The following is a 144,179-nucleotide window of genomic DNA, read 5'->3' as shown; positions in this document are numbered from 1 at the left end:
TGTAGCCAAAACACAAATTAATTATATTTGTTAAGGATTTTATTTTATAGGTATTAAAAATAATTAGAATGATCAAGATACTTAATATATAAATATAAATTAATATTTAAATGTTAGTACTAGTCAGTAAAAGCTAGTACTAATGCTTTATAAGTCACTTCATGCAAGAACACATTATTTAGAAATCAATAAAGTTTAGAAATACTACCATAATCTCAAAGAACACTGTATTTCTTTTTCCTTTCACATGGTGTATATATACTTTTTCCTCTGTATTGTTAGACATATTATCATCACTATTACCATATTAGACATTGTGATGAAGATAACAAGCTCACATTTTGGCCTTTCTCCCTTAAGAATACATATCTGGCTGGAAAAATAAGGCAAATTCATACTGATCCTATGACTTTGGTGCAGGTGCTAAATGGAGTGCCAATTAGGTGGTGGATAGAATTTAAGAAAAGTCTTCAAGAATGGTCAAATGGTGAGGAGTGAGGATCTTTTAAGCAAAATACTAGTTGAGAACGGTGTTCAGATAAAATAGAATAAAGGCATAGCTCTCAACCCATTAGAATCATCTGAGGAGCTTTAAAAAGTCTTGTGCCAGGCCACACTCTAGACCTATTAAGTGAGACTCTTTGTGGACGTTATCAGGAATCAGGAATTCTAAAGCTTCCCTTTCCATAGGGAAACTGAGGTTGAAAACTGCTGGAGGAAAGCATGTTGTGGTAAAAATCACATCTGCTTGGCTACCCTGTAGTAGAAAGGGACCAGATGGAAAGTAGTGTGAATGGAAATAAACAGGCTCACTGTGAAATCTTATAAATCTTAGTTATTGGGAATTGAGGGAAACTGGAAAGAATAATGTGTTACTTTCAAGCTTTTAATTCCCAGCAACTAGAACGGTGTGGAAATTAATTGTCAGAAGAAAGAACTGTCCATAAAGTGAAGAGGATGGCTTCAGGTGTAAGTGTATTGACTTTAAGTTAATACTGAAACATCCAGGTGAATATAGCTATTGTATAGTTGTCAAAACATTTTCAGATGCTTTTCTCTTGCAAAATTTATTACTATAAATACTGGTGTTTCTGTTGCATATCAAAATTATTGACAACTTTCATACTGTTTTGTTTTGTTTTTTTTTTTTAAATGGATTCTGGACTTAAAAATATTTTAAGACTCAAGTATCACATCTGTGAGCAAATGTAACTAAATTTTTCCCACAAATACAAAATTCAAAGTAGAATATCACCTCACTAAGCATGATCCATTTGCTCCGACCTAGACTTAGCTCAAATACCCCAAAGCTAAAAATTAACTGTAGCCAGGCAGTTACTGATGAAATCATTGAATACAAATTGGTAGAAAAGGAGGTTCATTAAGTTGAAGCGCTAAGAAAAGCAGCTAAATATAAGCACACATTGCAGACCCTCAGTTGGATATTAAGTTGGATGTCAAAATCCTCCTACATCAATACAAGGAATAGTTTCTGCTTAGAGTTAAGCCACAAAAATATTCTAATACCTTTCATAATAATAATAAAACATTTTAGTTTGTGAAACTATCTAAATTCTAATCTTCCCTTAAACAGTAAATATAAGCCTTTTAAAAAATATAACACACACTAAAAATTGAAACTTCTTTAGCTGATTCTCTTTCATAACACCCTATATCCTTAACTTTGTATTAATTATCTCGTGAACATCGTCCTATTCATACATTGAAGGTACAATTACTTAGAGGAATATCGATAAAACCAATTTGAACTTACATTTCCTCAAATTTGGTATTTATCACTCTATTCTCAAACTTGTAAAAAAATATTATTACAGATATGTTACTGTTCTAATTATAAATATTACTCCCTTTAAATTGAACTATATATTTGAAAGTGTACTTGGATTAGCTATAAATGTATACTTCAAAGTCTAGGGCAACCACTGAAAGAAATAAGAAAAGAAGACAAACTAAGGAAGGAAAGAAAATGGAATCATATAAAATACTTAGTTAAAACCACAAAAGGCAGAAAAAGAGTAGAAGACAAAATAGGAATAAAGAACAGGGCAACAAATAGAAAACAGCTGCAGATATGGTATGTGTTAATTTAATCATATGAGTAATAACTTTAAACACCAGTGGTCTAAATACACCAATTAAAATACATGGATTGTCAGAGTGGATCAAAATATATAGCCAGCTATGTATTTTCTACAAGAAACCCCCTTAAATATAAAGATACATATAGATTAAAAATAAAGGGATGGAGAAAGATATACCAAGCTAACATTAATCAAAAGAAAGGTGGAGTTATGTCAATTCCAGACAGAGAAGACTTCAAAGCAAGGAAAATTATTAAGGATAAAGAGGGGCATTAAACGATAATAAAGGGATCAATTCTCTAAAAAGATATGACAACCCTTAATGTTTATGCTCCTAACAACAGAGCCTCAAAATACATGCAGCAAAAACTGAGAGCAGTACAAAGAGAAATAGATGAGTCCACCATTATAGTTGGAGACTTCAACATCCCTCTATGAGAAATGGACAGATCCAGCAGGCAGAAAGTCAGTTAGGACATAATTGAACACAACATCAATCAACTGGATCTTACTGGCAAAATATACAAAAGATTTTATAAATTAACAGACAAAATACCTAAGTATTAAATACCCCAAATCTTTAATAGATACATAAGTGAAAGCTAAATGATTATTCTTTAATGTTTATTTTATTAAATATTTTATAAGAATAAAAGCAATTTGCAATTCTCATATTTTGTTTTTAAAAACATAAACTTTATTTTTCTAGTTTTTAAATTAATTTTAATTTACATTTTAAATACAAATATATTAAGCTTTCATATGCATTAAATCCTATTATATTATGTATACTTAAATACTTTGGATCATTATAACCTATAGAACAAAAACTGAGTAAAAATCTTAATTATAACAAAATAAAGATATTGCTGAAATGAAGCAAAAATAAATGTTATTAAATAAAATATAATAATTCATAAGCTGAATATGATTTTATTTTTATAATATATCGATATCACTTGCTCATCAACAGAAATCCCAAACATATGTAATAACAATTCAGTCATCACTGATATATTTGTGACTTTCAATCATATGAAAAACCATAGCTTTACACCTATTTTTCATTTTGTTTAAAAGTGTATCTGTCAAAGGAGGAAGATACATCATAGGTTGTTAGCATGACTTATAACTTTTAAATATTGAGACATAGAGGACATGGGCTCCATTCCATTCATACTCCTTTTCCAAGCTCCTGGGACGTTAGGGCAAGTCTGTGGTATCTGATTGATTTGCCAGACTTGGGCAGGGGAGCATCACAATGTTGTCCCTTCATGGCACATATAAGAAATGAAAATTATAAAGGAGGTACGTTAGGATATTTCTAAAAGGTTTATTGAAAAGAAATATTGTCTTTTTATTATATAATTTAAAGAGAAATACGAAGTATTAACAGACATAACAAATATTGAACTTGTACTCTACATTTAAGTAAAATATTTTCAAATTTTAAAATGAGAAATAAGATTTCTCATCTACGTAATTGTTTTGTATCTGGCTTTATGTTTGAGATGATTATTTATAATTTTGAATAGAGATGTTTTATGTGATCTCCAAATTCTTAGTAGTAACTATAAAATATGTATTTTCCCAATAAGAATAGAATAAAAATTTAAGTCATTATACATATTAAAATGTATAACAATTTATATCATATATAAGCAAACATTTTTATTTTATTCACAAAGTTAAAAATTTTGTGTAATATGATTTTTTCTAATTATTATTGAAGAATAATATGTATATTAATTGCATCAGTTTCAAGTATAACATTTTATGGATTTTGACAGTTGTACATACCGATGGACCTCCCCATGGTAAAGATATGGCACATTTCCATCATCCTCAAAGATTCCTTGTGCCCCTTTTCAGTTCATCTTGTCCTTTGCTCCAGGCCAGAGGCAACTACTGATCTATATTTTGTCACTATAGACTAATTTGCATTCTACATCAATGAATCCTATTAAGTGTACTATATTGTTTTGAAATTCATTCATGTTGTTGCATTTTTCAATAGTTTATTCCTTTTTATCACTGAGTAGTATTTTATTGTAGTGTACATTTTTTTTTTTTTTTATGTATTCCCCTGTAAGTGGCATTTGGTTTGCCTTCACTTTAGGGCTCTTCTGAATGAAGCTGTTATGAACATCTGTGTGTAAGTTTTTGTTTTTTGTGGGTTTTTTTGAGGGACAGAGAGAGAGAGAGAGAGTAAGTGCACGAAGATGGGAGGGAGAGGCAGAGGGAGAGGGAGAGGGAGAAAATCTTAAGCAGACTCCACACCCAGCACAGAGCCCTATGCGGGCTCAATCTCACGACCCTGATACCATGACCTGAGCTGAAATCAAGGGTTGGATGCTTAACTGACTGAGCCACACAGGTGTCCCTGTGTATAAGTCTTTGTGTGGATATATGTTTCCATTTCTCTTGAGTAGAGAAATATGTAATGCTGGGATATCTGCCTATATGATAGGTATAGATTTAACTTTTTAGGAAGCTAACAAACAGTCTTCCAAAGTGGCTGTACCATTTCACATTTCCACCAGCATGAATAAGAGATCAAGTTGCTCCATATCCTTAACAACACTTGATATTGTCGGTCTTTAAAAATTTTAGCTGTTTTGGTGAATGTGTAATAACACCTTACTATGACTTTAATTTGCATTTTCTTAATGAATTATAATGTTGAACATTTTAAAATTTGAATTAATTTTGAATCTAGCCCACATACTCATGCCATATGATGAAATTCTAATTTGCAGAATGCCTGTGTCTTCTTAGAAAAGTGATCTTGTTTGACAACCATAAAAATATTTGATAAATTTTGCATGGAGTTTCTTCTCATGATTCTTGCTCAGCCTCTCCATCACTCACCACTCCCCATTCCAACCAGCTGTTCTTTGGATTTCAGGCTGCTCCCGTTAAAGGCCAGGAATACAAACTTCTCCAGCAGCTCCACAGGAGCACATCTTGCTTGGGCTGCTGAAAGTAGATGTCATCATGGAGGAACATGTTGTTGGGTATGCTCTATATACTGCAGTGGAGCAGCAAGTGTGAATGTGACTCTCCATTCTGCCCTCTGGGCCAAGATAGTGCTGCACCATCAGACTCGGTTCTACTGAAGTTCCTGTCAAGGAGACCTAAATGATGGATCTTTTTACTGGGTGGAGGCTGCTGGCTCAGGGTCCATCTCTTCCAGATACTGCTCCTCTGCAGCTTCTTGGGCAGAACTTTTACCTATCTGTGCAACATCAAAGCACTTTGGCACTCCGGCCGAGATGCGTTAGATCAGACTCTTTCCACCTGAGGCTTATTACATAGCTTTTTCAAAAGTTTTCAAGAAGGAATTTTCTCACAGAATCTCTCTGCTTAAGACATTTTGGACCCAGAGAATATTTGGTGGAGTTTGTTAAAAGCATATTTTATATATGAAGCTTTGTTATAAGGACAGATGCAATACTTTGGACACACTGTGAATAATGAACACACGAGAAAATTGCACATTTCAATTTTTCAAAAATGTTTCTAAGATTCAGGAATGACAAGATTATAATGGTTGGTATGCAGAAAATGAGGCACCATAACTGATAGGCTTTAAAGCATTCTGGGCTTACCTTTGTGATGTGTGATTGAAAAATGGAAGAGCTCTCCGTTTGATTTTCTTTTCCATCTGTTTTTTTCATTTAACTATCCCAGAGCTATATCATTTATCCCTCAAAATGGCCTCCTTTTTATTTGACCAAGTTTTTTTATTTTTTCCTTTTTCTGAAAACTGGAGCCCATCTTGTGCTCTGTGGGACTCTACTCCATGTGTCAAATATTCCATTATCCGATATTAGTAGAGTAAAAGCTTTCTACTTTTGATTCATGAGCTAAGATGAGATAAAAATTCACTTAACACAAAGTTTTTAGCAATGTTATGATTAGAATTTGTATTTGTTCAGTTAAAAGATAAAATAGAGAAGCCTATGTTTTACTTAGAAAAAATGAAGTTTCATTTACTGTACAAAATAAGTGAATCTGCACACATTAATCACAATTACTTTGTGAAAGGCTATGGCATATATTTTAAACAAATAAACAATAGATCCTCTGTTCCAAGGAACATTTCATCTAAGAAAAATTGATTTTGTAATTCAAACCAGAAATTTCTCTAAATATTCAGCCTATATTGGCTCATTTTGTATGCCATTTTATCTGGGCAATTTCTGTTGACATTTTTCGTGTTCATAACTTCATAGGCTGTGGTCATTTGTTACCCAGGCATCACCCATCTGCACATACATTTGTCATTCTTCTGCTGAATTTGGCTCTAGTTGGGCAACAGGAAGTTAGATCTAGTAGAATAATGCTGTTATATGAAGGATATCATTAGAGGACAAAATTGTACTTCAAAGACTAAGCACATATGGTTTTGACTTTTATAAAGATGGCAGGTGGACATGAAGAAAAGGTTGATTTCAAATTTATTTTCATGATAGGAGGAACTTCTTAAAAGTCTGAGGAAGATTAATTTCCAATTTGGAATTCCTAATAACTGAAACATGATCAGGATTTTACAACTTCCTGAGGTAAATTTTCTGGATGACCAAGCCATTTTCGTGTAAACCAAAGGAACAATTTAATATAGGTATCAGAATGATAGGACGCTGACAAATGTTGACAAGAGAAGATTTCGAAAGCCAACACATGTAAAGTACAATCTATTTGAAAAGTTTTAAGTAGAGAATTTATAACTTTAGAGAATCAAAAAATAAATAATTAACTAAAATTTAATTTAATTTAAAAACTGTGACCCAAATAAAATCAAGCATGATTCCAAAAATCAGTTTTTATTTTAAAAGACCAATTTATTGTGTATCTAGTTTAATTTTGAATGCTGTTCAGCATATGAGGGCTTTCTTTGGTCCTAAAATGCTAAGGCTTCTTTAATGATGATAATAGTTGAGTTTTTCTAAAAGCAAGTTTTTTTCCTCTGTAGTGATGATGCCTGCAATCAAAGAAGGTATAAAGATTGGACAAACATAAATGAGAATTTGACTTTTAGCAATTGTCCTACAGATATTTTCACATGCAGTATTTGCATATTCTTCAGCAAGAATTACCAGAGCAAAAATATAAGAACTCACCTAAATGTCCATTTGTAGGGGACAAATTAGATCAGTCATGCTACAAATGAACACTGTAATATTGTACTCCCTCCCACATAATAACACAGATCTATATATAATGTTGTGGAATAATCTCCATGATACAGTGATAGTATAAAAAAAACAGTATGAAGAGTACACTAGCATTTATGTAACAAGGATATAAAATATACACATCCTTTACATATATAATTTTGGAAATAAAACCACTTATTCAAAATTTTAAAGTGAGGCACTGTCTTCCCTATTAATATTCTACATACAAGGAGAAGAGAGAGACTACACAGTCCCCCAGGGGAACCTCTCAACTCCCTTGGCTCCTGAGTGCCTTAAAATTACAAACATCTTTGTACACCCTTGTATGGAAGTAGTTTAGTAACTTGAGTAAGCAATCAGGGGCATTTTAATGAAATTTTATTTATTTGGAGTAAGAGCTTTCCTTTCTGAGTCCTGCTTTTTCTTTCTCCTTTTCAGTAATAAGTTTTGGGGAGATAGGGGGACTGTTGGGCAGGGCTTCCATTTACACTGAGAAGTTTTGGATGGAGGTAAGCTAACAGCGCAGGCTTGTGGGCAATTCTGGAAGGAGAGGAGGAGGCACTGGGATCTTTATTATTTCCATCTTTGTGACAGGCACAGTCATATACTTCATAGATCTTTTGTAGTTTTTAGTTTAATTCTCTAGTGTAGCTGATTCTGTAGTATACTGAGTTTAAGAAAAAGTTTTAAAACATTTTTGGGAATGCTGGATGAAGATTGATGATGAGTGGCAGAGGATAATTAGGTATCTTCTCTAAGTAAGAGATAGGTCACCTTTTGGGGTGGGAAATGGAGAGGAAGTATCTTCTCGGTAGACATTATCAACATAGAGAGAATTTAAGAAAGAATATTAATTAGCTCCATTCTTGGGCCCTAGACTGAGAAACTCCTGGAAGCCACAGTCCTTGGGAGTGGCCCCTGCTGCTGTGGACCTTCTCTCTAAAAGATGCAAAAAAGATTCCAGGTTCTCACAGTGAATATCCCAGCAAATTCCCCCATTACTCTGGTGAGGAAAGGGAAGAGTAGCCATTGTGAGACACACTCAGGGCTTCTCTATTACAAAGGCCTACAATTCAGGGGAAGGGATGTCACCAGAGGTCCATACTGAGACCTTATTCTAGCTGGAGAAAGGGAATTCCTTCCCATTCAGCCCCCTCCAGCTTTCCTGTCTCACCAAAGGGTGGTGATTGGAGGTAGAGTCAGTGGGGAAAGGGCTTCAAAGAAACAGACTGGGGACACTGAAACCAAAGAAGGTGTAGGTGGTGCTCTGTGTAGGAGAGTCAGAAATACTTAGAAAAGCTACAGCCTGGAAGCATGGGCTTATTAAAAGTTGAAAGTTAATTGGAAGATTAAGACTGCTCCCCATTCCCCAAGCCTACCACTATACCAACAAGGCTGTAAATACAGTAATAGTGATTATAGCTAAAAGATCTGCCAGATACAGACAATCTCAGAAGGGAGTCCATAGGAAACTTGAAGTCAACCCAAGAGAGATAAAATAAGGACACACTAGGAATCTGAAGCATCTGATAACTGTAGTAGTAAGCATGAAATACAACGCAGCTCCTAACCAGATTACCATATTCTCTCACTAAAGATTTATTTGCTTAATGCCCATTGCCCAATACAATATGTTTGGTTTTCAAAAACAAACACACAAACAAGCAAACAAAGCAGAAAACTACCAAGTATGCCAAAAGTATGAAAAAACAAAACAACACACACTCTGAAGAGACAAATATCAGAACCAGACTCAGGGACGATACAGATGTTAAAATTATGAGACAGGGATTTAAAGTAACTGTAATTAACATATTAAGAATAGTAACTAAAAAAGTAGGGAGCATGCAAGAATACTTTTGATGGGCTCACCAGTAGACTGGACACAGCTGCGAAAAGAATCGGTGAACTTAAATATAAGCCAATAGACACTACTCAAATTGAAATGCAAAGGAAAAAAAATAACATGGAGAGAAGAGTACATTCAAAAAATCTGGGACAATTTCAAAAGATGTAAGTTATGAGCAATTTGAGTACCAGTAGAAGACAGAATGGAGCAGAATATTGAAGTAATAAGGACTGAGGACTTTCCAAAATTAATGGGAAAAGAAACACACAAACTGAGAATGCTACGAACAGTGAAATTATCTGTCAAAAGTGAAAGAGAAATACTCTTTCATGCAAACAAAAATTGATGAAATTCATTTGCCAGAAGTCTGGCCCTACAAGAAATGTTAAAAGAAGTTTTTCAAGTAGAAGAAAAATGACACATCAGATATCCGATCTACATAAAGAGAGAAGAGCATTAAAAAAGGAATGAATGAAGTAAAATAAAGTATTTTCATTATTATTAATTGATCTAAAGTGTAACTGTTTGAAGTTTAAAATTTAAAGTGCCAATGTAATGGATGATTATAGCATATGGTTATGTGAAACGCATTACAGCAATGTGACAAGAGATGGGAAAGAGGAATTGGGAATACTTGGTTTTAAGGTACCTGCATTATATATGAAGTGTTACAGTGGTATTTGATAGTGGACTTAGATTATTTTTTTAAGATTTTATTTATTTATTTATTTATTTATTTATTTATTTATTTATTTGAGAGAGAGAGCATGGGGGTGTTGAGGGTTGGAGGGAGAGGTAGAAGCAGACTCCTGCTGAGCAGGGAGCTGGTTGCAGGGCTCCATCCCAGGACCCTGAGATCATGATCTGAGCTGAAGGCAGATGCTTAACCCACTGAGCCACCCAGGCACTCTTGGACTTAGATTATTTTAAAATGAAAATCATAAACACTGGGGCAACCAGTGGGAAAAAAAAATTAAAAGAAGTATAAATAATATGCTAAAAAAGGAAAAAAGAATCACATAAAAATTTCAATTAAAACCAGAGAAGGAGGAAAAAGAGAGGAAAAAAAAAAAAGAACAACTACAACAAACAAAACATAGTTACAAAGATTATAGGGATTAATCTAACTAAATCAATAATTACTTTAAATGGTAGTAGTCCAAATATACCAAGTAAATGACAAGATTGTTACAGGGAATAATAATAATAATAATAAAAAAGACACAACTATAGAGGTCCAACTATAGATATTACTTATATTGGAAAAAAACTTTAAATATAAGCCCCCAAATTGGTTAAAAGTAAGGGATGGGGAAAAATCTAACATGCTAATACTAAACAGAAGAAAACTGGAATAACTATATCAATTTCAGACAAAGCAGAGTTCAGAAAAAGGAAGATTATTAGTGATAAAGAGGGGCATTGCATAATGACTAAAGGATCAGTTTTGCAAGAAGACACAACATTCCTAAACTTCTATGACATAATAACAGAACCTAACATACGTGAGGAAAAACTGATAAAACTTCCAGAAAAAAAATAGGCAAAGCCATTACAATAGTTGGAGACTTTAATACACCTTTTGCTGAATTGATACATTAAGCAGACAAAATCAGTAAGAATAAACATGACCTTAACAGCACTATCAGCTAACTTGAACTAATTGATAGTAAAGAGTAATCTATCAAAGAATGGTAGAATATACATTCTTCTTGAGCTCACATGGAACATTCCTAAAGGCAGACTGGATCTTGTACCATAAAACAATGACAAATTAAAAAAAAAATAAAAACTATATGTATACAAAGTATGTTTCAGACCAATGGAAATAACTAGAAATCAATTATAGAAAGATAATTAGAAAATCACCAATTATTTGAAAATCAAACAACACAATTCTAAATAGTACATGGGTCAAAGATGTCAGTCCTTCCCAACTGGAGCTAAAGATTCAACACAATCCTAATCAGAACTTCAGCCGGCTATTTTAAGTTACAGTACTCAAGACCAGTTGGTAGTGGAGAAAAAATAGGCACATAGATAAACGGAACAAAATAGTGATTTCAGGAATAGCCAAATATAGTCAACTGATTTTTGACAAGGGCATTTGAATGGAGAAAGAAGTCTTTCCAACAAATGGTGCTAGAGAAGTCCATATGCAAAAAAGTGACCTAGACGCAGAACTTAACACTCCACACAAACATTAGTTCAAAATAGAACATAGAACTCTATGTAAAAGGCAAAACTATAAAACTCCTAGAAGATATAGGAAAAAATATACATGTTCTTCAGTTTGGTGAAGTTTTTAGATATAACAATAAAAACACAATTCATGAAAGAAAAAAATGGACTATTTTAATTAAAAACTTTTTCTCTACAAAAGTAAATGTTAAGAGAATGAAATATAAGTTATGGACTTGGAGAAAATATTTGCAAATCATATATCAGATAAAGAATTTGTGTCCACAATGTAAAAAGAACACTTAAAACATAATAATAAAAAAAACCCAACTCTTAAAAACGTGCAAAAGAAAAAAACAATGTGCTAAAGATCTGAACAGACGCTTCTAAAGAAGATACAAAGATGGCAAATAAGCATATGAGAGTATTCTCAGTGTCAGTTGTCTGACAAATTGAGAATTGAGAATACTAGACAAATTAGACAAAACTATGAGAAGATACCACTGCATTCCTATTAGAATGGCTAAAATGATTTTTTTGTTTTTTGTTATTTTATTTAAATTCAATTAACATATGGTGTATTAGTTTCAGATGTAGAGTTCAGTTATTTATCAATTGCATATAACACCCAGTGCTCATTACATCACTTGCCTTCCTTAACGCCCATCATCCAGTTACCCAATCCCCCCCACCTCCCCTCCAGCAACTCTCAGTTTGTTTCCTAGAGTTAAAAGTCTCTTACAGTTTGTCTCCATCTCTGATTTTGTCTTATTTTATTTTTCCCTCCCTTCCCCTATGATCCTCTGTTTTGTTTCTTAAATTCCACATATGGGTGAAACCATATGATAATTGTCTTTCTCCGATTGACTTATTTTGCTTAACATTATATCCTCCAGTTCCATCCACGTCATTGCAAACTATAAGATTCCGTCCTTTTTATGGCTGAGTAATATTCCATTTTGTATATATACCACCTCTTCTTTATCCATTCACCTGTTGCTGGACATCTGGGTTCTTTCCATAGTTTGGCGATTGTGGACATTGCTGCTATAAACATCTGCGTGCAGGTGCCCCTTCGGATCACTACATTTGTATCCTTTGGGTAAAGATCTAGTAGTGCAATTTTGGGTCATAGGGTAGCTCTATTTTTTAACTTTTTGAGGAACCTCCATACTGTTTTCCAGACTGTGTGAGTTTAAATTCTCATCAACAGTGTAAGAGGGTTCCCCTTTTTCTGCATCCTTGCCAACATTTGTTGCTTCCTGACTTGTTAATTTTAGCCATTCTGACTGGTGTGAGGTGTATTGCATTGTGGTTTTGATTTGTATTTTTCCTGATGCTGAGGGATGTTGAGCATTTTTTCATATGTCTGTTGGCCATTTGTATGTCTTCTTTGGAGAAATGTCTGTTTATGTCTTCTGCCCATTTCTTGACTGGGTTATTTGTTTTTTGAGGTGTTGATTTTGATAAGTTCTTTATAGATATTGGATACTAGCCCTTTATCTGATAAGACATAGGCAAATATCTTCTCCCATTCTGTCGGTTGTCTTCTGGTTTTGTTGACTGTGCAAAAGGTTTATAACTTGATGAAGTCCCAATAGTTCATTTTTGCCCTTGCTTCCCTTACCTTTGGTGATGTGTCTAGGAAGAAGTTGCTGTGGCCGAGGTCAAAGAGGTTGCTGCCTGTGTTCTCCTCAAGGATTTTGATGGATTCCTGTCTCACATTGAGGTCTTTCATCCATTTTGAGTCTATTTTTGTTTGTGGTGTAAGAAAATGGTCCAGGTTCATTCTTCTGCATGTGGCTGTCCAATTTTCCCAACACCATTTGTTGAAGAGACTATCTTTTCCCCACTGGATATTTTTTCCTGCTTTGTCGAAGATTAGTTGACCATAGAGTTGTGAGTCCATTCCTGAGTTCTCTATTCTGTTCCATTGATCTATGTGTCTGTTTTTTGTGCCAGTACCGTACTGTCTTGATGATTACAGCTTTGTAATAGAGCTGGAAGTCCGGGATTGTGATGCCACCAGTTTTGGTTTTCTTTTTCAACATTCCTTTGGCTATTCAGGGTCTTTTCTGGTCCCATACAAATTTTAGGATTATTTGTTCCAGTTCTGTGGGAAAAAGTTGATGGTATTTTGATAGGGATTGCATTAAATGTGTAGATTGCTCTAGGTATCATAGACATTTTCACAGTATTTGTTCTTCTAATCCATGAGCATGGAACGTTTTTCCATTTCTTTGTGTCTTCCTAAATTTCTTTCATAAGAGTTCTAGAGTTTTCCGAGTACAGATTCTTTACTTCTTTGGTTAGGTTTATTCCTAGGTATCATATTGTTTTTGCTGCAATTGTAAATGGGGTTGGTTGCTTAATTTTTCTTTCTTCTGTCTCATTGTTAGTGTATAGAAATGCAACTGATTTCTGTGCATTGATTTTATATCCTGCCACTGCGCTGAATTCTTGTATGAAATCTAGCAATTTTGGGGTGGAATCTTCTGGGTTTTCCACATAGAGTATCCTGTCATCTGTGAAGAGTGAGAGTTTGATTTCTTTGCCAGTTTGGATCCCTTTTATTTCTTTTTGTTGTCTCTTGAGGCTAGGACTTCTAGTACTATGTTGAACAACAGTGGTGAGAGTGGACATCCCTGTTGTGCTCCTGACCTCAAGGGTAAAGTTCTGTTTTTCCCCAATGAGAATGATATTTGCTGTGGGATTTTCATATATGGCTTTAATGATATTGAGGTATGTACCCTCTATCCCTACACTGCAGAGAGTTTTAATCAAGAAAGAGTGCTATATTTTGTCAAATGTTTTTTCTGCATCACTTGAGAGGATCATGTGGTTCTTGTCCTATCTTTTATTAATATGATGTATCATGCTGATTGATTTGTGGATGTTGAACCACTCTTGCAGCCCAGGAATAAATCCCACTTGGTCGTGGTGAATAATCCTTTTAATGTACTGTTGGATCATATTGGCTAGTATCTTGGTGAGAATTTTGGCATCCATGTTCATCAGGGATATTCGTCTGTAATTCTCCTTTTTGGTGGGTCTTTGTCTGGTTTTGAGATCAAGGTAATGCTGGCCTCAAAAAATGAGTTTGGAAATTTTCCTTCCATTTCTATTTTTTGAAACAGCTTCAAAAGAATAGGTATTAATTTTTCTTTAAATGTTTGGTAGGGTGGTACCTGGGTGGCTGAGTTGGTTAAACATCTGCTTTCAGTTCAGGTTATGATCCCAGGGTCCTGGGATCAAGCCCTGCATTGGACTCCCTGCTCTGTGGTGGGCCTGCTTCTCCCCCTGCCTCTGCCTGCCACTCCCGCTGTTCATGCTCTCTCTCTGTCAAAAAAATAAATAAAAATCTTAAAAAAAAAAAAAAAACAACTAAACCCTTCTCTTTGAAAAAAAAAAATCAGTAAATGTTTGGTAGAATTCCTCTGGGAAACGATACAGCACTGGCATCTTGTTCGTTTGAAGATTTTTTATTACTGCTTCAACTTCCTTGCTGGTTATGGGTCTGTTCAGGTTTTCTATTTCTTCCTTTTTCAGTTTTGGTAGTTTATATGTTTCTAGGAATGCATCCATTTCTTCCAGATTGCCTAATTTGTTGGCATATAGTTGGTCAGAATATGTTCTTTAATTGTATTTCTTTGGTGTTGGTTGTGATCTCTCCTTTTTCATTCATGATTTTATTTATTTGGGTCCTTTTCCTTTTCTTTTTGATAAGTCTGGCTAAGGGTTTATTGATCTTATTAATTCTTTCAAAGAACCGGCTCCTAGTTATGCTGATCTGTTCTACTGTTCTTTTGGTTTCTATTTCATTGATTTCTGCTCTAATCATTATTATTTCTCTTCTCCTGCTGGGTTTAGGCTTTATTTGCTGTTCTTGCTATAGCTCCTTTAGGTGTAAGGTTATTTTATGTATTTGAGACTTTTCTTGTTTCTTGAAAAAGTCCTGTATTGCTATATACTTCCCTCTTAGGACAACCTTTGCCTCATCCCAAATGTTCTGAACTGTTGTGTTTTCATTTTCATTTGTATCCATAAATTTTTCAAATTCTTCTTTAATTTCCCAGTTGAGCCATTAATTCTCTAGTAGGATGCTCTTTAACCTCTATGTATTTGTGTTCTTTCCAAATTTTCTCTTGGAATTAAGTTCAAGTTTTAAAGCATTGTGGTCTGAGAATATGCAGAGAATGATCCCAATCTTTTGGTACTTGTTGTGACCTGATTTGTGAACAAGTATGTGATTTATTCTGGAGAATGTTCCATGCGCACTCCATAAGAATGTGTTATTCTGTTGCTTTAGGATGAAATGTTTTGAATGTTTCTGTGAAGTCCATCTGGTCCAGTGTGTCATTCAAAGCCCTTGTTTCCTTGTTGATCTTCTGTTTAGATGATCTGTCCACTGCTGTGAGTGGGGTGTTAAAGTCCCCTACTAATACCAATTGCTGGTTAGGATTTAGAACAATAGCAATTCTCATTCATTGCTTGTAAGAATGCAAAATGGTATAGCTACTTGTAAGGTATTTTTGTAATTTCTTACAAAGCTAAAAATAATCTTACCTTATGATCTAGCAATCATGCTCCTAGCTATTTATCCAACTGATCTGAAAATTTATGACTACACAAAAACTTCATGCTAATGTTTACAGCAGTTTTATTCATAATTGTCAAACACTGTAAGCAACCAAGATGTCTTTCAGTAGGTAAATTGATATACAAACTATAGTACATTCATTCATACAGTGGAATACATTCAGTGATAAAAAGGAATGAACTGTCAGTCACACAAGCACATGAATGATTCTTAAATATATATTGCTATATAAAATTGAACAGATGAAAGAAGCCAGCTACATACTATATGATTCCATTTAATTGATATTCTGGAAAATATGAAACTATAGAAATGTTATCAGGCTAGTGATTACAATGGTTTGGGTTCTTGAATAGATAAAGCAAAGGGGATTTTCAAGGGTGGTGAATTTATTTTGTATGACATTGTAATGGATACATGGTGCCATGAGTTTGTTAAAATTCAAAGAACTTTGCAGCATAGTGAACCCCAATGTATGCAAATTAAATAAGTATATTTAGACAATCAGATCCTAGGGTTGAATGCAGACTGTGATAAAAATATCTGAGTATATTATCAGTGAATGAAATATCCTTACTGGAGATTGTGGGGAGAAAATGTGCTGGCCTAAGTAATTTTGAGAATGATAGAGATTAAGACTAAAGACAAAAGGAATTGTACATAAATAATTAAAAGTAAAGAAATAAAAAGAACAATGAGTAAAAACAAAGCAAATCTGAATAAGATGTAAACTTCAGGTATACCTGTGTGGTTCAGTCAGTTAAGCAGCCAACTCTTGATTTTGGCTTGGTGCATGATCTCAGAGTCCTGAGATTGAGTCCCCCATCAGGCTCCAGGCTCAGCAGGGAATCTGCTTGAGGACTCTCTCTCTCCCCCTCCCTCTGCTCATCCCATCTTCTCTCTCCCTCTAAAATAAATAAATAAGTCTTTAAAAATAAGTGTAAACTTTAGTTAATAATAATGTATCAAAATGGTTCATTAGTTGAGACAAATATACCATGCTAGTAAAGATGTCAACAGTGGGGAAACTGTACGTGGCATATATGGGAATTCTCTGTACTATCTTCACAATGTTTCTGTAAATCTAAAACTATACTAGAAGAAGTAGTTTATGTCAAAAACATTTTGATGTAGACTTAAATAATTATGACGTTTATAGTGCAATGAACAGAAAAAGGAAAAAAGAATGGTATGTAGGTCTGAAGAGAGAGGGATATATTGCATATTTAATCTGTTAATTTTCTCTCTAGTCTTTTTAAACTTTTTTAAAAAAAGTTTTTTGAGAGAGTGAACGAATGGGAGAAGGGGCAGAGGGAGAGAGACAGAGAGAGCGAGAGAATCTCAAGCAGGCTCCAGGCTCAAGGCAGAGCCCAATGCGGAGCTTGATTGCAGGACCCTGAGATCATGTCCTGAGCTGAAATCAGGAGTCCAGTGCTTAATCGACTGAGCCACCCGGGCACCCCTCTTTCTATTCTTTTTAAAAAAATAATGTTCCATGCAAATAAGGCACTGACTCTGAACAGTGATTCACAATAATCTTAAAGCATGCTAAAGAATTGGTAAATAGAAGTAAGTAATATATGAAAATACTAATACATCATAACCACTTAGGATTTACTATAAGAATGTAAAGATTCTTTAACATTAAAAATCAACAGATGTCACTCACTACGTAAATAGAAAAAAAGGAGAAAATTATACAATCACCTCAATAGATCTAAGAAAAAGAATTTGATAAAATTAAAAACTTTTAAATAATAACTTTTAGCATTCTAGAAACAGAAGGGAACTGCTTTAAACTGATCTATCTACATCTACATCTATCTATATCATCTATATCTATATCTATATATAGTTAGTATCATAGTTAATGGTGAATTATTGAAAGAATTCTACTCAAGATAGAGCTGGATATTGTATTTAGTGAAATTTAGGTAAGATAAAGGAAGGAGAATACATACAATGAAGAAATAGTTCAATATTAAAAATGATTTTCTTTCCACAAAGTAGTGACAATTGGGAAATGAAATTAAAATAAAAGATACCATCAACAATAGCATCAAGTGCATCAAGTACTTAGGAATAAATCTAACAAAAGTTGTACAAGACCCATGCACAGACAGTTCTACTAAATATTTCTGAGAGAATTTAAAAGAAAACATTATATCTGAAGAAATATATATTCCTGATTTTGAAGACTCAATTCATTACATGAATTCTACCTTATTAGATCTATAAATTTAGTGCAACCCCAGTTAAAATTTTACCTGATTTTTTTTGTAGAAATTGACAAGATGATTTTAAAATATGTTTATCAAAGACACAAACAGCCAAGACAATCTTGATGAAAACCAGAGTTGGAGGATTAACACTACCACATATTACGATTTAATATAAAGGTACAGTAATTAAGAATTAGAACACAAATATAACAGTGGAACTGAATAGAGAGTCTATGAATAGACCCCACATATACACTTAACCTTCACTTATGATGAATATGACAACACAGTATAGTGGGGAAATAATGACCTTTTTAATAAATGGTGCTGGGTCAATTGAATAGTCATATGCAAAAAAAAAATTCTTGAATGTCTATGTCTCATTATACACAGAAATTAAATCCAGATGGATCGTAAACCTAAAGTACAAAGTAAAACAATAAAGCTTTAAGAAAGTAAACAAAAGAGAATATTTTCATGAAATTGAAGCAAAGTTTTTCTAGGCAGGACACTGACACAAAATTAACCATAAAGATAAAATTATGGGTGCCTGGGTGGCTCAGTCAATTAAGCATCTGCCTTCAGCTCAGGTCATGATCCCAGGGTCCTGGGATTGAGTCCCGAATCGGGCTCTCTGCTCTGCAGGGAGTCTGCTTCTCCCTCTGCCCTTCCCCCCATTCGTCCTCTCTCTCTCTCAAATAAGTAAATAAAACCTTTAAAAAAAAAAGCATAAACAAGTATTCAGTTAAAAAAAGATAATATTAATAGGCTGAACTATATTAAAATTACGAACTTCAGTTTATTATGTAGTACCATTAAGAAAGTGAAAATGTAAGCCCACGAGTGAGAAAAGATATTTATACAATTTATGTCCAATAAAAGACCCATAAACAGAGTTCCTAAAGAAATTCTACAAATGAGTAAGAAAAAAAAAATCATTATGTACCAAAGAAAAGTAGGCAAAGGACTTCAACAGCACATCATCAAAGTGAATATCCAGTCAGTAAAACCACTATGTGATACAACTATACACATACACTCGAATTGCTAAGATAAAAACTGCAGACAATACCAAATTTTGGTGGGGATATGGAACAAAAGGAACACCCATATACTTCTGGTAAGAGCATAAATTTGATCAACTACGTTAGAAAACTGTTTGATACCATCTATACAGTTGATCTCTGCATACCCTATGATCTAGCAATTCTGCTCATGTTGGCCAAGACACATACAAGAATGTGCAACACTAACCATTGAAAGGAAACAAATCAAATGTCTATTAATAGAGTTGCACATTCATACAATGGAATATTATACCTCAATAAGAAGGAACCATATCGTGCTACATGCAGCCACATGGATGAATCACACAAATATAATGTTGAAAACCATGAAAGACTCTGGACTCTGGGAAACAAACTGAGGGATACTGAAGGGAGTGGGTGGGGGATGGAGTAACAGGGTGATGGGTATTAAGGAGGGCTTGTGTTGTGATGAGCACTGGGTGTTATATGCAACTAATGAATCGTTGAATACTACATCAAAAACTAATGATGTATTATATGTTGGCTAATTGAACATAATAAAAAATAAATATAATGTTGAATGAATGAAACAGACACAAAATAATACATATCATGTAATTCCATTTGTAAGAGTTCAAAAACATGTAAAAGTAACATATTGGTTAGATGTTAGATTTGTGGTTACATTTTAGGGAGTATTGGCTGGAAGGGAAGGTGGGGAGACTCTTGTGATGCCACTAATCTACTTTTTAACCTTGTTGGCGATTAGTGAATTTCTTCTTTGTGAATATTCATGAATGTGTACATTTAAAATTTGTGCATTTTTCTGTATGTAAGCTACATTTCAATAAAAAATTAGCCAATATATTCAAAGGCATTAATTGAATATTAGGCAAGGCAGAAATTCTTGCTAACATGTGGCACCAATTTATTAAATGTATCCTTATTTACATGTTTGCAAGCTGTCCCCTAAACACACACCTTGTAATCGCCGTTTTGGTTTCACCACTGTTATTCATTTTGAATTTTTTACCCTTTCCCAAAATATTTTTAGCTTTTTTTTTGACACCTGACTCAAATCTCCAAAATTAATTGTTCTTATTTTAATTCTCAAGTCTGTCACCATTATTCAGGTCCTTACCTCTCCAAAACTAAGTAGGCTTTTTCTTATCTGCCTCTTTTCCAATTTATTCTAATTGGACACAGGATACAGATTGATTTTCCTAAATTACTCTCCTAGTGACGTGGGAAACAAAGGCAGAAGGAAATGTAGATAAAATTAAATGTCCAAAGAACCTGCAGCCCATTGACAAATACTTGAGGCAGGCAGAATATAGTGTTCCTCCAGGAAGCTCTTGACTGTCTTAATGTTAATGCCTTCCTAGAAGGAAAAATAACCTTGGTTTGAAAATAGCAAAGCCTCCAGTATCCTGTGTCTTCTTTAGCGTAGGAAGATCCTTTTGAAACTTCCATTATCTTTTCTTCCCCCAACCCCAAAGTATATAATCAGTTGCCCCTCACAGCAGCTCTTTCTGCCCATGGGTCCTGTCCCCATGCTTTAATAAAACCACCATTTTGCACCAAAGACGTGTCAAGAATTCTTTCTTGGCCATCAGCTCTGGACCCCACCAAACCTCACCTATATATTCCAAAAACTACATTATTTGGCACCTGACGTGGGGCCTTTGAGTCATTTCCTCTATATTCTCTTTGGTGCAAACTTGGTAAGTACTCCCTTTATTCTCATTCCAGGGGCTCTTCAAGGAGTATGGTCTTACTGGAACACTTTCATGCCAATTGCTCAGGCCACAGTCCTCTAGCCCGTGGCTACTCTATGAGGAAGAGAAAGCCTGCCTTTTGGCTAGAAATTATTACCTGGCTGGAATGGTAATAAGACTCAGAAACTTGATGCTCTCTCTTTATTCCTGTCCTCATACAAAGTTGTCTGTCCTTGGCACAGGACAGCCACATAAGTCACTGGGACGGCTGCCGATCTTAAGATTCTTGTGTGAGGTTTCCTCTTGATTGATCTAATGTGATCCCCTCCACATCCCTGGTCTAGCTGCTTCTGGCTGTGGGACCTCCACTGGGAGCTGGCCGAAACCAGTACCCAACTGAATTAAAACCCAACCGGGGACCGTTTCCTAGAGAAGTTGGCTGTAAAGACTGCATGTGCTGGAATGTCACTTAGATCATGATGGATTTCTATCTTTACTGTTTTCTGTCAATGTCCTCTACCAACTACTTAAGTTACAACATTGGGTACTTTCCTCTTGTAAAAGTTCTCTAGTGTATTCCATAGGTTTAAAATGGCAGTTCTGTGTGGCTTTCAAGGCAAGTCAAGGTGCATGTGGCCTTCATTGTGGGGCCTTCAAGGCAAGTCAAGGTGGATGTGGTCTTCACAGCAGGGCCTTCAAGACAAGGTATACTTGGTTCAAAAGACGGCACCCACTGTAGTCTACAATATGATGGGAAAGTGGGGGAGGGCAGGCCTCCTTCCTACAGGGCCTTTATGGCAGCTGCTGATCATAGGGATTTCTTTTGAGGGACTCCTCAGGTTGCTTTAACATCAGGAACCTCTGACATATCCTGAGCATGGGAGGCCACCCGGGAGTCTGAGTGGATTTTCTTGGTAATGGACCTTCTCTCTTCAAGTTCCCAAGGACTCTCCTTTGACATGCCTCTTTAACCCACTGGAAATAATTAGGATTGCAAAATTTAAGAAAGGTACTGCATGGTCTCAGTCAGATCTATCAGTTAGAGCTCTTCTGCAAGAAACAGAGTAAATAGACAGAGGTATTCTAGGTCCATCCCAGACTTTCAGGGCTCTAAATCAGGACCCGGACCTATGGGCCTCTTGCAGAACATGTTTGGTCATAATCAGACCAGTAAACTTCCTCCTGATGTATTGGAATGTAATTAACTAAATAGGCCTTTTCTGAATAAACCCAAGTTACTGGAGGAAACATAGGCTATCCCTAGCAAAGGAGATTCTGACTCTTTCTCTCTCAACTGGTCCACTTAATAGACCCAGGTTACTCTAGCAGTACCTGAAGGCTTCTCCCTCACTCAGTTCCTGGGTTAATGGTTATAATTGTAACCAACTGTTCCTGGTTAGTCTACCTCAGGATGGGGACTTTAGGAAATATTCCCAAGCAGTTGCTTGGGAAACTCCATTTGTTTGGGGAAAATTCCCTGTCTTCTCTGGCCTGACATGGACTGCCTATTCCCCTTTGTTGGCAGAAAAACATGGTGTCTGCTCCTCTGTTGGAGCTGATGAGCTCTAGATCTGGGAACCCTTTCTCTGCCTTCTGGCAGCACTTTGACTCTTCTGCCTTCTTTTCCCCCTCCTCCTGTTTCTGCACCACCTTGGGTGCAGCCTACATAACTGCCTTCTGTATCATCTTCAGTGCCTTTAGTACCAGTGGTTCCTCCTCCTACCCTCGCTATCAAGGAGTGAAGAAGAGCACACCCTGGATTTAACACCACCTACTTCAGATTTCCCCACCAGTGTCCCAGGTAAAAATGACAATGTGGAACAAACTGACTTTTAAAGGTGTATCCAGGTGAAACATAGTTTGGCATTTAAACTAATTCAAGTTTGTTGGTTTAATTAATATAGACCTGTCTTTAGAGTTATCAGCATTAAATGTGAAGCTTTTATTCTACCAAGATTTACTGAAGGTCATATAAGCTTGTGTTATGTCTGTTGCAATTTGTTAGCAAAAAGATGACTTATGTGATGGTTAATTTTCTGTCTCAAAGTTTTCATGGGTAATTGTTAAGATAACTTTCACAGTCTTTGGTAACCTGAAACTTGAAAGTTTTGCTTGGATGACAAATGGGATTGAATTTGTTGGACATTCTAGGTCTTTTCCAAATGAGATAAAGTGGTAAAGCACTGATTACTGGATGTAGGTTTGAGCTTTTGACTGCTTATTGCAAAGAAACTAAGGATATTTGGGTCTTGGTATACCTGCTTTGTGCTTAATAGATTCATAAATTTGCCCTCTAAAGAATTCTGGTGTGACAGTTCACAATAGGTTACTACTTAGTTTTCACTGGAGACTAAGGTTTCTAAGAGTGCAAAATTCTGCTAAGTGTAATTAAGACTGATGCAAATAAGGTAAGCAACTCTGTATGTGGAAAGTTAGGAGATATGTAAGAAAGTTGCAAAGAACGGGAATGCATTTTTGTTCAAGGTAAAAGGTAATTTTGTCCTAAATGAGACTGGTTGTTTGGAAAGAAATGGCTTAGGACAAAATCTGAATGCAAAGGAAAGTTGTAGGTTTGTTGTAGGGAAACCTTTGGAAGGAAATTTAGTTGTGGTCAGGACGGACTAAGATTGAAATGAATGGATTTTAAAAGTATTGGGCATCGGATTGAAAGTCTGCTTTCTCTCAGTTAAAAATACAAGGTTTTCTTGAATTATTGGTCTGCTCTTGATAAAATATAAACAAAGATTTTTTTTCTTTTGTCTGCCCAGAAAATGAATTTCTATGTTTTGACTTTATCAAGTCTTTGATTACTTGGTTAAAACTTCTCAGTATTAAAGGAGCTAAGTTTTGCTAACAACTATATAACCCTACATATTTGCCTTTTGAATCTCTTAATGTAACCTTGGTTAAATAAAAAATAACTTTTTTAATGCTCTATAATCCTATTTAGGCATGTACTTAAAAACTTCCTAAGGTTTTAACAAACTTTCCAAGATTTAAATTGTAAATAAAGTCTCTGATTCATTGGGCCTTTTTATTTGGTATGTTAAGCTACTCTGGAAGAACTGTTTTAAGGAACTAAGGTTGACTTTAAGAAACATGAAACCAATAAAGCCCCTTGGATATGTTGGCCTGATACCTTGCTTAGAATTCCCAGCAGCCTTACCAGGTGAGTAAAGAATGTCACTTCCTGGAAGGTGCAGGAACCTCAGGATACTTTGGGGATCTCGAGAAGAGGAATCCGCCCAAATCTACAGGTATTTCAGGCATGTCTGATAGCAAGCACTTGGCTTGCCTTCTGGCCTGGAGAGAATACTAAAAGTTCAACCTAGAGATTCCTTATAAAAAGTTCCAGCGAAGCAAATTCTAAAAGATCTATAATCAATCACTATTCTTGCTGAACTTATGTAAATCAGAAGGCGAAGTTTGTTAAAATTGGACTTGTTTTACAAATGAATTAGCCCTGATTTGGTTATTTCTGATTAAAAATGAGGGTTATTACAGAAAGAGAATGTTTCAATAACACTTCTTTGTAGATATTAGATTCTTGGCATTGAGACTCAAGAAAACTGGATTACTGGATTGTTCTTTTACCGGTAGGGCTTCTTTGAATGAGGATTGCCCCCAAACAACCAACAGAGTCATTGGTTATTATCCCTTTTGAGTTACTATATGGAACACTTTTCCTCGCTGGAGACTATCAATTGATGGAGACTCTAATGCTCTGTTAAATTATTAACTTGATGCCGGTTAATTCATAAATCTCTAAATGAATATGCAAACCATATCCTCCCTAAACCTGGTCTGACAGTCACTAGCAATCCACCCCATATAAACCCTGGAGTCAGGGTTTATTTAAAGGATTGGAAGTCTAATACAGCAGGGGATTTAACTCCAAAATGGAAAGACCCCTACCGGGTCATAGTATGTACTCCCACTACAGTAAAATTAGAGGAGCACTCTTCATGGGCTCATATATCTAGAATAAAACCTGTAACTCCCTCACAGGAAACCAATGAGCAAACTAACGTGCCTTCTTATTCCTGTGAACCAGTGGAAGACCCATTTCTCTTCAAACATCAATAAAACCCTGGAGAAAATTTTAGTTAACTTCCAAAGGTCTTTTTATTCAGGCTTCTCTTTCTTAGTATAATAACCTTCTCTTGTTGTCTTTTTCTGGTGTCTCCCTGCCTGGTGTCAAGACTCCTTCACTGCCCTAACTTCCAGTTGACAGATGATCCTTTCTACTCAAGGAGGTTCGTATATGTTGTCTACTTGGATTGGCTGCCTCTGCCTCTGGTAACTCCTATATATAAATTCCCCAAATGTCCAATGTTGACCCATAGGTAGGAACATCTCTACACCCCTATTCAGCAGGAAGAATTAGAGGACAACATCAGTTCTATCTATCTCTATCCAAGTAGAGGACAACATCAGCTAGATAGAGATCTCTATCTATCTACTCTATCCCTGTAGAGGACAACATCAGCTAGATAGAGATCTCTATCTATCTACTCTATCCATGTAGAGGACAACATCAGCTAGGTAGAGATCTCTATCTATCTACTCTATCCAATAGAGGACAACATCAGTTCACAATTCTCACACAGCATTTCTCCCTCTAAATTATAGCTGAAATATATTTGCTTTTTATTTTTCATTTTGGGTTGGTACAGTATAACTTATTGATGGTACATGACAAGGTAGGGCTCCCCAATCCCCTCCTCTTCTTCAGGGAGTCTGGGATAGGAACTGTGTAGAGATCAAGAGATTCTCAGTGTATTGGGGGATGAGTTGGGGCAATGACTCCTCCAGCTGCTGAGGGTCTCTGTCTTCTTCTTGTTCTCTCTGGGGCTCATGGTCCAAGGGGCTCTTACTCCTTGGAGGCCATCTGGACCATAACATCTACCACCCGGTTGATGTAGCCAAATTCATTGTCCTACCAGGTAATGAGCTTTACAAGGTGGTCATTGAGAGCAATGCAAGCCCCAGCATCAAAAGTGGAAGAGTGGGTGTCCTGTTAAAGTTGTAGATAACCTGATCCTCAGTGTAACCCGGCATTCTCTTGAGGGAGCCTTTTGATGCCTGCATCACCGCTTTCTTGATGTCGTTGTATTTGACAGCTTTCTCCAGGTGAGTGAGGGACAGGAGGGTCTATGTAGGGAGAGATAGATAGGGGGCCATGCGATCAGGCTCACAAAATTCAAAACTGTGGAAGATGAAAGGAAACCAGAGATAAGGGAACCAACCAGACCGTCCTGTCTGAGGGGTCAGAGGTGGGGTCTTGTTGTAACAACTACTTGTGGCCAAGAAAATTAGCAGGCCCTAAAAAGGAAGGTGTTATCACTAGTCCTTGCTGTATGGTGATATCAATATAGATGTTAAAAGGATTTAAGTCCCCTGGTTAGCTTTCTAGAAAAGACCATCCCTAAAAGCCTCAGTGGCAACACTGTCGGGACCTCTCTCACCCCCGAGAGCTTTTTCTGTATCCTCACTTAATAAACTTCTATCACTTTACTCACTCTCCTTTGTGAGATTCATTCTTTGACTCCATGAGACAAGAACCTCACTCTTACACATCACAGGTGGCAGGTTAGAGGCTACAGCTGACACTCTGGGAGTGGAGACATGGAAAGCCATGCCAGTGAGCTTCCTTCCCATTCAGCTCAGAGATGACCTTGTCTATAGCCTTGGCAGGACCAGTGGAAGCAGGAATGATGTTCTGGGCAGCCCTTTGGCCATCATACCACAGCTTCCCAGAGGGGCCATCTAGGGTCCTCTGGTGGCAGCGATGGCATGGACTGTGAGCCTGAGTCCCTCCAGGATGCCAAAGTTGTCATGGATGACCTTGGCCAGAGGAGCCAAGCAGTTGGTGGTACAGGAGACATTGCTGATAATCTTCAGGGAGTTGTCATACTTCTCATGGTTTATGCCCATCACAAACACGGGGGCATCAGCAGAAGAGGCAGAGATGATGACCCTTTTGGCCCCACCCTTCAAGTGAGAGCCCTAGCCCTCCCCATGATGATGAAGGCCCCAGTGGACTCCACAGCATACTCAGCATCAGCATCACCCCATTTGATGCTGGCAGGATCTCGCTCCTGGAAGATAAAGATGGGCTTTCCACTGATGACAAGTTTCCTGTTTTCAGCCTTGACTGTGCTGTTGAATTTGCCATGGGTGCAATCATACTAGAACATGTAGACCATGTAGTTGAGGTCAATGAAAGGGTGATTGATGGTGACAATATCCACTTTGCCAGAGATGGTGACCTGAAACACAATACAGCCAAACCCGTTTACTCTGACCTTCACATCATGTCTTGGGATGCAGCTGGCATTGCACCAGAAGATGTAGCTGTCTGTCAAATGGGGAGGAGCAGAGAGCCAGTATATGCTTTTTAAAATCGATGGAAACCATTTGGGGCAAAGACCAGCAGTCAAATTAACATACGAAACTCAGTGTCTCCCGTGTTCCTGTTAGGCTTAGGAATGTTTATCTCATATGAGAATGTGGTTAGAATTAAGCATAATGAATGCATATTTTACATACAATGTCAGAATCCCTTAAAAATATCCTGGGCTTTGACAATAATGCAATTTATTTTATGTAAGAACCATTTTTAGTGAGACAGCCATTATACTAATCTGAAAGAACAGTGCTATAGTAGAAAATACAAATGAATTTGTAAGTAAATGTGGAGATGAAAACAATTATGACTAAAACAAACAGATCTGACTTCACAGAGAAGATGGCATTTGATCTGAGCTTTCAAAGGTGAACAGAATTCAAGTGGGAAGAAGAGAAGCAACAATTATAAGCTGAGGGGACACCATAAGAAGAAGCAAAGAGGTCTTTAAATGATGGAGATAAGGAAGAGATAGGTAGATCTGAGAGTGTTGAGTCCCGCAGATGATTCAACACAATGAGGGGAGGAGATTATGAGCATGAGCTCCCTGAAAATTTCTATACTTAAGGGGTAAGCAGAGGGAGAGGAGGCAGGAAAGGGAACAAAGAAAGACTATTATCAGAGATGTTGGAGCAAGCTAAGTTATTTTGTATCATACATTGAAAGAAGAAAGCCTATGAGGAGGGACCAGTCAATAGAGTCAAATGCTATGGAATGCAATAGCAGATGGAACAAAGAATTATCGGTTTGATTTGGCAGTTAGTACTTATATGAGCTGTTTGCCGGAATGTTAGTTTGATGGAGGCATGGGCCAGAATGCGTTAGAGTGGGGACCGAATGAGAGAACGTAAAGAAGTAAAGAGCCAGCTCAAAAAATTTTGTCTCTTCTCTATCATAAACTGAGAATGATCATTCTCTCTCATTCAACTCCCTTAATCCTTAGTTTGTATCATTTAATGATACTTTTTAAAAAGGATTTTATTTACTTATTTGAGAAAGAGAGAGAGAGAGAGCACAAGCAGGGGGAGAAGGAGAAGCAGGCTCCCCTCTGAGCAAGGATCCCCATGCAGGGTTCGATCCCAGGACTCTGGGATCATGTCCTGAGCTGAAGGCAGATGCTTAACTGACGAAGCCACCCAAGCTCCCCTTATTGATATTTTTAATGACATCGTATGGCTTGTGGGTATTTGTTTACACATTTTATCTCCCTATTGTGATTGGTACCAATTTTTATATACTTCATATCATAAAAAGAGTACTTACATAGTATGCTCAATGATGAACTTTTAACCAGTGCATCATTAGGTACGATTCCAACCATTTCATAGTTAAGTAAGAAATTTACACTGACCACTCTAATCTTTTCTTGCTCTACTGAACTACAGTGTTGATTGTCTATAGGCACACCTCGGAGATGTTTACACAGTACTATAGTTTATTAAGTGTGCAATACCATCGTCTAAAAAACAATGTACATCCCTTAATTAAAATACTTTATTGATAAAAAAGTGCTAACCATCACCTGAGCTTTCAGTGAATCCTAATCTTTTTCTGGTGGAGGGTCTTGCCTAGATGTTGATGGCTGCTGATTGATTACGGTGGGGCTTGCTGAAGGTCAGGGAGGCTGTGGCAATTTCTTAAAATAAGCTGACAATGAAGTTTGCCACATTGATGGACTCTTCCTTTCATGAGTGTTTTCTCTGAAGCATGTGAAGGTATTTGATAGCATTTTACCCATAGTAAAACTTTTTCATAATTGGAGTCAATCCTCTTAAACCCTGCAACTGCTTTATCAACTAAGTTTACATAATATTCTAAGTCCTTTGTTGTCATTGCAACAATTTTCATAGCGTTTCCACCAGGAGTAGTTTCCATCTCAAGAAACCATGTTCTTTGCTCATCCATAAGAATCAACTCCTCATCCACTCAAGTTTGATCCTGAGATTGCACCAATTCAGTCACATCTTCAGGCTTCACATTTAATTCTAGTTCTCTTGCTATTTCCACCCCATGTGTGGTTAACTTCCTCAACTGAAATCTTAAGCCCCTCACAGTCATCCATGAGGGTTGGAATCAACTTCTTCCAAACTCCTGTTTCTGTTGATACTTTCATCATTCCCCCTCAATCACAAATGTTCTTACTGGCATCTAGAATGGTAAATTCTTTCCAGAGAGTTTTCAATTTATTTGCCTAGATCCATCAGAGGATTCACTATCTATGGCAGCTATAGCCTTATGAAATGTATTTTTTAAATCATAAGCCTCGAAAGTCTTGATCCATGGGCTGTAGAATGGATGTTGTCTTAGCAGGCATGAAAACAACATCAATCTCATTGTCCATCTCCATCAGAGCTCTTGGCTGACCAGGAGCATTGTCAATGAGCAGTAACATTTTGAAAGGAATATTTCTTTCTGAGCAGTGGTTCTCAACAATGAGCTTAAAACATTCAGTAAACCATGTTGTAAACAGATGTGCTGTCATACAGGCTTCCTTCTTCCATTTATAGAGTACAAGCAGAATAGATTTAGCATAGTTCTTAAGGGTCTTAGGATTTTTGGAATGTTAAATGAGCAATGGCTTCAATTTAAGATCACCCAGATGCATCAGCCTCTAATGAGAGAGTCAGCCTGTCCTCTGAAGCTTTGGAAGCCAGGCACCGACTTCTCCTCTCTAGCTATGAAAGACCTAGATGGCATCTTTTTCCAAAAAAATAGAAGACTGTTTTATCTATATTGAAAATCTGTTGTTCAATGAAACCAACTCCATTGATGATCTTAGTCAGATCTTCTAGATAACTTGCTGCAGCTTCTACATCAGCATTTGCTGCTTCACCTTGCACTTGTAGGTTATGGAGATGACTTCTTGTCTTCAAACGCATGAACCAACCTCTACTAGCTTCAAATTTTTCATCTGTAGCTTCCTCACCTTTCTCAGCCTTCACAGAATTGAAGAAAGCTAGGGCCTTGCTCTGGATTAGGCTTTGGCTTAAGAAAATGTTGTAACTGGTATGATCTATCCAGACCACTGAAACTTTGTCCATATCAGTGATAAGGTTGTTTTGCTTTCTTATCATTTGTACATTTACTAGAGTAGCATTTTTAATTTCCTTCAAGAACTTTTACTTTGCATTCACAACTTGGCTAATGATTTGGTGTGAAAGACCTAGCTTTCTGCCTAGCTCAGCTTTTGACATGCCTTCCTCACTAACCTTAATCATTTCTAGCCTTTGATTGGAAGTGAGAGATGTGTGACTTTTCCTTTCATTTGAACATTTAGAGGTGATTGTAGGGTTATTAATTGGCCTAACTTCAATATTATTGTGTCTCAGGGATTAGAGAGGCCTGAGGAGAGGGAGAGAGACAGAGGGACAGCAGATTGGTGGAGCAGTCACAACACATACCACATTTATCAATTAAGCTTGTTATCCTATATGGATGTGGTTTGTGGTCCCCATGAACAATTATAATAGTAATATTAAAAATTACTGATCACAGATCACCATAACAAATGTAATAATAATGAAAAAAGTTTGAAATATTGCTGGAATTATCAAAATGTCACACCAAGACATGAAGCGAGAAAATGCTGTTGGAAAAACGGTGCCAATATTTGCTTAACACAGAGTTACCCAAACCTTCAGTCTGTAAAAAACACAATATCTGCAAAATACAATAAAGTACAATAAGACAAGAAAGGCCTATATATTCATCATCCTTTTTAAATACTTCTTTTTTTTTTCTTTTTTAGTTTGAAGAGTCTTAAAGAACTGTGTGGATATTACTTTTTTTTTAAAATTTATTACCCATTGAGTCCGGTAGATCCTCAAGACATTGACTGTTCTACTCAGGTCAAGGCCCCCTTCCCAGCATCCTCAGCTTACCTCTCCAAAACCAATGATACTAACAAAACCAAACCAAGCTAAGCCAAATCAAACCAAATTAAGTCATATTATATGCAAATGAAATCAAACTAAACTCATACATAACAAATCTTATAGCCCTGAATTCCTGTGCTTACATTGATGAACTGTTTATGGACATTATTCCTATTCCCATATCTCTGAATGTATGAACTTGTTTTTTTTTTTTGAAAAAACTATTTTTATTTCTAGGTTTTTTTTTTAATTTTATTATGTTATGTTAGTCACCATACAAAATACATCATTAGTTTTTGATGTGGTGATCCAGGATCCATTGTTTGCGTATAACACCCAGTGCTCCATGCAGTACGTGCCCTCCTTAATACCCATCACTGGGCTAACCAATCCCCCCTCCCCTCTAAAACCCTATTTGTTTCTCAGAGTCCATAGTCTCTCATGGTTCGTCTCTCCCTCTGATTCCCCCCCCCATTTTTCCCTTCCTTCTCCTAATGTCCTCCGTGCTATTCCTATGTTCCATAAATAAGTGAAACCATATGATAATTGAGTTTCTCTGCTTGACTATTTCACTTAGCATAATCTCCTCCAGTCCCATCCATGTTGATGCAAAAGTTGGGTATTCATCCTTTCTGATGGCTGAGTAATATTCCATTCTATATATGGACCACATCTTCTTTTATCCATTCATCTGTTGAAGGGCATCTTGGCTCTTTCCACAGTTTGGCTATTGCAGACATTGCTGCTATGAATATTGGGGTGCATATGGCCCTTCTTTTCACTACATCCGTGTCTTTGGGGTAAATACCCAGGAGTTCATCAAGATAAAAAGTGTCTGCACAGCAAAGGAAACAGTCAACAAAACAAAGAGGCAACCCACAGAATGGGAGAAGATGTTTGCAAATGACACTACAGATAAAGAGCTGGTATCCAAGATTTATAAAGAACTTCTCAAACTCAACACCCAAAAAATAAATAATCAAGTCAAAAAATGGGCAGAAGATATGAAAAGACACTTCTCTGAAGAAGACATACAAATGGGTAACAGACACATCAATGTATGAACTTTTGAACACTAATTTGAAAATTTTCTTTGGGAATGATTTTCTGTATTTTTGGAAACAGCCCTGGGTGTTTACCCAGAGCAACTCAAGGGAGGCTACTTAGAGTGGTTACCTAGGAACCTGGTGAATATATCAATAGAGATTTCTAGAGACTAACTCTAAACATCTATTTTAAACAGTCTTAGCAATTTAATGGTAGAGAAAATTCTGAAGGAGTTATTTCCCTAGTAAAACTTCTGAGACATTTTTAGAATACAAGACAAATACCCCCAATCCCTGGTGGGGTTGTTTGTTTGTTTGTTTTTAGTTTTTTTTTTAATTAAAAAAATGGAAATAAAAAAGGTAGAATAGATTGATTAGGTAAAAGTTAAAACTGGACATTTAGGGCATCTCAACTGGCACCAAATCAATTATATCATTTTTTTTTTTAACCTTCACTTAAAAACCATCTGGGCCTGTCATAATAGACTCAGCCTCTAGGCACAGTCAAGAAGGAGTTGTCCAGATTGTCAAGAACACATGCCTTATACCACTTGTACAACACTTGTATGAAGAAGGCAACTTCTACAACAATGGGTAAAATTATGTAGTGTTCAGGAAGTCTGTAAGTATGAATAGCTCTAGGATAATGTAAATGTTTATAAAGCACAGTTAGCAGTCAGAGATTTCACACCTTCTTCCACCAAACACCTAATTTGTTTTTTTCTTAAAAAAATTTTTATATTACATTTTTAATGTCAGAACATTTGCAGGGACTAGAATAAATTTTGCTCTTTTTTTTCAGATTTTAATAATCTTACCTATGTTTCTAGTTTCTTCTCTTTCATCCATCACAGATCTTTAAAAATGCAAAATCATTAGAGATCTTTTCTTTCTTTATTATGTAAGGGAGATGGAGGGCTATGGAGAAAATCCGCAATGATTTTAGATTATAGAAATTGTATTTTGGTTATTAGTAATTACAGTCTTGTAGCTCAATTTAATTCATGTATTTTGAGTGCTCTCATAGTTTCATTCATTCGACTGATCACTATAAATGTGTCAACTAAGCATGAAGACTATAGCTTCAGACTTCATAAAATTTACCAGCTAATCTGATGTGATAGATGAATGAGCATCCATTCATCCTAATTTAAAGGAAAGTTCTCAAAAATGGAAAAGATTCTAGGGGAAAAATAGGACTTTAATTTCAAAGGTTTTTTTTTTCCCTCTCTTTTGTCATTCAAATATGGACTCAAATGTTTGCACTCATTCATAAGATCTGTAATCATCTAAGAATGTTCATTAATCTTTATGATGTTAATTCTGTGTCATCTTTTGTTCTCTAGCATATTGTACCTCTACTCAAATATTTTTCAAAATTCTCAGTGACTTTTGCCCACAATGCATTTTTAAGGCGTAATTATTTTCCTGACTCATTCTAGATCCTTTGAGGAAATGAGCAGAGGGATATCCTATGTGTTAAGGCAATTCTTCAAGGAATTAATTATAAAATGGCCTGTTTTGAAGATGCCCTGAGTTATGTGTTAGGACAATTTTATTTTGTTCTCATCTTATGAGAGAGATCTTACAAAACCAAAATAGTTCATTTGAGAGGAAGATAATTGCAAAGGTGGATCTTTGACCTAGCTACTCACACATACTTGTTATTATTACTCGAGATAGTATAGATGGTCATTTTAATGTGCATTTACCAGTCATCAACACACTTTACAGAGGATAAAGCTTAAGAAGTTAGAGCAGATGACTTCCAAATGCCATTGCAGTTTTGCCATGTGATGACATATGATTGTTACTACGTAGGTAAGCAAGCTTAAAAGCACACTGAACAAATAACTAAAGCCATCACAAGCCCAAATCTGAAAAAGAACCAGAAATGATTTTGAGTTCCTTCACATTTAGAATTAGATGATGTATTTACCTCTTTTTATATAGTATTTTAAGTGTTATTTATTCACTTATAGAAAATACCATAAACAGCTGGTCCATATTTTGCTTTTGGGTGATTTCCTTCAGTAACTGTGGAGAAGAGTTCGTATGAAATTAGAGTCCTTCTTTGTTCTATGGAAAATCATGTAGTCGATGATTATGATGCTCCAAACTTGGATCGACAAACATGTAATCGTGGACTTTGGAGAGATGTTGCTGTAAAAGCCAGCTCACTTCTTTTCTTCTTCTCGTTGCAAAAGCTTGTTTGTAATTCGTTTGTTTTCTGCAGTGCTTCTTCAGTTCCATTAAAATAATCAATGACTTTCTTACTTTTTCTTTCTTTCTCTCTTTCTTTCTTTCTCTCTCTCTCTCTTTCTTTCTTTCTTTCTTTCTTTCTTTCTTTCTTTCTTTCTTTCTTTCTTTCTTCTTCTTCTTTCTTCCTTTCTTCTTTTTTCTCTTTCTTTCTTTCTTTCTTTTTCTTTCTTTCTTCTTTCTTCTTTCTTTCTTCTGAAGCTAATTAATGTTGTGATCATTAAACCATTAAAATGAAGGCAAGCATAATTAAAAATTTCTCCATTTAAAATGTTTGGTTATACATAAGTGACAGAAGAGTATAAAACATATATTAAAGAGCAAGAATAAAATATTTAGCAATATGAACTTTCATCTTAAACTAGTGATAGATGGAACACTTGGCACCCTTCAGAAGTCCTGCAGGCTTTTTTGACCACGGGGAGTTTGGGCTTCTCAGCCTGGCTAAGAAACATAGAGCACGGCCTGCTGAAGATTGGAAAAAGAGCTTGAGGTCAGAGGTCGACACAGTGAGGGAGTTTGCTCTTTAAGAGGTTATCTGTGGATCTGCAAAGCCAAAGTATAATTGGGTTTTGTGATGTGATTTTAGTGTGTAATTGTATATGATCTTAGATAGTTTGAAAGACAAGCTTGGAAGATTTTTCTAGCCTGTTTGTGATAGCAATTTTAGGGATCGTGTGCAATCTTGGATGGACAATTCAGAATGATCAAAAATAGCCATCAGAAGTGATACAGCAAGTACTTGATTCATTTTAATTATAATCAGCCCATTGATTTTAATGTAATGTTTTCTTTCTTTTTAGGAAATTGCGTTGGCTATGAAAATAAAGATATTTAGTTTTCATGATGCGTAGCAGCATAGCCAATTTTATATCATCATCATAGTTCTCAGTATTTCAGAGTTTGAACTTTACCAAGGATTACTGAATCATGACAAGGAAAGAAAAAAGTTAGAGTGCTGCACTTGAATATCTAGGATTCTTTTTTGCCACTAAATTTGTCAAGTTTCTGATTCCTGAATATTCTAAACATGAGAAATAAACATTTCCTTATTGTTTTAGGTGTTTAGGGCTGCCTTGATTAAGCTGTCCCTGCTGTCAGTTATGTTCTTATAAGCCTGGTTGGATCTATTTCATGTTAGGAAAAAGCTCAGATAAAGCCAGGAAAGCTTAATGTTTATCCAATGTGAAAATAATTACTCAAAAGTGTTATTCTTAATCCAGATAATTAGAGTGAGGAAGGCAAGATCAGTGTCATTGTGAATTATGCCCCGGCAATTGACTCTTGGTCCTTGTAAGTTTCAGGTGAAGATGTGAATGGATAAAGGTTAGATTAAACATAATCCAAAGTAGCTGCAACCTTAATCTGTTATGATACAAGGATGATCACTTAAAAAGAGCTGGATTGTGGGATTGTTTCTGGTTGGATAAGATGCCGCTCGACTGGGACTAGTCTGAAAACACGCTTAGCACCATGTCACTGCGGCTGGGAGCTCTTGTGCACGACTGCAGCCTGCCACAACTGACAGGCGCTCCTGGGCTCACGCTGCACGTTGGCAGAATCACCCTTTCACAGTATCTGGGCTTCACAATAATATGCCTTCCAATGGTCTGCGTGGCACAAATATTTCCTGTGACCTTTGTGGCATCTCTTCTTGGTTGTCATAAGCATGGACTGGAAAGCTGCTAAAACTCCACTATAAAGTATGCAGCCATTTATTAACTTACACAGTTAGAAGGCATATTTTAATTGTCCTTATTTTTGCTCTGTTTCAACATAAAAAGTCTATTGTAAGTATGACTCTTTTAAGGTAATTCGCAATATTTGTAGAACTAGTTATCTATCAAGTATTTTGAAAATAAAGCTAGGCTTTTCTAAATATTTCTGGGGAGTTAATTTGTTTTTTTTTTTTTTTTGGAGTACTGGCAATGAGATCCAAGAGCCTTTAAAAGGCATGATGCAAAATCCAGCCTTTTTTTTAATTGCAAGGGAAAAAAAGTATTTGGACTTTCATCTATTTTTCTCAATAAATCTCAGAAATTTAATACAATCAATTTCTGAGTGGCTAAGTTGGTTTGCTTTCATACAGAAAATGGAATAAAAAGTATTATTATGTGAAATCTTATTGCCAAATTGAAATGCATTCTATTTTATGACAAATGAATTTTAAATAGTGTTTGAACATTTAATGATTTATAATAGTTGTTTATTCCTCTCCCCAATAAAATTGTGTTGTGCCACATTTATTGTTGCTAAATAGTTAAGAAAATAACTAATGCAATGTAAAAGATAATAATGTGAATTTTGGGGGCACCTGGGTGACTTGGTCAGTTAAGCACCTGCCTTCGGCTCAGGTCATGATCTCCAGGTCCTGGGATGGAGCCCCGCATCGGGCTCCCTGCTCAGTGGGGAATCCGCTTCTCCCTCTCTTTCTGTCCCTCCTCCGTGCTTGTACTCGCTCTCTCTCTCTCAAATAAATAAATAAAATCCTTAAAAAAATAATGTGAATTTTAAAAATACATTTAGCTTGACGTGGAATAAAGTTCTAAATGATTAGTTTGAATATTTTAGTAAGGTATTAAAGTATTATATTTTAATAAATATCACTCTGATATATCAATATATTTAACCTTCATTAAAATCCAAGTTCTCTTCATCTGATACATGTTGTCCTTTGATAAATATATAACATTGTGTGCCATGAATGTACCAGACGTGTTTTCTAGTTACATTAATGACTTTCATATGTGTGAACTTTGCTTTTCAAAATTTGTTTTTCAAAGGCAATAAATATTTGTTGGGCATTTACTACCCACATTAAGGCATTTGTTCCATATTTTTACAAATTATTTAATAATTTCTGAAATTATTTCACAAATTGATACATTTATGCAACTGATGTTTTACCAAGGGCCTCTTACGTGCCAAACAGTGGTTAGGGATGGTGACTACAGCACTGAACAAAACTGAGTCTCTGTCCTCATGAGGCTTACAGCTTTGTGAGCAAAGAGAGGAAGTAATATAAAAAGTAAATACATAATATGGAAAAAAGTGGTAAATGCAATGAAGAAAAAATGTATGGTTAGGGGTTTGAGAATGGGGCATGGCAGATCACTATTTACATGGAAATATTAGGGATGGCTTCATGGAGAAGGACTTGTGAAAAGACCTAAAGAGTATGAGAGACTAGGTCAAGTGGTGCTCTTGGCTAAGAAGGCACTGGCTTCCAGATAATTACTCTTTTTTGGTAAATAGAACAAGTTACCAGGCAGATTTTCATCAGGCATTCAAACATAGTTATCATTTCAGAATTTACTGATAAGTTTTGCCAGAGTACCAGATTCTTTTCTATATTTTAAAAAATTATTCAGATTGAACAATCTTCAATAGCTTGTGGTTCTAAAATATTTGTAAACATATTTTGTGCTTGATTTTGGGAAAACAGTGTGTCTTTATCTTCCAGATGACGATGAAAAACATATAGCTATCAGCCATCAAGAAAATGCACTTGTATTCTTGTATGAAAGAATAACAGCAAGAAAGAAGAATGTCTCTTGGTGCTTAGTCAATTGTGTGTGAGCGCTACAGGCCCCAGGAATTCTGTTGTCATTGTGTGTTCTACCTTCTATAGATATAAGTCTTACACCAGACTTTGCCTTGTGAATGAGATGACTTAACAGGCATATTGACCAGGAGATGTAGATATTTTGCTCACCTGACTTGTTGACACTAGAACTCTTATTTTTTCCTAATTTTCAAAACACTATTTCATTGCCTATATCCCGAAGAGAATTTGCCCTTTACTTTTTGTGTTATTTGTTTATTTTTTAATGTAAACATATTTTCCAGATAATCACTGCAGAAAAGAATCTGCTGAGGAAGAAAAGAGAATAGACATGAAATTACTAAGTTCCTTGACAAAAAGAGGAAGGTAAGGGATAAACTGAAAGAAGAATACTTACAGAAAGAGGAGATGGATGTCACTAAAAACATTTATCTCTTTACAGCTTTAGAACGAGGGCTTCTAGGACAAAATCCAGCCAACGGACTTCCTCATAGAAAAGAGAGAATAAGGCATAGTTGCAAAGTTCAGGTTGGATGAGAACGCAGAGGTCCAGAAGGGAAGAGGCAGCCTTTGGCCAGGTTCATACACAGCATCTCAGCAGAGCCAGAAGTACTCCCAGTCTAGTGCATCAGAGCAGCAAATGGCTTCTAACTGGCACAGACAGTCCCGAACTTATGAACAGACAATGTTTAAATGGTCAGTAAGCTTCTATTTTCTCATAAGAAAACAAAAGTTATAATGAATAGTTAGAGTCATAATAGAGCTGAACCATAATAGCCCTGAGCCCCAAATTCTGAGGTCTCTGTACCATAATCATTCTTGAGCCTCAGTTGCCATAAGCCCAGAGTCCTGTTGAATGCTACATGGTTTTCCCTGCTTCTACGCCTTCACTTTTTAACCCAGAATCCTGAGGCTCTTTAAGAAAGGAGACTGTACCGAGATGATGGCTGCTGGAAAGATACCAAAGCAGGGCCAGCTGGGAGACCAGGTGACAGCCTCTGGGGTAGTTCTTTGGAGGTGGGAGTAGGGTGGTGGGTGGGAAGTCTGGGCTCTAGAATCGCCAGCAGCAGCTCTCGCAGATGTCGACTAGTGAGAATGGGATCACATGGGTGGAATGAAAACAATACTGTCATGTATTGGATGGCAACCAATCAAACATACTTGGGGGTAGAAATGGCCCTGACACTTGTATTGGCACTAAAGTCCCTTTCCTTGTCCCTTGGGATGGGATGAAAGAGTTATCAGTCCATGGGAGTAAATTAAAATGCAAAATTGTGATTTTTAATAATTCATTTAGCAATAATTACTTGTCTTCATGAAAGAGTTAAATCCTCCCTCACTTGCAGAAGGAGAGAAGATTGTCATTGAACCTCGTAAGTACAGGCAATAGACATTTAGATAAAACAACCACCAGGGTTGAACATAAACACAGAAAGTTTGGCTTTAGTAGAAGCCACGTAACTTAGCAGGACCTTTCACAAAGACAAAGGGAAGATACCACATGATCACCTCAATTGAGTCAATATGTAAACAAATAAAAATTATTAATACATTAGAAATAGAAAGCAAAGCAACTTAATGAATATAAAAATATCATCAATTGTATTTTGTCAGTTCTAAAGTGCATTTTACAATTGTTTGTATTTCAGGTGTGACTAAATAAATTCAGTTTACTTGAAGGTGATCTACTTTGCTCAGTCCTTTAAGAAACAAAAGATGAAAGTATTCATTATTACTCTTAATCATTTAAATTCTGAAGTTTCTTGACAAAAAATAACACAAGAACAGATGTAAAAGCTGTGACTATCAGGAAGAATAAAAATCCATCATTATTAAGAGAGTACATAATTGTATTTCTAGAAAAATCCAAGAGGGTCAGCTGATAAACTATTGGAACTAGTAAGGACATTCATTAAGTGGCAGGATATAAGATAAATATGTAATATTAATAACCAATTGCAGCTTTATTGCTTGCTTTCTAAGCAAAGAAATGATGCTACTCTTGAAATATAAAAAGATAGTTTTGACCATAGTTTTAAACACTGTTTATGTTAAAACACCCAAAGCATAATAAAAGGACAAAAGTTAACCTGAAAAAAACATTAGCAATATACATGACAGACTGAGAAATAGAATTCTTAAATACAAAGAACTCTTACAAATTGAAGGTAATGGCCTGCATTGGAAAATGGCAAAAATATAAAGAGATAAATCACGAAAACACAACCAACACTAATTCATGAAAAAGAAAAATCTCCCTCTCATTGATATTAAAATTAAAATAACTATAAAGTACCACTTCTCTTCTGTGTTAATTATCTATTCCTGTGCAATTAATTATCCCCAAATTTAGTGGCTTGAACAAACATTTATTTTATTTTTTTAAGATTTTATTTATTTATTTGTCAGAGAGAGAGAGGCAGATAGAGGGAGAAGCAGGCTCCCCACTGAGCAAGGAGCCCCATGCTGGACTCCGTCCCAGGACCTTGAGATCATGACCCCAGCCAAAGGCAGATGCTTAACCGACTGAGCCACCTAGGCATCCCAACAAATATTTATTACCTTATGTTTTCTGTGGGTGAAGAATCCAGGGGTGGCAGTACCTTTATCTCAGAATCTCTTACAAAGTTGCCTTGGAGGTGTTAGTTGGAGGGACAGGAGTCATTTCATGATTCAGCTAGGAGACTATCTGATCTTAATATCACTCACGCGACTGTTGGCAGACCTCTGGTTCTCGCTGGCTATTGGCCAGAGATATTAGTTCCTTTGCCTTACACGTCTTTTCATAGGACTACTCACAACTGGCAGCTTTCAGCAGAACAAGGAACATGAGAGAGGCAGAAGAAGGGGGTTCAGAGTGGGGAGGAGGAGGGAGGATGTGGGAGCCCAAGACGAAGCTATCTTCTTTTTATAACCTAATTTTGGAAGTGATATCCCATTGCTTCTTCAATATGCTTTTGAATAGAACTAAATCAGGAATCCAGCCCAACTCAAGGGGAGGGAATCACACAAAGGTATGAATACCCAAGGGCAGGGATCACGGGGGCTATTTTAGAGTCTGAGCATTCACACCTCCCATTAAACAGCAAAGATGAAAAATAAACACTTAAAAAAAAATCAACTCGTAAAAATCTGGTGTTGAAAAGGGTGAGGAGAAATATAGCCTGGTAAGAATAATACATTGATGTAAACTTTTGGGATAATTTTTATCTAAAAAGCAATAACATGTTCATACTCTTGGACCCATAATTATATTTGTAGAAATTTATCATAAAGACAAAAGAAGAGACACACACAAAGACTTGTATAAAGGAATGTACATCAGAACCTCATTTATAATAACAAAGTAGTAAACTAACTTTTACAAAGAAAGGAAAGATGAAATGATTTATAGTGAAATCTGGATAGTAGAATATTTTAGTCACTTTATTATGTTTCCAAAGTATATTTCACATTAGAAAAGGCATTAACATTAGAAAGCCTTAAAATGTTTAAACAAAAAGTGCAAACTACTGTGTAGTATGATTTTGATTATACTGAAATATTGCTTTTAAATATATATATACGTATATATTAAATATATACATATATATATATACTATATATATATAGAGAGAGAGAGAGCGAGAAAGGAACAGAGAAAGAGATACAGAGATATAAATACAATTATTACCATTATATATCTTTGGTAAGAAGATTAGAAGACTTAGGAGTGAAACTTTTAAAGACAGTTTTGGTTTATAAAAATGTCTATGTGTACAAAAAAGGAACTTTCCCAACATTTTCTTTTGCTCCTTAATTTTCTCCTGCCAATGCAAAGTAGAGGGTTATGATTTAATGTAAAGACATGATTAGCTGTGTTGGCAACAGTATGTCCAGTCATTTTAATTGGTGGTATGCCACATGATGGACAGAACCAAAACTATGGTGTACCACAGAACTGGGAGCAGTTTCCATACCTCAAGGCCCAGTATTGGTCTTGGCTAAAATACTATGTGATGATAACAAATGCTATACTTTAAAAGTAATTTCATGTTGGCATACATTTAACATCATCTGATGCTTTTTAGCTAAAGTCACTGTTTTACTTATGCTTCTTTTACAGAATCTCGTATAAATCTGCTTTCAAAAAGTTAAATCTCACCACCATCCACAGTTAGTATTTTTCCAAACCACCATAATGTGTTTGAAATTAGAGTAGGTAAGCATTTGAAACAAAGAGATCAATCAGGAACATGCTTATTTTTTACTTTCATGGTTTTAGATGTCCACTTAGAGATTTCACTCACCTATAATTAAATCCAGCCCATTACATAATCCTGTGAAAATAATTTCTTTAACATCAGCCTTTCCTGCTAGACTGTGAGAAACATGAGGGCAGGGATGTTATTGGTCCTACTCATCTATTTCCAATACCTCCTTTTGGAAACCTGGAGCTTAGCAGAGACATAGTATTTCTTTATTAACTGAATGAATGAATGAACAAAGGAATAATAAAGCTCTAGGTACTTGAGTTTGTTTGTAGTAACATGTCTAGGACATTTTACTTTGTTTCTGTCTTGTTTCTATCATCACCAACACAGGAAATTTTAGAATCCATAATGATGGTCTTCTTGTTTTGATAACACTCCTTTTCCCAAAGTCTCCACTTTTGCACACCCTTACCCCCAACAAAATACCAAGAAAGAAAGATAATTGTCTAAATAACAAACTAAAGAATAACAAATTCTGGGGGGAGACTTGTTGGTGTTATTTAATCAAGTAACACAAAATAATGGGTATATCTGCCTTTTTCAGTAATTTTGTTAAATGGGTTGGTTTTTTGGTCATTATGTTTCTTTTTTTTTTTATTATTATGTTATGTTAATCACCATACATTACATCATTAGTTTTTGGTGTAGCGATCCATGATTCATTGTTTGCGTATAACACCCAGTGCTCCACGCAATACGTGCCCTCTTTAATACCCATCACCAGGCTGACCCATCCCCCCACCACCCTCCCCTCTAGGACTGTCAACTTGTTTTTCAGAGTCCAAGGTCATTATGTTTCTATGTACAGTAATTTCCCATGGAGTTCAATCTGTGTGTGCGTGTGTGGGGGGGGCATTTGAGTGTGGCAGACAGAATAGTGACTCCCAAGAGTGTCCATATCCTAATTCCTTGAACTTGTGAATATGTTACCTCATATGGCAAAGAAGACTTGCAGACATGATTAAGATACAGACTTTGAGATGGGGAGATTTTCCTGGATATCTGGTGGGCCAATCTGATCACGCAAATCCTTTAAAAGTGGAGACACTCTCTGGCTGTGGTTATAGAGAGATGTGACAATGGAAGAAAGGATCAGAGAGCTGTGTCTTTGCTGTCTTTGGAGATGGAAGAAGGAAGCCTCGAGCCAATGAATGCAGGAGGCCTCTGGAAGTCAGAAAGGGTCAAAGAAACCAGTCTTCCCCTAAAGCTTCTAAAAGGAACACAGCCCTGCCAACACCTTGATGCTAGCCCTGTGAGATCTGCGTTGAACTTCTGACCTACTGAATTGCAAGATAAAAAATTCTGTTGTTTTAAGTCATTAGATTTGTAGTAATTAGTTACAATAGACAACAAATGCAGTGATATTTTGGGTGAATTCATGTGAATCTATTTGTCTAGGTCTAAAACAGTTACTTTAGTGAAAATATTTATAAAAAAATTATATCTTTAGATTAGCTAACTGCTTGGCCAAGTAAATTTAAGTACATATGGATTTTTCAAATTGCCCTTTTGATTAAAAGAAAACATAATCAGGTGGGCCAGTTGGAATTTTAGTAGGTAGTGCTCTTTCCTGATACTTTTTGGGGGATCTTATGGGAATCATTATGTGTAGTTAAATTAGGAATGTGTGTGGCTGTGGTCATGTTTTCTTTTCCTATGGAGATGGAGAATGGCAGAATGTGGGGGTTGGAAGGTGACTTGGTGTTTGTGGTTAGGTTGGTGAAATATTTTGTGGGCTTGTTGATTTTATATATGACTCTTTCAGTCATAATCTCTTGGCAATGTGACAACAGTACCCTTTATCTGGAGTTTTCCAATATTTGACTTGTTAATATCGACATGGGAATAAAGAGATGAAAACAAGAAATCAGCTAAACAAATCATACAAGATCATGGTTAAAATTGAGTTAGAGGTTAAACTTTGTTACTTTCATTTTTAAATTCTATTATTTAACTATAAGGTAAAAAAGTTAAACAGCAATTTTTAACGCAAATTCTTTATTTTTATGAAGTATTTCTATTTAAGAAGTTTTATGAGATTTCGACTGTTTGAAGCAATGCAAATAGCTTTATTTCTTCTTCCATTTGGCATATATACTAGTTTCCTAATACTGTTACAAAAGATTACCACAAACTCTGTGGCTTAATGCAACACAGATTTATTTTCTTACAGTTCGGAGGTCAGAAGTCCAAAGTGAGTCTTAGGTGCTAAAGTCAAGGTATTGGCAGGGCTGGAGGCTCTGGGTGAGGATTTGTTGTATTGCCTCTTCTGGCTTGTAGACATGGCTCAAACTCCTTCTCAGGCATAGCGGCACATTACTCCAATCTCTTGCTTGTTATCACATGTCCTCTAATCTGGACTCTTCCTGCATCCCCTTTATAAGGACGTTTGTGATTACATCCGACCCATCTAGATATCCAGCATGATCTCCCGTGTCAAAATCTTTAACTTAAACATATCTACAAAGTCCCTTTTCGGCATTGTAAATTGATATTCAGAGGTTCCAGGAATTAGGCTACGACATGTGTGTGTGTGTATGTGTGTGAGTGGTATGTAGGTGGATTATTCAGTCTGCCTCAATATAAACTAGAAATCACAAATGCGGCACGTTTTGCATGGAGCACTGGGTATTATATGCAAACAATGAATCATGGAACACTACATCAAAAACTAATGATGTAATGTATGGTGATTAACATAACATAATTAAAAAAAAGAAATCACAAATGCTCTGATACCTCTCAATATTGTCCTTATCTTGGAGGACCAGAGTCTCCCTTGACAAAGAAGATTCCTTGTCAAAGTTTCTGGTGGTCATTTCAACCAAGACACTACATGTAATTCATAGAATAATAGCACTGAAGAGTTGTCAGAGACTTGGAAATTGTGTAGTTCATAACTTCTTGAATTAATGAGGAAATAGAGGAAAGCTTGTATGTTATATATCTGGAATTAAAATTCAGAGTCTTTATATCTTTAGAAAAACCAAAAGCATGGTGTTAAATGAAGCAAGAGAATGTTTTGACTTATTGGATAGATAGTAAAAATCATTAATAATTTATGTAAATAATTTATTGTCATTTGTTGATGTATGTAATAGAGACCATTTTTTTTTTTAAATTCAAAATATAGACTATGGTTCCAAAATATAATAAAAAAGAGTTCTAACTCAAGCCTTTTATTTAAACTATACTTATTTGAAAAATAATATAAAATAATAACCAAATAATTTTTAAGCTAAAACATTTAAAACTTGCTTCTGTATTGGTAAATATAATTTAATTCAATTGACAGAACAACAAAAGAAAGTATTAGAAGTATTTAGGCATTATATAGGATTGTGGGCTAAGAGTTGAGTACCACTATGCAATGATTCACACAGCTACATATAGACAGACACCTCCCCCCCCACACATATATAGAAACACATATGGATATATATGTGTAAGTATATATATTTAACTTTATACTTCTATTTTGATTACCTTGCAACTTCACCTTTAGCTTTTGTGTTTAACTGCTTAACATAATAACTATGCAATGCTTTGTTATTTCATTTACAATAATATATTCTCACAGTGTTAAGAAAAATTACCAAGTCTACCATGTTATATGTTATTTAAATCATGGCCATAGAAAATGTTCACTTATTAATGCATCTGAAATATGCATTAATAAGTGAACTTCTCTGCTCAGTAATAACAAATGATAATGCCATATTTTGTAATATTTCTAGATAGGACATAACATTTTTTCAATATATTCCTGACAATAGAAACTACCATCAGCTTTTAAAATGCGTAATTTCATGAAACTTCCATTTGTTATCTATTGGAACCCACAGAATGAGTTCCAACAACTTAATAAACTTAATAGGTAATTACATCTTTACTAATAATTGGATTTATAATGAATGCATATTCCAATATAGTTCTTTAAGAAGAAATTATGTTCTTTTAGTTGTGATCTTTTAAAAGATTTTAAAAGATTTTAAGATATGTTATTTGATATTCGTTTTAAAATATGTTATTTGATAGTTGTTTCAGCTGACAAATGAAATGTTCTGATCTTCTCACTGAAAACCACCCACAATACTACAAAAGGTTACATATCTTATGTGAAAGAAAAATGTAATGCAATTTCTCTTAATAGTATTTAGAAGAAAATTGCAAACCTTAACTTTGCATTTTCTAAAGATTTGTTTTGTTTTATAATCCATGTGTTTTTTTTAAAGATTATATTAAAAACTAATTTTCAAAATTAAAAAAAACCTAACCAAGACATTTTAGTGTTCTACCCATTCCATTCATCCATTTTACGTTTGGAAAACTGTATTTTTTATGTTTGTGTGTGCATGTTTGTGAGTGTATGTGTATATGCACACACAACTGCTTATGTGTATGCACACACAGCCATTCAGATACATATCTGTGATGCTAAATTTTATGTGTCGACTTGACTGAGACATGGAGTGCCCAGATTAAACTTGATATCTGGGTGTGTCTTTGAGGGTGTTTCTAGATGAGATTAGTATTTGAATTGGTAGAGTGAGAAAAGCAAATTGCTCTCCCTAATGTGGGTGAGCATCACCCAATCCGTTGAGGGTCCAAATAGAATAAAAAGGCAGATGAAGGGGAAATTCGCTTTCTGTGCCTGACTGTTGAACTAAGACATCAGTCTTTTTCTAAACTTTCAGGCTAAGATTCATACCATTGATCCTCCTGTTCTCAGGACTACACCCCCACCTTTCCTGCTTGCAGACAACACATCATGGGACTTCTCAGCCTCCATAATAGCATAAGCCTATTATTTATAATAATCTCTTTATATATAGAAATAGAAATATACATAGTCTGTTCTTTTGGAGCAACCTTTGTGGAATTAAAGAATTCCTTTATGGAATATGGTGAGATATAAAGAATCTGAATCAAGATTTATATTCAGTATAGATATCATCTTATTTTTTTAGTGGGTTCTACTACCATATTTTTGATGATCCGTTTTAGTATGAAGAAAAGGAGAACAATATGTTTATTATATGACTGAGAAAAGGGAAAGATCAAGTGAAAATAGCAAGTGGAGCAAGTAGAGAATACAAAGAAAAAGATTATCTTTCTGTACAACAGGGAGGGAGGAAATTGATGAGTTTGGCCTGGTCCTAAATTGGCTTTAGGATTTGAAATTGTCAGAGAAAATTCTCTAAACAGAATTGTCTCAATAAGCTCTTGTGAACATAACTTGACATCCCGTAAACTAGGTCACATGTGCTTAGATTATTTCTTAAATGGTCATGGAAGAAAGAAATTAATGGTTTGTTTGTTAATTACCTCTAAATTTCAATACTCCTTGAAATACATTGGTAATCTAGTAAATTGGTATACTGGTTAGGAGTGCTTAGCTTTCCTACCCAGGAGCATTAACTTAGTACACTAGTTGGGACTGCAAATAAATATCCAATGTCTTTTACTATTATCTTACAAAATGAATCAAAACTTCTTTTTGTCCTTGTGGTCTTAGAAACATCTCTTCAAATATGGTGTCACTGGAGCTTTTTTTTTTAAAGACTTTATTTTTATTTATTGGGGGGGCAGAGGGAAAGGGAGAAGCCAACTTCCTGCTGAGCAGGAAGCCTGACACAAGACTTCCCCTCCCCCCACCAGATCATGCCCTGTGCCAAAATCAGACGCTAAACTGACTGAGCCACCCAGGCACCCCTCACTGGAGCTTTTTAAGTATAGGTAAATGTCTATTTAAACTACCTATTTTCTTAATTAACCTCTTAATCTCTTTTCTGGATTAACCAGGGCTCTCCCTCCTTTTTATTTATTTATTTATTTATTTATTTTTTACCTTTTGATTTAGATTTATTTTTTATTTTATTTTATTTTTTAAATTTTATTTTATTATGCTATGTTAGTTACCATACAGTACATCATTAGTTTTTGACGTGGTGATCCACGATCCGTTGTTTTCGTATAACACCCAGTGCTCCATGCAATACGTGCCCTCCTTAGTACCCATCACCGGACTAACCCATCCTCCCACCCCCCTCCCCTCTAGAGCCCCAAGTTTGTTTCTCAGAGTCCATAGTCTCCCATGGTTTGTCTCTCCCTCCACTTCTCCCCCTTCATTTTTCCCTTCCTTCTCCTAACATCCTCCATGCTATTCTTCATGTTCCACAAATAAGTGAAACCATATGATAATTGACTCTCTCTGCTTGACTTCTTTCACTTAGCATATTCTCCTCCAGTCCCATCCATGTTGATGTAAAAGTTGGGTCTTCATCCTTTCTGATGGCTGAGTAATATTCCATTGTATATATGGACCACATCTTCTTTATCCATTCGTCTGTTGAAGGGCATCTTGGCTCTTTCCACAGTTTGGCTATTGCAGACATTGCTGCTATGAACATTGGGGTGCATATGGCCCTTCTTTTCACTACATCTGTGTCTTTGGGGTAAATACCCAGGAGTGCAATTGCTGGGTCATAGGGTAGCTCTATTTTTAATTTTTTGAGGAACCTCCACACTGTTTTCCAAAGTGGCTGTACCAGCTTGCATTCCCACCAACAGTGTAAGAGGGTTCCCCTTTCTCCACAACCTCTCCAACATTTGTTGTTTCTTGCCTTGTCAATTTTGGCCATTCTAACTGGTGTAAGGTGGTATCTCAGTGTGTTTTTGATTTGAATTTCCCTGATGGCTACTGACGATGAACATTTTTTCATGTGTCTGTTAGCCATTTGTATGTCTTCTTTGGAGAGTGTCTATTCATGTCTTCTGCTCATTTTTTGAATGCATTATTTGTTTTTTGGGTGTTGAATTTGAGAAGTTCTCTATAGATCTTGAATACCAGCCCTTTATCTGTAGTGTCACTTGCAAATATCTTCTCCCATTTTGTGGGTTGCCTCTTTGTTTTGTTGACTGTTTCCTTTGCTGTGCAGAAGCTTTTTATCTTGATGAAGTCCCAAAAGTTCATTTTTGCTTTTATTTCACTAGCCTTTGGAGATGTATTTTGAGAGAAGTTCCTGTGGCCAATGTCAAAGAGGTTATTGCCTATGTTCTCCTCTAGGATTTTGATGGATTCCTGTCTCACACTGAGGTCTTTCATCCATTTTGAGTTTATCTTTGTGAATGGTGTTAGAGAATGGTTGAGTTTCATTCTTCTGTATATAGCTGTCCAATTTTCGCAGCACCATTTATTGAAGAGACTTTTTTCCATTGCGTATTTTTTCCTGCTTTGTCAAAGATTATTTGACCACAGAGTTGAGGGTCCATATCTGGGCTCTCTATTCTGTTCCATTGGTCTATATGTCTGTTTTTGTGCCAGTACCATGCTGTCTTGGTGATCACTGCTTTGTAATATAGCTTGAAATCAGGCAACGTGATGCTCCCAGCTTTTTTTTTTTTTTTTCTTTTTCAACGTTTCCTTGGCGATTCAGGGTCTTTTCTGATTCCACACAAATTTTAGGATTGTTTGTTCCAGCACTTTGAAAAATGTCATTGGAATTTTGATCGGGATGGCATTGAAGGTATAGATTGCTCTGGGTAGCATAAACATTTTAACAATGTTTATTCTTCTGCTCCATGAGCATGGAATGTTTTTCTCCCTCCCTTTTATAAAGAACAGTGGCTGCATATATTCTACTCCCATGGAGTGAGCTATACATCCCCAAATGTGTTTTTGTTCACCAAATACCTTTATGCTGATTGTTATTCTTATACCATTATTTAAGCATGAAATAAACCAAGAAAATTTGAATAAATACATTTGCTTCCATAAGAGTTAAGTTGAATTCTACCCAATAAATAGGAATAATTGAACACATGTGCTTATCTATGCTTTTTCCTACAATCCCAAGATGGGAAAGGACTAAAAGTTATAAGCCCAAATGAAAAAGAGAACGTGAAAGGAGACAATAACAAATAAGAAATCACATAGATGGACATATGGTGCCTAACTTACAAGGTCAGAGAAAGCCATCATAAAAGGAACCAATAAGAAAGCAATTTGCAGCACAGAATTGTACAAAAGTTCAAAATTTTAGATACCAGAGAATTCTGGGAGCAAGGGTGAGGAGGTGGAGTTAAGAACAGAAGGACCGGTTGAGCGTCTGTGCAAGGAAGAGTACAACCGTGGATCCTTTTCTTCGTCCATTGCACATCCTTTTTCCTGAGGAGATGGAAGACTGGAGGTTTGCAGTACAGAGATAACAAACCAGACCTGCTCTTACTCAGGAATGACAGACACTGCTGTGGGAGAGCTGAAGGGAGAATTTAAATGTACCCACATGATGGTGATAGCCCGGTCCCTTTCCCACTGCTGGGCTTACAGCATGTTTATACCCTCCAGAAAGAAGACTGAATATATTTTCTATAGAAACTGACAGCCTTAAAAGAAATTTCACGTGAAGACATTCAGGATGCCGCTGGGAAATGTCCGAATGTTCACTTGGTCCTCCTACCATGACGTGCACTATTTCACAAGCTCTGTTCATATTCACAAGGCTGTCACGTCTGTGTGTGTGTATGTGTTTTATTCTTAAGGAACTGTTAGGCAAAAATTAGTCACATATGATATCTTTTGGATTAACTCTAATTTTCTATACCATTTCTTATAACTTTCTAACTCACTTTTGGTCTTTCTATTTTTTTTTTTTTCTGTAAGATTTCCTCAAATCTATTTCTCTACCAGTAGTTCCTTTTACTTTTGAAATTCAGTAATTTGTATGGTTCCCTGAAAGTTATTTTTTGTATAGTATTCTATTCTAGTTTTATAGATTTTATGTCTTTTCCCATCTTTCTGAATTTACTGATTACAAGGAGGCATTGAATTTTATTGTCTCTATACCAGTAAAACAAAAACAAACAAACAAAAAACAGAAATCGTGCCCATGGAAGCACACACAGACATGCACATGCACACACATGCACCCCAAACAAGTTAAAAGTTGTGGACTGACATTAATATGAATCACATTTAAAGATTACTACAGAATTAGATATTAGCAAGCCTACTCAAAGGCGGAGAGGGGAGAGGACTAAAAGACCCCAGTTAGGTTTTACAGTTGGGTTGCTTTGTAAGTGCATTTAGGTTTATGAAACTTCAAAGAATAAAAACTAGAAATTGTAATATATGCATCATGGGTATGATTGATGTTGGAAAACCTGTATAAAACTCTAATCAAGGTACTTAAAAAATGAAGTAGGGACTGAATATGTAACATAAAGCCTTTTGTTAGAGGAACGTGTTTAACGTTTGTATTTCTTTTTTATTTTGTAATTATTTTCCTCTGCCGCAGCATTTTTGTGATTAACTGACCAGCACCTGGCCTCCAGGGAGCTGGATAAGAGGGTGTCTGCAGCAATCATAAAGAGCTAGGAGGCTCTTTAGAAAGAAGCAAAATAACAGCCTTTCCCTTATAAGTTTTGGAGAGCAATTTTCCTGTCTTCCATCCCACTTTTCACTGTAGATTAGAAACCCCCAATTTCCATCTGTAAGCTCCTCCGTATTTTAGTCTGAAGGGCAGGAGAAAGCTGCCTTTCCCTCTCTTGGAGGAAGGGTCTTCCTTCAAACAAATCAGTCTGGCAGGGCATCTAACAGTTTTCTAGCTCAGCTGCACTTGACAAGAATGCTGAATCCTTCCCAATGCCACTCCATTCTATGTACAAAGTATGAGGACAGCTAAACACTCAGCCACTTTGTTCCCTACAGCAACCCCACTTCTTGACAGAGTTCTTACATGGCACATTTGTTTCCCTGTCTAAATCCTAAATTCTTCAAAAGCAAGCACCATATGCTATACAGTATTCTTCTTCTTCTTCTTCTTCTTTCTTTCTTTGCTATTTCTTTTTTTACTTCTCTCTTTCAGCAAAAACAGTGCTACAAACTTGCTAGCTCCTTAATAAATTTCGGTAGAAGAAGAGGTTACTAGTAACTTTGCCTAGAAATTGGAAATAGGATTTTGTTCTTCCAATTACTCGGAACTCGCTTTCTCTTTCCAAAGTTTTGCTCTTGTTAGACTTGCTAAAATCTTCTGTCCTCAAATTAAGATTTTGTGTCATTCAGAGATATTTCAGGAACCAAGATGACATTTGAATAAGGAACAAAAAGGTAAAGCCCAGGACTGTTGCTATTCATTGAGGTGCAGAAAATAGTTGGTTTCTCCTTAAGTTGTGATGTCCTGTTCTTTATAGCCATATATAGTACATGGCTTTATAACAGAATGTTTCCAGTTCTTCTCTCCTGCCCTTTTATGATGTAACTATAATTCATTTAACTTAAACACTTGCTATAATCACCAAACACATTGTTTTTGTTTTACTGCAAATTGTTATCTTTTAAATCAATTAGTAACAAAAATTAAAATATCTTATTTTACCTTCATGTATTTCTTCCCTAATGCTTTTTCTTTTTTAGGTAGACCATTTACGATCTATCTTACTGCTTTTATACCTGAGGAACTTCTTTAACATTTCTTGTAGGGCTGGTCTAGTGGCAGTGAATTCCCTAAATTTTTGTTTGTGTGAGAAATTCTTTGTTTCTTCCTCACTTCTGAAGAGTAATTTCACTGGATAGAGAATTATAGGTGGGTGAATTTTATCTTTCAATTTTCTAAACATTTTAATTTATTCTCCTCTTACTTGCATGGTTCTAATGAGAAGTCCTCTGTAAAGTTTATCCTTGTTCCTTCCTATGTAAGATGATTACCCCTTCCTCATAGATTCTTTCAAGATGCATTTTTTGTCTTTAGTTTTCTGCACTTTTGATATCATATGCCTAGGTGTAGATTTTTTGATTTTTTTGATTTGGTATTCTTGGGCTTTCTAGATCTATGATTTGGTGTCTGCTATTCATTTTGGAAAATTTTTAGCTATTATTATTTTTAGTATTTTTTCTCTTCTAGTCTTTATTCTCTTTCTAATATTTAAATTACATATATGCTGTATCTTTGAAATTGTTCCCACTGGATGTTCTGTTTTGTTTTTTTTCCCCCAATTTTTTCTTTTTTTTTTTCTCCTCATTTTCAGTTTAGTAGTTATTGGCCTATCTTGTTCACCTCAATTTTGTCTAGCCTCCTGATACGTGCATCACAGGTATTCTTCATTTCTTTTTAGTGCTTTTGATTTCTATCATTTCCTTTTGCATGCAGGTAAGACTAATAGACGACTATAAACAATTCTATACCAACAAATTGGACAACCTAGAAGAAATGAATACATTCCTAGAAATACAATCTTCCAAGACTGAATCAGGAGGAAATAGAAAGTCTGAAATTCATATGGCATACAATTTATTTTCAAGCGGACAACCCAGTGGTATTTAAAATATTTACGATGCTGTGCAACCACCGGCTCACTCTAGTTTCAAACGTTTTCATCACCCCAGAAAAATACCCCATATCAGTTAAGCAATCACTCCCTATTTCCCCTTGCCCTTATCCCCGCCCCCCCCCCATGGCCACCAATCTGCTTTCCTTCTTTATAGATTTGCATATTCCGGATATAGCATATCAAAGATACAATAGAATATACGATTTTCATGCCTGGCTTCTTTCACTTAGCATATTATTTTTGAGGTTCATCCAAGTTGTCGCATGTATCAGTTCTTCATTCCTTTTTATGGCTGAAAGATATTATATTTTATGTGTATGTCACAATTTGTCAATCCATTCATCTGTTGATGGGTACCTGAACTTTTGGTGTCATATCTATGGAGCCATGCCAAAACCTGAGTCACAGAGATTCTTTCTTATGGTTTCTATGTTCTACTTACATTACCCGTCTGTCCTTGCATGTTGTCTAGTTTTTAGAGTCCTTGACACATTAGTTACAGTCATTTAAAATTCCCTGTCTGTTAAATCCATATTAATTTTATACCCGAGTCTGGCTCTGACGCTTGCTTGATCTCCTTTTTTAATTGCTTTTTGGCATGGTTTATAGCTTTCACTTGAAAGCCAGATTTGTCTTATTGAGGAATAAGAACTAAGGTCATAAGACATTAGTGTGAGGATTTATGTTGACTTGACTAGGAGTTTGGTTGTGTTTAATGTTTGCTATGTCTAATATTTATGTGCCAGAAGTTTCAAATCCCTCTAGTGTCCTTGTTGGTGTCTCCCCCATTGTCTTTGCGTTTCCCTGAGAACTCCTCCTTAGTCAGAGTCCGAGCCTGGCACCTTTTTCTGTTATAATTCACTGATATTACAATGGATTCCTGTTGGTGATAGTAAAGTGTGGTAGAAGGGAAGCATTCTATAATCTTATGATTTCATCTCAGTCTTTTAGTGAGCCTATGTCTCTAAGTTATAACATTCACAAGTATTTATTTCCCAGTCCTCACCTCTAGGTGAGACAAGAAGAATAAGGGGAGCTGGAGCTAGAAGAAATGCCCTTCCCCAGATGGGATGGGGCTCTGGGAAAGTCTTTAACCCTAGAGAGTAGGCTTCTCTTATAGAGAACAGATGAATTGATATGATCATATGATTTTTCTTCTTTAGCTTGTTGATATGATAGATTATATTAATTTTCCAGTGTTGAACTAGCCTTGCATACTGGTATAAATCACTATTCATCACTGGCATAGATCATAAAATTGATCAGAGTGTATAGTTCTTTGTATACCTCATTGGAGTAGATTTGCTAATGCTTGATTAAGAATTTTTGCATCCATGTTCAGGAGTTATATTGGTCTGTAGTTTTCTTTGCTTGTAATATCTTTTTCTGGGTTTGGTATTTGGGTAATGCTCACCTCACAGAATAAGCTAGGAAGCATTCGCTTTGCTTCAATCCTCTTTGAAAGAGATTGTAGAGAACTGGTATAAATTTTTCCTTAAGTGTTTGGTAGAATCCACCAGTGAACTCCACTGGTCTTGTACTTTCTGTTTTGAAAGGTTCCAGTTGTTATTCAGCTGGGTATTTTCCTTCCCTCAGGTTAGTTAGGCTCTGATAATACTCCAGCAGGTTAGGCTTTAATTAACTAGTTTTACCTAAGGGCAGGTCTTGCTAAGAACAGAGGGCTCTGGCATATTTCAAGATGCTTCTTTATCCTCCTCCCTTGCCAAAAGCATGAGGGGATTTTTCTCTTATATTTACTCTGGGAACTTGATTGAGCTCCTCTAGGTAAATCTCACAATATTGTGAGAGCCCCTCCAAAACTGGGTGTCCCTCTATTTTTTAACTCTCATAGTTGTTTATACTAAGCTTTCAACAATTTCTCAATTACAGTTCAGGTTTTCCTATCCTGTCATTGGTACCTATGCCAGTTTCCACTCGCCAGTCTGATGCAGTAAGCCAGGACTCCTTGTATTCACTGGTCTGTTTCTCCAGTTTGGGGGGCACATTTTTTCTCTGTGTTCTCCCCTCTCTTACAGATCTAAGAAGATGTTCATTTTTCAGTCTGTTCAGTATTTTTCCTTCTTAGAGTGGAGTGGCAACTTCAAGTTCCTTATACATGGATCTGGAAATCAGAAGACTCAGCGGCCTTTTTTTTTTAAAATCTTACTTTTTAATATAATAAAATGTCATACAAGTTATAAAGTTTGGGGATTGTAATGCATTTGATCTTATCAAGTTCACAGGTTGGACTTTTAGATATTTAGAGCAGAATTCTTACAGCAACAATAGTAAACAAAACTACAAGATAATATGTTAGCTATTTTGAGATAAAATAAGTCAATATAGCTAAATCACCACTTACGAAAGAGAAAAAATGTAATTATGGACATATTGAAAATGGAAAGTTTATCACCCATCCAACCATTCTAAAAAAAAATGTTTGAAGTATATTCTTCAGGGGGAAAAAGATTTCTGAAAGAAGTACTGAGATGCAAAAAGAAATAGCAAGGAAAGAAAGTAGTAAACATTAGGCAACTTTGAAAAACATTGACTGCATAATACAGTGATAATGAGTAATATGGAGGAGGATAATGAAAGACTGCATTCAATAATGTAAAATAATATGTAAGAATATAGAGTGTAATTGGTTTTCTAATGTTTTAAGATCCCTGTGTTATAAGTATGCATAATAAAAATTAAGGATAACCACTAGAGAATTAAAACAGTATATAATTTCTAAATGAATTGGATAATGGAATTTGAAAATTAATCTAAAGGAATTTAAAAAAGCATGCAGAAACAGGATATTTAGAAAGCACACGCTGAAATAGTAGAAATAATTCCACAAATACAGATAGACTAAATTAATTAATTAATAGTCAGAGATTAAATTAAAAATCAGGTAGTAGGAGAATACTTATGAAACTATTTATATAAATGTCATAGATAGACAATGAAGGCACTGCTCCTTAGGGATCATATAGCTCTAGTAAAAAATAAAGAAATTTCTGAGTGATAAATGTTTAGTTTAGGACAGTGATTATATTAGGGGTACACTGAGTGGTTAATATATGGTAAATATTAGTCAAATCATCATGCTTTTCATAGACCTAACATTTGCTAACATTTTTGGTGAAAACCCAGATTAATTTTAATAAAGATGTTACTGCACTCCGTAATAGTCCATGTAGTAATTTTGACTCTCAGAAAACCATCTATGCATTGTAGTATTTCAATTATATGTGTTTTAGTTTTTTGGCCACCTGCTGCTTTGATGCTTGATGTAGTATCTTCAAGTTATGGCACTGAAAGATGACAGGAGCAAAGAAACCAGTTTTTATAAGCAGCATCTTAGAAGTTGAACCACATCTTAGATCCTGAAGGATGAAGAATGGTCTCAGCTGTGGGAAAACTGGAATGTAGAAAAACAGTTAAGCCAGTATCTGGTTACAAGAATTTTCTATCTTACTACTGCTCATTTTTAAAGGGTGCCATTTTAGGGAGTGTGAAGAACAGAAGGAATTCCCTTAGTTTCTCAGCTTCCAGTACTAAAATCTGCACCATATGTATTAAATGACTCTATTTACCCAATGGAGCAATAGAGTTTGTTAGATTAGCCTTTGTGAGATAAATGACTTGTTAGAATTCTCCAGTTGAACTAACATGAAATTCCCACTACCCTGCCAATCCTTCGACTTTGTTTGAGTGTTGACAGAATGTTCACTACAATCACTGCAGAGTGACACATAACACCCAATCAATGGTTCTCTTCTTCTCTCAATTTTTCTTTCTTCTGTAATATAGTCTTTCATTTTTTGGTCATTGTTGAATAAATGCCTTTTCTTTCTACTTTTTCCAGTTATATTAAAAAAGGTGAGGGAATTATTTACAGAAGACTTTTTCATTGTGATTTCAGCCATGACATTTGATTTACTTCATTACTCATGCTGCAGACACAAGGGGATATGATTGCAAATATTAAGAGAGTATTCACTGCTGCAATATCATAATAAGATAAATTTTTAAAATTATGTTTTCCTATGAAAAAAGAGTGTATATGGCTTACAGAAAAATTAGAATATATAGAAAATAAAATACAGACCTAATCTCACCAACCAAATTTAACCACTGTTAATTCCAATGATATTTCCTTCTGAAATTCTTTAATCTGCAAATAGATCTAAAGACAGATAAATGCCTATATATAGACATATTTACACATTTTATTTCTACCTAGCTTTGTATCTAATTCTGTACATATTCCACACTTGTTTTGTAATCATCATTTTTTAAGAAAGATTTTATTTATTTATTTGACAGAGACACAGCAAGAGAGGGAACACAGAAGCAGGGGGAGTGGGAGAGGGAGAAGCAGACTCCCCACTGAGCAGAGAGCCCGACACGGGACTCGATCCCAGGACCCTGGCATCATGACCTGAGCCGAAGGCAGATGCTTAAGTGACTGAGCCACCCAGGCTCCCCTGTAGAAAATATTCATTTTCTACTGAATATTTTGGGCACTTTGATAAAATCTTTGACTGATTTATTACTTAAACAGCGTAAACTGGTTCTGCTGTTGAGTCTAAAAAATGTAGGCATAAGCTGCTTCAAGAGTGCGCATAGAGTAGAATTTGAAATTTTTATGTAAGATTAAAAATAAAAATATTTACACCTATCTTTAATTTTACTTTTAGTCTTAGGAATTGGAATATAAAATTATAAGGCAATGCAGAATATTTAACTAATTCTCCTGAAATTTGAAGATAAACTTGTTTTTCTTTAAAGAATCATTATAATTGCTTTGAAATTTTAAGTTGTATATAAATTTGAAAGTAAGAAATTTATGTTTCAATTTTGGAATAAGATGCCTTTATCTTAATAATCTGATCCACAGGTGAGTATCTGTTAGTGTTGGTGGTAACAGAACTTGGCTTTTGAGCTAGTCTTTGTGATGTTTTAGTGACCTCCTTGTCTATTGGATTTGGTATTTTTAGGAACACTTACATTATTTCAGAAAAGCCAATTTTATTAGTCATGTGTACCCCGTGTTAACATTTTTGATGTTTTTATTATTCAAGACAGGATTGATGTAACTCTTTTATAACATGTAAAAGTTCACATATATAATAATGCTACAATAATTTAAGTTAGAAATACTGCACATTTTCCAGGACTCTGACTCTTTTAAAATTATATGTAGAAAATCAGTGAAATGATATTATAAGCCTATTTCCCTGAATAGGTGCTGCCACAATAGATTGTCAAATTGAATCTAACTTAATTTTAAGAGTTATAGTTAATACTCAAGTAAAAGCTTAGTGGGATTTGAAGAATTTCATATTCAAGTTTCCAACATTTCTTTAAAAAAATAAGATCTTGATAAATCAACTGCAGAACAAAGAAATCCAGCAAGACAGACATATAGTATGAATTCTTTTGCAGATGATTGAAAAATAATTTTGACATTTTTTACCCTTAATTTCTTGAAAATTTTGGAGTAACAAAATTTTCTCTTTTCTAACTTTATAGCTTTGAAAGTTATAAATTAAAAATACATTATTTTCAGGTATATCGGGTAACATATTCTTGCATAGTATTTCCATGCATGTAAAGTTAGGAATTGATAAATTACAACTTTTGCTGAAGGCAAAGAATAAAGATCTTAGTTGAGCAGGCCACTTAAAAATGAGCTGTTCAGGCAGTTGTCCGAGTCCTATAACTTTGTGAAAAATCTTTCTTTAAATTTAGAAGTGAGAAGGTACACCAAAAATAAACACTTTTTGGTGAATCACGCTCAATAACAGAATTCTGAAACACAATAACACGATACTATACTAAATGAAAACCACTAACCTAAAGACATTTTGTAGAGTTTATATATTTAGAAGTACATCAATTTAACCATTGATTAACCCAAATTTAACCATTTGGGCCACTAAAGTACCCTGATATGATTATATTTCAAATATTCATTATGTTATATGCCATTGGAAAGATGCTAAAACAATGAATAAAGTGCAGGGTTTTCTTGCTCATATTCAGTAGCAACTTAAATTTTGCCTCATGAACCCGCCAGAGGACACACAACAAACAGTTTCCACCCTGGAGCAATGTCCCTAAAAGAACAACATCCCTGGAGCAATGTCCCTAAAAGAACAACATCGGGCCACAGAACTGGTGTGAGAATAACAGATATCAGGGATGTGGCGGGGAGGAAGCAAGGGGACATGATTACTGTTTCTCATACTGCATGGGAACGGAAAGCCCCACTCTGGGTGAGTGTCCCTTTATCTGCCAGGTGGGCTACTCTCAAAGAGAGAAAGAAGTTCCTCTGACAATCCTTGTACTTTCTCAAACCACAAATATAATTACTCTGAGGTCTAAAAAAAAAAAAAAAAAAAAAAATTTTTTTTTTCCTATCTTCCTTTGAATGAGGCTGTCCTAGTGGAGAAAGGTGTGATTTAGAAGCAAACACTCCTGAATTCAAATCACAGTTCTCCTGATTAATATAGCCTATGATCTTGGGCAAAAAAACTTTGCCTCATCTTCAGTTTTCTCAACAATAATTATTTCATGCTTCTTTCTCTTGTAAAGATTAAATTAGATAATAACCCTAACAGATATCTACTCAATAGATAAGCTTCCATAGGTATTTTATATCAAGACTGGTATTACTCACATTACTCCTGAGTTTCTACTCATGTAGCTGAGGCAAAGTAAGAATTATTTGTTCTCATGTTTTTTTGGATCAGATCAGACAAATGTTTTCCCAGAGTCTGGAAGGATGTTTCTTCAGTGGTCTAGAATTCAGTGTGTTATCTATGTTGACTACTTCTAAAGAGATTGCATTGTTCTGAAACCAGTGTCTTAGTGACTGGTAAAACTAATGGTTTACTCATGAGGATTCTAAACAAAACAAGCCGTGACTTTTTATCCGCAAGCTATTCACTTGATAATATGTTCCTATATAATGCAGGTTTTATGCTTAAAGTATCTCTAGTAGAAATGTTTGCTTTATAGTAAAAATAAGGGTCCATGTTTATGCTGCTGAGTTAGATAATTTGATCTGCAATCTACTCATATAAGCATAATTAGGGTCCTGAGTCTTATTATCCTTATTTCACAGATAATACAACTAATTCATAGTTTAACGAAAATGTCAGCACAAACTGTAACTGGTGGAACTAGGATTCATATGTAAACTTTTCCACTTCCAATACTGTGCTTTTTCCATTATGCTTTACTTATTCATTATGCTATCACTTCTTGAGTGAACAAACAACTATTTATTGAGAACCAGCCATGCCATTGTACGTATTGGAACACAGAGGTGAATGAAGTAGATCAATCCCCACAGTCACACAACTTCAGAGTCATGTAACTCGAGGTAATAGAGGTGTATTAGTTTGCCCAAGAGACAAAGGTTGTTATACCAGACCTCAAATCCATAGCAATTCTTCAGGAAAACCAGAATTGCTAGAACCTCCAACTTTGTTTACAATGATTTATGTTTAAGTAGCCAGATCTAATGTATTCTTGAGGCATGTTATGTTTTCCTTTCTATTATGACATTGAGAAGGTCCACTTCCCCACTGTTACAGTGGTGGTATGACCCATATTTTCTTCAAGACCTTCTGTTGTAAGAGCTTTGAATCTTGTCTTTCTATCTCTCATGTCTGTCTGTGGGCAATACATACTTTCTAACCATTTCCAAGGGTGTATGCTTTGATCAAGAGCTTATGAATGTAATTTCCCCTTCCAGTGTGGTCCCATAAGTGCCTGATACTTCCAAATGTCCTTGCAAATAACAACCTAGACACTCTGAACAAAATACAAAAAGCATGGGGCGCCTGGGTGGCTCAGTCATTAAGTGTCTGCCTTCAGTTCAGGTCACGATCCCAGGGTCCTGGGATTGAGCACCACATTGGACTCTGGGCTCAGCGGAGAGCCTGTTTCTCCCTCTCCCACTCCCCCTGCTTGTGTTCCCTCTCTCGCTGTGTCTCTCTCTGTCAAATAAATAAATAAAATCTTTAAAAAAAATACAAAAAAAAAAAACAAAAATATGACCAGAAGACCCTAGAGAGTGAATGAAAATAGGCAGCTTCTGTAGCAGGTATGAAACTTGGTAGAAGGGATCAGCGTGGGCTGTTTCCCATTTTTATGATTTTTTTCTTGAGGATAGGCTAAGATTGGCACCAGTTAGGGTAGCTAACACTCCTAAAGAAACCCGACAGCTCTTGTGATGTAAAGAAGAGGATAGTGTTTGGGGCAAAAACAAGTCACCCCATGCGGGTGGAAAGTGAGCACGGAATGCCTCACGTTCTGTGTATAAACTCTCCCTAAGTCTCTGGCTGACTCCAGAACTCCACCTGCACAGAGCAGATTTCAAGAAGCCCAACTAACATTTGAATTGAAATGAGACTGGAGCTGCTGCCCTGAGATGGAGTTGCAGTTGGAGTCCAACCAAATTAATTGCTTGCTGAGACAAAAACAACAGTATTTTTTGGAGGACTCTAATCAAATATGCAGATTCACAATATAACATTCACAGTGTCTGGAAAACAACCCCAAATGACTCAACCTATGAAGAAACAGAAAAATATCAGTGTAATTCAGTATCAAAACAAACAAACAAGCAAATAAAACCTCTGCGGTGACTGAGTTTTAATAATAGAATCAAGGTGGTGAGCAGATGAGTGTTTCCCTTCGTTCACCTTTGCTATATAATTGTAACTTTTCAAATAAAAATATAGAAGAAACAAGTCAGTGATGATTAGACCTTCCTTTCCCCACCAGTCTTTCATCTCAACTTCTTCACAAAGAAGAGCTTCAGTTTAACAGGTTCTACTTCAAATCTCTTACTGGTGGTCACACTTTTTAATCTTTAGCCTTTCAAATAAGTGCTTAACATATGGTAGGCATTCAGAAAACATATTTTAGTTAAAAAAGAGTAATAAATTTAAGATTCTTTGCATATTCCTACAGAACACCAATTAGTTATTTCGGTTAGTATTTTGTGACTAAATGTGGTTCAGTGATACATATATATATATTTTTTTAATCTGCATGAGAGATTTGCAAACATGACCAGTGGCATCAGCACCCCAATTTTGACCAGAACCTATCTGTAGATGACTCATTCCTCTCTGGCTAAAACACCACCTCAATGCACTTAGAAGCAAAGACCTAACGGACATACTTGAGTTCCTTTTACTCTCTCTATATACCATTACACAAACTAAAAGAGTAAATGTGATATACTTTTAATTGTGTGTCATTAAATGCACATTTCCTTGTAAGCATAAGCTCTGTGATGGTTGATTTTATGTATCAGTTTGACTGGGCCACTGAGTGAATGCCCAGTTATTTGGTTAAACCTTATTCTGAGTGTGTCTGTGAAGGTGTTTCTGGTGGAAATTAACATTTGAATTAGCAGACTGAGTAAAGCCACTGGTCCTTCCCCATGCGGGTGGGCCTATCCAATCTGTTAAAGGCCTAAATAGAACAAAAAGGCTGAGTAAAAGAGAATTCACCTTTTATGCTGATCTTTGAGCTAGGACTTCAGTCTTCTGTCTTCAAACTTGGACTTGGGTAGGCTCTTCTGGTGCTCAAGCTTTCAGACTTGGACAGGAACTATACTATTTGCCCTCCTGAGTCTCCAGTTTGCCAACCACAGATCTTGGGATTTCTCAGCCTCTATAACGTTGTGAGCCAAGTTTTTATAATAAATGTTTATTTGTGTGTGTGTGTATTTATATTTGGATATCTACCTACATCTATATCTATATAAGTATATCTTAGCCTAATCTCTCTCGCTCTCTCTGTCTTCTATTGGTTCTGTTTCTCTGGTGAATACAGACTAATGCAAGTTTGATCTTGTGTCAAGAGAAGTGCAACCTGAATTGATAGAGTTGATCTTCAGAAATTTGTTTTCATAATATAATTTGTTTCATCTTATTGGAGATTTTTTTAATATTCAACTAAATATCACAAAGGCTTATAAACCTAATTTGTTTATACTCCATCAAGATTGCTTGGAGCCTAATTTTCCAATTTCATCCTAATTTTCTTTGCAAAGGAGATATGTGGTAAATAAATTTTTGGCAAATAGGGACATGTTTTATTAGTCTGAAAGAGAGGTGGCAATATTCCTTATGTTTACATCCTTGTGGTAAAATAAGAGAAAAAATTAAGATAAAATATTTTACCTAAGATAAAAAATATTTCCTCAAATTGTTAACTCTTATTATATTAATAATTTAGTGTGAATTCCTAAAATTTATAATATGAATTTTCTAAAGTCATCTCAGCATTTTCAGGTTCCATGATAGTCAGCTTCAGAACAATTTACTTAGGTAGTGATTCATTTCTTAGTTAGGCGGCTATATATGCCCTTTTTTCTTTGCCTGTAGAAAAGTTGGCTTTTTCATATACAAAAGGAAAAAAAAAGATGGCATTCAATAACAAAAACATCTTAGCATGTGTTCAAGCATCTTCACTAAAATATCACTTTTATGACAAAAATTGAACTCACTCTTAAGATGAAAAAATCAGAAAACATTTGAAGTTGCCCAGTAGCTACCATCTCTTCTTGTCTGTGAAGTAACAACGTGGAACGTTTTGTATTTCAGTTTGTTAGAGAAATGAAGATAATTCTAAAACTGAAGGAATATGTCAAAAGTATATTTTCTTAGTATTCTTAAAACTTAGTGTCAGAAATTTTTGTATCTAAAAAATAAAAAAATGAATTTTTATATATACTCATGTATGTGAGAAAAAACCCACACCTAATCTCTAAAATAATAACAGTATTTATTACTCACAGTACTTAGTTTTAAAAAGACTTTCTTATGTTATCTGAATTGACCCCCCCCAACAACTCAGTTAGGTAGATAACATAGATATAATTATGAGGACATTGATCCTCAGAGAAATGATAAATAATAATAAATGATTATTATAAAGTTGAGTCTAGAATCAGAACCTAAACATATTATTGTTCTTAAATTTGGTTTGTCCTTACCCAAAAACATTTTTGAAGAAGGGGGAAGAGCTTATGAAGACTAAAAAGACTTATTTGCACACTGAAACTAACAAGAAAATTTGAATCGATTTTATAATATTCTTAATTAACTGAATGACTAACACTCCCAATGAAATTAGATAGGTGTGATCTTTGTAATCAAACTTTCAAAAGAGCAAATTCATTAGTAATTGAACCATGACATGAAATTAGTTTGAAATACCCTATGTCTTGCCTAGAAGAACTCCCTCACCAGTAGTATTTTTTTGTTTTAAGTTTTGAAAATGTATCAGTAGGAATTTCAATAAAATCCTTCTGTGTGTCATAAATCCTTTCAGCGGTAGAGTAACCTTGGCTTCTTATACACTTTTGCGATGGACAATTTTCTTTGTTGGTAATTAAATGGCTCATGAGAATATCATTTCCATCCATTAGGAGATTTTTTCTTTAGGTTTCCCAAATATTGTTTGGGTCTAGTTTATGAATTAATATTTGCAGCCTCGTTTACAGAACAGTTTAGTCAATGATCTAGCCTGAAAAGATGTCCTGAACTTTTACAAACTAGTATTTTAAGTTTCACTTTAATATTTACATTATTCATATCACTGATCTGAAGGCAAGGTAGAATGTTATTTGAGAGTTTGTACCATAGTTCCATCAGAACTGTAGCTGAAAAAGACCTTCAGGGAATCATTTAACCTCTCTGCCTCTTTTTTTGTAAAATGACAGTAACTACCTCATTAGCTTATTATAAGGATTAAATGTTCTCTTCTAAGGAAAGCACTTAGACCAAAACCTGGCTCACAGTAAGTGCTAAGTATTACTGTATGTTGCTGTTGTTGATACATTCATAGCTTGACATTTAGCTTCTTGATTCTTCCGCTGACCCTCCAGACCCACTATCCGCAAAACAACAACACCTTAGTTAACTTACAGAGCAGTGAAGGACCATACAAACAAACTAAAACTTTCAGTAAATAATGCATTAACTTCTTTTTCTCCCCCATTGGAATTATAGTGGAATGCAGCCTTTTCTATAAAGATTTAAATACCTAAAAATAACTCGGGAGGTATCCAGCAAATTTATCTAACTTAAACTTTTTTTCCCAACACTTCAGGTATGTATAAAGTAATTTATTTATAAATATTTTAGAAAGTATTCAAATATTTATCCTAATAAACATATAAGATGAAAGATACAAGATATAGAAATATTTCTAAAAAGCAGTGGAAAGTTGGAAAGGGTTTGAATGGTCACTTTCAGAGAGGAATTGCTAAAACTATAAATGCAAGTTTCTTTCTGTATCTCCTAGAGGACAGAATAAACCTAGGTGGAGGTTCAGTGTTGTTTTAGATGAAATCTATAATTTCTATACAGATTGAAATGTAGAGTACCAACATTTTTAGAAATGAAAGACGTATTAGTTAAAAGACTTGACACTTTTTAAAAAAATTTAATTTAAATTCAATTAATTAAAATATAATGTATTAGTTTCAGAGGTAGAGGTCAGTGATTCAACAGTCTTACATAATACCCATTGCTCTTTACATCGCATGCCCTCCTTAATGTCCATCACCCAGCTACCCAGCCCCCCAACCCCCTTCCCCTCCAGCAACCCTCAGTTTGTTTCCTATGATTAAGAGTCTCTTATGGTTTGTCTCCTTCTCTGATTTTGTGTTTTATTTTTTCCTCTCTTCCCCTATGATCCTCTGTCTTGTTTCTTAAATTCCACATATGAGTGAGATCATATAATAATTGTCTCTCTCTGATTGCCTTATTTCACTTAGCTTAATACCCTCTAGTTCCATCCACATCATTGCAAATGGCAAGATTTCATTCTTTGTGATGGCTGAGTAGTATTCCATTGTATATATATATACCACATCTTCTTTATCCATTCATCAGTTGGTGGACATCTGGGCTCTTTCCATAGTGTGGTTGTTGTGGACATTGCTGCTGTAAACATTGTGGTGTGGGGACCCTTTGGATCACACTATATTTGTATCTTTGGGGTAAATACCCGGTAGTGCAATTGCCGGGTCGCAGGATAGCTATTTTCAACTTTCTGAGGAACCTCCATACTGTTTTCCAGAGTGGCTGCACCAGCGTGCATTCCCACCAACAGTGTAGGAGGGTTCCCCTTTCTCCGCATCCCTGCCAAACATCTGTCATTTCCTGACTTCTAATTTTAGCCATTCTGACTGGTGTGAGGTGGTATCTCATTGAGGTTTTGATTTGGATTTCCCTGATGTTGAGCAATGTTGAGCACTTTTTCATGTGTCTGTTGGCCATTTGTATGTCTTCTTTGGAGAAATGTCTCCATTTCTTCTTGACTTGACACTTTAATTCAACAAATGCTTTTAGGACTTTTCAGACAGTATTGGTTTTCCATAGTGTGGTTATAGTGCCTGTGTTCACTATGGTGTTGAATCCTGAGAGATATGAGGGCCAGCTACCCTAAGCTGTATTTTCTTTGCTCCTTGTTTTCCACATCACCCTAAGAGTTGGTGTTATTTTGCATACAGGCTAATCTAGTTTACAGGTTGATGTAAGTTCTAGTCTAATTTAGGTAACTTTCTAGTTTGAGTAATCCTGTCATCATTTTCAAGTCACAATTTCTTTACTCTTGAAATGGGGGTAACTGTGACTCATCACTCTCAGGACTATAGTAAGAATGAAATTATGTGGTATGCGTGAATGTACTTGGTAAGCAGTGCTATTATTTCAACTGTCTTGACAACTACAGAATTATTAAGATGAAAAATTTATAGAGATAGTACTCATTCTTTTTCCATTTGACCATATTTGCCACTGCCTCATTATAAAAATAATATAATTATTTCTAGAGAAATAAAATTTAGTAGTTAAGTAATGGTAACTACTCTGTAGGACATTCTTCAACAGGGTGACAAAGTGAATATACATTCAGGCCTTACTCACACCCAACCAGGTTTCCTAAAAGGGTTCAAGGGTCAGGGAGCAACTCTGCTGTCCCAGTTTCTGGTTCCATCTCCTGCTGCTCTATAACAAGCCCTCTGTGCTCGTTATCCCTAAATGAGCTGTGCTCCTTCTTATTTCCTACCTTTACACATATTGTTTGCTCTGCCTAAAACGTTCCATTTTCCCTCTGCTCCTGGTGAACTTCTACTCATCCTTCAAAACTCAGTCCATAATTACTTCATCCATCAAGTCATTTCTGACTTTCCCAGGTAGTTAAGCACTTCCTTTCTATATCTATCATAAGTTTATCATACCTGGTACTTGTTGTTAAATGGAATTGTGGCTTTGCATTTTAGCCTTTTATGCTGAATTGTGAAGCTCCAGATATCAGAGGCAGCATAGAGGTTAAGAGAGTTAGGGCTCTGGTGTCACAATGGGTTAAAATCCCAGAGCTTTACCACGTACTAGTCATATGAACATGAACAAATAAATACTCATCTGTAAACTGGGGCTAATAATAATATGTACTTTGTTAACTGAGCTATTTAATGGATTAAATAATAAAACTCTTAGAACAATGTCACAATGTATGGCATTTATTATTCAGTCAGTTAATGCTGGATATTATAATTATTCATTTTTTTTAGATCTCTGAACAAACATTGTGTTTAAGACAAAGTAGGGTTCTAATAACAATTTGAGTGAATAAAAAACTGTAATGTCTATTTATATGAAAGAATCCACAGGTAATCCTTAATATATCATTGTCATACTTGTAAAAACTACTAAAGTATATATTAAGATGTAAAATTATTAAATGCATGAAAAACAATATTTTTGTGAAAAGCAGAGAGACCTATTAAATAAGAAATCAATTCTGCCTAAACTCATACATTTTTTATTTGGGCAGTAGATAAGACAACAAAGTGAAATAGAAAATAATATTTATTTAGCCTTCTAAAGGATTTGACTATTCACAACAAAACCATAAAAGAACAAACAAAAATAACTAAGTTATGACTTGCTTTGTCATTAAGGTCAATATTTGGTCATGGAAACAGATATTTTCCCTCAAATGTATTTATAACCATAACGCACTCCCCTCCCTCAAATCTTGAGTGTTTTTCTAACATTCCAAAACATTTGTGAAGTTTATATGGGAAAATAAACAGGTGACAAAAACATTTGAAAACAGATGAGTGGGTGACTTGCTCGGCTAGATCTTATCACACAGTTAAAATAGTATAGCCAAAACATATAAAATCACTAATATTGATAAATTGGTATTTCCAAGCACCAAGGTAACATGGATAATTAAATAAATGATCCTAGATTATTTAGCTAACTACATAGCTAGAAAACTAAAGATGCCTCATACTATATCTTAAAATAAATTGCAGGTAGATAAAGGGTTAAAATGTAAAGGAAGAAATAAAAGAACCAGAAAAAAAATAGAGATGACTTTTATCTAATCATAGTGTTAAGAAGGTCTTTCTTGGCATAAATGTGAAAGGAAGAAACCCCAGTTCTTAAAATTAGTAGTTTGAGACATGAAAATTAAAAACACCTTTCATGGGGGGCAGAACAAGATGGCGGAGGAGTAGGAGACCTGGATTTCGTCTGGTCTCAGGAATTCAGCTCAATAGGGATCAAACCATTCTGAACACCTATGAACTCAACAGGAGATCGAAGAGGAGAGTAGCAACAACTCTCTGAACAGAGAAGCGACCACTTACTGGAAGGTAGGACGTGTGGAGAAGTGAATCCGAGGCGATATTCGGGAGGATAGACGGCGGGGGAGGGGGCCTCCGTCGGCCGCTTCTGGCAAGTGGTAGAGCCGCGGAGCACAAAATCAGACCTTTTAGAAGTTGGCTCTGCTGAAGGACGTCGCTCCAGTGGCTAAGCATGGGGTGGAATCCTCCCGGGACAGTGTGGTCTCAGGACCCTTGGGGTCACAGAAAGACCGGGGGTGCCTGAGTGCCGCAGACCTCCCAGGTATCGGAGCAGGGAAGCCGGCTGCAGAGACGGAGCCGAGGTGCAGGCTCTCAGCTCGGGGTGGCCATAAACTGTGATCCACGGCCCAGTCGGGCCACTGCTCCTCCAGCAGGGACCCAACAAGCGGCAGAGCCGGGGAGACTCCCCTTCCTCCCCCGGGAGGAGCAGCGCGGGAGCGCACCGCAGGGATCTGCTGGGTTTGGAGACTTCACACGGGGTCGGGTGCCAGAGATAGAAATGCTTCATCACAGGCCGAGTAAGCACGGAGTGCGGCCAGAGACCAGGGAGACGGGAGTGAATGCTTTTCTCTGGGGGCGCACTGAGGAGCGGGGCCCTGGGTTCTCAGCTCCTCCGGGTGGAGATTGGGAGGCCACCATTTTCACCCTGGTCCTCCAAAGCTTGCAGGGAACAAAAGCTCCTGAGAGCAAACCCGAGCAGCTTGCTTAGCCCGGACCAACAAGGGCGGGGCAATTCAGCCTCCGGGAAAGACATTTGGAAACCATGGCAACAGGCTCCTCCCCCAGAAGATCAGCACGAACAGCCAGCAAGCCAAGACCAAGTTTACCGATCAAGGAGAACGGGAGAACTCCAGCGCTAGGGCAATACTGCACATAGAATTCATGGCTTTTTTTTTTTTACCATGATTCATTAGTTCATCAAAGTTAATTTTTGAACTGTTTTTTTTTAATTTTTCTTTTTCCCTTTTTCAACCAACATCTTATCAATCCTTTTTAAAAAAAAACATTTTTTATTTTTCATTTTTAGAGTCATATTTTATCCCTTCATAGTAGTTACCCTTATTTTTGGCATATATATATATATAAGTTGTTCTCTCTTTAAAATTTTGAGATACAGTTTCTTCTAACAGATCAAAATATACCCTAAATCACAAGTGTATGGCTTTGTTCTAGTCTCCTGCCTGATTACATTCACTCCTTTTTTTTTCTTTCTTTCGTTTTTTAAATCTTCTTTCTTTTTTCAAATAACTTCTTATCAATTCCTTTTATAAAATCTTTTATAATTTTCATCTTTACAATCATCTTCCATCCCTTCATTGTATCAACCCTTATTTTGTACATATATGTCTTTCCTTCTTTAAAATTTTAGGAGGCACTTTTTTCTAACAGACCAAAATACACCCAAAATCTAGTGTGTGGCACTGATCTATGCGCTAGCCTGATCATATTTGATCATATCTTGCTTTTTTTGTATTGTTCTGTTTCTGTTTTTATGTTTTTCTTTTTTTTTTCCTCTTTCTTTTTTCTTTCTTTCCCTTTCTTTTCCCCTGGTTTCAGGTCTTTTCTGATTTGTATAGAGTATATTTGCTGGGGACGTTGTTACCCTGTTAGCATTTTGTTCTCTCATTCATCTATTGTCCTCTGGACAAAATGACAAGACGAAAGAAATCACCTCAGCAAAAAGAACAAGAGGTAGTACCGTCAGCCAGGGACCTACTCAATACGGACATTAGTACGATGTCGGACCTAGAGTTCAGAATCATGACTTTAAAGATACTAGCTGGGCTTGAAAAGAGCGTGGAAGTTATTAGAGAAACACTTTCTGGGGAAATAAAAGAACTAAAATCTAACCAAGTGGAAATCAAAAGGTCTATTAATGAGGTGCAATCAAAAATGGGGGCACTAACTGCTAGGATAAATGAGGCAGAAGAGAGAATCAGCGATATAGAAGACCAAATGATGGAAAATAAAGAGGCTGAGCAAAAGAGAGATAAACAACTACAGGATCACAAGGGCAGAATTCGAGAGATAAGTGATAAGATAAGATGAAACAACATTAGAATAATTGGGATCCCAGAAGAAGAAGAAAAAAGAGAGAGGGGCAGAAGGTATATTGGAGCAAATAATAGCAGAGAACTTCCCTAATGTGAGGAAGGAAACAGTCATCAAAATCCAGGAGGCACAGAGAACCCCTCTCAAAATCAATAATAATAGGTCAACACCCCGACATCTAATAGTAAAACTTACGAGTCTCAGAGACAAAGAGAAAATCCTGAAAGCAGCTTGGGAGAAGAGATATGTAACCTACAATGGTAGAAATATTAGATTGGCAACAGACCTATCCACAGAGACCTGGTGGGCCAGAAAGGACTGGCAAGATATCTTCAGAGCACTAAACGAGAAAAATATGCAGCCAAGAATACTATATCCAGCTAGGCTGTCACTGAAAATAGAAGGAGAGATAAAAAGCTTCCAGGACAAACAAAAACTAAAGGAATTTGCAAACACGAAACCAGCCCTCCAAGAAATATTGAAAGGGGTCCTCTAAGCAAAGAGAGAACCTAAAAGCAGCATAGACCAGAAAGGAACACAGACAATATACAGTAACAGTCACCTTACAGGCAATACAATGGCACTAAATTCATACCTTTCAATAGTTACCCTGAATGTAAATGGTCTAAATGCCCCAATCAAAAGACACAGGCTATCAGATTGGATTAAAAAATAAGACCCATCAATATGCTGTCTGCAAGAGACTCATTTTAGACCCAAAGACACCCCCAGATTGAAAGACACCCCCCTGGCTGAAATGGACAGATCATCTAAGCAAAAGATCAACAAGGAAATAAAGACTTTAAATGACACACTGGACCAAATGGACTTCACAGACATATTCAGAACATTCCATCCCAAAGCAACGGAATACACATTCTTCTCTAGTGCCCGTGGAACATTCTCCAGAATTGATCACATCCTAGGTCACAAATCAGGTCTCAACCAGTACCAAAAGATTGGGATCATTCCCTGCATATTTTTAGACCACATGCTTTGAAACTAGAACTCAATCACAAGAGGAAAGTCGGAAAGAACTCAAATACATGGAAGCTAAAGAGCATCCTACTAAAGAATGAGGGGGTCAACCAGGAAATTAAAGAAGAATTTAAAAAATTCAGGGATGTCCATTCATTGGTATCAACTACCAATTAAATGAAATGAAAATGAAAACACAACCATTCAAAATCTTTGGGATACAGCAAAGGCAGTCCTGAGAGGAAAGTATAAAGCAATACCAGCCTTTCTCAAGAAACAAGAAAGGTCTCAAATACACAACCTAACCCTACACCTAAAGGAGCTGGAGAAAGAACAGCAAATAAAGCCTAAACCCAGCAGGAGAAGAGAAATCATAAAGATCAGAGCAGAAATCAATGAACTAGAAACCAAAAGAACAGTAGAACAGATCAACGAAACTAGGAACTGGTTCTTTGAAAGAATTAACAAGTTTGATAAACCCCTGGCCAGACTTATCAAACAGAAAAGAGAAATGACCCAAATCAACAAAATCATGAATGAAAGAGGAGAGATCACAACCAACACCAAAGAAATACAAACAATTATAAGAACATGTTATGAGCACCTCTATGCCAGCCAATTAGATAACCTGGAAGAAATGGGTGCATTCCTAGAGATGTATCAACAACCAAAATTGAACCAGGAAGAAATAGAAAACCTGAACAGACCTATAACCACTAAGGAAATTGAAGCAGGCATCAAAAATCTCCCAACAAACAAAAGCCCAGGGCCAGATGGGTTCCCAGGGGAATTCTATCAGACATTCAAAGAAGAATTAATACCTATTCTCCTGAAACTGTTCCAAAAAATAGAAATGGAAGGAAAACTTCCAAACTCATTTTATGAGGCCAGCATTACCTTTGCCCCAAACCAGACAAAGACCCCATCAAAAGGGAGAATTACAGACCAATATCCTTGATGAACACAGATGCAAAATTCTCACCAAAATACTAGCCAATAGGATCCAACAGTACATTAAAAGGATTATTCACCCCGACCAAGTGGGATTTATCCCTGGGCTGCAAGGTTGTTTCAACAACCACAAATTAATCAACGTGATACAATTCATTAACAAAAGAAAGAACAAGAATCATATGATCCTCTCAATAGAGGCAGAAAAAGCATTTGACAAAGTACAGCATCCTTTCTTGATGAAAACTCTTCAGAGTATAGGGATAGAGGGTACATACCTCAATATCATTAAAGCCATCTATGAAAAACCTACAGCGAATATCATTCTCAATGGGGAAAAGCTGAGAGCTTTTCCCCTACGGTCAGAAACGCGGCAGGGATGTCCACTATCACCACTGCTATTCAACGTAGTATTAGAAGGCCTAACTACAGCAATCAGACAACAAAAAGAAATCAAAGGCATCCAAATCGGCAAAGAGGAAGTCAAACTCTCACTCTTTGCAGATGATATGATACTGTATGTGGTAACCCCAAAAGACTCCACCCCAAAACTGCTAGAATTCATACAGGATTTCAGTAAAGTGGCAGTATATAAAATCAATGCATAGAAATCAGTGGCATTCCTATACACCAACAACAAGACAGAAGAGAGACAAATCAAGGAGTCGATCCCATTTACAATTGCACACAAAACCATAAGATACCTAGGAATAAATCTAACCAAAGAGGCAAAGGATCTGTACTCAGAAAATTATAAAATACTCATGAAAGAAATTGAGGAGGACACAAAGAAATGGAAAAACGTTCCATGCTCATGGATTGGAAGAACAAACATTGTGAAGGTGTCAATGCTACCTAGAGCAATCTACACATTCAATGCAATCCCCATCAAAATACCAACCGCTTTTTTTAAAGAAATGGAACAAATAATCCTAAAATTTGTATGGAACCAGAAGAGACCCTGAATAGCCAGAGGAATGTTGAAAGAGAAAAGCAAAGCTGGCGGCATCACAATTCCAGACTTCCAGCTCTATTACAAAGCCGTCATCATCAAGACAGTATGGTACTGGCACAAAAACAGACACATGGCTCAATGGAATAGAATCGAGAGCCCAGAAATGGACCCTCAACTCTATGGTCAACTCATCTTTGACAAAGCAGGAAAGAATGTCCAGTGGAAAAAAGACAGTCTCTTCAACAAATGGTGTTGGGAAAATTGGACAGCCACATGCAGAAGAATGAAACTGGACCATTTCCTTACACCACACACAGAAATAGACTCCAAATGGTTGAAAGACCTAAACGTGAGACAGGAGTCCATCAAAATCCTAAAGGAGAACACAGGTAGCAACCTCTTCGACCTCAGCCGCAGCAACTTCTTCCTAGAAACATCACCAAAGGCAAGGGAAGCAAGGGGAAAAATGAACTATTGGGATTTCATCAAGATAAAAAGCTTTTGCACAACAAAAGAAAGAGTCCACAAAAACCAAAAGACAACCGACAGAATGGGAGAAAATATTTGCAAATGACATATCAGAGAAAGGGCTAGTATCCAAAATCTATAAAGAACTTATCAAACTCAACACCCAAAGAACAAATAATCCAATCAAGAAATAGGCAGAAGACATGAACAGACATTTTTCCAGAGAAGACATCCAAATGGCCAACAGACACATGAAAAAGTGCTCAACATCGCTCGGTATCAGGGAAATCCAAATCAAAACCTCAATGAGATGCCTCCTTACACCAGTCAGAATGGCTAAAAATAACAAGTCAGGAAACGACAGATGTTGGCGGGGATGCGGAGAAAGGGGAACCTTCCTACACTGTTGGTGGGAATGCAAGCTGGTGCAACCCCTCTGGAAAACAGTATGGAGGTTCTTCAAACAGTTGAAAATAGAGCTACCATACGATCCAGCAATTGCACTACTGGGTATTTACCACAAAGATAGAAATGTAGGGATCCGAAGGGGTACGTGCACCCCAATGTTTATAGCAGCAATGTCCACAAAAGCCAGACGGTGGAAAGAGCCAAGATGTCCATCGACAGATGAATGGATAAAGAAGATGTGGTATATACACACATTGGAATATTATGCAGCCATCAAAAGGAATGAGATCTTGCCATTTGCAACGACGTGGATGGAATGGGAGGGTGTTATGCTGAGTGAAATAAGTCAATCAGAGAAAGACATGTATCATATCACCTCACTGATATGAGGAATTCTTAATCTCAGGAAACAAACTGAGGGTTGCTGGAGTGGTTGGGGGTGGGAGGGATGGGGTGGCTGGGTGACAGACATTGGGTAGGGTGTGTGCTATGGTGAGCGCTGTGAATTGTGCAAGACTGTTGAATCACAGATCCGTACTTCTGAAAAAAATAATGCAACATATGTTAAGAAAAAAGAAAAAGAAGAAGATAGCAGGAGGGGAAGAATGAAGGGGAATAAGTCAGACGGGGAGATGAACCATGAGAGACGATGGACTCTGAAAAACAAACTGAGGGTTCCAGAGGGGAGGAGGGTAGGGGGATGGGTTAGCCTGTTGATGGGTATTAAAGAGGGCACATTCTGCGTGGAGCACTGGGTGTTATGAATCATGGAACACTACTTCTAAAACTAATAATGTAATAAATGGTGATTAACATAACAATAAATAATTAAAAAAATAAAAAATAAAAACACCTTTCATGATAGTATGCCCAGTGGTCAAGGCCCCTCCCTTTGAGATAGGCACAAGCAGATTTAAAAATCAGCTTTGACATTTATTAGGTATGATCTTGGGCAAGGTATTTAACTTATATACGCCTCAATTTTCTAATCGGTAAAATAGTTACAACAATAATAATAACAACAAAAACAACAATAACATTTACTTACACAGTAACTACCACATAATGGTTTTTATAAGGAATAAATAAAATAATATTCATGAAGCACTCAGCCTAAACAATGAAAGCAAATGGAAAAAAGGGGAGATATTTAGAATATATATGGCATACAAAGATTTAACATCATTAATATAAAAAGATTTCTTACACATTTACATGAAAAAGATGAATCAAGGAAAGACCATGAACATGTAATTGACACCGCAAACAATAGATAACAGAACCAGAGCTAGAGTTGGAGGTTACCTCTGATTGTTAGGAACAGGAGTGATTTTTGTTTGTTTGTTTGTTTTCATTTTCTAAATCATCTACAATTTAAAAAAATACTTTTTGTTTCAGGTCAAAAAAAGAACTAGAAAATTATTTTATTTATTTGATTTACAGAAAGAGAAACATTTCAAAGTTGATCCCCTGTCTTGCATGCCTTCAGGAAATCAAATACTTCACAGTATTTCTGAAGATTCCTAGAATGTTCGTACATGTCCTGGTTTTTGTTTATTGTCTTTCATCCTGAGACACTTTCCTGAAATATCTCTCACCACCTTGTAAGTGCTTGTCCTTGTGCTGCTTCAATCAACCTCGAGAAGACGAAGAGATACAAAGGGGAGAGAGGAAGAAGATTGAAATAATTAATTGCCGAGTCTTTGATGAAGATGTCAGCATACCATTCTCATTAGCATATTAAAAACAGTACCTCACATGAAGTACACATATATGATGATAAAAAAATGTCATTTCTTAAAATGTTCTATATTAAGTTATTTGTCATCAATGCAGTTTACCTTTCTGAATCTGAGGCGGAGTTTAGGGACATATTTTAAAGGAAGACATGATGAGATTAGTCTGTAATAATCCAGACTACTATTTCAAATAGATTGCTATCCCTTATTTGTCTGTGCTTCTGCCTTTTTTTTTTTTCTTCTTCTTCTTCTTTTTTTTTTATTGCTGTCATCCCATGACCTTTAGCTGGGAGACATATATAAAGATTGCATGCTAATGTTTCAACTGATTCCTTTCATTGTTATTGGTAAGTTTTATACATACGGTTCTTATTGTCCTTATAGAAGGGAGAGGTAAAATCAATTTCCTCTTTAACATATTGATAAACAACTCCAGATATAAGAGGTAGGGAGGAGAAACTAGATTTACCTCTGTGTGACCTACATAGGAATGCTGGAAAAAATTAATTCCAGAATATTATGTCAACATTCCTTGAAGTTGTGGATATGATTTACATAGTAGGTCTTCTCCATCTACCCAGCTACTTTCATCTTGATACTGTAAATTGCTTTCATTTTCCCCCTCCGATCTGTGTGCTTGAGGTATTGTTGTGATAAATTATGGAGGTACAGAACTGAAAATGGTGTGTAGATTGTCTAAGAAATTGAGTGCAGTCAGCCTTAAAAGTGGTGGATGATGTGCGAAAGCAGCTACCTCACCCTGGCCATGTCCCATATGTCGTCAATGAACAGCTGCTTTTAACTTTGCCTTTTGCCCAGAGCATGAGAGCTGCTGGATTTATTGAATTAATAACTACTCCATTATGTGTGTTTTGTTTTCCTGTGACCGTGAAATCTGGCTATAATGTTAGGAAAGTGTAAGACAGGTCTCCTTAACAAACAAGGCGGTATCTTTTTTTTTTTTTTTTTTGGTCATTATTTAATGCTTAATCTTTTAGGTAGAAAATAATAGGGAAATCCTTTCAAATCTGGAATAGAATGTTCCTAGCAATATTGAGTTAAAAAGGCATTTTATGGGTTACATAGATAGATAGAAACTGGCTCTCACTATGATTTGTAGTCTGAGGCACAGCTACTGACTGCAATGTGTTTGTGATTGAATAGGTTTTTTTTTTAACCTGTGTTTTTTTTTCTGAAGACAGAACATTATATATATATTTTGCCTAGATGAACATCTGAATAGTTTCTGCAGGAAATGAGGGCAAAATAGAACACTATCTTCCTTTTACAACCTAGGTCATTTCCTGAGGAGTTTTGAATTCAGCACGAAAGGCAGGATTTTAGCAGGGGAGGAATGCAGCACATGTGGAAAACGTTGTCCTGGCGACCTTTGATTCTTTTGACCAAGAAGGTGCGAGATAAGTCTTCTATCAAGAAGTTTCAGTCAGGGCCTTTTTGATTAATGGTGGTTTTTTCTTTCTTCCTTTCTTCTTCTTCTTTTTGCGTGTATGTGTACCTTTTTTTTTTTTTTTTAGATCAGGCCAACCCACTATTGTTCATGTTCTCTTCCTTCTACCACAATTTCATAAAAAAAATACAGAAGGTAAATGGACACTCTTTATCAGCTGTGTTTCAGCTCCTGGTTACTTCTCTGTTCTCACTAGCAAGTGTCAGAAATAGCCGTCTTTTGAAGACCTACAAAATAATAGCTTTGAAATTTTTTTCTTAAAAGGAAAAGTAATAAAGATAGTCAAGTTTATTGCTAGAAATAGCCTAAAAGGGACCTATTTTAGGCCTTCATTTTAATATGGGGAAACTGAGGCTCACAAAAGAATTTTTAATTTGCTTAAATCTATACAAATGATTATAACACATTTGCACTGATTCCCAATTCAGCATTTTCTCTACCACAAGACTAAGGAGAAGGGCCTGTATTTTTATGAGAAATTGAATCTTTTCTTTGTTTGTTAAAATACAATTATCTCAAACTATTAAACAATAAAGTCAGACTTCTCTTGCGTACTGTTTTAAAATCACATATCTTTTTAAAGCTGGGACACAAAACTCTGGTGTATTAAAAGTGAGTGGTTATAGCAATGCTTTGCAAAAAACCATGACCCTGAAATGCCTTCTGAAATCAGTTGAGTAAAGTTAAATTTTGTTTAGCAAACTATATTTTACTTTATTATCTTTCTAACCTGGGTAATGTGAAATAATTACTTAGGCCTCCTGTGAGCCAGGCACTGTGCTGAGTGCTGCCAGCCTTCTAAACAACCCTCAGTAACAGGTATTACAGTACCCATTTTACAAACTAGAAAAATGAGAATTATATTTTAGCAATCCAAGCCCTAAAAGTAAGTGATTGCACTGGGATTCATATTCCGGTCTATACTGATTCAAAGTTCAAGCTGTTTCCATAATATCAGATTGCTTGCATTTATGTAAAGTGTGTATTAAATAAATTAATATTCATATTCAAAATAAACAGTAAAACAGTGAATCTGTTGCATTTGCCTTTAAAATATTACTCAAAGAAAAACTGAGTCTCCTTCCGTGGGACCTACCCTCCACCAAACACAGACTCATAAACACTCAGATACACAGACTTCCTCAGGCACTCAAGTTAGTATGTAAAATCGACTGCTAAGTGACTGAAAATTGCCTGTATTATTGGTTAAAATTCAGGAATGGGTATTGCTTTTATTTCATAATTTTATTGTAATTTCTGGGGCTACTTAAGTAGATGAAAATAGTTCTGAAATAGATTTTTAAATCTACTAATGTATATGATAAATTATAAGAAGTAGATTTAACTTTGTAAGTATTTCCTGGCTTCCAGAATCAAAATATTTATTGGTGATTACCCATAAAAAATATGAGAAAACACAGATTTGGGAATTTGTTCTGTTAATATGAAGATTGTTCATTAAATTAGAATGGCATTTTGGGTCATTGTTTCTAAGTTTAACATGAAAATGAAATCAATTATTTACAGTGGAGAGGGGTTTATTTGGGGGAGTCTAGAAGTTATTTGTAGATAGACTGATTACATGTTTGCCTATGGCAGTGTTAGTTAAACCTGTCCAGGAACTCACAGTTCTCCTCTCACTCTCAGTGGTCCTGGTCTGTCTGCTATTATGTGGTCACCCGAGGAAAGAAGCACCATGGCCCCACATGCCTTGAGGAACGGAGAACAGAATAAGTTATAAGATGTTTTCACATCTTTCCGAGGAAATTTTGAAAAGCATATTTTGTTTCCCACGTATATTAATATTTGTAATTATTAATATGAAGTCCTTCATATAATAATTTCCTTATATTCCCAAGAACCCTGTTGTTTATTCAAATAATGTTACTCTTACTGTTTACAAGGCGCCTGGGGAAAACAGCCATAATGGGAACATTGCCATCAATGAAACTAAACGTGGTCTTGTCTTCAGCTCTTACCTAAGAGAACAAAAAGAAAGGATCTAACTCACTGGCCCATGTATCAGAGACTTATTTTCTCAGCAATCTGTTGCATAACATAAAACAAATCCTTCTTCTGACACTCCGCAGCAAAAACCAACACCTCCCCAAACAAAACTACCTCTAAACCATTATGCACGTTTTACATTAAAGATATCTTGGACTATGCTGCATTTTTAAAATTAAGTTGATTCATTTTAGAAAAAAATATATTTTTTACTCTGTGGTTAAGATGAAACCTTAACTTTCAGATTCATCTTCATCTAAAATTATCCCCATATAAATGAGAAATGCTGAGAGCGAGTGACCTTGTTGTTGGGGGTGACACTAGAATTTCATGCGCATTTTGATAACCGACATCTAAGGACAGTTTCTGAGGAGCCATTCCTTGTAGATGCAACCCTGGGATTTTTTTTATTAAGACTGTGGTGGTGGTTAGTAAGGAAATCTTACATTGGCATGATAACAAATTAAAAGAGACCAGCTCCCTGCTTCCTAGTACAGAGCCCGATTCCTGCTATTCCTGGGTACAGGAGGTGATGTGTTTGTTAGAATGGAGAGTAAAGATCAGTGTACCAAAAACTTACAGACCAGACGATCTGTCTATTAGAGAAATGTAAGAAAAGGTTTACTTTCTATGCAAACCCTCTGACCTTTGACCCTTGCTAAGCTACACATAAAACATCCACGTGGGTGTTACTACCTTCAGAAACCTTTAGTAAGCTTTAAGTATTTTATTTATTCAATTAAATCTGTAAATGAATCAACTAAATGTGCTCACTTAGGCAACGGGGCTTATCCGTAACTCTGGGATTTTATTTTGATTTAGGTATGACATCAAATTAAATGGGATTCTTGTTGAAGCTCTTGAGTTGTTTTTGTAGATGTCCACAAAACTGGACGAAGACCTGCTTCATAAGCAGCATATTGACAAGAGGAGGAGGAAGTAAGTGTTCCTCCAAAGGAGCTCCATTCTAGAGAAGCAAATATTCATATTTCATCTGGTAGATTTTTAATTGTGCTCTAAATAAACAGGTCGCTGTTATAGTGTAGACACAATTGAAAAGTTCTCTGTTCCTAAGTCAACAGACTTGCTGCTGCCTTCTGCAGGGGCTGAATTTCCTGGGTGGTCTCTAAGAATTGCCCCGGGAGGTAGGCACTGTCCTAGTCTAATCCGGATGTTACAGAGGTATGTAAAATGGCATGTCTTGCAAGTTTAGTTTATGTGTTGTCTAGTCCTTCACATGGAAAGAGACATTCCTTTAAGCGTTTTTGGAACCTCTGTGGAATGAATGGGCTAGAAAAGCTTCACTAACATTGATTTTCTTAATAAAAGCTTTGAAATGAGACCTGGCACTTTGGTTGAACTAGGAAAATCCGGGCAAGACAGTTGACAAACGTTTAGAATTAGAGTGCAGGTTTGAAATTTGGATGTTGAATCTGGGCCTGACTCTTATTCTACCATAAAGTTTTGTTTGTTTTTGCATACCACAATCATGTTTTGTTGGTTTAAAATTAATTTTAATGTTTAATTTTTTTTTAAATGAGGGAGACCATAACAGGGCATTTGGTGTACAATGTGGTATCACCAATCACCACTTGCCATCAGTTCATCGATGTACTAGATATGTAAAATAATGGGATTAATATTAATCTTTCCACATAGTTGGGAAGAAATGCTGTGAAGAGATACCTCTGAGACCAGACATTTTGGAGCCAAAGGAGATCCCCTCCCAGTCAGATTCCCAATAAGGGAACTGACAGCACCTCGAAATACATACACTGATGTGCCACTCCAGCACCTGTCTTGCTAACAGCCCCAAAGGAACCTGCTTCGGTTAGCCCAGTAAATCAAAATGGCATCTCCCTTAAGAGGTAACTGGAAGGGAAGCTGTCCAAACCATGCATTCCATTCCTTACTGGGCCACCTGGAATTTAAAGTGAAAACGCTGGCTTTTACTTCAAATGCATAAGGAGCCTACCTTCTCGGCATGAACTTTCACTCATTTTAGAGAATTAAATAGAGCTTACCAAAGGGTAACCTTCTCTCTTTTTCATGCACCTGCACACATCCCAAATCAAGAGTGCCAAAACTAAATGATCCTTGAAAGCTGGGAAACATTGATGACCTTTTGTGAGTTAAGTCTTCCTGGAAAACATCTGGGAGGAAAGGTCTTGATAATATTAGAATCAATGTCAAAAGAGCTGATAATTTGAGAAAACATTTAAAGATTCAGAATTTATTTCAAACGGAATCTCAAACTCCCGGGAAAGGCTAAACTGGCTGAAATTAAATGAAAAACAAAATGTATTCTTGCCTTGAGCTCTATGGCTGGAGTGAAAAACGCATGCAAAGTAATTATGTGAGGGTTACCAAGATGAATATCCTAATCATTTCTTTCCAAGCAGTTATTTTCGGTCAAAGTGTGCCGCTTCCAATTATTCAAATAAGAAATCCAGTGTAAATGGTTTTAATCCTCTCTAGTCGAATGAATGTGGTGTGGATGTCCTGTGGACACAAACACTCAGTTATCTTTCTTGTTGACGTGCATAAGAAAATTCCGGCTGGGCACACATGATTTATTTTTTATATCTGGAGCCGTGCTGTAATCATTCACCCCTTTTCAAGTCTAGTTTGGCAACTTTATCTCGCTTGCAGTTTGCATTTTTTGAAAGTGAAAATATATTCTGCTGCTTTTGATGTGTTGATTGGTAGGAAGGTAAAGACAGCCGCGTGCAGTCTCTGGAGATGGGCTCAGTGGCTAAATGAAGACCTCTAGTGCTTTCTTGTTAGCCAAGATAGATCTACATCCCGATGAACCACAACTGGTCAATAGCAGAGGCTCTCAACGCATGTTCTCAGAAGCCACAAATCAGTTTTCCCTGGACTTAGTTATCGGCATATTGTGCCGTAGGCCATGCCCTGCTGCTGCTTGCCCGACTGTAATTTTCCCCCCAGTGAAGTTTTTAAAGTCACAGGCTGAGACTGTAACCATGCTCTCTTGGCAACAAGCCTGTCACGAGCCTGCCAGATATCAATTGCCCATCAAATAAATTGCTGCTTTAATGTACTCAGCCTCTCGCTATTAAGGAGGTTCAATGCCAGCAGGATTTCCCGCTGTTATGTTTTCCTCCTCCAGAATTTATTTCCAAATGTCTCTTTACCTATGACCGGCATTTATATGATACTAATGTATGTGCAGGAGCTGGCCCACTACGTTTTTAAGTCTCCATTATTTTTGCCTGAAGTATTGCAATAGCCCCCTCATTGGTCTCAACAGAACCAGTCTCTTGCCTACCTAGTCCACCCACACCTTGCTACCAGAGGCATCTTCCTAAAATACAAATCTAGTCACATTTCTCCTCTTTTTAGAAATTCCCATTGGCTCTCCACAATCTCAGTGGGGCCCCTTGTATCAGAGCCTAAGAGACCCTAAGAAAATAGCATGTTATTAGGGAGAATTCCTTTCTTTGGATACTAGACTGTCCCCTGAAAGCAGTCCAGCGCCTCTCCTTTGTAAAATTATAGTTCGAATTTAGGCCCCAAAGCTATGTTTGAAATACCTGTGTTATTGACTTATGGTGCTGCTTTTAAAAGGATTAGTGGGTTACTTTTGTGAGTGGGAGCCCCATCTCTGGCCATCCCTGATGTGCTCTGGACAGATGGACCCCTAAACACAAATTGTCCCTCCCAGCGAATAAGCTGCTCTCCCCCTGATAGCTGGGCCTTGTCTTCTCAAAGATTTCCATCACACACAGTGCCCTCTAAGAAGAGGCTGCTGTTACTCCATATCCCGGACTCGGCCAGGGTCAATTCTCATCCTCCTCTGCTCTGATGTTCTCGGGTTCTCAGGGTCTTAGGGCAACACCTTCCTCTTCCTCTGCCAATCGGAGCCATTATCCACCACCCTAAACTATTGTGTGAGAGCAGGACACCAAATTTTGAGAGCAATATCAATGCACGTGGGGATCTCGTCTCAAACTGCCCACTCCCCTTCCTCTTCCCCTCCCCAGGACACTCCGGAAGAAGCGAGCTACTCCTAGTTCCCCGAGTGCCCGCCTCTTCAAGCCTGTGACTTTGCCTACTATATGCGGTGGTTGCCTTCGCCCGGGTTCTTCCTCTTCTTCATCCGCCTGCTGAGCTCTTGCTCATTCCTTAAGTCTCAACTCAAACATCACCTCTTCTCTGACATTTACAAAGGTTAAAGGAAAATTTTTTTTTTTAATGAGAGAGGCTTGAGCCTGTTTGGGAAAGAAGGCTGCAGAGTTGGAGAGATTGATCGGCTGGGATAATTGATGGAGCCCAGTCCAGAAGGAGATGATAAAGGTAAGATCAAAAGCACAGAAGGAAAGCATTGTGTGCCTGCTCTTACACACCCCCGTGGATTGTAACCATTTGTTTGCTTACAGCTCTCCTGCTCCAATGGAGTGGTGGCCCAAGCCACCATCCTTTCTTGCTCAGATCACTGTAATAGCCCCTGAAGTGGCCTCCTTATTTGTACTCTGGGTGCACTCTAGAATAAGCTCGGCACAGCGGCCAATGAATCTTAAAATGCAGTCAGATCTGGCTACTCCCCTGCTCAGAATCTCTCCATCCCATCCCATGTAGACACCAGCGGGCCACAAGCCCCCGCATGATGCACTCCGTTCTATCCCCTTTAAGGAGCATATCACCGTCTCATACAATCTTTGCATTACCTATTTGTGTTCTTTATTCAAACCCCCCACTCTAACATGTGAGTTCCATAAAGAAAGTTTCTGTTTACTTTTCTGCTGTATCACCAATAACAGGAACACCTAGTAGGTCTTCACTAGATATGTATTGAATGAATGAATGAATTTTCCCATGGATACCCATACATAAAAATACTATGTATGGGTAGAAGTTGAAAGACTCATAGGATTTGTGTCCTGCATGATTTTGGCAAAAATCCTGGCTACTTCTAACAAAAGTCCCTTTCAATACAATTTCTTGACTACTAACTAAACTTAGTTTATTTCAAGTGCTCCATAATGACACTACAGCTTGTAAGAGAATATGACATTAAGGTTCTTATCCTCACATATCTCATCCTGAATATTCTTATACAACTTCACAAAAAAATGAAAAAAAATTATTCACTAAGAGAAAATAAGCAAAGCTAATGAAATTTGTAATTTACGTTTGGATAACTAAAATAAATGGAGACAACTTCAGACCTCTTTGCATGTTTATGTTTCGATTGTTACTATAGCTACAAACTTCCATTATAATTTTTGTTCAGAAAGTTGTCTCCAGTTGATATTCAAATTGTTTTTTCTTTATAATCTATGTTTTACAGAAAGCTGTTATCTTAGCTGAAGGAATCATTTTTATTTTAAACTCTAGAAAAGCGTGTTTCTTAACTGAGCCCATAACCAGTATTAGAGTTTTATCTCTCACGACACGACAGGAATATGCCAACAGAACATTTTCATGCCAAAAGACAGTTATACCTTCTGTGCCGTGAAGAGTGGAGTGGTGGCTGTTTGGGCTTTGAACAACATATCAGTGAAGTCAAGTCACACATTTCTCAATGCCATTACGCAAACAGAGGAAGAATGAAAGCCAGAGCCTGTAAAAGTAATTCTTGGATGTCTTGAGGAGTGTATAAAATGTGCTCTATAATTTTCAGCCTCCTGCAGTGCAAGTGATTAGCTAAAGAAACACTTTGAACCTGTTAGTTGTACATCTTTTAAACCATTTTAAATTATGGAAAAGATAGTCCTCAAGAAATTAATTAAAGTTTTGGACAATAATGCAATCAGGGATATCTGTGTTTGCAGTCTTTTCTCTCTGCTTGCATACATCTTTCTCTGTCAAGTACATCAAACAGCTAATTAGCCCCATTTTAAGAGCTTCACTGCTCACATCACTTAAAAGGATCTCCAGGCTGCCTTCTTAGAGACTTTACACTTTCTTTGTATTGGTTTCCTGAATGCCTCCTAGACTTTGAAAGAATCTATTCTCTACATATCAGAGGAACTTTAAAAGTAGATGGGCTTTCTTTCCCACAGATGAGTTTTCTTTGTTTTCTCACTCATGATCAGCATTTTATAAATAATCTTGTAAAGGTTGGTAAACCTATTCACCTGGTATTTGCTTATTTTAAATACCCTTGGGTTTGCTGAAGACATCTGAAAAACATTAGAATGACTGCTTTTTATTAAGACATGTGGTACCAGAAAAAAAAAAATATGAGACTAAAGTGTTGCTTTCATTTAGCATAAAGCGTTACCATGACAAAAGTTCGGTGTTTCAAATACCCATTTTAGAAATAACTACAGGTCACATGATCTACAGATATCACATGTTAGCACATGTTAAAAGTTATAACCATAACTAGAGACAGAATTTCTGACTCACAGCTTCTATTAATCTGAACTATCACATATCATCTCAAGTTGACTATAAAAATAACTCAAGACGCCAGAGTGCTTCAATTAACAGCTGAAATATTGTGATATTTTAACACAGGTGATATAAAGACTCAGAGCCACAAACAGATACATGGCTGTGAGTTATAGCTATTTCCTTGCAGGTTTATTGTTGAGGGCAGATGTAGAGAATGCCTTCTGTCTGCAAAAGCCAACCAAGCAGGGAGGGCAGGGTATGGGTAGGTGAGGGGGTGGATAGAAGTGGATTCCACTTATACTGTTTCTTGATCATTTAAATATATGTATGAATATGACCTGGGGTGGGAGAGGCGACAGGCATGCCAAGAACACCCGGGAGTATTTGAGATAGGGAACTGTGCAGTATCTTGAGTAGAACAAGGTGCCCAGAGGAGCCAAATAGACATTTGTGAAATAACTACAGCAGTAATATTAGACACCCACCATGACATTGGTATGGTTGAAGCATGATTTTAAATGTAAATACATTAAGTCATTGAATCTTTGCAACAACCTTTTGAGGTCGGTTCTATTCTTAAATATTATCACTGACTTATCAACAGAATACCTGAGCTGCAGCGAGTTTAAGCAACTTGCTCAAGGTCACACATCCACTAAATGGTGGGTTTTGGATTTGACCCCAGGCACGTGGGTTCCAGAGTGCTGCAGTCCTACAATCTTGAAAACAGAATGAAAGACAGAAATGATGGCGGGAGGGTGGCAGAGATGGAAATGGGAGGTGAAGGAGGAAGGGAGAGAAGAAAAGAAGACCAAATTGAGGCTAGAAAAGAAGCTATTTGTTTAGTGACACCTAATATTACAACTTTAATGGAAGGTCAGAATGTTTAAGGAGTAAAGGAAGGAATGGTGGGAAAAAGATTTCCCTAAGGAGTATGATATTTGACCTATGCTTTTGAAGTGAATCATGCTGGATTTAAGACTTTTTTGCCTTAAAATTTCATTAAAACTGAACCCCTAACTAGTATTAATGCTTACTAAAGTATATTTTCATACCAAGCAGAAAATGATTTCAACAAAAATAAATATTATGGTTTCAAAGGAGAGGGAATGAAAGCCAGGTTGATACATGAACTATCCAAATAAAGTGAAGAAAAATAAAAACACATGAACACTTAAAGTTTTGCTCATATTTTCCTAGGAGCATGCTCATAAGTCCTTTTTTTTTTTTTTTTCAGAAGTATGCTATCAAGACTTTAAGGCTGGCCTCATGCAGGTATGTCTAAAAAGAACAATAAGCAAAAAGTAGTCTTCAATGCTTACAATAACACGAAACTGAAAATATTTGTAGGTTGGCAGCTGCTGAGCCTCGGCCTATTTTTCATTGTGCTCTCTTTGGCAAACGCATTTGTGAGAAATGAGTTTCCACTTTATCTGGCTTCAGTGCCCTGAATTGGTGGTGTCTGGGCATTAGGTGTTCTGAGCAACCCATAGCCATGGAAATGATTTAGGAACAATGCTGGCTAGAAGTTACATAAATTGTCATCCAGTATGTACATCTCACTACAAAGTTGAGGAAATTTGTCCCCTAGAAGCTAGGATTATTCATAAATTCAACCAACCCACACTTCTTGAGTGCCTACCATGTGCTAGGCACTGTTCTAGACATTGAGTTGGAGTATTTGTTTAAGGTCACGTAGCTAATGCGTGGTGGGCAGGAAAAGTAAGATTTTTTGTCACTCTGTCTAGTGCACTGTTGAATCATTCAGTTCCCCGCTTTCGAGGTTGTTTTCTCAACTTGGTTTTGAAAAGGTGTCTGATTATCTGGTTTGTCACGACTGTCCAATTTCTAGATGGTTGCTTCTTGCTATTTATTTTCCATAGAGGGCCAGCCTAGAGACATTTTTTTATTTGAAGAGCAGGTCACTGCTGGGAATTTGGATTTTGTCCTCCATGTCTTATCATCCAGTTTAGTACTAAATATAGCTTAAAATTCATATCAATACAACTTCTGGGGATATAGGTCCTAACTGCAGCAACTAGAAACAGTCACTGGTAGTAGATGGTTTTTGCTGCCTCTGTATGCATTTAATATTATATGTTTAGTTTTTCAAGGAGTTTTCTATATGTGAAAGAAGTTATCCAAGCATGATATGTGATCTTTGTTACAGCATTCCAATTATAAGATAACTTGATTCAAAGCTTCCCTTAAACTTGATATACTTCTACATTTGACTCGCTATTGGAGAGATCAGTATTGAATCCAGGTCTGTCTGACTTCAGTGCTTTCCTCCCCCACCTTGATTGCTGAGATATAATATTATTTTTTTGCATTATTATTGGACCTCCTACCTCTTCACCTTGTCTATTTCACCAGTAATAAAAATTTCTATCCTGTTCACCAAGGTTAACCTGTGTACATTTGGGACCCCAGATCTTTCATTTCTTCCTAGAGTGGGGCTGTATCTTCTATTATCAATGCAAACAACTACTGCTAATGCATAAGTATTAATAGCTGTATTATTATATGGTTGGCTAATATTTGTTAGGTAATAGAGTAAATCAACTAATAATTTCATAATTGTTCCTAAAACATATATGACATGCATCAATGTGTCTATATCTATATCTGTCTATATTTTTTGCTCACCTTTTCGGTGTCCAATATCTTCTTGCTAGTTTTAAGTGCATTGATCATATTGATGAGGATCTTTTTGAAACATACTTATGTATTTTATTGTTATTGTCTATTAGTAAAACTATTGAATGGCACTTTGTCAGTAGCACACTGATACAAATCATATTTAATTTCTGGACATAGAGATATCAATTCACTTGCCAGTAGCTTTTTAGTAGTTATTCAGCCAATTATTTTTCCTCTGAGGCAACCATATTTTTTCCTGCTTTACAAAGGAACTTTACGAGATTTGGGTGAGGCAAATTTTGCAGGACTCCATTTCAGCATGGAGACTAAACAGCACAGAGTTGACCATATTGTGATCCATGCTGATCCTTTGGTTTAGTAACTGGTTACTGACTGATTCCTGTGACCAAGCCCCCACCTTAAATCTTTGTTTCACTTAGTTCCTATTTTGTTCTTCCATGTTTGAGTCTGTGCCTTGAACCTGCTTTAACCTTGAACTTGGCTGATTATATAGTTCCTCTGGAATAGTCCTTTGTCCTTGCAGCTCCTCTGTGAGGCTGGGATTATGTTTCTGAATCCCCAACTGGGAAAAGTGACCATGTATTCCCATAGCTCTTGAATTTTAACCACATGCTTGCCTTCTTTGGCTTTATTAGTGGACATTTCACAAAATATCATCATTATGGTTTTACTTACGTAAAGTAAGTAGTTTTATAGTTATGATTTCAACCTCCAAAGATCAGGGGCAGTCTATGTGCTATATATATATATATATATATATATATATATATATATATATATATATATATATGTGTGTGATAATAGTGGTTGCTTAGGTAATGTTTATTGAATGGTTCAAATAAAAAATAATTTCTGCAAATTTTCTATTTTTAGAGTATATGCTGCCTTGTTTGACCTCCATGCTATTATACCAATTGTTACCACTCCTGGACCTCCCTGGTCACTAACACATATCACTTACTGCCACTCTCAATTTCTGACTTTCACTTCCTAAAAGTTGCTGCATTGTTCTCAAGCACGTGATTCACAATAGTAGGTGCACTTACTTTCCAGCCTCTTAGTTCCAGACTCTTCTGAATAGTCTCTACATTGCAGTGCCTACAAAACTCAGAGTTCCTATTCTGATATATTAATTTTACTATTAGTTAACATGTTTGACTATTTACTCTGAACCATGCTCTATTTTTTAAAAAGATTCTATTTATTTATTTTTACATGCAGGCGAGAGAGAGAGAGAGAGAGTAGGAGGGAAAGAGGGAGAAGCAGGTTCCCCGCTGAGCAGGGACCCTGATGCAGGACTCAATCCCAGGGTCCTGGGATCATGACCAAGCCGAAGGCAGACACTTAACTGACTGAGCCACCCAGGTCCTCCTAACCAGGAACTATTCTAAATGCCTGTGCTATAGTTATAAAAACTGCTCATCTAATTCTAAAAAATTAGGTTCATACAAATTCTATTGAGCCCAATTAGGGTAATTTTCATGTAAATTTCATTAGATTTGAACAATTACAAGGTCATGTTCACCAGGCAACATATACATAATAGGAAATCCAAGAACTTTCATGTTTATTATAGCTTTTATTATAGCAATTAAATTTTCTGTTCTAAGATTCTGACCCAAGGATTTGCTCTAAATGGTGCAAAAGAAGAAAAACGAATATATCAATCTGCTTTTGTGTTCACAGGCTTCTTTTGTCCCCCATGCCTATTGTTAAGTCTAAACTTGTGAGTTTTCACATCATCTCTACACACAAAAGAACCTTATGAACATATCTAAAAATTATTCTGGAGTTAATAACATTTATCATAATTGCTTCATGATTGCCTTTTGTAAATTTCTAACTGGAATTGGACATTCTTTATAATCAGGATGATGTGTAATGTTTTACCCTAAAATTTTAAAATACCAGGTAGAAGAGTGTATACTCAATGAAGGACATTGAGAAAATGTCATGACTACTGAGCTCAGTCTGTGGTATTTTCTTCTGCCAACAATGGCAGCAACTCTGAAGTGACATGAAATGAACGAGATTATAATTATTATCAAAATAAATCCTAAAAAGATGGACATATTCATTTTAGTTTTCAAGACAAAATACAGTAAAAAGAATGATTAAAAGTTAGAGATTTTATAATTCCAAGGACAAATTCATCATATACTGCAAATATTACAACAGAGGGGATTGACATCATGATAGGTTTGCCTCAAATCTATTATCTTTCAGTTAATGATACCTATCATGATGGAAATTTGAAACCCTAAAGTAACACATCAAGTTGTTCGCTTGGTTTGTAACTGGAATTCTTTATTCTAAATTTGGAATGAGAGTTATTATTTTATTTCCAGCATTGATGAGACTCCCGGAATAGCTGAAATAATTCTGAAAGAAGCACATACCCAGAATAATAATAGTAATGTGCTCAGATGTCAAATAGTCTTTCTTTGGTACTACTAAATCCTTAAAGTAAAAATTTACGTAATCATTTCATTTCCAGTGTAGCTGAAACACATTTATATTCAAGCTATTATGAGTTGTAGACTGCCCTGGAGATTTCTGTGAGGAGGGTATTGGTGACAAGAATATGTAAGAAGACATTCTCATCTGCCAGTCCAATTCATGCCACATCAGAAATGTGAAAGAATTTACAACCTACAAGTGTAACTATTGAGTTTATTAGCCAAATGCTTAAAACAAATGTACCTCTAATTGGATATCAATAATTATCATAAGCTTGGAATATTTGTATACTGATAGCTGCCAAAATAAAACATAAAGTCAATTCTAATTGTATGATCAATATATCATACATCGATGTTTTCATGTGAGGGATAAAACATATTTGGTGAAAAATAATAAGCTGCTTTTGGTAGAAGAGTTTGACTTCCATTTGAAAGCAGTAATTTTTTCCTTAGTATTTCTTCCACTTTGAAGTATATTTTTAAAAATAATATGTCCTAGTTATCTTTCTATCTCATTTTTTATAGAATGGCTTTTTTCTTTTTTTTAAATAGGGACAAAATCTTCCATTGTACACATGCACAATGATTTATTTAACTGGGTTCCTACATTAACTGTACTTAAGATGTTTCCAATCATTAGTCATTAGAAGTAATGCTTTAATGAATGACTTACACATATATTGTTTTCTCATGTGCAAGTGAATCTGCCCATACATTTACATGTGAGATAGCTGAATTAAAAACTAAATGCAATTGTTAGTTTGGTGAATATTTCCCAGTTGAGCTCCATGAGATTGGTTTTGTTTGTTTTTTCCATTTCACATTCCTTCTAGAAATGTATAAGCCATGTATGAGACTCCCACCAAAAATGCAGTAGTTTTAATCTGAATTTATTTTATTATTAATGAGGTTGAACCCCCTTTCTTATGTCTCAGAGCATTTGTATTTCTTTTTTTCTTTTTCATTTTTTTTAAGGTTTTCTTTTTAAGTAATCTCTACACCCAAAACCGGGCTTGAACTTACAACCCTGAGAACAAGAGTTAAATGCTCCACAGACTGAGCCAAATCCCCTTTTATGTCTTGTCACACTTAATGTCACATTTTGAATTTACCCTTTTGAAATTTCTTTTTTTTTAATTTTTTTTAATTTTTTTTTTAAAGATTTTATTTATTTATTTGACAGAGAGAGACACAGCGAGGGAGGGAACACAAGCAGGGGGAGTGGGAGAGGGAGAAGCAGGCTTCCCGCCGAGCAGGGAGCCCGATGCGGGGCTCGATCCCAGGACCCTGGGACCACGACCTGAGCCGAAGGCAGATGCTTAACGACTGAGCCACCCAGGCGCCCCTTGAAATTTCGAATTAGTGATTCTATGGCTAATTCTCTAGTTCTCCATTTGGACTTACACTTCTAAAAAACTAGACTTCATGTTGACATTTTTTAATAGATTTTATTTATTTGTTTATTTATTTATTTATTTGAGAGAGAAAGCATGCATACAAATGTGGGGAGGGAGGGGGACATGTAGATTCCACACTGAGCATGGAGCCCTCCACAGGGCTCCATTTCACCACCCTGAGATCATGACCTGAGCCAAAATCAAGAGTATGGCTCTTAACCAGCTGAGCCACCCAGGTGCCCCCTTGTGTTGATTTTGACCCTTCTCCATGCTGGCAATATGTCTTAGGGATCTTGTGTAATGCTTCCCCTCACAGTGCTCTCTCTGCACCAACTCTTGACCATCTCGTCTACTCTGCTCTTGTGGTGCTAAGGGCATAAGTGAGAGAATAGAGATAAGTTTCCAGGTAGGAGTGGTGGGACTGGGTGTTGTTCAGGAATATTTCTGACCTGATATAAAGAGGCTTCTACATAACATAATAAAATAAATTAAAAAAATAAACTAAAAAAAAAGAGGCTTCCTTCTTAAATCAATAGATTAATACGAAGGTCTCTTTGGGGTCTCAAGATAAATTATTCAATGGAAAGTGATCTGTCTTAATAATAAGATTAGGCACAAAAGCTAGAAAAGTCTCGGTCTCTTCATAAGGGTTTTGCATCTTAGTTTTACTTAATTATAAGGAAATCTTTGAAATGATGATGGAATTTGATTCCTATTCAGAGATTTTAGTATCCACATTAGTGTCTCATGGCAAACACCTAGGTTTGAATTTTAGCTTCAATCCTTCCTAGGAGCGATCTCGGGCATGTTACTTAAATGATCTCGGCTTTAGTTTCCTCAAGAAGTAAAATGGGGCTATTAATAGTTTTAATCACTTTGGATTATTGAATATTAAGTTAAATAATGAATATAAATTGCTTAGGATAGTACCTGCCATACCCTAAACAAATCCTAAATGAGAGATGATAAATAAATAGGTAATAGCTAAATAACAGATAATAAATAAATAATATTTGTTATGAATAATATTAATAATATTAGATTTACTGGTAAAGGCAATAAACAAAGTAAGTCACTTTGAACAAAGTTAAAAATCTGTAAAAAGTGAGATTCTGATGCTTATTACATTTTTAACATTCAACATTCAGGTTCTTAAATCAAAGGTAATAGTTAAATTAGTTTGTAGAATGACACTTATTCAAAATTACCATCTAACCATCTAACTTACTTTTATTACTTAAAGAATGGTGCTGTGTATTCAAGAATTTAATTATTAATCATGTAGCTTGTTACAATTTTTCAGGTGTTAATCTATAGTAAAGGAATGTTATTTCCTTGAAAAAATATATTTGTGTCATCACTTGATGACTTTTTAAGTTTCATTTATTTAAAAATTGGAAATATAACTAATTTTTTATCTTGATTCATAAAAAGTGAAGAAAAAATTTTCGTGAAACAAAATGTTGCTTTTGTATGTATTGTGCTCTGATCTATTATATTCTCTTCCTTTTCAACCCATTTTATTTTATGCTTTTTAAAAAAGATTTTATTTATTTATTTAAGAGGGAGAGGGAGAGAGAGGGGTTGATTGGGGGAGGGGCGGAGGGAGAGCATGAAGCAGACTCCCTGCTGAGCAGGGAGCCTGACATGGGCCTTGATCCCCCTGAGCCAAAAGCAGATGCTCAACCGATTGAGTCACCCAGGCACCCTTATTTTATGCTTTTCAAGTAAAGGGCATGTCTACTAAATTGGTTTCACAAACTACTAACCATTGGTAATCTGCAGTTTGAAAAATACTGCCTAAAGCACATCTTAAAGAATGTTAGTAGCTTATAACAATTTTTTTTGAAAAGTTCAATTCTAAACTAAACTTGAAAACTTTGTGGCTTTAATCAAGTTAAACGGGTTTCTCTAGTAAAAGACTTCTCAGGGTTTAGTATCCTAGTTAAGAATTTACAAAAAGAAGAAGCGGGCGCCTGGGTGGCTCAGTTGGTTAAGCGACTGCCTTCGGCTCAGGTCATGATCCTGGAGTCCCGGGATCGAGTCCCACATCGGACTCCCTGCTCAGCGGGGAGTCTGCTTCTCCCTCTGACCCTGCTCTCTCTCTCTCTCTCAAGTAAATAAATAAAATCTTTAAAAAAAATTAAAAAAAAGAATTTACAAGAAGAGGGTTGATACAAAATACAGCATTTTCTAATTGTATGTGGGACTGTGCAACAGACAGAACACCTTTGGCTCTTCCTTCCGTTCTTCCTGCCTCCCTTCTTTCCAGTCTTCCTATTTTGTTTCTTCTTTCCTACCTTTCTTTATTTCCAGGGAGCAGTTTGTAGGAAATTGACTGCATGTATTTTCACATCCTTCCACCCCCCCCGAAAAATCCCAGGTTACTCTTGGCTATAACATCCTACTGTTTGCATTTTTTATTTGCCCAAATCACACATTTCCATGCGTTAACTTTGAATTTGTCAAATAAAATTGCTCTAACTCTCTGGAAGCATCAACTCTTTAATTATTTTTTCTCATCAAACACTTTTATTTTCTATTTCTTATGGTAGGGTCGTCATAAATTGCACATTCTGCCCATGTTCACATTATAAAGTCACATCTACATCATAAATAAAGATTTACTGTTATAACCCTTTAGTCTATTTAGATGCCAGCTATATTTACTGAGTCCACTTGATAGTATTCTACAGACCAGAGAAACAGTCACATTGTTTTAAATCAATAAGTAATTACCATTTAGTTGTACAGGAACAGAAAATAAAGAAATAAAAGATCCAAACTAACATTTATTGAGTACCTACTATATACCAAAATTCTTTTCCTTACAAATGTTACATCAGTTAATTCTGCTACATTAAAAAATAAAACAAAACAAAGCCTGGTGATTTAAAATAGCAGTGGTTTGTTACATCCACAGTTCCCTACAGGTTGGTTGGGCTTAGCCAGACAATTCTTCTGTTGGTTTTGCCTACAGTCAGTCATGTGATGGCAGCCTTTTGGCAGCTCATCTGTAGAGCATCAAAAATGGCCCCCCAGCATATCTGAGGCATTGATGCTGCCTCTTGTCTGGGTCCCTTTCCGCATGTGGTCTCATGATTGAAGACCTCTGAGGCCGAGGCTTGAGAATTCTCAATTCTGCCACCTTCTGTTGTTCAAAGCAAGTCACAGGCCCGCCCAGATAGAAGGCCCCTACCTCTTGATGAGAGTAGCTGGGAAATATCGTGTCTGTGTTTTCCCATACACCACAGTGATTTCAAATAATATCTTTATAAGAATGCTATAAGATGGTTAGAAAGATAACTATTTTAAAGCAGAAACTTCAAAGGGAGTTGGAGTAAAAAGCATCTATTCCTGATGAAAAAGAAGTGGTAGCTTATAAAATACATAATATAGAGTAAACAATATTCTATGCAAGGCTTTACTCTTCAACTTAAAAAAAATGTTTAAGGAAAACAAGTTATGATTCATTTCTTTTGTGGGAGTAAGGGCAATTTAGTAGAAAAAGCAGAAGCTATAGAATTATAGAATCTGGATTTGTACACTGCTCCTCCAATGACCAGTTATGTGATCTAAGTCTAGCAGAACACAAAGTTTCTTCAGAAGGATTTAGGTAAAAATTAAATGAAATAATTTTGGAATAGCATCAGCATTCAGTAAATAATAACCATTGCCCGTCTTTTGCTCTATCACTTTGGACTTTGTTAATATCTTTTAAACAAAACTCAACTTCATATTGCTTTCTCCCTAACCTTTTCTACTGACTTAAAGTATAGATTAAGTAAAGAAGGATATAAGATACATTTTATGTTTTTTCCTTTGATTTAAAATGTTATGGTAGGGGCGCCTGGGTGGCTCAGTCGGGTAAGTGTCTGCCTTAGGCTCAGGTCATGATCCCAGGGTCCTGGGATTGAGGCTCCCTGCTCAGTGGAGAGCCTGCTTCTCCCTCTCCCTCTGCTGCTCCCCCTGCTTGTGCTCTCTCTCACACTCTCTCTCTGTCAATAAATAAATAAAATCTTTAAAAAGTAAAATAAAATAAAATGTGATGGTAGAGAGAATGGAAAGAAAAATATTTTTTAACTTTTATTTTCAAAATGAGCAGCGAAGCACCATTTAAAAATCAACAGCTCAAAATCATTTTTAAGTGTATGTATATATGTGTTAGGAGATGGTGATTATACTATTAAATTATAAATGTTTTTGATAGAGATATTAAATTTTTAAAAATCAAAACATAATTTAGTTTGACACATAACAACTAGCACTTCAGTACTTCTGGAGGAAGTCTAGCCATATGCCAAACTTGGGAAACTTTGGTGGTATTATCACACCACCAGCACTCCAATTGGGAGATACAGAGAGAAGGATATGGGAACTTAAAGTGAATTTGATATTTTTTAACCAAAAAACAAAATGAAATATAAGACACCCAACTGTGGTAAGGGAAGGAGAAAGGCTTCCGGTAGATCTCAAGGCACCTCTAAGGTAGAAAACAATTAAGGTTACTTGCCTGGACTACCTTCCAAGGTGCTGATTCAGGATTTGTGTAAAGGAATCCTGTTAGGTATGATGGTCTTGTCTTCCTAAATGGTTCCATCTATCCTCTTTTGTTTGTTTATGTCTATCTTCCGCTGCACCTTTGCTCTGTAGGAAAAAAGGATGGTTTGTTGTTGCAGGGGGAAGGTGTATACTATGTATACTGTATAGTGTGAAATGAGACCGTGGGTTTATGTTGGGGGATTCTAATAAATATGTCAGTCCACGTCAGGGAGAGAATCATCTTCCTGAATGATGTGAGAGGGGATCAGTGACAGTGGGTAGGGCAAAGGCAGTGACCGGTCATTCTTGCGGGGTCCTGGTGGTAGCATCACTTCGGTGACTGCCCGATGCTGGGCCTGAACCTGTGCCAGGGCACTAGGAGGCAGAGGGGGAATAACAATGAAAGACACTAGCCCAAGAGACTGTCAGGAGCTACAGGAAGGCTCCTGAGACCACCAGGAAGTCTTATGGAGGCCAGGCCTACAAGAAAAAACTGCTCTGGTCACCTTAATTTGTGACCGTTCCTACCCCATCCCCTCAAAATCAAGATGAATGAGACAAGCCAGGATTTACACTTAACGTTATTATGTCTCAGAACATCTCTCGTAAAATATTTGTAACCGTCTGAAACGCAGAGGAGTGCCATTTACCAGAATCAATTACCAGGGCTTCAAAAGTGACCCTCATTCCAGGGAAGGCAATGAAGGTAATCTGAGTTTTAAAGACATGGCTGAGAGCTGTAGGATCTGTTCCGTAGCCGCTTCCTGGCAATAGCCACAAACACAAAATGTTATAGCCTCGCCTTCAGTTTTTATTCTTGGCTGTTACAGACCTATGGCTTGCATTATATTTAGATAAATAATATTGATACCCTTTTATTAATTTTTTTTTTTTTTTAATTTTTGCTTTTTTAGACGTCTTTTGGAATAGATCTATATGCAGCGTGTCCGGTAATACTGAGAGTCCTACCTTCCATGAGTCCATGCCATCGCATGATGAAACGCTCTATTTATATTAAAATGAAGGTGTTCCTAGGGGAGACATAGAGCAGAATGGAACAACAAACAGCTTTAGAGACTGAACATGTGAAGTGACAGTGATGCCAAAATGGTAGCTTTTGGTACGGAGAGACCCAGAGGACGACAGGAAAACACAGGGTGAGCCACTGTGGCTTGAAGTTGGCAGCTCTTGTAGCTTTAAGTACTCTCCGCAGTATGGCAGCTAATCAAATGTGGTTTTTTTTTGTCTTGCACATCTTGACTTGGTATGTTGTTGTAATACGTTGTCAGCTGAAGGTCAGGGAATATTTTTTTCCTTCTGTTAACCAAATCAAGTATTTTATCAGATAAGCATATTTCTTCATGTAATTGAACTCATAGCTATATTGTGATTGCAGTGATCTGTTTACTCCAGGTAATGAGTAAGCCATGAAAATCAACTTAAATTAAGATGGAATGACACCCAGACTAGGAAAGAAGGAAAAAAGGAAAGATATGAATTAAAGGACTAGCATTCTCTCCTGGAAGACCAGTTTTCATGGTGATGGACTAGATGTGACTAGAGGAAGTGCGCAAAGGGTTTCCTTGGAATTGTTGAAGCTATGAGACCTTGTGTCCGCAGACTGAGAGCAGTCAGTGAATGATGTGAAGAAAGACCTGGATTTTCCCTCTTGCATTGTCATTCTTCAGGTACATACAATCTTGTGAAAGTGATTTTACCTCTTTTGAATACAAGTTTATTATCTGTTAAATTCCATATTTGATTAAGTGATCTCTAAGTTTCCTTCCAGAGCTAAAACTTGTTATTCTTGATAGAATTCAAATTGAGCAAAAATTCAAAATATTATTTATTAGGAGAGCTCAAAGTTAATCATTGTCCAGGTGCTTTATTAAAATTACCTGGAAGTTAAAGCACTTGTATAAGCTAAAACAAGTGTCCAGGCTAGTATTTTATCACCCCAGTTGTCTATGTATTAAATAGACTTCCTGAGAATTTTAGAACAGGCTATGGGTTCTCCATCAGTTAATCTTTGAGCACAGAAGAATTGGTCTTTAATTCAGTTATAGATCCTTCCCTGGTCTCCCCTCCTCCCCTTCCTTTTTTTTTTTTTAAGATTTTATTTCTTCATTTAAGAGAGAGAGAGACAGAGAGAGCACAAGCAGGGGGAGAGGCAGGAGAAGTAGACACCCTGCTGATCTGGGAGCCTGATGAGGGGCTCGATTCCAGGATCTGGAGATCATTACCTGAGCCTAAAGCAGACACTTGACCATGTGAGCCATCCAGGCACCCCCTCCCTCCGCTTTTTTTTTTTTTTTAAGAGATGGAAAATCCTCTGTATCAGATAAACTGTTGGTTAAAATGACCAGGTCCATATTTAACCACGGGTACAAATTATCTGAATTCTGAGTGCTTGCCAAAAAGTTAATTTCAAACTCATTGCTTCCCAGTATCTATCAAAAGATCTGTAGACAGAAACAATATATAGAAAGGATTGCTTAAAAGATGGAATCTGCCCATTATCCCAGACACTTTATTTTATTTATTTATTTATTTATTTATTTATTTATTTTTAAAGTTTTTTTTTTTTTAATTTGACAGAGACACAGTGAGAGAGCGAACACAAGCAGGGGGAGTGGGAGAAGCAGGCTTCCCGCTGAGCGGGGAGCCCGATGCAGGGCTTAATCCCAGGACCCTGGGATCATGACCTGAGCCGAAGGCAGACACTTAACGACTGAGCCACCCAGGCACCCCTATCCCAGACACTTTAAAATCTACTCCTGGATTTGGTCAGATCAGAGGATGGCTGCCTACCTGGAAGTATTGTATTGACCTTATAGAATTGCCTTTGCTGAAAGAGTGATGCCAACAGCACTATGAAACTTGTCTTTGTGTCTACTCTAAAAGCACAGTTGAACATGTAAGCCAGTATATTACATGCTACTGGTTTTATGAGGACCATGGGGAAACATTTCTGTCAGATATTAGTAACAGCAATAATTTTGCTTCTCCTAACAACTGTTCTGATTTTATCTTATGTACCTTGTAAATTGTGTAACTGATCAGGATTCTGTTTTCCCACTGACCGAGAGAGCTTAGGGCCAGATTTGCAGCCTACCAGTAGCAAGTCCTTATGATAGGAGTTTTTTTAATGGTCTCCTTCCTGGCTTCATTTTATAACCGTACTGATATTTTTCTTCCATTTATGTCTTCTACTTTTAATTCAAGTTATCCCTTTGTTTTATTTTTCCTTTTAATCTGAAAAAAGTATCTCTACAGCTAGATGAGATACGTGTATCTCTATCTATCATCCATTATCTATCTATCATCTTTGCTTAGATATTGTTTTTTTACTTTCCTTTTTGTCTCAAAAAGGACTTAAAAGAATTTAACAAAATATATGCAATCATATTTAAAAATATGAACAAGTAAATCAGAAAACGGTGAAAATTGTGGTGCACTTACTTGATGGCAAAAATTAGATCAGAATGAAACTTTGATTCTCTATAGAGTCAGGGTGAGTAACTTTCCCATGCAGGACTACTGTCAATTACACAGGGTTGGGGCGCCTGGGTGGCCAGTCGTTAAGCGTCTGCCTTCGGCTCAGGTCATGATCCCAGGGTCCTGGGATCAAGCCCCGCATCGGGCTCCCTGCTCCACGGGAAGCTTGCTTCTCCCTCTCACACTCCCTCTGCTTGTGTTCTCTCTCTCGCTGTGTCTTTCTCTGTCAAATAAATAAATAAAATCTTTAAAAAAAATTACACAGGGTTGAACTGATTGTCTACTTTTTCATTATATGCCTTGAGCAGTTACTGGCAACCATCAGAACTGGGGAAGTCACCTCCTACTGTTTTCTTCTGGTCTTACTAGTATATCCATGTTTCTACCACCTTCATAAGCAACATATGGTAATAGGAATCTCCCAGCCCTCTTTTGAAACATTTCCAACTCTTTTAATAAGATGTCATTTATTAAGCATTTCTACTTCTGGAAATGTTTATCTTACTTTCAGAGTGATTTCTTCTTTTTAAAGTGGAGGTAATATTTATCAAAGTGACATTTTTGGAGACCACATAGAATAGTGAATCACAGGAAAGGGTCTGTCTCTACCACTTTCTTGCTATATGGCTTTGGAAAATTGCTTACCTTCTCTGTGCTTAAGTTCCTTATCTGTAAATTAAAGATATAGCTCCTCTTTATAAGTTTGATATGAGGAGTAAATGAGTTAATAGATACAAAGTACTTTGATATAATCATCGTTAGTAAAATTTCCTCAAAAGTTAGGTACAACCTTGGAGATGTTTTATCAATCAATTTTGCAATAAAGCGACATTATAGCAAGGAATTCACTTTTGTGATTAATTCTAGGGATGCCTAACATTATAAGAATAAAAGCATGGTCAGACACCATATATGATAACTTCATTTATGAATGTATTTATTCCATAACAATCCTTTTCCAGAAAAGGGCAGGTCATAACAAATGAAAGGAAAAAAAAAGTAAAAGGAGACACCTGTTTGATCCAGAAAGACTTGTGTTTGAATCTCAGCTTCACCATTTGCTATTCACATAATTCATCAATTATTTAACACCTCAGTTTCCTCAGATGTAAAATAAAGGTGGTGCCCACTTTTCAAGGTACAGATATGAAAGACATTTGTTGTTTAAGACAGTCTCAAGACGGTGGCCCGGGAGAGAGAGAGAAGGTGGGGCTGCAAGTTTTCTTCATGTCTGGGCTCTGCGACACCCTCAGACTGAGAGCAAGGAATAGTCCTTGACAGGCTCTGTTTCTGTTTCTGGGAGTGGAACTTGGCTCTGTTCTCTAAGAGGTCTTAGGTTTTAGGCAAGAAGCATATGTATTAGCAGCTGAGTGGCTCTCTGACTGCTTCCTTCTCATAGAAAGTTGGGAACCTAGAGGTTTCTTGTTATTTTTTCCTTAATCTCATTTAATTAAAACTCAGAGTATTTTTTTATACCATTATATTAAAATTTTGTGGATTTTCTATGGATCTGATGGGGTTCCACCAAAAGTTCTAAAAGCCACATCCATAATTCTTTTTGAGAGAGGCCTGACTCTACTTTGAGCTCTGTGTGAGGCTGCTCTGTGACAATGTCCTTAAGATTCTTATCACTGAGAAGGTCTATCAGGTACCATCTGAGATTTTAACAAAAGTTATAAAAAGAGTAAAGAGCCACACCCCATGGAGTCTGGCTATAGGCCCCAAACCTATGTGTGATCTTGTAAGCCTGACTGCAGGCAATTACAAAGACTGTACCTGGCAGGCCTCACAGGATAAAGCTGCCCCCCAACACTAGACTTGGGGCACAGCAATCACACTGCAGTCTCTAAAGGGAGTTGCCATCATGGAAGGACCTGGGACCCCTGGCTGCTCACACTCTTACACATATCTGCATCTTAGCCTAGATGCCTCTGTTTGGAGGAGGCCTCTTTATCAGGAGCTTCAGCTCATTCCTTCCACAGGTATCTCTGCTGAGACTTTATTTTTAGGGAGAGAGAAGTATCTCGAAAGCAGTTTTCTCTATTGTAATTCAGCACTCAGTACTTTTCCACTTCCACACTCAGTTTCATAAATAGCAAGAAGTGTTACTCTGGGCTCCCTGGGCAGCGAGATGATCCCTTACACCTCCCAGAATCACCTGACCCTCAGCCAGAATCACACCATGGGAAAAATTGGGAATATTGGAAAACTGGAACACTGAGGTCGATGGTACTTTATTCTGTTTGTTTAGCTTCTTATTTATATGATCCATAGTAAATGATAGAAGTCTTGACTGTTCCTTTAGTTTTGGCTTATTATCTTTTTTTTTATGTTTTTTATTAACATAAAATGTATTATTTGTTTCAGGGGTACAGGTCTGTGATTCATCAGTCTTATACAATTCACAACACTCACCATAGTACATACCCTCCCTAATGTCCATCAGCCAGCCCCCATCCATCCCATCCCCCTCCACTCCAGCAACACTCAGTTTGTTTCTTGAGGTAAAGAGTCTCTTATGGTTTGTCTCCCTCTCTGGTTTCATCTTGTTTCATTTTTCCCTCCCTTCCGCTATGATCCTCTGTCTTGTTTCTCAAATTCCTCATATCAGTGAGATCATATGATACTTGTGTTTCTCTGATTGACTTATTTCACTTAACATAATACCCTCTAGTTCCATCCATGTCATTGCAAATGGCAAGATTTCATTTTTTTGATGGCTGCATAATATTCCATTTTGTGTGTGTGTGTGTGTGTGTGTGTGTGTGTGTGTGTGTGTGTGTGTACCACATCTTCTTTATCAACTTATCTGTTGATGAACATCTAGGCTCTTTCCACAGCTTGGTTATTGTGGACATTGCTGCTATAAACTTTGGGGTGCATGTGCCCCTTCAGATCACTACATTTGTATCTTTGGGGTAAATACCCAGTAGTGCAATTGCTGGTTCTTAGGGTACCTCTATCTTCAACTTTTTTTTTTTTAAGGACTTTTTTTTTTTTAAGATTTTATTTATTTATTTGTGAGAGAGAATGAGGTAGAGAGAGAGCATGAGAGGGGAAAGGGTCAGAGGGAGAAGCAGACTTCCTGCTGAGCAGGGAGCCCAATGTGGGACTCGATGCCGGGACTCCAGGATCATGACCTGAGTCGAAGGCAGTCGCTTAACCAACTGAGCCACCCAGGCGCCCCTATCTTCAACTTTTTGAGGAACCTCCATACTGTTTTCCAGAGTGGCTGCACCAGCTTGCATTCCCACCAACAGTGTAGGAGGGTTCCCCTTTCTCCACATCCCCGCCAACATCTGTCATTTCCTGACTTGTTAATTTTAGACATTCTGACTGGTGTGAGGTTGTATCTCATTGAGGTTTTGATTTGGATATCCCTGTTGCTAAGTGATGTTGAGCACTTTTTTATGCGTCTATTGGCCATTTGGATGTCTTCTTTGCAGAAAAGTCTGTTCATGTCTTCTGCCCATTTCTTGATTGGATTAGTTGTTCTTTGGGTATTGAGTTTGATATGTTCTTTATAGATTTTGGATACTAGTCCTTTATCCGATATGTTGTTTGCAAATATCTTCTCCCATTCTGTCAGTTGTCTTTTGGTTTTCTTGACTGTTTCCTTTGCTGTGCAAAAGCTTTTTATCTTGATGAAGTCCTGATAGTTCATTTTTGCCTTTGCGTCTCTTGCCTTCGGTGATGTTTCTAGGAAAAAGTTGCTGTGGCTGAGGTGAAAGAGGTTGCTGCCTGTGTTCTCAAGGATTTTGATCCTGTCTATATTTAGGTCTTTCATCCATTTTGAGTCTGTTTTTGTGTGTGGTGTAAGGAAATGGTCCAGTTTCATTCTTCTGCATGTGGCTGTCCAATTTTCCCAACACCATTTGTTGAAGAGACTGTCTTTTATCCATTGGACATTCTTTCCTGCTTTGTCAAAGATGAGTTGACCATAGAGTTGAGGGTCCATTTCTGGGCTCTCTATTCTGTTCCACTGATCTATGTGTCTGTTTTTGTGCCAGTACCATACTGTCTTGATGATGACAGCTTTGTAATAGAGCTTGAAGTCCAGAAATGTGATGCCACCAGCTTTGCTTTTCTTTTTCAACATTCCTTTGGCTATTCAGGGTCTTTTCTGGTTCCATACAAATTTTAGTATTATTTGTTCCATTTCTTTGAAAAAAGTGGGTGGTATTTTGATAGGGATTGTGTTAAATGTGTGGAGTGCTCTAGGGAGCATAGACATTTTCACAATATTTGTTCTTCCAATCCATGAACATAAAATATTTTTCCATTTCTTTGTGTCTTCCTCAATTTCTTTCATGAGTCCTCTATAGTTTTCCGAGTACAGATCCTTTGCCTCTGTGGTTAGATTTATTCCTAGGTATCTTATGATTTTGGGTGCAATTGTAAATAGGATTGTCCCCTTAATTTCTCTTTCTTCTGTCTTGTTGTTGGTGTATAGAAATGCTACTGATTTCTTTGCATTGATTTTATATCCTGCCATTTTGCTGAATTCCTGTATGAGTTCTAGCAGTTTTGGGTAGAGTCTTTTGGGTTTTCCACATAAAGTATCACATAATCTGCAAAAAGTGAGAGTTTGACTTTTTCTTTGCTGATTCAGATGCCTTTTATTTCTTTTTGTTGTCTGATTGCTGAGGCTAGGGTTTCTAGTACTATATGGAGCAGCAGTGGTCATAGTGGACATCCCTGCTGTGTTCCTGACCTTAGGGGAAAAGCTCTGTTTTTCCTCATTGAGTATGATATTTGCTGTGGGTTTTTCATAGATGGCTTTTATGATATTGAGGTATGGACCCTTTATCCCTACACTGTGAAGAGTTTTAATCAAGAAAGGATGCTGTGCTTTTTCTGCATCTATTGAGAGGATCATATGGTTCTTGTTCTTTCTTTTATTAATGTATTGTATCACACTGATTGATTTGCGGATGTTGAACCAAGTTTTGGCTTATTGTCTTATTTGATATTCTGGTAGCTCAGCTCTCAACACACCCTTGATTTGATTTTTGCTCCCAAGCATTATTTTCCTTTAAGAATTTTTACCAGCTGGGGAGGCAGGGTCTGAAAGACTTATTTTCAAGCTCCATAGGTCCCGGGGCCTTCTATATTTTCCCTAAATTTTTTTTGCACACTGAACAAGTTTTCCTTTAGCTCATCTGTTTCTTCCTGCATCTTACCCTATTCAGCTAAGACGATCCAATTGCCACTTTCAAGATTCCATATAAAGACGTCCTGGCTTGTGAAATGAAGAATGAACCAGAAATTTATTAGCTATACTGCTTGTCTTCCAAATTACCACAGGTGACAATTTTTCAATTGTTCTGTACTATATAACACAAGTCACTCTTTCTCCAGTTTCCAATAGTCCTTTTTCTATTTTCCCACTTCACAGATTTTTTCCATCTTTCCAACTGCTACTGCTGCTCATGAGCCAGTGCCACATGTTTGAGGATCTTCTCTCTCTCTCTCTCTCTCTTTTTTTTTTTTTGGTCTTTTTTAAAAGTTTTTATTTAAATTCCAGTTAGTTAACATATAGTACACCCCTCTTTCAGTAAACATTTCTATATCAGTTAACAATTGCTGTGTAATAAATTGTACCAAAGTTTACTAGCTTAAATAATAAAGATGTATTATTTCTCATGAATCTGTGGGTTACTGGGTGGTTTCTCTGTTAGTTTCTCTTGCAGTTATCCATGTGATTATATTTAGTTGCAGGCTGCTTGTGCAGAAAGGTTCAAGATGGCTTCACTCATGTTTGGCAGTTGGTTCTATCACATAAGATGCCTCTGTTCTTCTCGATATGTCTGTTCATCCTCTAAAAAGCTGGAATGACTTCCTTCCATGGCGGTTTCAGGGCAATTTCCAAGAAAAAGAAGGTAAATGTTTGAAGGTCTCTTGAGGTTTAAGCTCTGGAACTCAGACAATGTTATTTCCCCTGCAGCCTATTGAGAATCCATTGATAAGCCCAACCCAGATTCAAGTGTCAGGAAAATGAACTCTACCTCTTGTCAGGAGAAGCTGCCAAGGACTTGTGGTCATATTTATTGTGCCATAATAGTACTGCTCACTGAAATGAGAGGATTGTGCCCTGGTGTGTGTCTTTAAAAACTTGCTTCCCCTCTGGGAATACTTATTCCACAAAACATTTCTGCAAGCTGTTTCTCTTTGCTCAGCTCTCAAAATCTTGCTTCTACAACTACATGTTGAACCATGGCTCTCATGTTTCCCCAGGACTCCTTTTATGAGTTTTATAGGCTAAACCATGTCCTTCTGAAATGATATATGGAAGTCCTAATACTCAGTACCTCGGAACATGAACTTATTTGGAAAGAGGGTCTTTATAGAGGTAATTAAGTTGAAGTGAGGACATTAAGGTGAGCCCTAATCTAAATATGGCGGTGTCCTTAAAAGGGGAAATTTGGATATAGATACACACAGAAGGAATATTATGTCAAAATAGACAGGAAGAGTACCATGTGAAGTCCAAGGATTGAAGTGATGCATCTACAGGCTATAGAATGCCAAAGATGGCCAGAAAACCACCAAAGTCTAGAAAGAGGCAAGGAAGAATGTCCCTACAGGTTTCAGAGGGAGCATGACCCTGACAACACCTTGTTATCTGACTTCTAACCTCCAGAACAGTAAGACAGTACATTTCTGTTGTTTTAAGCCACCCAGTTTGTAGCACTTTGTTATGGCAGCCCTGGCAAACTAACACAGACAATTTCTTCATGGAATTCTGAATCTTCACCTGCATGTGCAGCTGTCCACATACCAATTAGTTCCCGTGCCATTTCTGTTTCCTGAAAGGCCACTCTAAACATTACCATCTATGTCTCTCTGGTTTGTCATAGTTGAATAACTGCCTGGGGCTTCAAGGGTAGGCCCTGGTAACTCACATTTTTTAATATTTTTAGTTCTTAGCGCCTAAACCTCAGAAGAAGGCAAAGTTTTAATTATAACTGTATAACTTTCATATTATTAGAAATGGTGGTCATTTTCAGCAAGTCTTGAAGATAGATATTAGGAAATATCTATATTTTAATATATAATGATAAGAGCAATTCCACATAAAGGGGTGATAATAGAATTTTGTTTTAAAATATGGAATATAAGAAACAACACAGAGGATCATAAGGGAAGGGAGGGAAAACTGAATGGGAAGTCATCAGAGAGGGAGAAAAACCATGAGCGATTCCTAACTATAGGAAACAAACTGAGGGATGCTGGAGGGGAGAAGGGTGGGAGGATGGGGTAATTGGTGATGGACATTAAGGAGGGCACGTGATGTGATGAACAGTGGGTGTTATACACAACCAATAAATCATTGAACATTACACCTGAAACTAATGATTTAAATTTTGAATTTAAGTTTTAAAAAAAGTAATAAAAAGAACCACCTAAATCTAGAGAAATCAGAAAACAAATTTGACATGACTAGAAACTAATATAAAAAAGACAAAATAACAAGGAAAATCTCGTTTGGTTTCCAAAATTTTTCCTTGCAGATCACTTAATTTTTGATAGGGATTTCCCCCTACCCTTTCATGCTGTCAAAGAGAAACAGCTTATTGACATCAATTCATAGAATATTTTGTGCCTCTACAAAAATTAGAATGAATAAACTAAGAGGATTCACTGAGGTGAGAGTACCCAGGTAAAATTAATCGCTTCTGTCATAGTATAAATAGAAAAGGACTCCATATAAGCAGTAAGACTTCTGAATGAAAAAGAAGTCATTTTATTAGAGCTGGAAACATATGATGGAAGAGTTAGCATGGCTTATCCTGGCCTAGATTAAGCCCAAAGCAAACCTTCCAACTGTTGTTGAATTACAAGTTAAAAAATCTTCAGAAAGTTTTCTTTAAGTACATATCTTACAAAATTTCAGTTTTTATGAAAAAGTTACAAGCTGAGAAACTACTTTCCCCTAATCTTATGAAACACAAATATTAAATTTAACATTTAAAGAAACGTGATAGTGTTTTAATGGGGATATGTTGAAAAGAGACTTATTTTATTTATAATTTTAGTTATCTGGCACTAATGTATATGTAGTTAAGATATGTAACTGTTAATATTAGTGTGTTATTTATGTGTGTTCCTTCCAATACGCTTTCACAGTATCGTACTGAGTCCACAACTCTATTTGTATACAAATTTAGCAAATAAATTGTGGGCATGTTATTTGTTTATTTTTACATATCTTCATATCTAGAAATCCACTTTAAATCTTGTTTCTTAGGGAGCCTTATACTGCCATTGCTTCACATTTGATATTAGCTCAAAAATAATTTAAATAATTTGCCTCTTTCAGATAAATGACCATCTTCTTCCTTTCTCACTTTCCATCACCTACCCCTCACACACCAAACACACACATCGTTTATCTTATTTTACATAGAAATATAATCTACCATTACATTACATGCTGGGTTTCCTAGAGCTTTGTCATCAGATTATGACATTATTACCTCACACTTAATTAACTAATTAATTAACTTGCACATTTGGAGGATAAAATGTCAGACAAAGATTTTGAAACTTGTATTATTCCTGTGGTTATCTAAAGCAGCTTCAAGAAAGGACATTAGATTACTTGTCACTCTGTGTTCATCATCTTCCATTCAATCTGCAATGCTTGAAATCACTGTACTCAACCGAGCATCTTTTAAATCGGCACGTAACTAAATGAAACACACAACTATTAGTTTAGAAAAAAAATCGCAATAACAAGCAATAGTCTCCCTGTGCCTCGTCATAGAGTAATCCCATTCCCTGTAACTCAGGTGTCCCCAGTGACCTTGAATTGGGGTAGAAAGAGGAGCGAGAGATGCTCTTTGAAACTGCCGCCCCCAGGAGGATGGGAAGAGCTGAGCTGTTTTTCCAGTCTCTCCTTCCCTTTCACAGACCTTTTAGTAAAATCTCCTAGTCGCTCAGAACAAGTAGTCTTCATTACTTACGCTATCCCTCTAGATATGAAAAGAATTTCCTACAACTTGTTCTTAGGAATGCTGAGATGATATTGAATGAGTAATCTGTAATTTAAAAGTGATTGAAAAAAGCAAAAGTGATTGAAATATTAGAGGGAGAGAGAGAGAGGAAGGGGATAGCTAGCTAGCTGATGGATAGATAGGCAGATTGGTAGGTATTTTAGTTGTAAAACTACAGGTAGTAGAACATCATAAAAATAGGACTTGTCTGGGTAACTGGGTGGTTCAGTCAGTTGAACATTTGCCTTCGGCTCAGGTCATGATCCCAAAGTGCTGGGATCGAGTCCTGCATTGGGCTCCCTGCTCAGCGGGGAGTCTGCTTCTCCCTCTCCCTCTGCCTCCTCCTGCCTGCTCATGCTCTGTCTGGCTGTCTCTCTCAAATAAATAAATAAATAAAATCTTTGAAAAAAATAAGACTTTTCTTAGAAATTTAATACTGCAAATGCCATTATAACAAAAAGTGTTCAGGAAAAGCTTCCTGTTCTGTCAAGTTTTACCCTCGGCCATTCTGCTTCCCCCCCCCCCACCCCACCGAGCAGTGAACAACATTCTCCTGATAGCCCTGGATCCTGAATGCATAAAACCCTGGATCCAAGAAAATGTCAATTGCTAGCTCCTTTCCCACTAACTCACTTGTGACCTCTGGGAACTCTCTTAACCTCATCTGTAAAATGGGGCTAATAACATTGACCTGTTTTATTGACTGCTGGGAGGTTTGGCAGTGAATGTTTGAAAAGCACTTTAAAAATACCAATGAAAAGTGAAAAAAAAATAAGAAAGGTCATTTAGGTGATGGCAGAAATGCACACAGTATTTGAGGCGAAGCAGGTTAAACAAATACGCAGCCAGGACCAGACTCTGGAGTGAGGGGTGGTTCCCTGGGATGGGCAATTCAGGCTCTTTCTCTTCAGGGGCAACAGGTTGTTTATGAAGCATTAGGTAAGCGGACACCATCAGGGAGAGGGTGTTTGAGTCCCGGGGAACGGTAATTTCATTAGTGATGGCTCCAAGCAAAAAATTAGCACTGTAAACATTTTTTAAAATGTAAATGCAAAGACAACTAAAGTGAAAAGGAGAAAAAAAGCTCAGAGACAAAAACAGAGTTTTTCCACCTAAGTGCAAAAATACATAAGAGTTGAGAACCGCCTGGAGGTCAGAATGTTGAATATCAGTATGGGATCATCAAGAAGAGCCCTTCCTCAAGTAAGGGATGTCTAATTGAGGTAAATGTATTTATCCAGGGCAGAGATTAGCAGGTAAACAGAAATACTTCCATAAGCATCTCCTTGTCAAAATAACTATAGTTTTGAACACCTATTATGTGTCAGGCATATACTAAATACTTTGATAATTTCAATAAACCCTCTCAATAATGCTAGAGGGTTGGTGGTATTATCTCCAGTTTACACGCGAGAGAGCTAAGGTTTAAATATCCTAACTTCCTCTGGATCACAAACCTAAGAAGAGATGCAACAGGGATTTATACCAGTCTATCTGATTCTAAGCCCACCTTCTGCAATTATAAATATGGATGTACATCCCAACTGATCATCCAGAAACAAGGCAGGCATTCAGATGGAATCAGGGCCCATATCAACCTTAATTGTGTAGGACTAAGTATCTCAGTAACACATTTATAAGACTTTCGCTTGTAACGCACAGTATATGTATATCATCCGCCTATAAAGTTACTTATCAAAGTGTGATATACATACACAAAAAGGCATAACTTATAAATACACAACACCTTGAATTTTCACAAGCCAAAGGCCCATGTAGCCAGCACCCAGATCAAGAAACAGAACATTACCAGTACCCAGAAACCTCCTTATCCTCCCCTGGCAGGCACTATCTCCCCAAAGGTAATCCCTATCATGCCTTTGAACACTATAGGTTAGTTTTGACTATTCTTTCTTTTTAAGATATTATTTATTTATTCGACAGAAAGCACCCACACAGGGGAGCAGCAGAGGGGAAGGGAGAAGCAGGCTCTCCGCCGAGCAGGAAGTCCGATGTGGGGCTCAATCCCAGGACCCTGGGACCATGACCTGAGCCGAAGGCAGACGCTTAACCGACTGAGCCACCCAGGCGCCCTTGACTATTCTTGAATTTAATGTAAATGGAGTCATAATGTATGTATTCATTCATGTCAGATTTCTTACCCTCACTTTTCACAAGTTTCAGCCAATTTATTGTGTGTAGTTGTTGTTACTCATTCTCATTGCTGATAGTATCCCTTAATGTAATGATAGGACAGCATATTTATCCATTTTACTATTGATGGACATTTGGATAGTTTCCAGATTGGGTCTATTATGAATAGTGTTACTATGAATATCTTACTCATGTATTTCAGTAAACACATATATGCATTTCCATGGAGTATATTTCTAAAGCAGAATTTGTGTACCATAAGGTGAGCATATGTTTAAAACTAATTGTATAGTTTTACAGCATGTTTGTACCAATTTATACTCCCACCTGCAATGCATGAGAGCTCCATTTCCTCCACCAACATTTGGTATTTTCCTTCTTTTTTTCATATTGGTTTTGATTGCACATTTTTATTGTTACCACTCCTTGTATCTGGGAAAAAATATTTGTAAAAGATCTTTGTAGTAAAGATGACTTAACTATCTTATGTAGCAGAATCCCAATGTAACAAAAAGTTTTGCCCATCATTTTGGTAGGTATGAACTTCATGACTAATCATAGTGGGCCTAAAAGTCCCCATTGGCATTGATGGAGAATTTTCTTTTCCAGATTTCCCTTTCTCAGAAAAAAATAAATAATATGCACGCCAATGATCTCTCTTTAAGAGCCACTTCACCTCTGACCTGAGACTTAATGAATTTATAAACTCTCTATTCTTTTCTCATAATACGAAAAGCAAGATACCACACAGAAGCCATTATGTTTATGGCGGCATTATCAGGAGAGAGGGGAAAACGGATAATCCATAGAGTGCCTCTGAAAGTAATACATTTCCTAATTGTCCAAAGGGTTTTTTACTGTTTCTCAGTTCTGTGTCTCCATGTAGCTTGGTGTGTCTGAAGAAGTAACGTGAAATGTGATCTCATAAGGGATTCCTGATGAAGTAAAAGTGGAGAACGTATGACATGTGGGTAGTCTCTGTTCAGGGGATAAAAATGAATGGGCCACAGAGAGGGGTGATGGGCAAGGAGTCTTGAACTGTGAGTCAGGAGACTTCAGCTCCCTTCTTGGCTCCTCCATGGCTTTATAACCTTACCTGGTACCTGATCTCAGGATCGGACCTCCCTTGGCTATAGTTATACAGTGTCTAAGGCATGTTTCTGCAAGTAAGGAAATGTTAATCCAGATTCCTGCACTCCACCCCATGGTAGTGAATTAGATTTTCTGGGATGGGGCTCTACAATTAGCTTTTTAAAAGAAGTACACTCATGATTCTGCCCATTGAAGTTTGAGAACCACCGCTCTATGACAGCTTCCAGAGCAGCACTTTCCAAACTTGCCTTAGCATAAGAATGGCCAGGACTGTTCATTAGGGATATAGATGCCCAAGCCTCTACTATGACCCTAGACATTCTGATTAGTAGGTCTGGAATGAGTCCTGTATGCCTGAACAAGCTCCCTTGAGAAGACAAATGATCAACTAGATTTGGGGAAGCACTCCTCTCTTTCCATACGCTACTAGTTTTTCAACAGCTTTCTCCAAAGTCCCTGGAGTTCTTTTAAGAACGTTATGGCTGGAAAAGGGTAGGATGGGGTAAAGGGGTGAGGGAAAATTATACGGATGCTGGGTTAATGCTTAAGTGTTTAAAGCCCTCTGATTTTATCCAGAGTTTATCCACTTCCATGTAATTTATATATTATATTGTATTATATATTACATATATTAGGTGTCCACTCTAATTTTTATTTTAAAAAAGAGTTCCCCACCCTCCTACACTGTTGGTGGGAATTCAAGCTGGGGCAGCCACTCTGGAAAACAGTATAGAGTTCCCTCAAAAAGTTGAAAATAGAGCTACCCTACAACCCATCAATTGCACTACTGGGTATTTACCCCAAAGATACAAATGTAGTGATCCAAAGGGGCTCATGCACCCCAGTGTTTATAGCAGCAATGTCCACAATAACCAAACTATGGAAAAAGCCTGGATGTCCATCAACAGATGAATTTTTATGCAGCCATCAGAAAATGAAATCTTGCTCTTTGCAACGACAAGTGGATGGAACTAGAGGGTATTATGCTAAGCAAAATAAGTCAATCAGAGAAAGACAGGTATCATATGATCTCACTGCTATATGAAATTTGAGAAATAAGACAGAGGATCATAGGGGAAGGGGGGGAAATGAAACAAGATGAAACCAGAGAGGGAGACAAACCATAAGAGACTCAATCTCAGGAAACAAACTGAGGGTTGCTGGAGTGGAGGGGTGGCTGGGTGATGGACACTGGGGAGGGTATGTGCTATGGAAGTGTTGTGAATTGTATAAGACTGATGAATCACAGACCTGTGCCCCTGAAACAAATGATACATTTTATGTTAATTAAAAAGAAAGAGTTCCAGCTAAATTGTTTGAAAACCACTGTCTATTTAAAGATCTCTGTTTTAAAAAATTAAAGATTTGTGTCAACTTTCTCTTGACATATCTATCTACACAGAATATGTATATATATATTCATACACAGAATATATATATGTATTCATACATAGAAAAGTACACATAAGTGCACAAATTAGTGAATTTTTACTATTTGGAACACATTCAGACCAAGAAACTAATCTTGACCAACATCCCAAAAGCCCCAGTCATATCCTTCCCAACCGCTATCCTTACTCAAAAAATGATCACTATCTGGATCTCCAATACCATAGATTAGTTTTATTTGTTTTTGAACTTGACATAGCAGAATCATTCAGCATACACTCTCTTGTATCTGGCGTTTTTTGTTCAGCATTGCATTTGGAATTCATTCATATTATTCTGTTATGTAAAGTACCTTTCCGTTGCTTCATAATATTCTATTGTGTGACTATACCACAAGTAATGTATCTATTCTATTGATGATGGTCATTTGGATAATTTCTAGATTTTGGATAGTGCAAACAGTGCTGCTATAAACATTCTTCAACAGGCCTTGTGGTGAACTTATGTTTGCATTTCTGTTGGGTATATTCTTAGGAAGGAAATTAGAGGGTCCTACAGTGTAGTGGATATGGTCAGTTTTTAAAGTTGCTGCCTAATGGTTTTCCCTAGTGGGTATACCAGTTGTTATTTCTGCAGCAGTGTATAGAATTACAGCTGCTCCACACCCTTACCACCACTTGATAATTTCTGTCTTCTAGCTTTTGTCAGTGGGTGACTGGCTGGAGGGTTATATAGTTTTGTTTCATTATTGTTTAACTTTATATCTTTGTTAACTTTTTTTTATGTTTATCGACCATTGAGACATTTCTTTTGTGATGTGCCTATTTAAATCTTTTGCCCATTTTAATTTTTTAAAGAAATGTATTCTTTCTCTAACACTCTCCCTTATGTGGATTCAAGTTTCTGACCTATATTATTTTCTTTCTCTCTGAAGAACTTCTTTTAACATTTCTTGCAAGGCAGTTCTTCTGGTGACAAATTTCCTAAATTTCTGTTTGTTTGAAAAAGTATTTCTCCTCCACTTTTGAAAGATAATTTCACTGAATAAAATCCCAGGTTGGTGGGATTTTTTTTCAATCAGCATATTAAATATTTTGCTCCACTTTCTCTGTGCTTGCATGATTTCTAAAAAGATGTCCAATGTAATTCTTATCCTTTTTCCTTTATGGGTAATACCCCACCCCCATCCCTACCCCAGTTTCTTCCAAGATTTTCTCTTTGTCTTTGATTTTCTGCAGTTTAAATGATTTACCTAGGGACAGATATTTTGATATTTATCCTGCTTCGTATTCCCTCAGATAACTGGATCTTTCATTAAGTTTGGAAAATTCTCAGTCAATATTACTTCATGTATTTCTTCTTCTTTCTTCTTCTTCCCATTAGGTCTATGTTATATGTTACTTCTTCATAACTGTTCCACAGTTCTTGGATATTCTATTCCATATATATTTTTTCATTCTTCTTTCTCTTTGTTTTTCAGTTTGGGAAGTTTCTAGTGACATTCCTTCAAACTCACTGACTCTCCCTTTAGCTGTGTCCAGTCTACTGATGAGCCCCATTAAAGGCATTCTTTATTTTTGTTATAGTGATTTTGATATCTAGCTTTTTCTTTTGGATCTTCCTTAGAATTTCAGTCTTCTGCTTACATTTCCCATCTGTTTTTGCTGTTTACTTTTTCCATTAGTGCTCTTAGCATATCAAGTTATTATAAATTCCCAGTCTGATACTTACAAATTCTCTGCCATGCCTGAGTCTAGTTCTGATACTTGCTTTATTTCTTCAGACTATGTCTTTGCCTTTTAACATGACTTTATTCAAAGTCAGACATGGTGTATCAGGAGAAAGGAACTGAGGTAGATAGGCCTTCATTGTAAGGTTTATGGTTATATGGCTAGCAGTAGACTGTGTTCACTGTTTGCTGTAGTTGTGGTGTCACAGGCTAAAATTTCCTCTAGTGTCCTTTTTTTGTCTCCCCTGTTGTCTTTGAGTTTCCCTAGAGCCTTCTTGGGTACTGAGATTTGCAGTTCTTTTGGCTTTAATCCTTGTGATTACACAGGAGCCCTATCAATGTGGTAGTAAGGTGTGGGACACGGGAAGCATTCTCTAAGGTCCTATCATTAGGTCTCAATCTTCTAGTGAGCCTAAGCTGGGTATTTCTCTTCCTCCACATTAAAGGCTAAAGGGGGTTGGAGTTCAGTATCTTCCTTTTCCAGGTCATTTAGGGTTTGGTAAAACTTCAGTTGGTTAGGCTCTGGTAAAATAGTTTACCTTAAGAGCAGGCCTTGTTAAGAACAGAAAGTTCTGGGCATATTTCAGAATGGTTACTTTTCCTCTTCTGCTGTCAGAAGTAGGAGGGGATTTTCCATTGATCATTAGGCTGTGAGGATTTGTAATAACATTCCTCAAGTTGTAACTTTGTAGTTTGATAAAGCGGAAAAAAAATTTGCAAGTATTTATTACGTATTTTTAAAAATTCATTTTTGATGATAATTCTATTGACTGTTAGGGAGAGAGTCCATATTTTGTTTAAGTCCATGGCCTTTTTGAAGGAGAGGGAATGGTAAGTCACAAATTTATGCTTTGATGGGAGATACGAAGATGCTCTAAACAGCTTAAGCATTCTAGGTATCATTTAAATGGTGTTCATGATTCAGTTTTGAATAACAAAAGATATTTCTAAATTGTCTTTCTTCCATTTAAAAAATAGAACTATTTCGAGGTGGTGAAGATTGATATGTTAGTTGGAGAAATTTTAAGCATTATTCTTCCAAGTCTCTATCTGTAAAGATATAAAATAGAGAGAGATCAACTTTAATTAAGCTCTTGTCTATATAATTCCCTTACAGATAAAAAAAAATCACAGGAGTTTTTAGTTGTTGGTTGTTGAATACATTATGTAAAGTAGAGGCCTTTGCTTTTTTTAATTAGATTATTTTATGATGTTACACAATTTGGAATTAGTGAAGACCAAGAGTTATTTAAATTATAACTTAGGGAAATCAGCTCTCTGTGTAAGCATTAAAAAAAAGGAACTAATAATAAGGTAGAAATCTGTTTAAAGATAAATGTTAAAGGAAACACATGTGCTTTAAGGCAATACTGAATCCAATTATAATCTGACAGCTATTTCATGGGGAGAACAATGCATTAAAATATTTGGACCTCTAAACACATAATGTACAATACTACAGTAAAACTACTTTTGAATAGCTAATAAAAATATGCAACTGTTTAAATAATAGAACTTCCAGGGTCCAGCTTTATGTGTTTAACGTTTTTTTTTCCTCTTAGTATTTGTCTTTTCAGTAGTTAGATCACTATCCCAAATAGTTCACTAGTTTAATTTATTATTTTTCCAACAAAGGTAAGTACCTGTCAGGTAGCTAAATGACTATAATATTGCCTCTTAGTAATATAACAAGATGATAAGTGCTAATTTTTTCCAAATGATGCATCAATGAGGCATGCAATATGCGTTCAGGTGTTCAGAGAATAGAAAACTACGACCAAGATATGGCAAATTAAAAGATCGTGGCAGCACCATGGGTGGTGGGTAGGGAGAGGGATGCATTGCTACCGAGGCTTTCCACTCCGGCTTGATTCATTTTCACCGGGAGTGGTGTCTGCAGCAGGAGACTAGTATTTGACCTCCGGAAATTGCAAGTCGTACTTTCACAGTTGCCTACTTTGCATTTGTCACTGACGCCCCTCTTTTTACTACTAGAAATTAGATGTATAGAACTATGCACAAAGGGAACTTATTCTTGCAAAGCACCACAGTTGAGAGATTTTCCATATCGTGCTCTGGTAAACACGTATTTTGCCTTTGCTTTCCCCACCATATTTAATGTGTCATTATGTCTCAGATTTTTCTCTCTTAATTTTGAAAAGTTAATTAAAAGAAGTGGCAGAATGGGATGGAGAGTTTCTAAAAACAAGTCAAATTCATTTGAACAGTAAAAATAATTGCGGGGCGAAATTAAGGTGCAAGCACATGCCTACTCTAATTGGTGCATACTTATTAGGAGCTCTTCATTTGCAGCCTCTCTCGGTGTTTGGGGCTCATGATAACGTGGATACTTAAGGGAAAAGTATGATTAGAGATGGTGTAGTTCATTCAGTAAACATTTCTTAGTGTTTGATGTGGCTGAACTGAGCATCACATATGATTTTACACTTTTATCCTTTCAGACAACTGACAGGTCTCTAATCTCCATCTTAGAACCTTCACTCAGCTTGAACTTTGGCTCATAAAGGTCATTTTGGAACCACTTGGGACAGAGAGCTGCGTCCGTGAAATCCCAAAGAGTCGATAGTTACGATAATAGCTTTAGGCACATTTTCTTAAGACCCAAGGGAAAGACAATTTCAATAAATGTAAAACTATGCCATCTGCAATCCACAGAATATCTTAGAAAATCTCATAGGAATAAATCTTCTCTTTTCCTTCAGGCAAGAACCTCCTTAACAATAACAACGCAAGGCACTATTAAGGGCATAAGGTACTAACTATGGCAAAAAAAAAAAATCATACACACAATATATTAGACAGAGAGCCTCAAACACAAAAAGAACATCCATTTGCTGTACCTCACGTGCCTCACAACTGCTCGTGAAGCATGTTCTGAATATTTAGATCTTAAATTGTTAAAGAGACTATGAATTGTATGAACCAAGTTAATAATGTGAAAATGACTTAGGTGTATCATTCAATTATGGAATGCTTTAACTGTAGTTCTTCTTTTATTTTCTCTTTACCTTTTAGTCTTCAGCTCATAAAAATAAAAAATCCTCACAGGTTAGATATGTCAGGATAATTAACAGAAGGTTCCTCAGCAGCAGATGTCTGAGATAAGTCGTAAAGGGCATTCTCTTCCCTTGACATGCCATCAAAGGGAAAAACAACGAATATTTAAATGAAAGAAGTAAAAACTATGTGGGTGCATGTTTTAATATCTGAATAATTAACAGATTTTTAAATCATGACTTAAGCTGTAGGAAAATTAAGAGATCTCATGACCATGTTAATATTAATTTTTTCTTGCCTGCCACAAATTATAGCATTGCCTTTGATTTTTTTTCCTTCCCTCGCCATATTTCATGATGCAAAAGAATGCTTCTTGAAAGTAAAGTATCCCCTCCAGCGAAATATTTCACTCGATTTGCCTCAGAGAATTCCGCTGGCAGGGGGTAAAAAAAAAAGATGCTTCGGAAAAACTTAAAATTCAACAGCTTAAAAGTATTTTTTTTTTTTACTGATCTTTCAAATAATATTGTTAAATAAGTCAAAATAAGTGAATTTCAAAACTCAAATTTTTATTTTAATTTATACTTAAACTTTGTCTTAATATTCTATATTTTGTGGCTTCTCTTTTGCATTTATTTTAAATAATAATGTGAGTGAAATCAACCACAAATCCCATCCTCTGAAATAATCTCCATGGAGATTATATTAGGAAAGGTTTTCTTGTTTACTTTTAAAAGGTCTCCTGAATATAGCTGGTGCCAACAGAGAAATTCTTCTAAAGGTAGTATAGGGATTTTAATCTGCCCCTTACCAGGAAGTGATGGAGGCCAATGCAAATAGCACTCATCTGATTCTGTAAAACTCATAATAAGAAATAACGAAGCATCTGGTCGACAGCAAAAGGTCAAGGAAGAAACATTTTGAAATGGAAAGTGTATCAGTCCCTCTGGCAAAGACTTAGAGGTTGGCAAAGACTGTTGTTGCTTCAGGAAGCTTTTGTGTCTCATATTCAGACTAAGAATATATATTCTTCCATGTGCTCAGTATGGCATTCAGAGCAGAATTAGTTCTTAGTACCAGGAGCAGGGCATGAGCATGGTCTACCTTTTTTCCCTCAGTGGTTGAGGGCGGTGATTTTCAAACTTTGCTGCTTCTTAGAATCCCCAGGAGAGCTATGAAAACTTGCCATGCTAATAAAACCAGAGACCCTGGGCACCAGTTGCGGCTAAGGTTCTGCGGGTGCTGACAATGCGCAGCCAAATTTGAGAACCAATGATTCAGAGCTTTTAGAAGGCACAAGCAGATGCAAATGTGTGTGGACCTGCAAGTGTAAGGCACCCATACTCTCGTATCGGCTTTAAAACGGGCCTAGGGAATGATATAGAACCCGTTGCAAATCCTTGAGTAAAAGAGTGGGGTGACAGTGAATTCATTCAGATAAACACTGGGATTAGATGAACGCAAAAGAGTTTCTCATTCAGAGCATATGGCTTAATTTCTTATGATAGGGATTTGGATATAAATGAGATTCATGTAATTGAAGTTTCCTGAATATTCACTTTTTGGGAGATGATCTCCATTTTGGCAAGTGAGAATGTTTCTGGATCTTGGGAAGAAAAGTCTCAATACGCTGCCACTGATTTGGGAGTTGTAGCTTCAGGAAGAATAACACCTGATAACTGACAAGAATATCACTGATAAGTCTCTAGTGTTTTAAAATCAGCTTAGCCCCTTGTGGGTTCACATATATCACCTTTTTTTTTTTCCTTATTTCTCTGGAAGTTTTCAACTACTAGTACTTTGATTGTGTAAACACTCTCACACCCTCATCAGACACGAACTTCACATGAATGCCTCGATGGTTGGCTTTTACACCTAGTCTTAAAATCTAAAGGAAAACAATGTTAGAGTTCATTTGTCATATCTAATTTATACAAAAGAATGGTAGGATGATGGTTTTGATAATAGTGGGCATGCTGTCGTTCATGGCTGATATTACAATACATTAAATCCAAACTACCCACTTTACTGACTTTCTTAAAAAACAGAAAATTTGTCATTAGCTCAGGCTGGATCTATATTCTGATGCTGTTTTATATATTTGAAATATATTAATGTTATGGGGGATTTTTCTCTCCTTAAAAATTGTATTCTATCTTAAATCACTTTAGAATAGTCTAAGACAAATTCAAAATGTTCTGAAGCTACATAGTCGTAATAATTACACTCTGTAAGTACACCAAAAATCATTGAGTTGTACGCTGAAAACAAGTAAATTTCATTAAATGTCAATTACACCTCATTGAAACTGTTAACAAAAACAAAAAAGAAACAAAAACAATTTCCATAGTATACTGAGAAGTCATTTAAATAATAAAATTCTTGTACCCTGCATTCTAGCCATATCATTTTTTTAAAAGATTTTATTTATTTATTTGACAGAAGGAGACACAGCGAGAGAGGGAACACAAGCAGGGGGAGTGGGAGAGGGAGAAGCAGGCTTCCCGCTGAGCAGGGAGCCCGATGCGGGGCTTGATGCGGGGCTTGATGCGGGGCTTGATCCCAGGATCCAGGGATCATGACCTGAGCCGAAGGCAGACGCTTAACGACTGAGCCACCCAGGTGCCCCTAGCCATATCATTTGATAAACATGACAGCCCTTTTCCCTTGGGCCATGATCCCATCAGGAAAAATGTTTATCTGCCACCATTCCACCCTTTGAAATCCTGTCCATTCTTCAAGGACCACCTAATGTCTCACTGTTTGACAAAATGGAGTCTGGTAAGTTCCAGAAAAGAAAAGAAGCTTGTCTTTTGATGATCGGTGATCATCAAGGAACAGAGGCTGAAGGAGTAGGAGACAGTGAATATATGATATGTTTACATTTGGAATATATTTTCCAATATTTAACAAGTAAAATAACAAATTTGATATAGAATTTGTATGTTGTCTAAAAAGTAATGAATTAAAGTATTTATGAAACACTGCTCAGTCATATGTGAGTAAACATACATAATATGAATAAACATATATAATAATATCTCATTTGATATTATCGGGAATGAATTTTCTAAATCCCTGAAATTTGCCTCTAACTGTAGTGTCATTATAAAAATGAGTATTATTAATGGAAAACACACAGAATTTGTTTAGTTTCCCTTACCACCATTCGGTTTTGTTCTTTAGTGACTATGAAGTGAAAAGCAGTTGCTGCCATATTAAAACAACTGGATAAAAGCAAATATAGGAACAGAAGAAATAGGAGAAATGACTGAGGGAAAACAAACAAACAAACAAGAAATAAGGGATGGACACAAGTTTGGATTTTCTGAATGTATCACTCCAAACATTGATTCCATTCCCAATATTATTCAAGACTGGTGGGTTATATGTATAATTTGTATAACAGTCTCAAGGTCCATAATAACCCAGGTCTATATCCTGTCAAGGGTAAATATTCTTCACATATTAATGCCATCTTAGAGCATTGTAAATCCCAGGATAGTGCAGTGAAAATACTAAAGAGAACATTGAAAATTGCCAAGTGCCATGCCAATTATATGGGACCAGTATGATTTTCATAATGAGAATATTTACCAAAATTCATTCCATTTTGAAAAATATAGTTTATTAAAACCATGAAATATATACTATATATATACACTAGATTTTAGATACAATATATACTGTATTTTAGATACAATATTTCCATCAAAGAGAAATACCATTTTAACTGAAGTATCTGTGCTTGGATATGAATCTATGATTTTGAACCACTTTTTTCTTGGACATCTTTTCTTTAATGAAGTTTGGTATAGACAAAGAATCAGCAATCTTTCGGAAACCACACACTAAGCTAGCATTTTCTATTTTTATCTTCTACTTAAAAAGTAGGAAAGGACCCACAGGACTACCAAAATAGGAAGGGATGGGACCAGACATTAAGATTCAACACAACTTCTCATGAAGCCACAAGAGTATCTCGTCAAATCTTTTGGGGGCCTGTAGGCCTGAACTAAATCTCGTAGAAAAATGGCAGTCTTCATGTTTCCTATAAGTGAAAGAAAGAGTGGATCATGAAAAGGATAAATAGACCTACATAATATTTTAGAAGAATTACCTGCAATTCTTATGGTCTGTTCTCTCTTTTAGTGGCTACTTCATAGCTGCCCATTTGGAGGAAACAAAATGGAATTAGATGTCAGATAAGTAGCATTTTAGATCCGTATCCACCACAATTTAGTTGTATCGTGGTTAAGTCACTTAATAAGAGATACCATTTATGCACCAAAAATATCTGTTTAATGTGGGACAATACAGGGGGTAGAAGCTTCTGAAAATATAAATTGGTAAAATCAAGATTAAAAGTGATAAGGAATATAAAGAGTATATAACCAAATAAAGTCATTTTTTTCCTCAAGATTTTGCTCCTTAAGTTACTTAAGGTTCATTACAGCTTAAATTATCTGAAATGGAAGAAGATATTGAAAATTAGGCACAAGTGGAAGCTCAATAAAGCATTCATTTATTCAGACTAAGCAGGAGATTGAAGATAGTCATTCATTTATTCATTCAGCCTTGATTATTGATTATTGAATAGAAACTCTGCTCTAGGCACTCTATTGGGCCTTGGGATTAAATAGTGAGTCAAACAAGTTCTAATCCCTGTTCTTAGGTAGTGTGCATTCTAGAGGGAGACATACACCTTAATCAAACACACACAAATGTAAAATTGAACAGGGAAAGTACTTTTAAAAATAGAGTGATATTATAATATATGGGGATTTAATATCTTCAGAGAAGCCAAGGAAGCTTTTTCTTAAGAAAGGACGTGTGATTTGACATCTGAAGGTTAAATAGGACTTAGCTAGGTAAGAGGGGAGGAAATAGCGTATCGGTCCGAGAGAACAGTACAGATAAAAACACTTGACAGAACCAACCATGGCGCATATACACAGTAACGAGCAGAAGTCTAATATGACAGGGCAGGAAGAAGGATAGTTAGTAATGGTTCAAGATAAGACTGGAGTAGGATAACAATCCGAACCACCTAAGTCCTTATAGACCATTCTCAGTTGTGCCTACCTATGAGCAAGGGGAAATTACTGGAGAGTTTTAGGTAGGAAGATGATATAAATTGATTTACTTCTAGAATAGATTGCTCTGGTTATCTTGTGGAGAATGGGTGGGTGGGATACCAAAACAGATGGAGATAGACAAGTTAGTAGAGATAAACAAATTAGTAGGATATAACAGAACAAGAAAAAGACGATGACAACTTGCCCTAAGAAGGTGGTGGGGGGAAACAAAGACATGGAAAGATTCAAGAAATATTTAGTAGGTAAAATTGACAGAGTGTATTATTAATGGATTGTTTAGGATGTTGAAGGAGAGGGAGATCTCAGAAATGAGTCCTAGTTTTTTAGCTGGTATAACTAGATGGAACATGAGGTCGGTCATTGATTAGAGGAAGGAAGCCATGGAAAGATCATGAATGTAGTCTTGGTTATGTTGAATTTGTGATACTTTTGAGAGTCAAGAAATGTTAAACCGTTAGAAAACCTTATGAGTCAGAAGCTCGGAGGAGATGCCTGACCTGGAGTTAAATTTTATGGGTCATCTCTATCTAGTTGAATGAGACCATCTGGGGGAAAAGTGTAGAATGAGAGGTAGAGATGGATTAGATTTCCGGGTCAAGGAATTTAACATGCACTAGACAAGCAGAGGAGGTTGAGTCCAGCAAGGAGAAGAATAGCCAGATAGGTAAAAAAACATGAATTATACAGGTATCTGCTTTTCAAAAGCTCACGTTAGGCCACTTTGCTTTTATGAAAGACTTACATCAATACCTTTTTGGTAACTGAAAGAATCCAAAGAAGATTTTTGCTTTTATGAAAAAAGGCAGAAAGCAAAAACAGCATTCCGCATTGTGTGTTGCAGTGAGATATTACTGAAGCAGCACACACCCTAAGCAGTGAGAGTGGCACCGCCAAACTCCTTCCCTGGGAACGACACTCAGCATCCAGCCACCACAGCTTTGAACTGTGTCTGTGAGCATCTTTGATTTATCTCAATTTATTCCGTGCGTTCCTTCACAAGATGTGTCCTCAGATTTCAGAAAAATCTAGGAGAGGTTGATTACTGGGTCTGGGAGTGCTAAAAATTTTCCGTATATACAGAATTGTTGAATCACTATGTTAGACACCTGAAACTAATATAACACCGTATGTTACCTATACTGGAATTAAAATAAAAAAACTTAATTAAAAAATTTCCCTATAAATTAATGGTAATTGCTCCTTCGCTTTATGCAATTTCCACTTACAAAAGGTTTCAGGGGAATGCTCTACTTTCAGAAAGCAGGGGAAATCTGTATCTCAAAAGCCAAAGGAATAGCAGATTTTAAGGAGGACATGGTCAACCATGGGGAATACTGCTGTTGAAGTGTGATGAAAACTGAAAAGAATATGCACGGTACTTTATGTCTTTTGTAAAATGGTTGGAAGCCAGAGTGACGTAGGCTTAGAATGGAAATGTAGATTAAAACTAGAAATAGTGAGTAGAGCTAACTCTTTCTAGGAAGAGTAAAAGGGTTAAGATTATAAGAAAGAACATGTATGTGGACAAAAAAAAGTGTTTTTTTTTTTTTTTTAATTTCTAAAAGCATTGATGTAAAAGCTCAGGTTCCTCCTGAGGGTTTCCTGGGAAATGTTTACAATCAGTGGGGAAGGAAAGTGGAGTGAAGGTTTCAAAGGTACATAATACCATTGGGGACTGCTCACAATTATTGAGATTATTTTAGTTTCAAAAATAAACCTACCTATATTTAGCATGACCAGGTTTGCTGGAAAACTGATGATTAACACCTTTAAGCTGAATCCTTTAAAAAGACAGAATTCATTTTAATAGAAATGTACTTAAAAGGTATACTCCCCTGAATTGTTAAGTGTAATGTACTCGTCATAATTTTCACTCTATTACATGACTTGAAATTACTACCACCACTAATCATTCAATGTGTTTATAGAAGAGTATTTTCCTTAGGGTTTATTGCCATTTGTTGGCCTCTCTGTTACGTCTCTCCATTTACTTTTTTATTTTAACTATGTAGATCTTCCTTTAAAGTTTGCCTTTCTCCTATTGCTATAAAGAATCACTTTTCACTAAAATAAGCAAGTGATTCTTTTAATTTCTTTTTATATTAGACATTACGGCTTTCTGGAGGTTAAAATGATATGTAACATAGAGGTAAACAAGGTCAGAGAGAGAGAGAGAGACTGAGTCTTTTGTTAATGAGTAATATTCATGCGTGTTGGTTCTTGAGATAAGTTTTTACTCACCTTTACTTACTTTAGAGTAAGTAAGTATTGTTTTCTGGTACCTTATGTGTTCTGCTTGAAAACATGGGCATGGGTTTCACTTTATTTGTGTTTTCAGTGATGATTATAGTATCTGACACATTAAAGGTGTTGTTATTGCTATCTCTTATTGTTTTGGTTTTGGTAGGTTAAGGTATTCATTGTGTTCCCATATCTAACTAAAGCACAACGCTTATTTGTTTTCCCTGTAAAATTGTGTCAATAACATTTAAGTAGATAACATGAGGAGATTTCTTGGCTCATACATCAGAGTCCACAGTTGCTCAAGCTTCAGGAGAATGAGAGAATGTAAACTTCATGAAGGCAGAAAGTTTTGTCTTTGTTTTATTTATTTTTATTGTTGTCGCTGCTCCTGTTTTATAGTGTATTTTTTCCAATTGTCCTTTTTTTGCTACAGAATTGATGAGGAATGGAATGAGTGCTGGAGAAGTGATCAGAATACTCATTTACTTTCTTCTTATGGTTATTGTCAGGATTAAAGGTAATAATGCATATGGAATTTCTAGGGCTTAACTTAGTGAACACTGTACAGATGTTGAGTATGGTTTCTGTCATCATCGGCAGATCTGTATTTGTATCATCTTCTAAATGTATTTCACAGAAACAAACATTGTGGATGAAAAGAACAAGTCTGGACCGGTTACATGATTTCAACTTTGCTGTTTTATTTTTACTTTATATGTACCAAGAAGTTTAGTTAAGGGAATTGAGGAAAAGGAGTCATCTTGAAGACCTTGGTATCACACATGAAGGAGAATAAAGATAAAGCACAAATTATGGGTGTGTTAGTGGTACAGGAAGGAGAGTTTTAGATTTATGGAACTCTGATTTTTCTAAACAGATGTCCTCATCATGGAAGTTATTGTAGTCTCCACTTAACCAGATGGGATACCAAACTCCCTGTTGTGTTCGGAACTGGCAGGGCTCATTAAGTTGGCTTTAAATTGGGTATTAAGGGAGGATCTTTTGCTTAGCCCAAATAATCTCAACATGCACAATGAAGAGAATAGGGAGTTCTACAAGCTAAGATGAAATATAAGATAAGTGATAAGTAATATTAACATACTGGACTTAATTGTCTATAAGTAACTACAAAGTAAATGGGAAATTAAAAAGATTAACTGGAAATGTTTCTAAATGATGGAGAATATGACCTGTTGAGCATAATAAAAATGGAAAGATAACATTTCCTTAATTGGAATATCAAAACTGGTAGGTGGAAATATACTCTATAAAGAAGACTAAGAAGAAATTGAACTTGAGGAATAAGTGTTGTATATGAGATCCAAAAAATAGAAGAGAAGGAAAAAAGTGGCTCGTTATATTAAAAATGGGGATATAATATTGGGGAAAGTCTTTTGATTTAAAGATACAAAAGAAGAAAATAAAAGACTGTAGTAGGTATATACTAAAACATAGGTGGTGACAATTTCAACTCATTAGCCCTTTAAAATTTTGGACCAGGGACTATTTTGGACTCTTTAAAATAAAAAATTGCTACATATTGAGATATCAAATGAATAATATTTATGTATATTCACTCATGTAATATTCAACAAACATATGAGTTGATAGGCCTAGAGCAATGAAATATTAATGGGGGTGGTATTGGTAATAATAAAAATTATTTTATGTTTTGGAAATAATAAAGAACCTATAAAGATACTGAACTTATTGTACTAAATAAGACTTATTTTACTTTACTGGATTTATTTTACTAAACAAGTTTTACAGGGGTATATGCAGACAGTTAATAAATTTAGTAAAAAAAAGCAATGGGTGATTGCATATTACCTACATGATATCTGATTAAAAGGAATAAACTAAATTGATTAGCCAAGCTTTAACTTTTAGAGACTGTGAGAGGCAGCAGATCCATTAATATTCATGACTGATACAGAATATCAGATATTAATAATAGCTAATTTAATATGTTAGTTTTGAGCAGAGGTCTTAAATCTCTTTATTTACAGTTGTGTAATCTCGAACAGATTATTAATTCCTCTATACCTCATTTTTTCTATTCTATACAATGAGAATATTACTTATCTGGATTTTTTTAGTAGATAATTGTTTTATAGATTTAGCTTCGTGTTCAGCACATAGTGGAAATTAAATAAATGATAGCTAAAAAAATAAAGTTTAATTTTATAATTACCAAAATTAGCCAAGCCAAATTTCATTCTAGAAATGTGAATTCAGGAATAAAAATTAAAATAATAATAATTTACATCTTCACATACTATTAATCTTTGCCAATATTAACTAATTAATAAAGCTAGTCTTTGGGAAACAGAGTATCACTTCTACCAAAGGAAAGAGGGAAGTGAAACTCAGGAAAGTTAAATCACTTGCCCCAAATCACAGAATGACTGAGAATTGTTCTGAAAGAATGTGTGGAAGTTTCCAAAGTATTAGTTTTGTGAATTTCTTTGCTATTTGTGGATCTTGAGAAGTAGTCTTTAAAAAATATAAGTCAATCAGAGAAAGACATGTATCATATGACTTCACTGATATGAGGAATTCTTAATCTTAGGAAACAAACTGAGGGTTGCTGGAGTGGTGGGGGGTGGGAGGGATGGGGTGGCTGGGTGATAGACATTGGGGAGGGTATGTGCTATGGTGAGCGCTGTGAATTGTGTAAAATTGTTGAATCACAGACCTGTACCTCTGAAACAAATAATACAATATATGTTAAAAAAAAAAAAAAACAAGAAGAATAAGATAGCAGGGGGGGAATCGGAGGGGGAGATGAACCATGAGAGACGATGGACTCTGAGAAACAAACTGAGGGTTCTAGAGGGGAGGGGGAGGGGGGACGGGTTAGCCTGGTGATGGGTATTAAAGAGGGCACGTACTTCATGGAACACTGGGTGTTATACACAAACAATGAATCCTGGAACACTACATCAAAAACTAATGATGTAATGTATGGTGATTAACATAACATAATAATAAAAAAAAGACAGGAAGCTAATAAAAAAAAGACAGGAACCTAATTTTAAAAAAAGTACAGTTTTTACACTGGCTAAGTGGTTAAGAAATTCACAAGAATTACAATAAATATGGCACCTCAACCTGAAAAAAAATATATCTAATAGTTGAATACAAAGGAATTATACCCTTAAAGAAGTGGGGAATATATTTTTACCCCAAAGATACAGATGTAGTGATCTGAAGGGGCACATGCACCCCAATGCTTATAGCAGCAATGTCCACAATAGCCAAACTATGGAAAGAACCCAGATGTCCATTGACAGATGAATGGATAAAGAAGATGTGGTATATATACACAATGGAATATTATGCAGCCATCAAAAAATGAAATCTTGCCATTTGCAACAACGTGGATAGAACTAGAGGATATTATGTTAAATGAAGTAAGTCAATCAGAGAAAGACAATTATCATATCATCTCACTGATATGAGGAATTTAAGAAATAAAGCAGAGGCTCATAAGGGAGGAGAGGAAAAAGTAAAACAAGATGAAACCAGAGAGGGAGATAAGCCATAGGAGACTCTTAATCTTAGGAAACAAACTTGAGGGTTGCTGGAGGGGAGGTATGTGGGGAGACGAGGTGGCTGGGTGATGGACATTAGGGAGGGTATGTGTCATGGTGAGCTCTGGCTGTTGTGTAAGACTGATGAATCACAGATCTGAAACAAATAATACATTATATGTTAGTTTAAAAAATAATAATTAGAAGTGGGAAATATATTTTAAACATTTAAAAAATATGTTTCTTAAACACATAACTTTGAAATGAAGGATTTTAATTTACTTCAGCTTTAAAGTAAATTAAGTAAATTAAAGACCCTTTAAGACAAGGGTCTTTATTTGTAATAGTTATGGTTAGAAAAGTTATAATAGTTATGTATATACATAACATCTTCTTACTTTAATTGTGGGGGAAGGATGCCCTAGTAATACAATCAAGACATTTGGTTCACAGCAAAATTAGTAAGATCATAGCTTCTGGATTTGATCAAAGATAAGCCCCAATTTATTTCTAAACTCTTTTCTATATTCATGCTGTAATTTACTGAGTGCCTATTAATAACCAGGTACCATGCTAGCTTTTGGATTCTGGGCTGTTCTAAAATTACTCTACCAAGCATGGCTTTTTCACAATCCCTTCCTCCTTTCCTTCCCGTGAGTCTAACTATCCCCTACTCATGTCCCCATATATAGACACAAATAGAAGTTTCTTTGTAATATCCTAGCTATATAATAGTCCAATTTTATCATTTCTTCAAATGTTCTTAAATTATTCTAACTCCTTAGCCAGACACTTTTTTTTTTATAAACTTGTCCATTCCCTCTCTAAACTAACATTCTTCTCTTCCCCGCATGCTTCCTGTGTTCTCATTACACTGAATTTTCACAACTCTATTGACATGTGATGTAAATGACCCATGCCTTTAAGGTTTTACCCACATTTCCTCTATCTGGATAGATCCCCCTTTTCTTTTTAAAATGACATTCCCATTCTCATGATTAAATCATCTTTAACTCTTTACAATATGACAAGTATTTTCCTACTGTCCATGACACATTTCTAAAATATCTATAAAACATCAAATTTGCAGAGTAGACTTCAATTTGAGATTAAAGGTCAGCTTCTCTGTCAATCCTAATAATTCCCAAACTTGCCTAAATTACAATAATTTTGTGAGAATGAGCAGCTTATCGCTAACGCCTTCCTGTCACTTTCATTTTTTTCTTCTTAAACATTTTTTTCTTTTTTTAAACATTTTTGTAAGAAAGCAAAGGTAGTTTATAATTAAAGAGGCAACTAATTAATCAAACTGTTGAACAGAGGAAAATGATAACACTAAACAAACGGAATGGTTGATTGGCCTGCTATGCCACTGATAGTCTTGGCATCAATGGTTCATTTGGATATTTAAAAAGTAATTTGGGGTTGTCAGAATAAAATAAGCAGAGTCAAATTGTTGCAAAAATGAATTAAAATTGAGGACTGTCAATTGCTAAAAATAGCTTTCATGTAGTAATTTTGCTAAGGACTTTGTACTGTCTACAGAGTCCATCCAAGAGTCCTAGGAGGTAGTAGTCAGTAAAGATCTACTTCACAGAGGAGTAAGCTGGTAGTGCCCGCAATCACACAGCTATTTCATGGCACAGCTAAAATGCAAGTCCTGACCTTTTTGGTTCCAAGACCATTTATAATTATTCCCTTCGTAGGTGATGTTGATTATTCCGTCTTCTGTGCCTAGTCTGCCCATTATCTTTATTACCATATTCTTTCCTTTCCTTTTCTTTTCTTTTTTTCTTTTCTCTTTTCTTATTTTTTCTTTTCTTTTTTTCCTTTTCTTCTTCCTTCCTTCCTTCCTTCCTTCCTTCCTTCCTTCCTTCCTTCCTTCCTTTCTTTTCAGCATTCAAAATCTTGTAGTAACAAGGCAGGATCTGGGGTTGGTTTTTGTAGCCCCGGTTGGACCTGCGGCCTCCAGTGCCGTTGAACTTCCGTTCCTTGGCTCGCACGTAGGGTTTGATGTGGCTGTGAGGGGTTCCTGGGGCCTTGCCACAATGCCTGTATACCTCTCTGCCCTTGCGTGGACCAGAGAGCAAGATGGTGCCATAGCCCTAGGGGAATCCAGGGCCAACTGGTTAAAAGTAAGGATCTTGCTTCCAGCTTTGAGGATGCAGACCCAGGCCCAGCTGCTCAAGCACAGGACTCACACCTTCAGTTTGGGCACCTCCTGGACATACATACCATTGGTTATACTTCCTACAACCACAGCTGTTTTGTTTTCCTGACCAGGTAACTTCATCTTCCAGATCATCCAGGAAAGGGACAGAGGCAGCAGGTTGGTGGGAACAACCTCTTCAACACAACTTGGTTAAAGGTAGAGTTGGTTCATCTGGCCAGAAACCTATGTGTACAGTTTGACCAACAGTCTCAGGTAGATGTCCTGGCTCTTGGGCTCGTTGCACGGAAACTCTTGGTCCTTGTTGTGGCAGGTGTCAACTCCCATGATGGCTCTCCCGCTCAGCCAGGTCTGGAAAGAGAAAACCTACATTTTTCATTTTTGTTGGTCACAAGACACATTCGACTGTAGACTTCTTCCAGAGTAGTCCTGAATCCAAAGGTATTTGATAGCCCCAAAGCCTTGCCAAATTTATATGCCTAGAACTCCACAATGATTGCTGAATAGATAATTGAATAGACAAATTAAAGAAATAGAAACATGTATGATAAGAATTATTGTATGTATAACCACAGGGTCATTCTTTTTTCACCACCTTACAGACATTTTGGGGAGAGCTGACTTGTAATACCATTCTTATAGTCCCTCTGTAGGGACTATAAGCCCGGTTCTTCAGTTTAAAGTGGAATTTAAATAAGGCAGCATATGCTATCTCATTCCATCAAAAGCAGTAACTTACAGAAATGAATGGGACAATGAGGGGACATGCTTAGATTGTCACACTGACAATGCCTCTTATCTCAGTGTTTTCTCTCTTGCTGAAGGTACCAGAGAATATTTTGAGGAAAGCAAAGGTTTAATCCTCCCAACTGTTGGTTTCAAAGGGCTTAAAATACCATTTCCATACTCCACTGCTAAATTACTCTGTTCATCTCACTATTGAATTTTTAAGGCCCTGTTAGAACCTGTCTATTTAGCATCTGTAATCTCATCATGAAATAATGAATTCTGTGTATTTACCTCTCAATATGTAATGTACTTGTATTAGTATCACAATAAATCCTTTCAAGGCTAAAGGATTTCCTCCTTTTCCTGCCATTCAGGAATACATTACTCAACCTAGTATTTTATCCTTTTTATACTATCCATGGGGTTAAAACCATAAGTGAAATTTAAAATTAAATGTATGGAAGTATCTTTAATTTTAATCATTTTAATTACTCTTTTCCTATTCCCTTTTGCCTTTCTTGGGAATCAGTAGCAAAAGATTCATGCGTTATTCTAGACCGTTGGTTTTTAAAATGTTAACTATGTTCATTTTGAGGGACGAAGATATCTATCCATACTATGAACTTTTCAGTTTTGCTCTATGAATCACAGTAAGAAAAATGTGGTATGAAAAATACAAACTAAGGGAATGTTTTTTGTTTTATTTTGTTTTTATAACAAAGTTTCAACTATGTATAGTACCTTTGGTGTTCCTTTTTTTTTTTTAAGATTTTATTTATTTGACAGAGAGAGCACAAGCAGAAGGAGAGAGAGGGAGAAGCAGGCTCCCTGCTGAGCAGGGAGCTTGCCGTGGGACTCGATCCCAGGACCCTAGGATCATGACCTGGGCCGAAGGCAGCTGCTTAACTGACTGAGCCACCCAGGCGTCCGAACTTTTGGCGTTTCTTATTGTAACAACTTTGTATGGTGACAGATAGTAGCTAGGTTTATTGTGATGATCACTTAGTAATGTATATAAATGTTGAAGCTCTATGTTGTACACTTGAAACTAAGGTAATATTGTATGTCAACCGTACTTCAGTAAAATTTTAAAGATTGTAGAAGACCCACAGGAAAACTTTCTTACTTGCCGACTATTGTTAATATGGTAACTATTGTCTCTCCTGGTCACACTGCTGCCATAAAGTTGTGCTAGAAGAAGCAGGACTTTTGATTCTCTTTCTTTCTTGTGTGAGTCAGTCATCTGAGTCTTCTAATCATTTCTAGAAGCTTTGGTCAGGTACGATGCAAGGATTGCCATTATTATCAATTTTATTAACATTCTGTTTACATTCCAGCCAATGCTAGATACAATTCTATCTATCCCCTTCAAACAGTAGATAGTTTTACATAATGTTCTTGTCACAGGTAAAAACACACAGATCAAAATAATAAAAAGGAAGTCCTGAAACAGATGTAAAAATACATACAATTTTAGAAGGTGATGAAGATAGCATCTCAAAACATTGAAAAAAATTATTAACCATTCAATAAGTGAGACAACAGGCTAACTATTACTTAAAAATAAAGTTATAGCCATAATTCAAATAAAATACCAAAGGCAATATTAACTGGATTAAGATTTAAATGCATAGAATGAACCCATAAAATACAAGAAGAAAATATACTTTCTCCGTTACATTGGAGGAAGGATCTCTATGTATGACATTAGCCATAAAGGAAAAACATTAATAAATTTGCATAAATAAAATTTATCTGTTAATTTTAGAGACACAGAAATACCATGAACTATGAATTAATCACACATATAATAAAAAAGGGTTAATATTCTTAGTTCTTAGAGTGCTTTTACAAAATTAATGAGTGTCTTAGAAAAATAAGCAAAAAAATCCCAAAGAGGAATATTATAAAGAAAAAAATATATAAGTAAAAATTTAAGAAGTTAAACTATATTAGTATTCAAGGAAATGCAAATAGAAGTATCACCAAGACATCATTTTTATGTATTAAATTAGGAATGGGATATTCATAAGAAAAAACCCTTAATCTCCAATTAAATTTTTGCACCTGTTAGGTAGGGATCAAGGTTTTCTTTTTTCTTATGAATATCCTATTGCTTCAGTGTGACTTATTAAAAAAAATCCTTTCTCTTTGAATGGTGTTGATGCCTTTGTCATAAGTCAAGTGAATACATACATGCTAGTCTACAGTTTGGTTCTTTGTTCTGTTATCTTGGTCTGTTTATCTACCTTTACACCAATATCACAATCCCATAGTTACTATGGTTCTATCATAATTATTTAAATTTTATACTTTGCTTTAAAGATTGTCTTGTCTATTGTAAGTCCTTAGTACTTCCAAATAGATTTTAAAATCAACTTATCTATTTAAAATTCCTGCTGTGATTTTGATTTCCATTTTATTGACCCTAAATCAATAAATCTAGATCAATTATGGAAAATCAGTACACTAACAATATTGGATCTTCTAATCTGTTTAATTTTCTAATTAGCCATTTATTTAAATCATCTTTAACTTCACCAATTTTTTTTTAGTTTTTAGTGTGAAGTCTTCCATATTCTTCTTTAGATTTATTCTAGTTATTTGATATTTTTTTGACTTTTGTAATTGGTATTGTCTTTAGATTTCAATTTCAAATTCTTTATTTTGTTGACAGAAATTCTATTGATTTTTTTCTATATTGACCTGAAAACTAGAGATCTTGCTAAGAGCCATATATTACTTTAATATGTTTATAAATTTTTCAAATATTCTTGCTATATAAACATATCATTTTTCATATCACTTAAACAATGGTGAAGCCACAACTGGAAAGAGATACATAATATGTATAAAGAAAGGGTCAGATATGCATGTATCTGAGAAAAGCCTTGTATTTACATTGTATAAATAACTTTTACAAGTCAATAAGAAAAGACAATCTAATTAAAGTGGGCAAAGGTTGAATAAGTAATTTATAAAAGGATTACAAAATGCCTAAAAAACATATTTTTAAAGTGTTTTTACCATTACTCGTTAGAGAAATGTAAATTAAAACCACAGTGAGGTATGTACCCATCAAAACGGCTAAAGTTAAAAAGACTGAATGATATCAGTTTGTCCATGAAGATGTGGAACAGCTAAAATTCTCGAATCTTGCTGAAGAGAGTACAAATTGTTTTATGCATTTTGGAAAACTGTTACTATCTACCAAAGCCAAATTTAGGTCCACCCTCATGAAAAAGCAATTCCACTCATAGATTAATTTTTTTTTTAAATGAGGGCATAGGTCCACCAAATGAGATATACATGGCTGCTGACAACAGCTTTATTCTTAATATCCCAAACTGGGAACAATCTGAATGTCCAAACCTATGAAAAAATATGAACACATTGAGGTATGTTTATAGAGTGGAATAATGTATTACAATAAAAAAGAAGACACTGCTGTTACACAGCAGGATGAATCCCAAAAACATGTGTTGAACAAAAGATGGCATACACAAAATACATATTGTATGATTCCATTTATTTTAAGTTCAAGAAGATGCAAACAAAACAAAATGACTTTTATAGTTTTAGAAGTCAAAATAGAATTTAACTCTGTGTTGGAAATGTATTAACTGGAAAAAGGTAAGAGGAATCCTGGTGTGTTGGAGGTTTTCTGTGTATTAATTGGGGTTGTGGTTACACAGATGTATTCATATGTAAAAATCCACAAACTGTACAGTTAGGATCTTGCATTTACATTGTATAGATTGCACCTCAATTTAGAAAATTGACAATATGGAAATGGGAATCTTATATAATGCTGGTAGAAATAGAGTAGTTATAATCTCTCAGAGCAATTTCAAAGACGATACAAAGTTTTATTTTTTTAATGCCTATACTCTCTGACCCAGGAAGTCCTGCTTCTAATAACTGCTTCTAGGGAAAGAATCTGACAAATGGTAAAAATGCATATATAAGGTGACTCAAAATTCCTAAACTGCAACCTCCCTGCCAACTTAACACAAGGGGCTCATCTCCCTACCTGTAAAATGCAGGGCCACCTACAGCATTTTCTATGATACGGATGAAAGCAAGACAGGAAAACTCTAAACATCTAAGGTTTGAGGACTAGACTGGATAATTAAAATGTTCTAGCCACAAAATGGACTACTAGACAGGCATGTAAGATTACCATAGAGATAAAATTCAAAAAACTAATATTTTTTTTTAAGAGCTTATTAAGTGTCATGCAATTGTACTATGTGTTTAGTATGGATTATTCCAACATGGGTAGGGATGATTAAAATCTTTTTTTTTTTTACAAATGCAAAAATAGAGGCTTAGTAACTTCCTCAGAGATACACAGCTAGTGTCAGAGTTAACAGTTGAACCCAGATTTGTCTGAATCCAGAGCTGAAGATTGAATTGGTTTTGATATAGTTTGGGCATGGAATGATGCTCATAATCTATTGTTAAATAAAAAAGCGAGTAGCCAAACTGTATAAATCATAGCGTGATCTCAAATGCATAAAAATGCAAACACATATACACCCACGTGTGTGTGTCAAATAAATGTGATAAAGCCCCTGTGATTGGCAGTTGATCACCAGATCCTTTGCTCTTCTGTTCAGATATCTAGCTGTGCAGGTTCATCCTAGTCTTCTCATTAATCTTGCAAGAAACTCTATCCATATTTTATATAATGGAAATTTTACACCCCATTTATATGACAGAGTTTTACTGTATATACATCACATACAAGTAAATCTATTTGGTAAAGCAGATGCCAAACTGCTGACTCTGCTTCTTTCTTAGTGTTGAGAGTATGGATGATTTCAAAATATATATATGTTTTGTTGATCTGAATTTTCTATGTTGTCTAAACTGGATGTACGAAATTGATGCAATTAGCAACAACGACGGCAAAAAGCCTCACAGGAGAGGTGATTATTGTGTTTTAATAAAAGAGTAGCCTGTTTTTCAACTGATGGCCTAACCTCACCTAACTGAATGACATCTGGCTTTACAGTTAACAGTAAACACTAAAGTTTATTAAGAGCAGAATTTGTGCCAAGTGCCTAATAAATGTCTCTTATGAATATATTAGTCCAGTTATCTGCACAACATCCACACGAAGTAAGTTCTATTATTATCCCTAGTTTGTGTATGAGAAAAGTAAAGTGCAAAGAGGTTAAATAAATTACCCCAAACTACACAGTATGATTCCAGCTCAAAATATCTAACTCCAGGGACTTGCCCTAAACCCCTAAACTGTACATGCCCTCCCGACCTAATACGAGGGACTCATCTCCTCAACTGTAAAATGCAGGCCCACCTATATATTTTATTACACTGTGATCTTTAATACAAGGTTTGCCAAAAATCTATGTTTTGTATAATCAGTCAATCAATACATTTACTCAGTGCCTCCTACGTGCCAAACTCAGTAGTATCTTTTTCTCTTTCTTTTTCTAGATTCCAATTTCATAAACCATTTAAACTGAATGACACATTTGCCTTGGACACAGGATTGAGGGCCTATGAATCTGTGCATACGCAGGGCTTGAACCCAAAGAAAGCATTTTGATCTTTTAACAAATTCTAACTTGAAAAGAGGGGCTGACAGTTATTTTTGAACCTCTGCTAACACATATTCTAATTTTTAAGTCAGTGGTTTACTATAATTTTCTTTAGCTGCTGGCTTGATTCAGAATAGGAGTCAAGCATAAAATCACACAAAGCTTTTGTTTTGCAAAGCTCTTTCACAAATCACCCTGGTTTCATGCCCTAATTAATCAGTGTTCATGGGGGAATGAGAGGTTATTTGCTTTTCAGCTTCTGCAGATATACTAATAGCATAGCAGGAGAATTCTGAAATAACATGGGTTATTTTCCATATTTGAGGCAGTTTCCCATGGATTCTTATATAATTATCTAGAAAATGTGAACCCTTGTTTCTATTGGAATTTTATCTCGTGCTGACAGGAATTCCCAAGATTAGAAAAATCTACCCATTACTAGGTCTTTTGAGCATACTATTATTCCAATATGTTAAATTGAACATATCATTACATTTAGAAACCCTGCCATAGTCTCTGACCCTTATAACCACAGAAAAATGTAAGCATTTGTTTTTCTCAATTAAATCATTTTTCAGAACATGTAATAAAGCATTTCTCATTGATTGAAATAAAAATAGTGTACGATTTTCCAATTTAGTAGAATAGGTTAACAAGATATTGGGATCCAGTAAGATTTAGCTGACGATCAAGTCTAAAGAGAAACATTACTTGATTTCTTTCTATGTTATCATTAGCCCCGTAAAATTGGCTTATTGAGCAGAATCGCAAATCAAAATTTTACAACGTCCCTCCCAGCACATTGCACACTGGGGCCTTATGCTCAAAGGATATTTTCATACTTTCATTCATTATCCAGAACTTAAAAAGAAGAAGAAGAAGAAGAAGAAGAAGAAGAAGAAGAAGAAGAAGAAGAAGAAGCAGCAGCAGCAGCAGCAGCAGAAGGGATTGTAGGCTGTGGGGATTGTGACCATATTAGGATTGAGGCTGTTGTTTTCTCTACTAGAAGGCAATTTGGTTTGCAACAAGTTCCATGGGTCAAAATAACCCTATGGCTATGAAATTGCCTTAGAACAGAAAATCTAGGCCAGACATGATAAAGTAAATATGATCCATAGATTTTCATATTTTAGGATTCTGGTTTTTGCTTCTAGCTTTTGAGAACAATTCTGGTTATAAATGTAAAATTATTTACATAATTACAGATCAAACCAGTTCCTACCTTGTCAGGCTAAAGGTCACATCTAGCATAAGCAAGGAGCCCGGATGCCGCTCTGCTGTTAATACCTGTTCACGCTAGGGCTGCCGCCCTATTCCCAGGGCTGATTGCCCTCTGTCCTGTGGCTTCAAGTAATGTAAATTGTATCTTGTCCCTGGGTAATCGAGATCAGTGTTGTGTTGTCTGTCCACTCCCTGCCGATGCCCTCTCTGTACTGGGATAATGGTTTTGGTGGGCAATCAAGGAGGCTGCCTTCTTGACTCATCTCTCATAATAGATTGTCCTCCTCAGGCAAAATTGAATAACCCCCGACATGGCCTGGAGGCAAGCAATGAGAATTCAATAAGTCTGCAGGGTCAATGTCCTGTCATTTTGGGCAAGCAAGTAATTATTCTGCACTAACATTCGGTAATAGGAGGAGGAAACTGCCGTGGACACCTTTATCTCGATGCCCAGAAAAGTCACCTTAACAGCATTTTTCCTCTAATCAGCAATAATTCCTTCTCCTCTTCTGATGTGATTTGGTCCACTTTTCATGTGAGTTGCATGTGTGGATTTTCTAGACGGTCTTTCCGCACCCCCCCGAACCTGCAGTGTCTGTGGGAAAGTTTAACAACTTCACTGCCTGTTGTTTAATATTTTCCACTTTTATGGGTTGCAGTTGTGCTGTCTATTTGCTTTTACTGATTTGTGAAAGATTTATTATAAACCAAATACAGCTGTTCTCCTCTTTCATAAAGTCAAACTATCTTGGCAAACCTGTTTTCCACTATGAAAATACATTGAAAATTATTTCCCTTACCATCTTTCCTACCATAAGCATTCAGTTATGCTTAGTAGCTCAGGGTAGGTGCCAAAGCGGTTGTGGACTCACTTAAGGGAAAAAGAATGCATCTGCTTCAAAAATAAACAGGCAGAAGAGAAGAAATGACTTTTTTTTTCCCTTGGGCCTTCTGGTGGGATTCAATGTTATTATGTACAGATCCCAAGAGGACAGAATTTTAATATCCCCAAAAAAGGGCATCTGTAAATTCAAGCCACTTGAGTGTTCTGCCTTTGCATTTACATTTACGAATCGTACACATTTTATTTAACTATGTAACCTTTACCTAAAACTAATATTATGATTAACCTTTTAATATTCTTAAGATATTGCTGTCATGTACCATCACTCCATTCCCCACATATACACGTAGAGAAATATTCTTATGTATACATTTAAAGAGAACATATTCACTCCAATTAATCAGCTCCCACTGTGCAGATTTAGATCTCTGACTTATGACATTTATTTAAGGAAATGATGAATTACTGGTTTTGAAGAAGGCAAATTTTAGCACTGTTTTAGTTAGTTCTATTGCCACTTTTTAAAAAGCTATCTTTTTAAATGGAAAAAAAAAAACCCCAAACAATTAGAAAGCAAAAGTGATTTCTAAACCCAATCCTAGGTTGCTTCTCTCTCCATTTCTCTCTGAGCAGAAACTATTGCTTTATTCATTGAAAGGAACCTTTGTATCTTCTCTCTCCTGAGATCGGTGCACAGCCAGTAATGAAGAGGCTCGTACAAGAGCAGAATAAGCACTTTCCATGACTGATTGACGATTGATTATTGCCAGGATGTTTCCCCACGGTCACTCATCACTATGCTTTTTTGACAACCAAGCTCTATTCCCAACATGAAAAAGGTGTTTTGATCTGCATCAATTTGGCTTGTTAACTGTGACAAAACTCAAACTGATACTGATCATGTTCAGTTGTCGATGTTGATTTGGATCCTGGATGTAGAAAATGTTCATAATAATCTGTACTCTATTCTTTACTTAGGATACTATAATACTGTGATATTTAATGACTGCTCCTCTTGTAATCCTTTTTATTATCCTTGTGTATTTAATATTTTGCTCACTGTGATAAGCTTTTGACACTATTTTATCTTGTCATTGCTCCTTTCAATGTATTTTTAATTCTGCTTCTGAATTTCTGGCCATTTCTATAACCACAGTCAAACTTTTCACCATTAACACTGGAAACTATGGATACTTTTCATGCACACCACCGAAAAATAAGATTTCTTTAGAATTATTATTTTGCATTGAGCGAGTATGTATCTTATAGAAGTAATGCATAACAAACAGATTAAATTGTAGAAATTATATCAAGGAAAATAATGGGGCAATCCCTGTTCTCTTTCTCACCCCCCCTGCTGAAGTACTTTGGGTTAAAAGAATGAAATACGTTCTTGGCAATTAATTACTTTCAAGAAATTTTAAAACCAAGATTTCTTACTATGAGATAATGTTTGCCATTAGGAAGCTCTATATGACTTGTATTTTAATATATTTAACTTTGTTGTTTTTGTTTTGTTTTGTACTGGAAATTACATCTAAGACAATGAAAATTTTATTTTCAAATCAAATTCTGTTTCAAACTGAAAATTGAAGTAATAATTCTTCTTTTTGTATCCCCTTCGTCCCTTTCCTCCTAGAACTTTTAGGACCTGTATTTACCCACACATCACAGAGAAAGTACAAAAATTCCAGTGAGCAGTTTTAATTGTATTTCTTGTTGCAGTCCTTGAAAATGGCCATGAGATTTTAGTGACTCTTTTATTTATTTATTATTTATTTATTTATTTATTTATTTATTTATTTATTTATTTATTTTTAAAGATTTTATTTATTTATTTGACAGATGGAGACATAGCAAAAGAGGGAACACAAGCAGGGGGAGTGGGAGAGGGAGAAGCAGGCTTCCCGCGGAGCAGGGAGCCCGATGCGGGGCTCGATCCCAGGACCCTGGGACCATGACCTGAGCCGAAGGCAGATGCTTAACGACTGAGCCACCCAGGCGCCCCTTTAGTGACTCTTTTATTAAAGTCAGAATAAAGTTGTCTAGTGAGAACTGTGGCATATCACTGTGGGACATGCATCATTAATTCTCCTCTGCTCCTTCCATATAACTGTTAAATTTAGTTTCTTAATTCAAATGATCAACCGTTGTGTTGCATTTGCTAAAGTATATTTATTTTTCTTTAGTTTGTCGGATTGGACTACTGCACGAAGCACTATTTTAATCCAAGTGATTATACAAAACTCCTTTCTGATGCCTTGACTACTTTATCCTTGAGTTTATGAGGTACTAAAATTTATAAATTAAAACTAATATCTAAATATCTCTCTACCATTCAAGGAAAAAAAAAACTGGATGAAAGTAGATTTTTCTTTAGTGGCTGAGAAGTTGCCTAATTAAGAAGTCTCCTCACTCTTATCTTTTTCCAAGGGTTGAGCTCCAGGTCAGTGAAACCTGGGAGCTGAATATTGTTCTGAATTCATCACTGGGGTGGGTATCAGGAAGTGACTACACACTACTATTTCCAGGTTTTGAGATGATCTGTCCTTCTCATGAGTTTCTGCCTGACATGTCTTTTCTTGGTATGCTTCTCTCAGTGCCTGCAGTGAGGTGGGATGTGCGTCCAGCCTTGCGGGGATCCTGGCTGCCTGCTGGCAAAGGCCCTGATAGCAGCTGCCTGCCAAGCTCCAGCCCCACCACTCACCTTTGGCTCCAATGTCTCTGTGAACTGCAAGGAAAAAGAAAAATCCAGGAAGACTTGATATGGGGAAAGAGGAGAGAGAGAACATGGAGGTGTAAAAAAAAAAATAACTTACACTTTTGGTTTCCTCAATCTGCCTTGTCCTTCCTCAAACATACTTTTCAGGAAAAGCAGGCTAATCAGACAGTGAGGCAGGTTACAGTCATGCCATGATGTTTCTGAGTCTTTCTTTCTCTTGAACTTCTGCTTGTTTGTTTTGGGGTTTTTTGTTTGATTGTTTTTTCATCATTTCATCTCACTCTTCAAACTTACTTTATAGAAAGACTCAAAAAGTATGGCAGAGATGTTCCTGAGAAACAACACTACAGAGGCAAAAAAGGGCCAGAAATCTCAAAGGCCCATTAGTAC

The 144,179-nt window shown here is 36.3% G+C and overlaps 1 pseudogene; it reads right to left on the bottom strand.

Annotated features, from left to right (window-relative positions):
• Positions 1-27,074: 27,074 nt before the first annotated feature.
• On the bottom strand, positions 27,075-133,030 carry LOC114222672 (large ribosomal subunit protein eL18 pseudogene; annotated as a pseudogene).
• Positions 133,031-144,179: the final 11,149 nt, after the last annotated feature.

This window comes from Eumetopias jubatus, unplaced genomic scaffold (assembly GCF_037043125.1).
Source record: "Eumetopias jubatus isolate StellerSeaLion01/CBP00866 unplaced genomic scaffold, mEumJub1_p1.0 scaffold_2, whole genome shotgun sequence".
Lineage (NCBI taxonomy): Eukaryota > Metazoa > Chordata > Mammalia > Carnivora > Otariidae > Eumetopias > Eumetopias jubatus.
Note: the sequence above shows the minus strand (reverse complement) of the source record. Positions and strands in the feature narration are given on the sequence as shown.